The sequence below is a fragment of the Aegilops tauschii genome, chromosome 2 (assembly GCF_002575655.3).
Source record: "Aegilops tauschii subsp. strangulata cultivar AL8/78 chromosome 2, Aet v6.0, whole genome shotgun sequence".
In the NCBI taxonomy this organism is placed as follows: domain Eukaryota; kingdom Viridiplantae; phylum Streptophyta; class Magnoliopsida; order Poales; family Poaceae; genus Aegilops; species Aegilops tauschii.
In genome coordinates this window covers 103,673,314-103,817,492 of record NC_053036.3, presented here as the reverse complement: position 1 = coordinate 103,817,492, position 144,179 = coordinate 103,673,314, and positions in this window count along the sequence as shown.

The following is a 144,179-nucleotide window of genomic DNA, read 5'->3' as shown; positions in this document are numbered from 1 at the left end:
GCGGGGCACGGCGCGGGGAACGGCGATGGCGGCGGGGACGGCCGGCGTCCATGGCGGGAGGAGGCGGCGATGGGCGCGGGCCGGCGGGGAAGGCGGCGCGGGGCGGAGGAGGCGCGGGCCGGGAGGGCCCCGCACGGGCCCCGGCGGGCCGGCGGCGATGTGGGCGCGGGGCGCCACGTGGCGGCGTCCCGTTGGCTGCGGGCGGCGGCGGCTGAAACATCCGGCAGCGGTGGACACGTCCGGTGGCGGCGGGGCGATTTGATCTAGGGTTAGGGTGGTTTTTGCCCGAGATTTTGGAGGGGGGAGGTATTTTTATAGGTAGAGGGAGCTAGGAGACTCCAAATGGAGCACGGTTTTCGCCCACACGATCGTGATCGAACGACCTATAGAATGGAAGTGACTTAGATGGGTTTTGGGCTGTTTGGAGGGGGTTTTTGCTGCAACACACGAAGGGACTTTGCGGTTACCCGGTTAACCGTTGGAGTACCAAACAACCTCCAAATGGAACGAAACTTGACAGGTGGTCTACCGGTGGTATACCAAGGCCAGTTGACAAGACTCGGTCCATTCCGAGAACGTTTAACACCCGCTCACGAAAAGAAACAAGAGGGACGTGCCGGTGCGCGTGGGAGTGCCGGATTGCAAAACGGACAACGGGGAAAATGCTCGGATGCATGAGACGAACTCGTATGCAAATGCAATGCACATGATGACATGATATGAGATGCATGACATGAACAAAATGCAAAACGAAAAACAAAACCCGACCACGAAGGGAATATCATAACACATAGCCGAAAATGGCAAGAGTTGGAGTTACAAATATGGAAAGTTACATCCGGGGAGTTACAACACTCCACCACTACGAGAGGATCTTGTCCCGAGATCTAGGACTGAAAGAACTCTGGATATTCGGAACGGAGGTGGTCCTCGCGTTCCCAGGTGGCTTCTTGGTCGGAATGGTGCGACCACTTTGTTGAGGATGTAGACCTTAGAGTCACCCGCCAGGAGGGGCCGGGTTACTCTTTGGATGGTCATTGCCAGAAGCCCGGAGCCAAGTTTCAAGACGATGGGCCAGAGATGGGCTGAGACCCGGATATGGCTTAGGGCCTGTAGTTACAATCATTATTATGGTAGACTTGTAGTATAAGGCAAGTATGGTTTAGAGTCCGAGCCGGACGTTCTTATGAGCCGGCCGGGACTCTAAGAGCTGCTGGGCGTCAGCCTCCCTATATAAAGGGACGACCCGGCAGCGGTTCGAGGGCGACAACAACCTCATCGAGAGCCGGGCATAGCTGTTTAGCTCCCTGACGATCGTAACCCTAATCAATTTCACCTCAAACTGGACGTAGGCTTTTACCTTCACCGTAGGGCGCCGAAGCAGTATAAACCCTCGTGTTCCTTGTCCCGCATAACCCCTTCAAGCTTCCTAGTTGCGATGGCTCCACGACTAAGTCCTAGCTTGAGGACATCTGCCGTGACAATTCCACGACAGCTGGCGCTCACCGTGGGGCCACCGCACGGTGGATTTGAGTTCTTGAAGGGCAGCTTCGAAGGGCTCAAGGGATATGCTGTGGGCCGGATGACCAAGAGTCGTCGCGACAAGCTCTACATCGACGATGCGGGCTGGGGCCCCGACGCCGGCTCAATTGAGTACGGGTACCGGGTCCCCTTTGGCGCAATTCATGTTTTCATTGGCAAGATTGGTGAGCCGGGCCCCGAGCCGGATCTCTGCGCTGACCTCATTGAAACAGCTCAGCGCGCGCAACCCGCCCGGGCCCGGCCTGCCTTAAGGCGCGCTTTTGTGGGATGCATCCATGGAGGGCCCTTTGATCCATCCGGGTCCGGTGATGAGGCGACCGCCGACTCTGACGGCGAGTCGGCCACTGATGAGTCAAATTCGTTGTACCAACTTCAAGATGCCAGGCTCATGGGTTGTTCCGATGGTGACAGTATTCCGGACCTTTTTGAGCCACCAAGTCAGGTTGGAGTTTTTATGGCTGGTGCGCAGCCTGTTCAGAGCCCTGCTGCTGGAGCGGGAAACCCGGTGCCTTCTCCGGCTCAGGTGCTAATGGATCTCACGGACAAGATGACGGCCCTGTTAACCGCCACGGTTGACCCGGCGGATCAAGCTCAGCATGATGCGGAGGTGGCGCAGCTAAAATTGGATCTGATAAAAGCTAAAGAGGATATCGCAGCGGAAGGGATCAGGCTGGCTGCGGAGCGGGCGGCTCTCGACGCCCGGACTCAGCTGATTCAGGCGCAGTCCTTCCAGCTCACGATGGATCAGAACGCGGCCAACGAGGTCATGAGAAGGAGGCATCAGAAGGCCCAGTCTCGACTCCCGCCGGTTTACGATCCACGCAATCTCTTCAACACGCCGGGTGCAGGGTCTAGTAACCCGCCAGGGGTCATTGTGCCCGGGTCTGGACCCCTTATTCAGCCACGAGTGATGGGGCCTCCTCAGGCGCACCCTGCCCCGCCTCAGTATGTGCCAATACCCCCGGGTCATTATGATAACCCGCTAGAGAACATGGTAGCTGCGGCAGCACGGCTGGCGGCTCTCCCCGTTGACGGCGATTCTCGGGCGGCCATCGAAACCCGCCGGGTCAGGGAACTCCTGCAGACGGCACTAGCGCAGCAAGAGGCGTAATCCTATAGCCGCGATAGGATCCACTCGACCCCTCGTCCAGGCCAGAGCCCGAGTTACAGCCGGCACATGGTCTCAGCGACTGGTTCAAGTAATGTACGACGCCATGACCCGCCCCCTGGCCATGGCCCGGCTCATAATGGAGCCTTCTACGCAACAGACCAAGCGCGGCAAGAGGTGGAGCAGGCGCCTCAATTGACGGCTTATCAGACCCCCCGGCTTATCCGACGACGTCCGTTGATGTGGGAATTTCTACCAGGACCGGGGGTGTCCCTTGTTTGGTACCAGCCATCCGTAATGAACGTCTACCTAAGGACTTCAAGGGCCCTAGGAAGGTGCCTAACTATACAGCGGACTTACAGCCTGCAGCCTGGATTGAGAGTTATGAGATGGCTATGGAATTGCTGGAGGTCAGTGAGGCGGCCATGGCCAAATATTTCACCATGATGTTAGATGGAACTGCCCGCACGTGGTTGAAAGGGTTACCGCCGAACTCCATTGGGTCTTGGGCTGAGCTGAAAGCCCGGTTCATTCAAAACTTCAAGGATACCTGCAGGCAATCTATGTCAATTGTGGATTTGACTAACTGTAAGCAGCAGGAGGGTGAGTCCACGACCCATTGGGTTCGCCGGGTCAAGGAGATCATACATTCATCAGATAAGATGGATGCCGGCTCTGCAGTCTTAATGTTGGAACAGAACTGTCGCTTTGTGCCCCTTAAGATGAAGCTCGGGCGGCTCAAGCGCGACTGCACCGATATGGGTACCCTAATGGCGGCTCTTGTCAAGTACGCCGATTCCGATGGTACCAAGGATCCCCCTTCAGACGATGAAAGTGCAGGGAAGGGAAAGAAGAATGGCAATGGCAAGGGTCCTCAGTTTAACCCGGGGAACCAAGGAGGAGGCAAGCGTAAGGCCGATGGCAGCCTAGAGTTTGTAGCCAATGCCAACTCCCAAGGTAATAACCATCGACGCAAGGGGAGGCCCCCTCCCCGAGGCGGCGGGTCAGGTCCAACGCTGGAGCAGCTGTTGAATGAACCGTGTCCAAGGCACGGCTCTAGAGAGAAGCCAGCGACTCACCTGTGGAAGGATTGCGCGATCATGAAGGCCTTTAAGAGCTACAATGGCCCGGGCGGCGGCTCAGGCGCCGGCGACTTTCATGGCCCAGGCGGCGGATCAAATTCCGATCCTCAGAACGGTCAAGGGGGCTTTAATCAACAGTCTGGTCAGGGTCATCAACAGCAGCAGGGGGGTTATCAGACCAACCCAAAGCAGCTTAGCGGTGGACAGTATCATGTGTTCACCACCAGTTTGTGCAAACGGGATCAGAAGCTTCACAAGAGAGCTGTTCATGCTGTTGAGCCGGCAGTTCCACGCTACTTACGGTGGTCTGAGCAGCCTATAGTGTGGAGTAGGGAGGATCACCCTCCCCGGGTGGATAACCCGGGCCACTTGGCCTTAGTGGTGGCTCCTCAGGTGGGAGGCTATAAGTTCACAAAGGTACTCATGGATGGAGGCAGCAGCATCAATATCCTCTATTATGAGACTTTTCGCCGTATGGGATTGGTTGATAAGAACCTCAGCCAGTCAAACACTATCTTCCATGGTGTGGTTCCCGGTAAGTCGGCTTATCCAGTCGGCAAGATCGAATTGGAAGTGGCTTTTGGTGATGAGAACAACTACAGGGTGGAGAAGTTGACCTTTGAGGTGGTCAAGATAAGAAGTCCATACCATGCTATATTTGGACGGCCGTCTTACGCCAAGTTCATGGCACGGCCGTGTTATGTGTACTTACAACTCAAGATGCCGGGTCACAATGGGACCATTACAGTTCACGGCAGCCAGAAAGTGGCTCTGGAGTGTGAGGAAGGTGATGCAGCTTATGCAGAGTCTGTTTGCGCCACAGAGGAGTTGAAGTTTTATAAAGACAATGTTGACCCAACAGATATGACCTCTCTGAAAAAGCCAACCACGGAGAATGAACCAGCAATGAAATTTAAGTCAGCTGACGAGACTAAACTTGTTGATTTTGTTCCAGGTGACCCGTCTCAGCAGTTTAGCATCAGTGCAAATCTAGACCCGAAATAGGAAAGCGCGCTCATCGAGTTCATCCGTGAGAATAGGGACATCTTCGCATGGAAGCCTTCTGAGATGCCAGGTGTACCTAGAGAACTCGCTGAGCACACTCTCAATATTGATCCGAAATTTAAGCCGGTCAGACAGTTCCTTCGGCGGTTTAATGAAGAGAGGCGAAAAGCTATCGGTGAAGAAGTAGCCCGGCTCTTGGCGGACGGGTTCATCGTTGAAGTCTTTCACCCAGAGTGGTTGGCTAACCCGGTGCTCGTGCTCAAGAAGAACGGCACCTGGCGGATGTGTGTGGACTACACGGATTTGAACAAGGCGTGTCCGGCTGATCCTTTTGCCCTCCCCGTATTGATCAAATCATTGATGCTACGGCAGGTTGCGCACGTTTAAGTTTCTTAGATGCTTATTCCGGGTATCATCAGATTAAGATGGCAGTTAAGGACCAGGAGAAGACGGCGTTCATCACTCCCTTCGGAGCCTTCTGCTATGTGTCTATGCCCTTTGGACTCAAGTGTGCACAGGCGACTTACCAGCGTTGTGTACAGAATTGTCTTCATAAACAGATCGGGCGCAATGTTCACGCTTACGTGGACGATATTGTGGTTAAATCCGTCAAGGAGGAAACCCTAATAGATGACTTAAGGGAAACCTTCGATAATCTCCGGGTCTACAAGATGATGCTTAACCCGGCCAAGTGTGTTTTTGGTGTTCCTGCAGGCAAACTATTGGGCTTCTTGGTTTCTGACAAAGGCATTGAGGCTAACCCGGAGAAGATCAAGGCCATCACTTCCCTGGCTAAGCCGGCGTGTATAAATGACGTTCAGCGTTTGGCGGGTCGCATCGCTGCTTTAAGCCGATTTATAAGCCGTTTGGGTGAGAAGGCTATGCCTTTATATCAGTTGATGAAGAAAACCGATACCTTTGTCTGGAATGATGCAGCTAATACCGCTTTTGAGGATTTGAAAAAGCAACTGGCAGAGCCCCCCGTCCTTGCTGCTCCGGTTGATAAGGAGCCCTTGCTACTATATGCGGCGGCAAACGCACGGGCCGTCAGCGTGGCTATTGTGGTGGAGCACAAGGAGGCGGGTAAGGAGCATCCGGTTCAGCGGCCGGTTTATTATGTCAGCGAAGTGCTCATTGAGTCCAAGCAGCGGTACCCGCATTGGCAGAAGCTTGTGTATGGTGTGTTCATGGCGAGCCGGAAGCTTAAGCATTATTTTCAGGGTCATCCCATCACTGTGGTCAGTTCCGCCCCTCTTGGTGATATTATCCAGAATAGAGAGGCCACAGGGAGAATTGCTAAGTGGGCTATAGAACTTGGACCTCATGGTCTCAAATATGTGCCATGCACTGCTGTTAAATCTCAGGCTTTGGTGGATTTCATCAACGATTGGACAGAGTCACAAGTGCCTGAGCAAAAGCCGGATAACACTTATTGGACTATCCACTTTGATGGGTCCAGACAGTTGGAGGGCTTGGGGGCTGGTGTTGTATTGGCTTCCCCTAAAGGTGACAAATTCCATTACGTGCTACGGTTGATGTTTCCTTGCACTAACAATGCGGCTGAATACGAGGCTTTGCTCCACGGTCTTCGAGTGGCTAAGGAGATGAGCTTAAGCCGGGTAAGGTGCTTTGGTGACTCAGACTTGGTAGCTCAACAAGTATCAGGCACCTGGGATTCTAAGGATCCTCTCATGGCGGCTTATCGCCGCGAGGTTGATGCCATTGCTGGGCACTTTCAGGGATACCAAGTGGAGCACATTGATCGCAGGAAGAACGAGGCGGCTGATGCTTTAAGCCGGCTAGGCTCCCAGCGAAAACCGGTGCCGCCTAACACTTTCTTGGATGTCCTGTATAACCCGTCGGTTCGGTTGCCTACAGAGGAGGACTTGGCTATCCCTGACCCGGAGGCACGACTGGTGGCGGCTCTTCACGTCATACCAGACTGGACAATGCCATATCTGGCTTATATAACTCGGGGAGAGTTGCCTGAGGATGAAACTTTGGCCAGACAAATCACCCGGCGGGCTAAGTCAATGATCGTCATCGATGGCGAGTTGCATCATCGCAGTGTTTCAGGGGCATTTCAGCGTTGTATCTCCCCTGAGGAAGGTCAAGAGATCTTGCGCGAGATCCATGAAGGGGATTGTGGCCATCATGCCGGTTCAAAATCTCTTGTGGCCAAGGCTTTCCGTCATGGTTTTTATTGGCTGACGGCTCACGCTGATGCAGAGGACTTGGTCAATAAATGTGATGGTTGCCAAAGGTTCTCACGACGGGCTCATGTGCCGGCTCAGGAGTTGAGGATGATCCCAATCACTTGGCCCTTTGCGGTCTGGGGGCTTGATATGGTTGGGCCTTTTAAACGGTCCAAGGAGAAGAAGACCCACCTCTTGGTGGCCGTTGACAAATTCACGAAGAGGGTGGAGGCTGAGCCAGTTAGCAAGTGCGATGCAGCCACGACGGTTCAATTTATGAAAAAGGTGATTTTCCGCTTCGGCTTTCCGCACAGCATCATAACTGACAATGGCACCAATTTATCCAAGGGCGCTATGGAAGAATTTTGTCAATGAGAGCATATCCGACTTGATGTTTCCTCAGTGGCTCATCCCCAATCCAATGGTCAAGCTGAGAGAGCTAACCAGGAGATTCTGAAGGGTATCAAGCCCCGGCTTTTGGTCCCTTTGCAAAGGACGCCGGGTTGTTGGGTGGAGGAGTTGCCCTCCGTCTTATGGAGCATCAACACTACTCCTAACAGGTCTACAGGCTTCACGCCTTTCTTCATGGTTTATGGAGCAGAAGCAGTCCTCCCCAGCGACATCCGTCACGATTCACCTCGTGTGGCGGCTTATGTTGAGACGGATAATGAACAGGCGCGCCAAGATGCTCTGGACTTGTTTGACGAACAGCGTGAGGTGGCAGCAGCCCGTTCAGCGATTTACCAACAAGACCTGCGCCGTTATCATAGCCGCCGGGTCAAATCCCGGGTCTTCCAGGAAGGCGACCTTGTGCTCCGGCTCATCCAGGATCAAACAGATACACACAAGTTATCCCCACCTTGGGAAGGGCCCTTTGTGGTCAGTAAGAACTTGCACAACGGGTCATATTACCTCATTGATATTCGGGAACATAAAGATTCGCGTAAATCTGAGGAGGAGACCCGTCGGCCGTGGAATATAGCTCAGCTTCGGCCTTACTACACTTGAGCTGCCGGCTCTCATGGTGTACATATTTATCTCAGACATGTATATATTATGATAAGCAATAAAGCAGGGCCTCTGTCCTTTTTTCTCCCCCAATTATGCGTGTGTTATTTTTTACATGCTGATTTAAAGGAGGATCCGGCTTATGATCGTATTTGAGTCTAGCCGTAAGCATTAAGGTCACTTGGGGGCTTCCTGTTCAAACATGGGTCGTATTCGAACCAAAGAGAACATAGCTGTCGATACCCACTTGATTGGCAAAGTGCCGAGCTCGTTGGGAAGTTAACTTTGATCATATTTGAATCACAGTTTAACCCCTCTGAGAACCGACGTGGATCGTATTCGAATCAGCGTCGTTAAACAATTTTAAGAATCACTTGGGGGCTTCCTGTTCAAACATGGGTCGTATTCGAACCAAAGAGAACATAGCTGTCGGTACCCTCTTGATTGGCATCGCCACACCCACTGGGGGCTATATGATCGTATCCGAATCTTAGCTTAACCCCTTTTGGGCCGGGTCTCTAGTCGTATTCGAACTAGAAGCCCCTAAGTTCTGATTTATCACAAGTTTACTCTGATTATGACAAAGTGTGCATGGCCGGGTTTCACCTGCCGGCTTAATTTTGGGTTTATCTTGTTAATTGAACATCATGGATGTCATCAAGGCAAGTCAATTAGAGTTAAGATACCAACCGTGCTACCCGGGTTATTTAATCCAGAAGTATGCTTACAGGCCGTTAAGTGTGTTATCACGACTATGTTCAGAGTGTAACTAAGGACCAGTCCTTTTTGATTCATATTCCGGGTTATCCATCTCACACACCTGCTTCTCAGGGTGGTAAGCCGCCTTGAGACTTGTGATTTGCCTTTCTATGCAGATGCTTAAAGGCACCTTTTAAGGTTGAGAAGGACAAAGGGATAATTATGACCCGAAGGAGCACAAAAAGGATAACTTCAAGGGATTTCAGCATTCATTACATGCACGATGGCACGGCAGAGTTAAATTGTTGCACCTATTCTATTACAAAATTCATCAAGTCTCCAGGATGAAGCGTTGTTCGGTGAACCGCCAGCCGCTTTATGATGCCTGTTGAGTTGAAGTCCCCGGCTCGTTCCTGTCTTCTGCTCCGGCTGATCCCAAGACCTCGACGGTTGACGACTTCCAGTTGATGCCGCTGAGAGCTTCGAACTGGGCTTCTTCGTCAATTAACCCGTCCGGGTCAATCTTCGGGGCGAAGGTGTGCTGACGAGCCGGAGGAATCAGATTGAGAGCTTCATAGCGAAGGGTTGGAATCCTCTGATTCTCCGCGTTGTACCCCGGCTGATACTTGGTTAAATCGGTGTCATTCCCGATGATGGTGGCCACCGGGCGTACAACCTTCACACATGCTGCGAAGTCCTTCTGGTCGAAGGCTGAGCCGTCTTCCTTCAGGCTTGGGTAGCCCAGGGCGATGTCTGCCGGGTCTAGCTTCGGCAGGAATGCTTTGGCCCGGCTCAGCGTGGCAATTGCTCCGGCTCTTGCGGAGGCTCGGCGTAGCTCCTGGATCCGCTGTGGCAGAACAGCGAGCCGGCGTAGGACTTCGGCCAGATGGGTTGGCACCTCGTTGGATAGGGCCACCACAGCTAAGGCGCGCTGTGACCCGGTGTAGAGTTGTTCCACCAGGGTGTACACGGCCTTTAACTTGGTGACCACGCTCTGGTTGAGGTTGGCACTCCTGGGACCTGTTTAATAAAGATCAGATAAGCCGGTGACAAGGATGAATCATAACATATATAGACTTGATGAAAGCCGGCGAGGCGACTTACCGAAGATAGCAGCCACCATTTGGGAAACCTGGCGCTTTAGGCTGGAGAGCTCAGCGGTCTTCTCAGTGAGGGCTTTCTCCGCCTGTTCTGCCCGGGTCACCAGTGCGGCTTTCTCCTCAGCCCAGGCCTTCCGCTCAGCATCAAATTCAGTCTTTAGCTTCTCTTGAGCGGCGATGCTGGAGACAAACTTGGCGTTTGCCTTCCGGGTCTCCATCTCTTGTGTCTTTAGCCGGCTCTTGAGATCCGCAAGGTCCGACTCTAATTTCTTGCCAACAGCCTGCATATATTTCCGGGTTATTAACAGTCATTCTATAAGTCCCAAGCGCTTTCCAAGCAAAGACACTTGGCACTTGGGGGCTAATGCATATTGAACGTATCTATCTACGTACTGCCGGCTTAGTTGAGTAAGCCGGGGCCTAAGTCTACAACATATTCAAGTGTAAGTTGTCGACTTGGGGGCTAGCATGACAAGGGTCACTATGCAGAAAGTAAGAAGACAGCAGAAGGATACCTCAGATTTTTGTTGGATCTGGTTGACCATGGCGATCTCGGCGTCCCGGCTCTTGTGAACTTGGTTGATGTAGCCAGAGACGAGCTCTCCAATGCTCAAGTCGGTGTAGCTGGAGAGGTCCAGATTCACCCGGTGGGGCTGCAGCAACTCCCCCTTCGCGGAGCATTTGGCCAGCACGGTCGGCCGCCCCGGCTCAACATACTCCGTCAGGGTAATTACCACATCCGGGTCGTCAGCTGGTGGGGCAGAGCTGGAGGCCTCCGGGTTAGCCGACGCTTTGGTCGTTGTCTTGGTAGTCGGGGCAGGGGCTTCAGGCGCCGTGTCCATGGGAATAGTGGCTTCGGGGGCGGAGGCTGCTGGCGGCTCTTGAGCCGTCGCCTCCGGCTCAGGCAAGTCCGGCACTCCGGCTGACCTGGTCTTCTTTGCTCTTTTGGTGAGCTTTGCCTGGGCACTGAAAAGGCAGAAGTGTTAGGCACACAAGGAGTAAGTACAAGCAGATACTATAAGGAGATTGTTATTACCCGGGTGCAGTCTTGAAGGCCGGCAGACTTGACTGCGTGGAGTCACCCGAAGAGGGGGAGGTCTCCTGATAATTGGAGTCAGAAGAGTTGAGTGGCTGACGGATGACACCCGCCAACGGATGAAAAGGGTACAAGTGAGAAAAAACCTCAGTGCGACGCTTCCTTGTTGCGTCGGGTAACCCGGCGGAGAGGTCGGTGTCCTTGCGGGCCCGGGTGTGACGCCGGCTTTCGTGAACCTGCTGCTTCAAAAGAAATTGAGGGTCTTGATGAGCTAATGGATGTGAAAAGCTTACTTTCCGGCTTACTCTTCGGACTTTCAGCTGTGGCAAAGGCTCCGAGTCGGAGGAAAATGACATTACCTCTTCAACCACCGGGTTACTGGCGCCGGTGTCATCCTGTCAATAAGCAAAATTTTGATAAGGCGGACGGCAACAAACAACAAATATGGCAAGAGTTTAAAGGTTTAAGGGTTACCTCTGACTCGGAGCTGTCGCTTAATTGCAGTAGCTCCGAAGCAGTGGGTCTGCTTCCCTTTTTGCGAGGGGCGGCTTTCTTGGCGGCTTTCTTCGCCTTCCTGGCCTTCTTGGCCGCCTCATGGTCATACTTGACCCGCCAGAATTTATCATCAGCCTGAGAAATACAGTAATGAATTCTTAAAATGGTTCAGAGCAAGGTGACATGCAAAAGAAGTTGAAAGGTTAAAGTCAGCGGCTTACCGCTGGGGCTGGATTGGTCTTGCAGAACGGGGCTAGCCCGGTTCTTCCACAGTCTGCCAGGCTCTCGTTTAACAGAGCCTTGGTCTCTTCTTCAGCAACGTCTTCTGGAAGATCATTGCGACTGTGCCTCTGCGGGTCATCCTTTCGCCCGGTGTACTCACACATTAAGCCGGGGCGGCGGCTCAATGGGATCACCCGCCATGAGATCCAGACCCAGACCAGGTCTATTCCATTCAAACCATTGCCTAGCAGGGCCTTGATCTTATTGATCGTTGGAAGCAGAGGCTGGCGTTCCGCGGCAGTCAGTTTGTCGGATAGTGGATGAGTCGGCTCTAGGCGTGTTGGGCGAAAGCCGGGCAGCGGGTTCTCGTCAGCCGGGGACGTATCTTGGCAGTAGAACCAAGTCATATTCCAGTCCTTGGGGTGGCTTGGCGGCTCTGCGTAAGGGAATAGACAGTCCCTGCGCCGTTGGATGGAGATGCCGCCTAATTCCAGACTTGGCCCGTTCGCACACTCGTTTTGGCGGTTTAAGTAGAATAGTTCTCTGAAAAGCAGCAAACTGGGCTCCTCTCCAAGGTACACTTCGCAAAAGACTTGGAAGTTGCAGATGTTGGATATGGAGTTGGGTCCTATATCCTGAGGCCGAAGGTCAAAGAAGTTGAGCACGTCCCGGAAGAATTTTGAGCCGGGCGGTGCGAAGCCCCGGCTCATATGGTCCGCAAAGATCACTACCTCCCCGTCCCTCGGCTGTGGTCTTTCTTCGGACGGATCAGGGGCACGGTAGGACATCACTTCCTTCTTGGGCAGATATCCGGACTTAACGAAGTTGGCTAGGGTGTCGTCAGTAACATTGGATCTCATCCAGTTGCAAGTGATGGGAGCCTTGGGAGGCATGGTGAAGGTTGGTGGTCTATGGTAAAGAGAACAGTGTCCGGGTTAACTGTAAGCCGGAGATTATCATTCAAATTACAATGGCGGCTTATGAAGGGGACTAATGATATATATTCAGATACGGTGGGTTATCTAAACCGTAGGGGCATTCAGAATAAGTTGGTCATCTACGGCTTACCGCAGTTAAGCCGGAGGATTCTACAGAGCATGGTGCTCTTTAGACCGGAAAATTCTACGGCGCGTGTTTTCTTTAAGTCGGAAATATAAGCCGCCAAGATTCAAGGGCTGTAGTTTTTACTAAGTGTGGTAAAACAGATTTCACATATTGCAGCAACTTTTTCGGATCAAAATGGTCGGGTGAAATGAAAATTTTCTAGACCTAAAAAACAGAGGCAAGAGAAGTTCTTGAGGTGGAACATGGTTCTTATGCAATAAAAGGAGGGTTTTTTTGTAGGTGAAATGGATCTCAAACATCTACCGCACTGACTCTATGTGAGGTTAAAAGATCAACCGAGTGCAGTGACTACAAGAGCTACTGAGGTTTGCGGCAATGGTGATGAACGCGAAGAACACCAGATGAACCCTACAGTAGATCTATCTGACAGGGCAAAGGAGACTCATCGGAGTTGGAAAGAGCGGAGGTCGCTGCCGTGAATCTGGTCCGAATCAGGGTGATGCAGCAGCCGGGTTGATGAAGACCAGGGGCGCGACGGCGGCGGCAGTGGCGGAGCTCGGGCAGAGGAGCGACGGCGCGAGGAGGAAGAAGGAGAGCGTGAGAAGAAAGCGTTGGGCTGGCCTATTTATAAGGCAGAGTCATAAGTGGGCGCGAGATTCAAGGAGACCACGGCGTGGTTATCTCCCCCTCACGGCGCCTCGATTTTCGGAATGACAGTAAAAGCAAAGATCCGTTGCGGATCTGGCGGAGTAAAAAATGGACTTAATGGAGGATGACGTCACGACGGATTATCCGGAGTCCAGAGGATGACGTCACTCCGGGTTATAGCTTCCATATGAATGGTAAGCCGGAGATTTTTTCTTTCGGCAGAGTTGAAGATTGACGCGAGCCGGCTCAAGTCAATCTGGGGCCTAATGTTGAGGATGTAGACCTTAGAGTCACCCGCCAGGAGGGGCCGGGTTACTCTTTGGATGGTCATTGCCAGAAGCCCGGAGCCAAGTTTCAAGACGATGGGCCAGGGATGGGCTGAGACCCGGATATGGCTTAGGGCCTGTAGTTACAATCATTATTATGGTAGACTTGTAGTATAAGGCAAGTATGGTTTAGAGTCCGAGCCGGACGTTCTTATGAGCCGGCCGGGACTCTAAGAGCTACTGGGCGTCAGCCTCCCTATATAAAGGGACGACCCGGCAGCGGTTCGAGGGCGACAACAACCTCATCGAGAGCCGGGCATAGCTGTTTAGCTCCCTGGCGATCGTAACCCTAATCAATATCACCTCAAACTGGACGTAGGCTTTTACCTTCACCGTAAGGGGCCGAACTAGTATAAACCCTCGTGTTCCTTGTCCCGCATAACCCCTTCAAGCTTCCTAGTTGCGATGGCTCCACGACTAAGTCCTAGCTTGAGGACATCTGCCGTGACAATTCCACGACACACTTCACTTTCAGGAATTTGATTGACTTGTTGCCAGTCTTGCGCTCAGTTTCTTCAAGAATAGCAACGGGGTGCTCATGATAAGACAGATCTTCCTGGAGGTCAATCTCTTCGAAGTTGATGGTGCGCTCAGGCGTCTTGAAGCACTTGCGAAGCTGTGACACGTGGAACACATCGTGCACGTTCACGAAGTTGGAGGGAAGCTCAAGTTGATAGGCGAGGTCGCCTATTTTGCCAATGATCTTGAAAGTACCCACGTATCTAGGGGCAAGCTTCCCTTTGATACTGAAGCGAGGAGTGCCTTTCATTGGAGAGACGCGGAGGTAGACATGGTCTCTGATCTCGAAAGCCAAATCACGGTGCTTACTATCATACTAACTCTTCTGGCGCGATTGCGCGGCTTTGAGATATTCACGGATGACTTTACACATTTCTTCAGCCTCTGTGATTAAGTCATTGCCAAGAAGTTGGCGTTCACCAGTCTCTGACCAATTGAGAGGAGTACGGCACTTTCTGCCATAGAGAATTTCGAATGGGGCCTTGCCCGAACTCGCTCGGAAGCTGTTGTTGTAGGAGAACTCGGCATAAGGAAGACAATCTTCCCATTTCATGCCAAAGGAAATGACACAAGCCCTGAGCATATCTTCAAGAATTTGATTGACTCGCTCGACTTGGCCACTAGTTTGAGGATGGAAAGCTTTGCTGAAGCGAATGTTGGTGCCCATGGCCTTCTGGAAGGAGTCCCAGAACTTAGAAGTGAAGATGCTTCCATGATCTGAAGATATAAATTGTGGAATGCCGTGCAAAGAGACAATCCTGGAGGTGTATAGCTCTGCCAACTGAGCTGCTGTGATGGATTCTTTGATTGGAAGAAAATGAGCCACTTTAGTGAGCTTGTCGATGACAACGAAGATAGCATCATTTCCGCGCTTGGACTTAGGAAATCCAGTCACGAAGTCCATTTCGATATGATCAAACTTCCATTCTGGGATAGCAAGAGGTTGGAGGAGACCAGCTGGTCGTTGGTGTTCTGCTTTCACCCTTCGATAGACATCACATTCATTCACGAATTGAGCGATTTCTCGCTTCATTCGAGTCCACCAATACGACTGCTTGAGGTCATGGTACATCTTCGTACTTCCAGGATGAATGGAAAGAAGAGAATTGTGCGCCTCGTTCATAATGACTTTCCTTAGATCACCTTTAGGAACCACAATCCGGTCCTCGAAGAATAAAGTGTCTCTGTCATCAACGCGATAGCACTTGTATTTGGAAAGGCCCTTGTCGATACCAGGTTTCACCTTCTTCACCATGGCATCAAGAAGTTGTGCCTCACGAATTTGATCTTCCAAAGTAGGAGAGACTATGAGGTTGGCAAGAAAGCCTTGAGGAACAACTTGGAGATTCAGCTTGCGGAAAGCTTCACAAAGATCCGGTTGGAAAGGCTTGAGAATTAAGCTGTTGCAATAAGCCTTCCTGCTCAAAGCATCTGCAATGACATTGGCTTTTCCTGGAGTATACTCAATACTCGGATTGTACTCTTGAATCATTTCGACCCATCGAGTTTGCCTGAGATTAAGGTTTGGCTGAGTGAAGATGTACTTGAGACTCTTGTGATCGGTGAAAATGTCCACTTTTCTTCCCAACAAGAGATGTCTCCATGTTATTAATGCATGGACAACTGCCGCCAACTCAAGATCGTGAGTGGGGTAGTTTTCGTTTTGTTGGGCTTCAAATGACGAGAGGTATAGGCCACAACATTCTTCTCTTGCATTAACACAGCACCGAGACCATGAAGAGAAGCATCACAGAAAACTTCAAATGGCTTGGATTCGTCAGGAGGAGTTAAGACCGGAGCTGTGACGAGTTTCTCTTTGAGAGTGTTGAAAGCAACGTCACACTCAGGAGACCAGACATACTTCACATGCTTCTGGAGGAGGTTGGAAAGAGGCTTTGCAATCTTAGAGAAATTCTCAACGAATCTTCGGCAATAGCTTGCAAGACCAAGAAAACTGCGAAGCTGCTTGACATTCTGAGGAGGTTCCCAATTCACAATTGCAGACACCTTCTCGGGATTAACAGCGATGCCCTTGGCAGAGATGATATGACCAAGGTAAAGAACTTCATCAAGCCAAAACTCGCATTTGGAAAACTTCGCATAGAATTGATACTCTCTGAGCTTGTCAAGCACCAATCGCAAATGTTTGGCATGATCCTTCTTATTCTTGGAGAAGACCAAGATATCATCGAGATACACCAGGACGAATTCATTGGTATAGGGGTTGAAGATGAAATTCATCATCCGAGAGAATGTTGGAGGAGCATTGACAAGGCCGAAAGACATGACAATATATTCATAAGAACCAAAGCTTGTTCTGAATGTTGTCTTGGGAATATCTTCTTCACGAATGCGAATCTGATGATAACCCATACGAAGGTCAAGCTTGGAGAATACTTTAGCACCTTTGAGTTGTTCGAATAGCTCATTGATGTTGGGAAGTGGATACTTGTTCTTGATTGTCTTCTTGTTTAATGGATGGTACTCGACACAAAGTCGGTCCGTGCCATCCTTCTTCTGGACAAAAAGAACACCACAACCCCATGGAGATGAACTCGGTCTGATCAAACCCAGCCGCTCTTTTTCATCGAGCTGTTTCTTCAATTCCTTCAGCTCCTTGGGTCCAAGCTTGTATGGACGCTTGCAAACGGGTTCTGTGCCCGGCTCAAGATCGATAACGAACTCAACTGGCTGGTGAGGAGGCATACCCGGAAGCTCTTCTGGAAAGACATCTTGGTACTCGCAAACGACTGGAATCTGAGAGATGGCATTCAATTCGCCCTTCTCATTGAGAGAAAACAACTGAATGCGTTCATCACGAGCGGCATAAACAATCACATCCTCAGAAGAGTGTGTCAATTGAATTTCCCTGGCAGCACAATCAAGTTGAGCCTTGTGCTTAGAAAGCCAGTCCATCCCAAGAATTAGATCAATATCCGAGTCACCAAGAACAATTGGTTTGACCAGAAATTTATAATCGCCCATCTTGATAACGGAATCCCGAACGAATACTCGAGAAGTCATTTGTCGAGTCAGGGAAACAATAGACAAAGGACTCGGCAATACTTCAGTAACCAGATCATGCATAGCCACAAAAGGTCTTGAAATGAAAGAATGCGATGCACCAGTATCAAATAAGACTTTTGCAGGAATATCATTAACTGAGAGATTACCCATTATCACATCAGTAGATTCCTCCGCTTGAGCTGCATTCATCATGTTCACCTTAGCAGACTTTGGATTATGCTTGACCACTGCATTACTGGAAGATCTCACAGGAGGAGGAGGCGGAAGGCGCCTTTGGTTGAAGCACTTGTTAGCATAGTGACCTTTCTGCTGACACTTGTAGCAAGTCACCTCTGAGAGTGGACGATGATAAGGAGCATTCGACTTTGGAGCTTGATTCTGAGACTTGTTCTGATAGCCAGGGTTGGATGAGTGGGAAGATCCATGGCCACCTTTGTTCTTCTGCCGGTAAGGCTGACGATATAGAGGAGGAGGAGGCAACCAGAACTTCTGTTGCTTAGCAGCCACTAGTGAGGAAGAAGAAGACTGAACTGCGTCCCTGACTCTCTTCTTAGAAGCCTCACACTTGAGCTGAGCAGCCTCTTGCTTCAGTGCCATGTTATAGAATTGATCAAACTGAGTAGGCTCAACAAGAACGAGAGCTAACTGCAGATCCTCTCTAAGGCCACCTCTGAAGTGATAGATCATGCTCTTTTCATCAGGAACGTCTTGTTTAGTGAAGCGAGCAAGTTTCTGAAACTGGATGTTGAATTGATACACAGACATGTTGCCTTGCTTGAGATTGCGGAACTCCTCGGGCTTGCTCTCAACAACACTTTGTGGAATGTGGTGCGCTTTGAAGTCCCGACAGAAGTCAGTCCAAGTGATCACACGACCTCCTCTGCAATCTTTGTATTGTTGATACCAATCAGCAGCTTGGTCCTTGAGCTGAAAAGAAGCGAACTTGACATAGTCCTCAGGCCTGACATTGCTACATTCAAAATGCTTGTTGATGTCCACGAGCCAATCATCGGCATCTGTGGCCTCGGCACAGTAGCTGAAAGACTTGGGATGATTTGCGAGGAACTGGTTGAGGGTAGCGAAGTGAGGCTGATTGTTGCCTTGACCTTGATTTCCTTGATTGCCTTGCCCTTGGGTGCGTTCTTGCAAGAGTTGCAGAATCATCTGAGCATTGGCGTTGGTGGCTGCCATGATAGCCTGCCATGCTTTCGGAGGCGGAGGTGGTGGCGGAGGGTTCGCCTGACTCCCATCATTGCGTTCCGGATTCTGACGCGTTGGCGGAGCCATCCTGAAGAGGGTGACATCCGTTAGCATCTTGATAGACAAATAGACAAGTTGAATCAACGGATAGAAATTGCAACATATAGTCTTCACAATAAACATTCGAACGAGGATGAACGAATGAATTCCATAGTAAATCATCACAATTCCATTAAGTTGAGAAGCCACTTAGAAAAAGGTATGGAATCAACATTTGACTTCGAAGCAACTCGACTACCACAATTCAAAACAAAACAAAGTATTGGCTTGCAGAATAAGCCAGAACAAACATATGATAGAGATTTCGTCCGAAGTTTCGTGGTGGGGCCCACACGGGCTCGATCGTACAGCACCATCATGTACAAGGCAGTGCACATGACATACGAAGCGTTCCCGAGTTGGCATAGCCAAGGACTCTTTAAGACACTACGAGACCACTGTAAAACCAACCGTGGAAAGGCGGACCACTAGACGTCGAACCCCAATCTCATATCATGCGTCTGTCGGAAAGATATCCTAGGAGCTACTTGAATTCCCACTTATAAAATCCCGAAACTTTCTGGTTATGCAATCTGGTGTTGGGGATACAGGGGACACAAAATATATCACCCAAACTAGCAATCCCTAGATCCAGCTGTATTCATCCGTCAACACATAACCAAGAAACCTTCGGAAATCGTGTACCTCAACCTTTGAAAAGCATCCGTTATACGAGTTATGGCAATACTCCCGAACTCCCGCCCCAGTACTGGGTGGCGTCGAGGTGATCTCACCAACAACTGCATAAAAGAGATTTCGATGTCGGCGAAACTCAGGTACTGCAGAACTGCAACGATAAAATTGTGACGACAACACCTCGGAGCTCAACTCCCCAGGACACTGCCACAACCCCTAAATGTCAGGAGGCACCAAGAACAATGTTCTCGTCACAAAACCATCGGAACGATTCTAAGATACCCGCGTGATCCAAATTTTTTTTTAGTGAAATTTGAGGAGAGAAGAGTCAAAACTTCTACGTCAGGAGGCCTCACGAGAGCGACGAAGGGACTGAGGAGTAAAAAGAATCCTACTCTCCGATATATATAATCATAAGACTCAAAACATTTTTGTTCTAGACTCAACAACGCCAGCGATTCGGGGATGGCTCTGATACCAACTGTTAACGCCCACGATGCGGCTATATCTCCCACGTGTCGAGGCACGACTTAGAGGCATAACCGCATTGTGGTTTTGTCGCAAGAAGGGTCATCTTCACACAATCCCATGTAATGAACAAGAATGGGATAACGAGAGTTGGCTTACAATCGCCACTTCACACAATACATAAATATAATTCATACATCATCCAAAATCCACACATAGACCGACTACGGTCAAGATCCAAATGAAAATAAGATAACCCCAAATGCTAGATCCCCGATCGTCCCAACTGGGCTCCACTACTGATCATCAGGAAAAGAAACATAGTAACGACCATGTTCCTCGTCGAACTCCCACTTGAGCTCGGTTGCGTCATCTGCACTGGCATCGTCGGCACCTACAACTGTTTTGGTAGAATCTGTGAGTCAGGAGGACTCAGCAATCTCACACCCGCGAGATCAAAACTATTCAAGCTTATAGTAAAGGATGGTGTAATGAGGTGGAGCTGCAGCAGGCACAAAGCATATATGGTGGCTAACATACGTAAATGAGAGCGAGAAGAGAGGCAACGCGACGGTCGCGAAGCTAGAAATGATCAAGAAGTGATCCTGAAACTACTTATGTTCAAGCATAACTCAAACCGTGTTCACTTCCCGGACTCCGCCGAGAAGAGACCATCACGGCTACACACACAGTTGATGTATTTTAATTAAGTCAAGTGACAAGTTCTCTACAACCGGACATTAACAAATTCCCATCTGCCTCATAACCGCGGGCACGGTTTCGAAAGATAATACCCTGCAGGGGTGTCCCAACTTAGCCCATTATAAGCTCTCACGGTCAACGAAGGATAAACCTTCTCCCGGAAAGACACGATCAGTCTCGGAATCCCAGTTTACAAGACATTTCGACAATGGTAAAACAAGACCAGCAAAGCCGCCCGAATGTGCCGACAAATCCCGATAGGAGCTGCACATATCTCGTTCTCAGGGCACACCGGATGAGCAGTCCGTACAACTAAAACCAGGCCTCAAGTTTCCCCGAGGTGGCACTGCAAAGGGCTCTAGTTTGGACCAGCACTCAGAGGAACACTGGCCCGGGGGTTTAAATAAAGATGACCCTCGGGCTCGCGAAAACCCAAGGGAAAAGGTTTAGGTGGCAAATGATAAAACCAAGGTTGGGCCTTGCTGGAGGAGTTTTATTCAAGGCAAACTGTCAAGCGGGTCCCATAAATCACCCAACCGCTTAAGGAACGCAAACTCAAGGAACATAATACCGGTATGACGGAAACTAGGGCGGCAAGAGTGGAACAAAACACCAGGCATAAGGCCGAGCCTTCCACCCTTTACCAAATATATAGATGTATTAATTAAATAAGAGATATTGTGATATCCAAAATATCCATGTTCCAACATGGAACCAACTTCAACTTCACCTGCAACTAGCAACGCTATAAGAAGGGCTGAGCAAAAGCGGTAACTTAGCCAAACAACGGTTTGCTAGGAAAGGATGGTTAGAGGCTTGACATGGCAATATGGGAGGCATGATATAGCAAGTGGTAGGTAGCGCAGCATGGCAATAGAACGAACAACTAACAAAGCAAAGATAGAAGTGATTTCGAGGGTATGGTCATCTTGCCTGCAAGGTTCTCAGAGTTGTCGAAAGCTTGATCCTCGTAAGCGTACTCAACAGGTTTCTCGTTCACGAACTCGTCTCCCGGCTCTACCCACAACAAGAACACACGCAACAGAACCACAATCAATCACGGGAAAATGCACAAGCAACATGATGTAAAACATGTATGATATGCGAGATGTGGTATGCGATGCATATGCGTGCTCCGGAAGAAAAATGATGAACAAGGCAGTAACTTGGTAAACCAAGCATGCCACTGGAAAGATGAGATGGTTTTGGTCGAAATCGATATAAAGATCACCGGAAACGGATGCACGGTTTGCAAATGGCAAGCAAAACAAGAATGACACGAATCTGCGATTAACAGCATGATAGCACTTAGAATACTTCAAGAAACTATGCTACAACACTCCAACATAGCAACAAACCATATGACTGTAATCTACAGGAGATGCTTGACAAAAGAGGAACACTGAGCTACGGCTAGATCACAGCATAACAGGTTCAAACAAGCATGGCAAAAGTGCAAAAGATACCAGGTTCACAGACTCGAATTACTGGACATGGCTGAAACAGCATCAGGTAGCAATGTTCAGAGCAAGAAATCAACATGCTACAGGAACTTAACATAGCAAAACAAGGCATGGCATGAATCTACTAAATGCAATGAACAAAAGTCCCTTACTGACCATAAGCCAAACAGGACCAGAAGATATGATGGGAACCATGTAAACATAGCAAGTTTCGTTAATAGGTTCCGGACTTGGCAAAAAACAGAGCATGGCAGAAACAGGCATTATGAGGGCAGCTTGGTGAGCTTTATTCACTCACCACAAAGCAATGCATGACAAAACAAGCATACCTACAGCAAGATGGCATGTTTATGAAGCTATCCATGGCAAGAGAAAATACATAGCATGAATGGATCAACTACAACAACCTTGGCAAAATTGAATAACACGTAAACAATCTGCCAGAAATATTTTATAGAAAAGTAGAGCAAGATTAAGACATGCTATGTACTCCATAATTGCAAACAGGGGCATGGATGAATAGAGCACAACTGTAACTACAAAATATACTTACTGAACATCACCAAAATAAGCATGGATCTCTTTGTAGCCACATCGATACATAGCAACAAAATAACAGCAGTCATAGACTTAGCAAAATTACTAAGTCTCTGAAATCAGAAACATCACGAAGCCTAGTTTGCATGCTTGTGTTAGTCACCACATAGATCACAAAAATACATGGAATACACCTCTGTAAAGATGGCATGGCATACATCAAAACACATGTAGAGCTCATGCCCATAAGATGCACACATCAAATGCAACAAAAATGACAAATCCTCAAGTTCTGATAAGTAACAGCAGTTAACAGCAATTAGCACTCTTGCACCCGAGATTTGGGCATCAAGACGTAATCAAATGAACATGGCATAATGGAACAAAATGAAGAGCATCTCGAGGCGAACACTTTGATATATTACACGCACCAAACAGAGCTATATGCAGAGAGTTATGATGCAATGAAGTTAGCAACATATAGCAATTATCTCGGGACTTGGAAGAATTTGGGGGGGGGGGAAGAAGTCAACCTAGTTCCAGATCGGATTGGGCCGGTGGGAGTTCGCCGGAGTTCGGGGAGACGGCGGCCGGTCGGGTTGGGGAGGAGGTAGAGGAGCTCGAAGGAGGAGCTTGGGCGGCGGCGCGTTGCCCGGCGCCGGCGCGGGCGGCCGCGGGGCACGGCGGCGGGGAACGGCGATGGCGGCGGGGACGGGCGGCATCCATGGCGGGAGGAGGCGGCGGTGGGCGCGGGCCGGCGGGGAAGGCGGCGCGGCGAGGCGCGGGCTCGGGCGCGGGGGCGTTCGGGCGCGGGGCGGAGGAGGCGTGGGCCGGGAGGGCCCCGCACGGGCCCCGGCGGGCCGGCGGCGATGTGGGCGCGGGGCGCCACGTGGCGGCGTCCCATTGGCTGCGGGCGGCGGCGGCTGAAACGTCCGGCAGCGGTGGACACGTCCGGTGGCGGCGGGGCGATTTGATCTAGGGTTAGGGTGGTTTTTGCCCGAGATTTTGGAGGGGGGAGGTATTTTTATAGGTAGAGGGAGCTAGGAGACTCCAAATGGAGCACGGTTTTATCCCACACGATCGTGATCGAACGACGTAGAGCATGGAAGTGACTTAGATGGGTTTTGGGCTGTTTGGAGGGGGGTTTTGCTGCAACACACGAAGGGACTTTGCGGTTACCCGGTTAACCGTTGGAGTACCAAACGACCTCCAAATGGAACGAAACTTGACAGGTGGTCTACCGGTGGTATACCAAGGCCACTTGACAAGACTCGGTCCATTCCGAGAATGTTTAACACCTGCTCACGAAAAGAAACAAGAGGGACGCGCCGGTGCGCGTGGGAGTGCCGGATTGCAAAACGGACAACGGGGAAAATGCTCGGATGCATGAGACGAACTCGTATGCAAATGCAATGCACATGATGACATGATATGAGATGCATGACATGAACAAAATGCAAAACGAAAAACAAAACCCGACCACGAAGGGAATACCATAACACATAGCCAAAAATGGCAAGAGTTGGAGTTACTAATATGGAAAGTTACATCCGGGGTATTACATAATGGGCACATTCACTTTGAATGCGCGCGGTGCCACCAGACTATTCACTTTGAACGATTGTGTGCATCACAAACGATTCTTCTGCTTTACGCACATGGGATGAGTTTGATAATTCAAATTTTGGTGGAAATTTCCCCGGGTACGTCATTGCATAATTTAACATCGCTTGCTAATTTGGGCACACAAAAGAGCGTACAGTAGACAGACCACACTTACTGAATCGAGCAATTTTAGTAATTACACAGAGCCAGTTGACCTAAACATTGCTCTAACAAAAGACCAGCATTAAAAATAAAGCCTAAGTACGCATAATTAAAAATCTGCCGCAGTGCCGGCCTATGCATCGCCGGTGTGAGATGAGACGTCGATGACTTGTCCTGGCGACATGCCGCCGTTGGTGGACTCCGCGTCCCCCCTGCTGAAGTCGACCACGTCCTCGTCCTCGGCGCCGCCCTCAAGGTTGTAGTACTCGTAGTAGTGGCTGCACCACAGCTCGCGTTGGTACTCCACCGCCGATTCCTCGACGGACAGACTCTTCTCTACCTCGACCTCGGCCACGCGCAACTCCTCCTCCCGGTGCTCCTCGATCTCCGCCGCCTCCTGCATCTCCAGCTCCTGCTCGGCGACCTCATGAGGAAGCAGGTGCTCCATGGCCACCGCTGCCTTTTTAGACATGGGTTGCATGCTAGAGTCCGAGGTGGCCTGAAATATCTTGGTGTGTGCATCCTCGAACTTGGCGTGGATGGCCTCGACCCGGGCCAGGGCAACATCAGCGGCACAGACGGCAGCTCGAGCACGCTCGACGTTTGCAGCCGCCGTTGCAGCAGCTGTTGCAGCCGTCTCGGCTGCTGCAGCTGCCCTGTCGGCTGCCGCAGACGCCCTCTCAGCGGAAGCGGCCGCGCTCAATGCGGATGCGGCGACACTCTCGGCATAGGCGGCCGCGCTCTCGGTGCAGGCGGTGACGCTCGGGGGGGGGGGGATGCGGCCATCGTACGGGCCTTCACGAATCGTTACCACAGCCTCATCTTTGCAAGAAGGGGGTGCAGGAATGGGGATCGGGATTCATGGATTCGGGGGTTGCCGGCACTGGAGCAGACGAGATGGCGAAGCTTAAGGAGGGCGACTTAAATAGACCCAGATATTTTCATCGCAAACGGTTCCTAGAAAACAACTATGTGTGATGTCGTAGATATTTTGTATTAGCTGTGAAAGACGAATTTGGAATAAAGTGCCAACGGACGGTGTTTTAAATGAACGAGAAATTTTGTAGTACTAATACAACTGTCATGTCAAATTTTGGAAAATTTCAGGGGTCATTTGACCTTCTAAGACATTTACGTGATTTTCTAGCCATTTAATGACTGTAATTGAAATTTGAACTACATGTACATGCAACAGCTAACCATAACGGTTTGGAAACTCATATTTCGTGTACTTGTGTGTGATTTAATTCCATGTGCAGTAAATTGGAAGGAATTTTCAAACATATTGGTCTAACGGCTATGACACAATTAAGCATGGAGTGACATGGCATTTTAATTCCAAAAAATTTAAAAAAAATCAGAAACACATGAAACCTTGGTTGATGTAATGTCATGCCACTAAGAAGATTTGGTAAAAAAATTGGCATGTTTGACCAAAGTTTGGACACACACCCCTCACAAACCGAAGCAACTCACTAGAAGGCTCGTGGTTCCGAGAGGGAACAATGCATGTTTGATGACGAACGGGAGATAGCTTCCTCTTATGACCTTCAAAAAATTTTCTACGTCTAACATGCACTACTACAACTATAATGTGAAATTTTTGAAAATTCTAGGGGTCATTTGACCTTTTAAAGACATTTAAGTGATTTTCTAGCCATTTAATGACCGTAATTCAAATTTTAACTACATCTACATGTAACTCGTAACCGAAATGGTTTGAAAAATCACATTTGTGTACTTGTGTGCGAGTTAATTCCATGTGTAGTAAACTAGAAGGAACTTTCAAACATATTTGTATCACGACATGGACACATATGCATGAATACGTATGCATGGAGTGGCATGGCATTTTAATTCCAAAAAAATCAGAAACACATGAAACCTTGGTTGATGTAATGTCATGCCACCAAGATGATGTGGTAAAGAAATTGGCATGTTTGATGAAAGTTTGGACACACACCCCTCACAAACCGGAGCAACTCGCTAGAAGGTTCGTGGTTCCGAGAGGGAACAATGCATGTTTGATGACGAACGGGAGATAACTTCCTCTTACGGCCTTCAAATTTTTTCTACGTCTAACGTGCACTACTACAGCTGTAATGTGAAATTTTGGAAAATTCTAGGGGTCATTTAACCTTTTAAAGACATTTAAGTGATTTTCTAACCATTTAATGACCGTAATTCAAATTTGAACTACATCTACATGCAACGCCTAACCAAAACGTTTTGAAACATCATATATGTGTTGTCGTGGAATTGTCACAGCAGATGTCCTCGAGCTAGGACTTAGTCGTTGAGCCATCGCAGCTAGGAAGCTTAAAGGGGTTAAACGGGACAAGGAACATGGGGGTTATACTGGTTCGGCCCCTTATGGTGAAGGTAAAAGCCTACGTCCAGTTGAGGTGGTATTGATTATGGTTTCGATGACCAGGGAGCTTAATTGCTATGCCTGGCTCTCGACGAGATCTTACTTGTCCCTAAACCGCCGCCGGGTCGTCCCTTTATATAGAGAGGTTGACGCCCAGCGGCTCTCAGAGTCCCGGCCGGCTCATAAGAGTGTCCGGCTCGGACTCTCAACTATTCTTGCCTTACACTACAAGTCTTGCTATACGGTGGTTTATCACTACGGGCCTTAAGCCATCTCCGGGTCTTAGGCCCATCATTGACCCGCCGTCTTCAAGCTCGGTGCTGGGCTTCGCGTGATGACCACTATGAGTAACCAGGCCCCTCCTGGCGGGTGACTCTAAGGGTTATATCCTCAACATTAGGCCCTAGATTGATTTGAACTGGTTCATGTCAATCTTAAATTCTTTTGAGAGAAAGGATCTTCCGGCTTATGGTCGTGCGAAGATTATAACCCGCTGTGATGTCATCTTCTGGATTCTTGTTAACCCGCCATGACGTCATCTTCCATTAAATCCATTTTTTATCCCACCATATCCTCAACGGATCTTATCTTTAAAGGCCATCCCGAAAATCGAGGCGTTTTTGTGGTGAGATAATCACGCCGTGACCTCCTCGTTTATCGCGCCCACTTATGAGCCTCGCCTTATAAATAGCCCGGCCCATGAGGCTCCAGTTACTTGTCGCCTCCATCGTCTTCCTCCTCTCGCCACTGTACTGCTGCTCGAGCTCCACCGCCGCCGCCACCGCGGGTCTCCTCGTCTTCCCCGACTCAGGCCGCTGCATCAACCTGACGTGACCAGAGAAACGGCGGCGACCTCCTCAACTCTCCAGCACCCGTAAGCCCTTGCCACTCCATAGAATAGATCTGCATTAGGGTTCTTTGCTGTTCTTCCCGTGTTCGTCGCCGTTCATCGCGAGCTCTTGGTAGATTTCATTATTACCACCTTTTCTTGATCTTTAGACTGTACAGAACTGCTGCGGTAGCTGTTTCACGCCCATTCCCAATGTATATAGATCCCCTTTCATTGCATAAAGGCTCCGTTCAAACCCTTGAACTTTTTCTGTGTCTGTTCTAGGTCTAGAAATTTTCCTTTTAGCCAACCGTTTGATCCAAAATAATTACTGCGATCTGTGAAACTTGTTTTCACCACACTTAGTCAAAAATTGCATCTGCTGAGTTATGGCAGCTCACATTTCCGGCTTAAAAGAAGCCACGCTCCGTAAACTTTCCGGCTCATTTAATGATAAAGCTGTAGACAATTTGAATTATTCACGATACCTTCAGCGGCTTAGATAACCCGATGCACTTAACCATATGTCATTAGGCCCCTCTCATAAGCCGCCATTTGAGTATTAAACTGTAGACGTCTGTCGGCTTATAATTGAACCAGACATTTTCCTTTTGTCATAGGCTTCATCTTTCACAATGCCTCCCAAAGCTCCCAAGGCACCCATCACGTGCAACTGGATGAGATCCAATGTCACCGACGACACCTTAGCTGATTTCGTAAAGACGGGTTACCTGCCCAAGAAGGAAATCATGTCTTATCGTGCCCCTGACCCATCGAAGGAGAGACCTCAACCTAGAGACGGTGAGGTCGTGATATTTGCTGATCACATGAGCCGGGGCTTCGCACTGCCCGGCTCAAAATTCTTTAGGGATGTTCTGAACTTCTTCGATCTGCGGCCGCAAGACATAGGACCCAATTCCGTGTCAAATATATGCAACTTCCAAGTATTCTGCGAAGTCTATCTTGGAGAAGAGCCCAGCCTGCTGCTCTTTAGAGAGCTCTTTTATCTGAACCGCCAGAATGAGTGCGCCAACGGGCCGAGCCTGGAACTTGGTGGAATCTCCATTCAACGCCGGAGAGACTGCCTCTTTCCTTATGCTGAGCCGCCAAGCCATCCAAAGGACTGGAACCAGACGTGGTTTTATTGCCAGGACACTTCTCCGGCTGACGAGAGCCCTCTGCCCGGCTTTCGTGCCCTGCGTCTGGAGCCAAATCACCCTTTGCCAGACAAACTCTCTCAAGCTGAGCGTCAACCTCTGATCCCCACCATCAACAAGATCAAGGCTCTCCTGGGAAACGGCCTCAACGACATTGATCTGGTCCGGGTTTGGATCTCTTGGTGGGTGATCCCCTTGAGCCGCCGCCCCGGCTTAATGTGTGCTTACACGGGCCGGAAGGATGACCCCCTGCGGCACAGCCCCAACGATCTTCCTGAGGACGTTGTGGATGACATGACTAAGTCTCTCCTGAATGAGAGCTTAGCCGACTGTGGGAGAACCGGCCTGAACCCCTTCTGCCAAGCTAACCCGGCTCCGGCGGTAAGCCACTGACCTGAACACCTTCGTTTTCTTTTTAATAGTTTCCATCTGGACCTTAAGAAATCTTTGCTGTATGTTTCAGGCTAATGACAAGTTTTGGAAGGTCAAATATGACCATGAAGCGGCCAAAAAAGCCAGGAAGGCTAAGAAAGCCGCCAGGAGAGCCGCTCCCCGCAAGAAGGGAAGCAGGCCTACTGCCTCAGAGCTGCTTCAGCTAAGTGACAGCTCCGAGTCAGAGGTAACCCCTGAATCTGTAGGCTCTTGTTTTGTTTCTTGTTTATTCCTATCCACCTTATCGATACTGATCATCAGCAGGATGACACCGGAGCAAGTAACCCGGTGACTGAAGAGGTAACGATACTTTCCTCCGACTCGGAGCCCTTGCCAAGGCTGAAAGTCCGAAGAGTAACCCGGAAAGTAAGATTTTCACATCCTTTAGCTTATCAAGATCCTCAATTTCTTTTGAAGCAACAGATTCATGAGAGCCAGCGACACACATGGACCAACAAGGATGCAGACCTCTCCTCCGGCTTACCTGAAACATCAAGGAAGCGCCACACCGAGGTTATCTTCAACTTATATCCTTTTCATCCTTTGGCGGGCGTTACTCGTCAACCGCTCAATTCTTCTGATTCAAATTATCAGGAAACTTCACCTTCCTCTGGTGATTCTATGCAATCTAACCTGCCGGCTTTCAAGACCACACCTGGGTAACGATGATCATCTTGTGTTGTGCTTATCTTTACTCATGCTTTTGTACTAACCTTTTGTCCTTTCAGTGCCCAGGCAAAGCTCAGCAAGAGGGCGAAGAAGAATAAACCAGTCGACGAGCCGGTCTTGACTGAGCCGGAAGTTTGAGCTCAAGAGCCGGTAGCTGCCTCTGCTCCTGAAGCCACCGCTCCAACCGATGAGCCAATCATAGAGACTTCTGCTAACCCGGACGTGGTAATCACCCGGACGGAATTTGTCGAGCCTGGGAGACCCACTGCGCTGGCTAAGTGCTCTACCAAGGAAGAGTTGCTAGAATGCCGCAGAGCCAAGCTGGACATCACCAACTACGCTAACTTGAGCATTGGAGATATCATCTCCGGCTATGTCAATCAGGTGCACAACAGCCGGGACCTGGAGATCGACATGGTGAAGCAGATACAGCAGAAATCTGAGGTACCACTCTCTTGCTTACTGCATAGTCATCTTTACCATACTAGCCCCCAAGTCTACTACTTATGATAGAATATGTTGTAGACTTAACTTCCGGCTTACTTTCATGAACCGGCAATTTGTAGATAGAACCTTTCAGCATACATTAGCCCCCAAGTGCCAAGTGTCTTTGCTTGGAAAGTGCTTGGGACTTTAAAATTGTATAATAATTATTCATACTATAACCCGGAAATTGTACAGGCTGCTTGGAAGAAATTTGAGGCTGATATCTCTGAGCTGAAGAACCGCCTGAAGACTCAGGAAACTGAGACCCGGAAGGCCAACGCTAAATTTGAGTCCAGTGTTGCTGCTCAAGAGAAGCTGAAGAAGAAGTTTGAAACCGAAAGGAAGACTTGGGCCGAAGAGAAGACTGCTCTGGTCAGCCGGGCCGAACAGGCGGAGGCGGCTCTGATGGAGAGAACCGCCGAACTCTCCGGCTTAAAGCGCCATGTATCACAGATGGTCGCCGCAATCTTCGGTAAGTCATTGTGCAGACTTTCAACAAGTTTACATTCTCTATGTCTCATAAGTCCCATCATTGCTAGCGGCTTACCTGACGTTGTAAAACAGGTCCCAGAAGCGCCAACCTCAATCAAAATGTGCTGATCAAGCTGAAGGCCGTGTACACTTTGGTGGAGAAACTCTACACCGGGTCACAGCGCGCCTTGGCCGTTGTGGCCCTGTCCAATGAGGTTCCAACTCACCTGGCGGACGTACTTAGCCAGCTTGCCGTTCTTCCTCAGCGTTTCCAAGAGCTACGACGGGCCTCTGGAAGAGCTGGAGCCATAGCTGCTCTGAGCCGGGCCAAGGCTTTCCTTCCAGAGCTAGACCCGGCTGACATCGCACTTGGATACCCCAGCCTGAAGGAAGAAGGCACCCCCTTCGACCAAAAAGACTTTGCTGCCTGTGTGAAGATCGTGCGCCCGGTGGCCACCCTGATTGGGAATGACACCGACCTTACCAAGTACCAACCGGGCTCCGACGCAGAGAATCAGAGGATCCCTACTCGACGCTACGAAGCAATCAGCTTGATCCCTCCGACTCATAAGCATACCTTCGCCCCAGAAGTTGACCCGGCCGGGTTAATGGACGAGGAGGCTCAATTTGAAGCTTTGAGCGGAATTGACTGGAAATCGTCAACCTTTCAGGTCATGGGAACAGCCGGAGGAGCGGAGAGGGATGAACCGGAAGCATCAACTCAACAAGCATCTTTACTTGTAGGCGGCTCATGACTACATCTTAAAATAATGCCTCATCTTTTGGACTCGGGGAGTCTTGTAATAGAGTAGGACAAATACTTAATTTTGTCGTGCCATCGTGCACGTGTTGAATGCTTAGCTCCATTGAAACTGCTTTTTCTTATTCCTCCGGGTGATAATTGATCAGTTATTTTCCTTAAGCTCGAATAGCTGTATTGACCCATCTTGCATAGAAAACAAGTCACAAGTCTCTAGGCGGCTTACCGCACTGAGAATCATAAACCTTATATATATAACCCGGAATATGAACAAAGTCACCAAAGACTGGCCCTCAATTATATCTTTGATGTAACCATAACAACATACTTACAAACCTTCAAGCATACTTTCGGTTCATGTGACCCGAATAGTATGGTTAAAATCTCGATGCCGGTTCACCAGTATCGATAAGGCTTATTGCGTGTTACCAAAGTTAAGCCGGCGGAGCCAAAAACCGCCCTTGCACACTGCTGATGTGACCAAAAGAACTTGTTGTAAGTCAGAAGATCAAAACTTAGGGGCTTCCGGTTCGCATACGACCAGAGAACCATCCAAAGGGGTTAAGCTAAGATTCGAATGCGATCATATAGCCCCTAGTGGCTTTGGCGATGCCGATCAAGAGGGTACCGACAGCTATGTTCTCTTTGGTTCGAATACGACCCATGTTTGAACAGGAAGCCCCCAAATGACCTTAAGAGTTGTTTAACGACGCTGATTCGAATACGATCCACATCGGTTCCCAAAGGGGGTTGAGCTATGATTCAAATATGATCAAAGAAAACTCCCCAATGAGCTCGGCACTTTGCCAATAAAATGGGTATCGACAGCTATGTTCTCTTTAGTTCGAATACGACCTATGTTTGAACAGGAAGCCCCCAGGTGATTATATTGCTTACGGCTAGATTCGGATACGATCATAAGCCGGATCCACCTCCATGTGACCATGTGATGGTGTAAAGGAAATAATTCGTTTACCTTTGGAGGAGAAAAGGACAGAGGTCCTGCTTTATTATTTAACATAATATATACATGGCTATAGAAGTATTTACATTATGAAAGCCGGTGGCTCAAGTGTAATAAGGCCGAAGTTGAGCTATGTTCCACGGCCGACGGGTCTCCTCCTCCGATTTGCGTGAATCTTTATGCTCCCGAACGTCAATAAGGTAGTATGACCCATTGTGCAAGTTCTTGCTGACCACAAAGGGCCCTTCCCAAGGCGGGGATAGCTTGTGTGCATCCGTTTGATCTTGGATGAGCCGGAGCACCAGGTCACCTTCCTGGAAGACCCGGGTCTTAACCCGGCGACTGTGATAACGGCGCAGGTCTTGTTGGTAAATCGCTAAGCGAGCTGCTGCCACGTCACGCTGTTCGTCCAACAAGTCAAGAGCATCTTGGCGCGCCTGTTCATTATCCGCCTCAACATAAGCCGCCACTCGAGGCGAGTCATGACGGATGTCACCGGGGAGGACTGCTTCCGCTCCATAAACCATGAAGAAAGGCGTGTAACCCGTAGACCTGTTAGGAGTAGTATTGATGCTCCATAACACGGAGGGTAACTCCTCCACCCAACAACCCGGCGTCCGTTGCAAAGGGACCAAAAGCCGGGGCTTAATGCCCTTCAAAATCTCCTGATTAGCTCTCTCAGCTTCACCATTGGATTGAGGATGAGCCACTGATGAAACATCAAGTCGAATATGCTCTCGTTGACCAAACTCCTTCATGGCGCCCTTAGACAGATTGGTACCATTGTCAGTTATAATGCTGTGTGGAAAACCAAAGCGAAATATCACCCTTTTCATGAACTGAACCGCCGTGGCTGCATCACACTTGCTAACTGGCTCTGCTTCAACCCACTTTGTGAATTTGTCAGCTGCCACCAAGAGGTGGGTCTTCTTATCCTTGGACCTTTTAAAAGGCCCAACCATGTCAAGCCCCCAGACCGCAAATGGCCAAGTGATTGGCATCATCCTCAACTCTTGAGCCGGCACATGAGCCCGTCGCGAGAACCTCTGACAACCGTCACATTTACTGACCAAGTCCTCCGCATCAGCATGGGCCGTCAGCCAATAAAAACCATGACGGAAAGCCTTGGCCACGAGAGATTTTGAGCCGGCATGATGGCCACAATCCCCTTCGTGAATCTCACGCAAGATTTCTTGACCCTCAACAGGGGAAACACAACGCTGGAACGCTCCCGTAACACTGCGGCGATGCAGCTCACCGTTGATAACAACCATTGACTTAGACCGTCGGGTTATTTGTCTGCCCAAAGTTTCATCCTCAGGCAAATCTCCCCGGGTCATGTAAGCCAAGTATGGTACTGTCCAGTCTGGGGTGATGTGGGGAGCCGCCACCAACTGTGCTTCCGGGTCAGGGACAGCCAAGTCTTCCTCTGTAGGTAACTTAATAGAAGGGTTATGCAAGATGTCCAAGAAAGTATTAGGCGGCACCGGCTTTCGCTGGGAGCCCAGCCGGCTTAATGCATCAGCCGCCTCGTTCTTCCTGCGATCGATGTGCTCTACTTGGTAACCCTGGAAGTGTCCAGCAACGGCATCGACTTCACGGCGATAAGCCGCCATGAGAGGGTCCTTGGAATCCCACTTGCCTGATACTTGTTGAGCCACTAGATCTGAGTCGCCCAAACATCTTACTCTGCTCAAGCTCATCTCCTTAGCCACCCAAAGACCATGGAGCAAAGCCTCGTACTCGGCCGCATTGTTAGTGCATGGAAACATCAACCGTAGCACATAACGGAACTTGTCACCTTTAGGGGAAGTCAAGACGACTCCAGCCCCCAAGCCCTCCAATTGCCTAGACCCATCGAAGTGAATAGTCCAATATGTATTATCTGGCTTTTCTTCAGGCACTTGTAGCTCTGTACAATCGTTGATGAAATCCACCAAGGCCTGAGATTTAACAGCAGTGCGTGGTACGTATTTCAGACCATGAGGCCCGAGCTCTATAGCCCACTTAGCCACTCTTCCTGTGGCTTCTCTGTTTTGGATGATATCTCCAAGGGGAGCAGAACTAACCACAGTGATAGGGTGACCCTGGAAATAATGCTTAAGCTTCCGGCTCGCCATGAACACACCATAAACAAGCTTCTGCCAATGTGGATACCGCTGTTTGGACTCGATGAACACTTCACTGACGTAATAAACCGGCCGCTGAACCGGATACTCCTTACCCTCTTCCTTGCGTTCCACCACCACAGCCACACTGACGGCTCATGTGTTAGCAACTACATACAGTAATAAAGGCTCCTTGTCAACCGGAGCAGCAAGGACTGGGGGCTCCGCCAGCTGTCTCTTTAAATCCTCAAAAGCAGCATTAGCAGTATCATTCCAGACAAAGTCATCAGTCTTCCTCATCAACTGGTACAGTGGCATGGCTTTTTCACCCAAGCGGCTTATTAACCGGCTCAAAGCAGCAATGCGGCCTGCTAAATGCTGGACGTCGTTTAGACACGCCGGCTTAGCCAGAGAGGTGATTGCCTTGATTTTTTCCGGGTTAGCTTCAATGCCTCTGTTAGAAACCAGGAAACCCAAGAGCTTACCCGCAGGAACACCAAAAACACACTTGGCCGGGTTAAGCATCATCTTGTAGACCCGGAGATTATCAAAGGTTTCTCTAAGGTCATCGACCAGAGACTCTTTTTCCCTGGATTTAACCACGATATCATCCACATAGGCATGAACATTGCGCCCAATGTGGTTATGAAGACAATTCTGCACACAACACTGGTAAGTCGCCTGTGCACTCTTGAGTCCAAAAGGCATAGACACATAACAGAAGGCTCCAAAGGGAGTGATGAACGCCGTCTTCTCCTGGTCCTTAACTGCCATTTTAATCTGATGGTATCCAGAATAAACATCCAAGAAGCTTAAGCGTTCATAACCCGCCGTAGCATCAATGATTTGGTCAATACGGGGGAGAGCAAAAGGATCAGCCGGACACGGCTTGTTTAAGTCCGTGTAGTCCACACACATCCGCCAGGTGCCATTCTTCTTGAGCACGAGCACCGGGTTAGCTAACCATTCTGGATGAAAGACTTCGACAATAAACCCGGCCGCCAAGAGCCGGGCCACCTCCTCACCAATGGCTTTTCGCCTCTCTTCATTAAACCGCCGAAGGAATTGCCTGACCGGCTTAAATTTTGGATCAATATTGAGAGTGTGCTCAGCGAGTTATCTAGGTACACCTGGCATGTCAGAAGGTTTCCATGCAAAAATGTCCCTGTTCTCACGGATGAACTCGATGAGCGCGCTTTCCTATTTTGGATCCAGATTGGCACTGATGCTAAACTGCTGAGATGAGTCACCTGGAACGAAATCAACGAGTTTAGTCTCATCAGCCGACCTAAATTTCATCGCCGGCTCATGCTCCGTGGTCAGTTTTTTCAGAGATGTCATATCTGTTGGGTCAACATTGTCTTTATAAAACTTCAACTCCTCTGTTGCACAAACAGACTATGCATAAGCCGCGTCGCCTTCCTCACATTCCAAGGCTATCTTTCGGCTGCCGTGAACCGTAATGGTCCCATTGTGACCCGGCATCTTGAGCTGCAAGTATATGTAACATGGCCGTGCCATGAACTTGGCGTAAGCCGGCCGCCCAAATATGGCATGGTACGGACTTCTTATCTTGACCACCTCAAAGGTTAATTTTTCCACCCTGTAGTTGTATTCATCTCCAAAGGCCACTTCCAGTTCGATCTTACCAACTGGATAAGCCGACTTACCAGGCACCACACCATGGAAAACAGTATTGGACTGGTTGAGGTTCTTATCAATCAACCCCATACGACGGAAGGTTTCATAATAGAGGATGTTGATGCTGCTGCCTCCATCCATGAGCACCTTAGTGAACTTATATCCTCCCACCTGAGGAGCCACCACTAAGGCCAAGTGACCCGGATTATCAACCCGGGGAGGGTGATCCTCCCTACTCCACACAATAGGCTGCTCCGACCATCTTAAATAGCGTGGAACCGCCGGCTCAACAGCATTCACAGCCCTCTTGTGAAGCTACTGATCTCGCTTACACAGACTGGTGGTAAACACATGGTACTATCCAGCATTGAGCTGCTTTGGATTGGTCTGGTATCCCCCCTGTTGCTGTTGATGACCCTGGCCGGACTGCTGATTAAAGCCCCCTTGAACATTCTGAGGATTGGAATTTGAGCCGCCGCCCGGGCCATGAAAGCCGCCGGCGCCTGAGCCGCCGCCCGAGCCATTATTGCCATTAAAGGCATTGGAATTTTTAAAGGCCTTCATGATTGCACAATCTTTCCATAGATGAGTAGCTGGCTTCTCCCTGGAGCCATGCCTTGGACAAGGCTCGTTCAACAACTGCTCAAGCATTGGGCTTGAACCGCCGGCTCGGGGAGGTGGCCTCCCTTTACGTCGCTGGTTGTTACCCTATGAGCTGGCATTGGCCACAAACTCCATGCTGCCATCAGCCTTACGCTTGTTACCTCCTTGGTTTGTCGGGTTATGCTGAGGACCCTTGCCGTTGCCGTTCTTTTTTCCCTTCCCTGTCCTTTCATCATCTGAAGCGGGGTCCTTGGTACTATCAGAGTCGGCGTACTTGACGAGAGCCGCCATCAGCGTACCCATATCATTGCAGTCGTGCTTGAGCCGCCCGAGTTTCATCTTCAGGGGCAGGAAACGACAATTCTACTCCAACATTAAGACTGCAGAGCCGGCATCCATCTTATCAGATGAATGTATTATCTCTTTGACCCGGCGAACCCAATGTGTCGTAGACTCACCCTCCCGCTGTTTACAGTTAGTCAAATCCACAATTGACATAGACTGCCTACAGGTATCTTTGAAGTTTTGAATGAAACGGGCTTTCGGCTCAGCCCAAGACCCGATAGAATTCGGCGGCAGCCCTTTCAACCAAGTGCGGGCAGTCCCATCTAACATCATGGTGAAGTACTTGGCCATCGCCGCTTCGCTGACCTCCAGCAATTCCATGGCCATCTCGTAACTCTCGATCCAGGCTCCGGGTTGTAAATCAGCCGTGTAATTAGGCACCTTCCTAGGCCCTTTGAAGTCCTTGGGTAGACGTACATTGCGGAGAGCCGGCACTAAACAAGGGACACCTCCAGTCCTCATAGGGATACCTACGTCGACGGAAGCCGTCGGATAAGCCGGGGGTGTCTGGTAAGCCATCACCTGAGGCACCTGCTCCGCCTCTTGCCGTGCTCCGTCTTGGTCTGCCGCGTGAAAGGCCCCGTTATGAGCCAGGCCGTGGCCAGGTGGCAAGTCACGGCGTCGGACATTACTTGAGCCGGTCGCTGAGACCATGTGTCTGCTATAACTCGGGCTCCGGCCTGGACGCGGGGTTGAATGGATCCTGTCCCGGCTATACGAGTACGCCTCTTGCTGCGCCAGAGCTGTCTGAAGGAGTTCTCTGACCCGGCGGGTTTCAACCGCCGTTGGAGAGTCGCCATCAATTGGGAGAGCCACCAGCCGTGCCGCCGCGGCGACCATGTTTTCCAGCGAGTTGGCATAATGACCCGGTGGTATTGGCACGTACTGAGGCGGGGCAGGGTTCACCCGGGGAGGTCCCATCACTTGGGGCTGAATTGGTGTCCCAGCACCGGGCACTATGATCTCCGGCAGGTTACTAGACCCTGCACCCGGCGTGTTGAAGAGATTTCGAGGATCGTAAACCGGAGGGAGTCGAGATTGGGCCTTTTGATGCCTCCTTCTCATGACCTCATTGGATGCGTTTTGATCCATCGTGAGCTGGAAAGACTGTGCCTGAATCAGCTGAGTCTGGGTGTCGAGAGCCGCCCTTTCTGCAGCCATCCTGATCCCCTCCGCCGCCAGATCCTCCTTGGCCTTCGCTAGATCCAACTTTAACTATGCCACCTCCGCGTCATGTTGAACTTGATCCACCGGAGCTACCGTAGCGGTCAACAGGACCGTCATCTTATCTGTAAGATCCATCAGCACCTGAGCCGATGAAGGCACCGGGCTTCCTGACCCGGAGGCGGGGTTCTGAACAGGTTGCGCGCGGCCATGAAGATTCCAACCCGACTCGGTGGTTCAAAGGGGCCCGGAATACTGTCGCCGTCGGAACAACCCCTGAGCCTGCCATCTTGAAGTTGATACAACGAGTTTGACTCATCCGTGGACGACTCGCTGTCAGAGCCGGCAGCCGTCTCATCACCACATCCAGACCCTTCAAAGAGTCCTCCATGAACACATCCGACAAAAGCGTGCTTCAAGGCAGGTAGAGCCCGGGCGGGTCGTGCGCGCTGAGCCGTCTCGATGAGATCGGCGCAGAGATCCGGCGCAGGGCCCGGCTCACCAATCTTGCCAATGAAGACATGAATTCCGCCAAAGGGGACCCGGTACCTGTACTCAACTGAGCCGGCGTCGGGGCCCCAGTTTGCATCGTCGATGTAGAGCTTGCCGCGACGACTCTTGGTCATCCGGCCCACCGCGTATCCCTTGAGCCCTTTGAAGCTGCCCTTCAAGAACTCAAATCCACCGTGCGCTGGCCCCACGGTGGGCGCCAACTGTCGTGGAATTGTCACGGCAGATGTCCTCGAGCTAGGACTTAGTCGTGGGGCCATCGCAGCTAGGAAGCTTAAAGGGGTTAAACAGGACAAGGAACACGGGGGTTATACTGGTTCGGCCCCTTACGGTGAAGGTAAAAGCCTACGTCCAGTTGAGGTGGTATTGATTATGGTTTCGATGACCAGGGAGCTTAATCGCTATGCCTGGCTCTCGACGAGATCTTACTTGTCCCTAAACCGCCGCCGGGTCGTCCCTTTATATAGAGAGGTTGACGCCCAGCGGCTCTCAGAGTCCCGGCCGGCTCATAAGAGTGTCCGGCTCGGACTCTCAACTATTCTTGCCTTACACTACAAGTCTTGCCATACGGCGGTTTATCACTACGGGCCTTAAGCCATCTCCGGGTCTTAGGCCCATCATTGACCCGCCGTCTTAAAGCTCGGTGCTGGGCTTCGCGTGATGACCACTATGAGTAACCCGGCCCCTCCTGGCGGGTGACTCTAAGGGTTATATCCTCAACATGTGTACTTGTGTGCGAGTCAATTCCATGTGCAGTAAATTAGAAGGAATTTTCAAACATATTGGTCTCACCACATGGACACATGCATACGTATGCATGGACTGACATGGCATTTTAATTCAAAAAAGAGAAAAATGATGAGAAACACATGAAACCTTGGTTGATGTAATGTCATGCCACCAAGATGATGTGGTAAAGAAATTGGCATGTTTGACGAACGTTTGGACACGCACCCCTCACAAACCGGAGCAACTCGCTAGAAGGTTCGTGGTTCCGAGAGGGAACAATGCATGTTTGATGACGAACGGGAGATAGCTTCCTCTTACGGCCTTCAAATTTTTTCCTATACGTTTAACGTGCACTAATACAACTGGCATGTGAAAATTTGGTAAATTTCGGGGGTCATTTGACCTTTTAAAGACATTTAAGTGATTTTCTAACCATTTAATGACCGTAATTCAAACTTGAACTACATCTACATGCAACGCCTAACCATAACGGTTTGAAAAATCATATTTGTGTGTACTTGTGTGCGAGTTAATTCCATGTGAAGATGATGTGGTAAAGAAATTGGCATGTTTGACAAAAGTTTGGACACACACCCCTCACAAACCAGAGCAACTCGCTAGAAGGTTCATGGTTTTGAGAGTGAACAATGCATGTTTGATGACGAACGGGAGATAACTTCCTCTTACGGCCTTGAAATTTTTTCAACGTCTAACATGCACTACTACAACTGTAATGTGAAATTTTGGAAAATTCTAGGGGTCATTTGACCTTTTAAAGACATTTAAGTGATTTTCTAACCATTTAATGACCGTAATTCAAATTTGAACTACATCTACATGCAACGCCTAACCAAAATGGTTTGAAAAATCATATCTGTGTACTTGTGCGCGAGTTAATTCCATGTGCAGTAAATGAGAAGGAATTTTCAAACATATTGGTCTCACGGCATGGACACGGCATACGCATGCATGGAGTGACATGGCATTTTAATTCAAAAAATAGAAAAATGACAAGAAACACATGAAACCTTGGTTGATGTAATGTCATGCCACCAAGATGATGTGGTATAGAAATTGGCATGTTTGACGAACGTTTGGACACACGCCCCTCACAAACCGGAGCAACTCGCTAGAATGTTCGTGGTTCCGAGAGGGAACAATGCATGTTTGATGACGAACGGGAGATAGCTTCCTCTTACGGCCTTCAATTTTTTTCCTACGTTTAACGTGCACTAATACAACTGTAATGTGAAAATTTGGTAAATTTCAGGGGTCATTTGACCTTCTAAAGACATTTAAGTGATTTTCTAACCATTTAATGACCATAATTCAAATTTGAACTACATCTACATGCAACGCCTAAACAAAACGGTTTGAAAAATCATATTTTTGTGTACTTGTGTGCGAGTTTATTCCATGTGCAGTAAATTCGAATGAATTTTCAAACATATTGGTGTCAAGGCATGGGCACATGCATGGAGTGCATGCCATGGCATTTTAATTTCAAAAAATTAAAAAATGATCAGAAAAACATGAAACCTTGCTTGTTTTAATGTCATGCCACCAAGATGATGTGGTAAAAAAATTGGCCTGTTTGACGAAAGTTTCGACACACACCCCTCACAAACCGGAGCAACTCACTAGAAGGTTCGTGGTTCCGAGAGGGAACAATGCATGTTTGCTGACGGGCAGGAGATAGCTTCCTCTTAGGGCCGTCAAATTTTTTCCTATGTTTAACGTGCACTAATACAACTGTCATGTGAAAATTTGGAAATTGTCAGGGGTCATTTGACCTTTTAAAGACATTTAAGTGATTTTCTAACCATTTAATGAGAGTTATTCAAATTTGAACTACATCTACAAGCAACGCCTAACCAAAACGGTTTGAAAAATCATATTTTTGTGTACTTGTGTGCGAGTTAAAAAATCATCAGATGATGTAAATATCTGATGTTCAAAAAAGAAAATGTAAAGATCTGGCAAGACAACCGGCCCCCACACGATTGGCACTCTATCTCGCGGCTCGAGATTTGGTAGGTGATTGGCGGGGGTCATTAATCAGACACGGTTCTGTATTGGGAACCGTCAGCTATTCTGTTCACACACAGATTTGCTGCGGGAATTGTGTGTAATTCAAACTACAGTACTCGTAAATTCCGGCGACCGACGTGTGTATTGTCCCCGTCGATCTAGATTCTGACCGCCAATAAATACTACCTTGCTCACGTCGTCCCGCCTGCATTCTCATCTACATCCTCCCCTTGCTCGCCCCTCTCTCTCTCTCAAATCTCTGCCATGGCGCCGGCGGTCTGCCCACGCGCCGACGAGGAGTTGCCACCCACCGAGGACGCTCACTCGATTAGCAGCGACGAGGACCCGTATGCGCCACCTGACGAGGTTGCGCCGGACCCCCCAACTTTGGATTGGTTTTGGGGCCAGTACAATCTTTGTCTGTGGAAGTCACTGCCGCCGGCTGAGAAAGCCAAGCAAGTGGCGTTCAAGAAGGAGATGGCGGAGGAGGAAGCCAGGTACCAGGCGGCTTGTGAAGCCCGTGATGCCGCTTGGAAAAAGGAGGCGGCGGAGCTTTAGGGGCGGGCGTGTCGTCATGCCGAGGAGGTGTATGAAGACGGGTACTTCGCGAGGAAGGTCATAGGCGTTGGGCGCCTCATCGCTGCGTGGAGGTGGGCCGATAAGCTCCAGCGTGCCACCGACGAGGAGCTCCGGTGGGCGCCCAACAAAATGGCAAGATCGGCCGCGCGCGTCGCCAGCAAGAGGCAGATCGGTACGTCAAGCGCTGCGAGGCGGAGGAGTCAGAGTACTGCCTCGGCACTGGGAACACGCCGCGCACCAGGGAGCTGCTGGCGAGGGGCTGCCGGAATACTGGCCCCAGGAGGGATTATTAGTTTTAGTATTGTTCATTTTCAATTTTATGCATTGTACCTAGTAGTTAAGTATCATCACGTATATGTGATGATATTATATATATATATATATATATATATATATATATATATATTCTGTGATGATCTAATGAAAAATTAATATATACATATATTATGAATTCCATTTTCTATCTGTTTTTGTATACTAATTTGAATCTAGCAGTTATCATCCACATATATACAAAATGGAAAGCGTATATACACACATTGAACAGAACATATAAGAATGGAAAACAGAGTACACACATTGAAACAGAGCAATAAACAAAGCAATACTATGATTGCTGTGAATACAAAGCTATCCACGTCGAAACAATTTTTCAAAATAAAACGCATCTATGAGACCATGACCAGCAGCCCTTGCCTAGGGTAGCTCTTGGCTCTGCCTGAACTCGTGCAGGCGTTCGTCCAAGCGGTCGACACGCTCGCGGTACATCTGGAGCGCGACCTCGAGCTCCAAGTTGGCTATTTCATTGGAGATCACCAGCTCGAGGATGCGACGGCCATGTTCCTCTACTACGCCTAGGTGGACACCTGGGCCAAGGAGGCGGTCGAGCCTACGGACCAAAGCGTTGGCATCCAGCGGGCCGCGGACAAGGTGAACGGTGGCACCCATGCGAACGGCACGACAGGCGTCCGGTGCAAGTACGGCGTGGCCGACATTTGGTGCAAGTACGGCGCTGAGGGTCTCTGCCCACTCCTGGCGAGGAATGGGGGTACTAACGGGACGTGTACCCACATGCGACGCTGTGTCGACAGCAGGCAAGCGCCGATGGATCCGCTCTTGCTGTGCGGCGCGCCGCGCCTCTCGCTCTGCGGCGCTCCAACGGTCTCGCCGTGCGGCGAGCCGCAGCCTATCGGCGCGAACGCGCCTAGCTTGCTCTGCGGCGCGCCATCAATCATGTTGTGCGGCGAGCTGTAGCCTGTCGGCGCTGACATGCCTATCTTGATCCGCGGCGCTCAAGCGCCATGCGCCAAAGGTCTGCTCAACCCTGGCGATGACGCGCATCACAGCGCCGTCCATCGCGTTGCCGGGGAGTGCCTCGGCCTCGACGGGCCGTGGCGCCTGCTTGTTTTCCTCGTCGACGAGGTTGATGGCAGAGGCAGCGCTTTGGTAGGTTGGCATGCTTGGAAAAGGTGGATCTGCTACAGGCTGCGCTTGTTGCCTCCATGTGTCGCGCGCCCCCTATGCGCAATATAGCAGGGTTGCGGGAAACAGGTGAGGAAATGGCAGGAAACGGTGGCGTGTTCATAAAACGCCATCAATTAATGAAAACTTAGCATCGAGCTAGCACAAGAAGTAGATGATGATCAGATGAACACGGACCACACCAGGGATCCCGTCGGTGATGAATTCATCAATCCCAAACAGTTGAATACTAGCAAGCGTTCGCCCACAACACACACGGCCTATTCCATCACAAATAGGTCGGATGGATCAACAGTATGCCACGTATCGCACATTGTCAAAAAGTAATGCGGTAGACCTTCTTTAACATGTGTTAAAAATAAAAATAAATAAATAACAAGGACCTCGAGGTTAAATTAGCTGAGGGAATGGGGCATTTCGGTCATTTGACCGAAATGACCCATCCCATCACCTAATTTAACATCGACACAACTTCCCATCCAGTCACCCATCCGATGGCTGCTCCAGCCTGAGCACACTTAACTTGATAGTTTTCTTACATAAGCTACTGGTGGAACAGCTAGTCCTTGCTGATAGGAATGCCTCTTCGCATCCTTATGGCGTATCTGGATGACCGCCCGTCCCACAATGGCCAATAGATGTTGTGTAGACAGAGCATATCACATACGTCTTATTAGAAGCAATCGTCTGCGTTACTATCGGTCTTCACACACATTTCTGATTACAGACTTGTTTGCCGCGTATCACACACATCTTGTTATATTGAACCATTTTTGTTCTCTTGCCTAATCACAAATAGTTCATCCGAGTGAACCGTATGATGTACATCGCACACACCTTTGATCACGTTGACGTTTCTTTTGTGTTGCCTAATCACAAACAGTTCATCCGAGTGAACATTATATTGTGTATCGCACACGCCTCCATCTGGCTGCCCATTTGTTTTGTTCCTCCTCATCGCAAACAGTTCATTGAACTAAACCGTATGACCTTCATCGCACACGCAACTAAAACCTGAACCGTGTTTGATGCATCCGTCATCGCAAACATTTTACACATTTCTGACGGTTTTCATATAACATCGTTTGCGATTATGGCATCGCACACAGTTTCTCGAAGGGTCTCTGAACGTAGTGTCGCGTTAGCAGCATCCTGCAGTAGTGCGGTGCTCTTAATTAAACAAAACAAAGAGTACTACTACGGCTGATGCTCGTCGATCTCCGCCGCCGCCTCCATGTCCAGCTCGCGCCCGACGGTCTCCTAGGGAAGGGGCTCCATGGCATCCATCGCACCATACTCGGCAAGCATCACGCCATCCGTGTCCGCCATCTCTTTGGAAAAGGCCGCCATGAGCTGGGTGTGGGTGGCCGCGATCTGGGCTTGGACGGGCTCCGTCGTCGCAAGGTATGCGGCGAAGGAACGGACGGCTGCTCGAACGCTCTCGGTGATTGCCAACTCTTTGGCCGTGGGTTGCCGACCGTTGTCGGAGAAGCTTCGTTCGATTTGTGCGGTGACCGCCAGGAGCTGGGCGCGGGCGGCCTCGACATGGTCGTGGGCGGCCTCCATCGGGGCTAAGGTCGCCACTGCGGAACGGACAGCTGTTGCGCCTCTCTCGCCAGTTGCTATCCCCGAGGCGGATGTTGCTGCCGCCACCTGAGAAGCAACAGCGGCCGTTTGGGCTGCCTTGGCTGCCCGGTCGCAGATTGCGGCTGCACTCATGCACCTTGTTAGCACGCGCATGGCGGCTGCGACCGCGCTCTTGCCGGAGTGGGTTACCGAAGTTGCCCTCACGACGCGAGTCTACGTGCCCATCTTTCACCGGCGATGATTGAATAGTGAAATGATATTTGGGGAGCAAGCTAGTGTGCTTGAGACGCCGGCTATGGACTGTAGCCGACGCACCTTCTCGTGTAAGCCATAGGCGTACTGTATATACATCGACGGTGCTCCAGGATATTTTGTGCTGCATCTCACACTGTTGGTGATAATAAACTGTGTGCGATCTACTTGATTTTTCATCTTGATTTGAATTACATAATGGGGTCACAGCGGCAATGGACGGTGTTTGAATTACTAGACCTTTTATCTGCAGTGAACATGCCACTATATGTGTGTCGTAAAAGAATTGGAATTATTCAGGGTTCCTTTGAACATTTCATACATTGAATTAGTTTTCTAGCCATTTCAGGTGCACAATTCAAAATTAAACTACATGCACATGCTCCGGTGCACCAACATGGGTTGTAAAATCATATATGTGCCCATGGGTTTATGCTTATGTCCCATGCAAGAAATGGGGATGAAATTCGAACACCACGGCACCATGGCTCTCCAGCAAACGTCGACATACTTGCTTTTGTAATTCTAGTAAATCCAAAATTCGTCCAAAATTCATGAAACTTGGCATGCTATCATGGAGCAGCATCAACATGCCGTGGAATGTTGTCCCATTTGGGGCAGGTTTGGGTATAAGCTTCTCATAAACCAGAGCTTCTCACAACAAGTGTGATGGTTTCGGTACGGAACATTTCACCTTTCTAGACGAAACGATATTCGTTGCCTCTTATTGCTTTAAAAATATTTCTCGTGTCAACCTAGAACAACAGGAGTGCTGTGTCAATTTTTGGGATTTTTTGGGGTTCGTTTGGACATTTTTATGCATTAATCGAGTTTTCAATGCATTTATGTGCCTAATTCAAATTTGAACTACATGCACATGCTCCAGTGCATATAAATTGGTTGAAAATTCAAATATGTGTCCTTGGTTGCATGCTTAGGTCCCATGCAAGAAATGGGAATGAATTTCAAACACCAGGGCACCGTTGATTGCCGGCAAAACGTTGAGATACCTGGTTTTTAAATTCTAGTAAATCCAAAACTCGTCTGAAATTCATGAAACCTGGCATGCTATCATGGAGCGGCATCGACATGTCGTGGTAAATTTTTTGTCTCATTTCGGGCAGGTTTGGGTATATGCTTCTCATAAACAAGAGCTTCTCACAACAAGCATGATGGTTTCGGTAGGGAACGTCCCACCTTTGGGGACGAAACGATATCCATTGCCTCTTATTGCTTTCAAAAAATTTCTCGTGTCAACATAGAACGACAGGAGTGTTGTGTCAATTTTTGTAATTTTTTGGGGTTCGTTTGGACATTTTTATGCATTAACTGAGCTTTCAATGCATTTATGTGGATAATTCAAATTTGAACTACATGCACATGCTCAAGTGCATATAAATTGGTTGAAAAATCAAATCTGTGTCCTTGGGTGCATGCTTAGGTCCCATGCAAGACATGGTAATGAATTTCAAACACCAGGGCACCGTTGATTGCCGGCAAAAGGTTAAGATACCTGGTTTTTAAATTCTAGTAAATCGAAAACTCATCTAAAATTCATGAAACTTGGCATGCTATCATGGAGCGGCATCAACATACCGTGGTAAATTTTTTGTCCCATTTGGGGTAGGTTTGGGTATATGCTTCTCACAAACAAGAGCTTCTCACAACAAGCATGATGGTTTCGGTAGGGAATGTCCCACCTTTGGGGACGAAACGATATCCATTGCATCTTATTGCTTTCAAAAAATTTCTCGTGTCAACATAGAACAACAGGAGTGTTGTGTCAATTTTTGTGATTTTTCGGGGTTCGTTTGGACATTTTTATGCACTAACTGAGTTTTCAATGCATTTATGTGCATAATTCAAATTTGAACTACAGGCACATGCTCCAGTGCATATAAATTGGTTGAAAAATTCAAATATGTGTCCTTGGGTGCATGCTTAGGTCCCATGCAAGAAATGGGAATGAATTTCAAACACTAGAGCATCGTTGATTGCCGGCAAAACATTGCGATACCTGGTTTTTAAATTCTAGTAAATCCAAAACTCGTGTGAAATTCATTAAACTTGGCATGCTATCATGGAGAGGCATCAACATGCCGTGGTAAATTTTTTGTCCCATTTGGGGCAGGTTTGGGTATATGCTTCTCACAAAGCAGAGCTTCTCACAACAAGCATGATGGTTTCGGTTGGGAACGTCCCACCTTTGGGGACGAAACGATATCCATTGCCTCTTATTGCTTTCAAAACTTTTCTCGTGTCAACATAACAGGAGTGTTGTGTCAATTTTTGTGATTTTTCGGGGTTCGTTTGGACATTTTTATGCATTAACTGATTTTTCAGTGCATTTATGTGCATAATTCAAATTTGAACTACATGCACATGCACCAGTGCATATAAATTGGTTGAAAAATCAAATATGTGTCCTTGGGTGCATGCTTAGGTCCCATGCAAGAAATGGGAATGAATTTCAAACACCAGGGCACCGTTGATTGCCGGCAAAACGTTGAGATACCTGGTTTTTAAATTCTAGTAAATCCAAAACTCGTCTGAAATTCATGAAACTTGGCGTGCTATCATGGAGCGGCATCAACATGCCGTGGTAAATTTTTTGTCCCATTTGGGGCAGGTTTGGGTATATGCTTCTCACAAACCAGAGCTTCTCACAACAAGCATGATGGTTTCGGTAGGGAACGTCCCACCTTTGGGGACGAAATGATATCCATTGCCTCTTACTGCTTTCAAAAAATTTCTCGTGTCAACATAGAACAACAGGAGTGTTGTGTCAATTTTTGTGATTTTTGGGGTTCGTTTGGACATTTTTATGCACTAACTGAGTTTTCAATGCATTTATGTGCATAATTCAAATTTAAACTACATGCACATGCTCCAGTGCATATAAATTGGTTGAAAAATCAAATATGTGTCCTTGGGTGCATGCTTAGGTCCCATGCAAGACATGGTAATGAATTTCAAACACCAGGGCACCGTTGATTGCCGGGAAAACGTGAGATACTTTATTTTTAAATTATAGTAAATCCAAAAACTCGTATGAAATTCATGAAACTTGGCATGCTATCATGGAATGGCACCCGACATGCTGTGGTATTTTTCGTTTCCATTTTGAGAGAATGCGCACTCGAATAATGACAGCCAACAAAGGCATTTTGAAAAATAGCTGCCACTTTAATATCTCAAACGTTTGTATAATTCAAACCGTGTGCGTTCTGTTAACCATTCACGTGACGCCACATGTCTTGGTTTTAATGGTTGTAGGAGGTGCCGTGAGGACAGCTGCTTGACCTTGACTAAACGGGATGCGTGCAAGCAAAGTCCGTTGCGCAGGCTGATCGAGAGGCGTGCAAGCTGTCCTCCAATGCACAGGCTCACCGGGAAGCATGCGAGTTGTACGCTGTGCAGGCTCATTGGGAAGCGAGCCTTTGACTTCCATGGCCGCCCGCCTTGCTCGCATCCTCTCCATTAATGGCGCCCAAGCTGCACTTTAATTCGTTTTTTAAATATAAAACCGTCATCGCAAACGTTTTAGTTAGAACACCCGTATGCAAACCGACTGCTTCCCCAGGAAGCCAAGAGAAAATGTACCGAGCAGGATTTCTGCAGCTCTTGATCGCAAACGTTTTAGATAGAACACCCGTATGCAATGTGAGAGCAGCAAAAACTCGACAGCTGAACCGACCAAACTTTTCCCCAATTGTTGCCAACCACGTACCGAAATAGCTAGTTCAACTATATATACTAGCTAATTTTAAGTACGTTGTACAGTTCCACCACATCTATAGTCTGATGAACTGAACAAAATAGCCCCAAAACATGGACCTCAAGGTTAATTCAACTAATAGGACGGAGCATTATATACATTCAACGCAATTAAATGTTTTCCAAAAAAAGTGATATAATTTCTGTGAAACTTATAAGTCATTTATGTCAAATTAACCTCTGTGTACTTGTTCTCGAATTAACCCCCGGGCCTTTTTGCTGCGTATCACACACATCTTGTTAAGCTGAACCGTTTATGTTCTCTTCCCTAATCGAAAACAGTTCATTCGACTGAACCATATGCCCTATATCACACACACCTTGATCTGGCTGACCGTTTCTATTGCTTTCCCTAATAGCAAACAGTTCATCGGAGCGAACCGTATGCCGTATATCACAAACGCATTTATATGGCTTCCCGTTTCTATTGTTCTGTCTAATCGCAAACAGTTCGTTTGGATCAACCGTATGCCTTGCATCGCACACGCAACTAAAATTTGAACCGTGTTTGATGCATCCGTCATCGCAAACGTTTTGCACCTTTTTTGACAGTTTTTTACACCACCGTTTGCGGTTATGGCATTGTACACAGTTTCATCGAAGGGTCTCTGATCGTAGTGTCACGTTAGCAGCATCCTGCAGTAGTGATGTGGTGTTTGCCTAGGATCTTTTGCTAGCCAAAAATTCGTACTAAGTAGAGATACTACTTGTGCATCCAAAAACCCTTAAACCCAGTTTCTTGCCATGAGTTTCCACCATACCTACCTATGGATTGAATAAGATCCTTCAAGTAAGTTGTCATCGGTGCATAAAGCAATAAAAATTGCTCCTAAATATGTTTGATTTTTTATTGTAAGGGAAAATTGAGCGTTGTACGAACTTGTGATGGCAAAGTAATAAAAGTGGCGGACTGCATAACAAAGGTTGCTATCATAAGAGGCAATATAATGTGATGTTCCTTTGCATTAAGAGTTTGGGCATCCAAATAAAAAGCGCATGACAACCTCTGCTTCCCTCTGCGAAGGGCCTATCTTTTACTTTTTAGTATTTACTTTTATGCAAAGAGTCAATAGTATGCATCTCTATGATAAATGAGTTGGGAGGCAAAATATTAAGCCCCTGTCTTTCTTTGTGTTCGATGGATGCCATTTTTTCTAAGAATATGCTTTGAGTAGTAACAATCATGGAAGACTATATGATGATTGAGTATGTGGAGCTCTTACTTAGACTCTGTTGAATAAGTTGAATTGCAATTGTTTGGTGACTAAGAATATAGGTTGTGGAGTTTCAAGAGAATTCATTGTTTGAACCTTAACATGTGAACTGGTTGCTACTTTAACATGAAAAGTTTTATGAGAAAGAATTGTTGTTATGATGCTAGGAAAAGTGATTGAAATTATCATTGATCAAACTTGTGCACTTTGCTAGCATTCACACTTCATAAATTATTTCTTTTATCATTTACTTACTCGAGGACGAGTAGGAATTAAGCTTGGGGATGTTGACGTCTCCAATGTATCTATAATTTATGAAGTATTCATGCCATGTTTACAACAATTTTATATGGTTTTGGTATGATTTGCACGGAACTAACCCGGACTGACGTTGTTTTGAGCAGAACTACCGTGGTGTTGTTTTTTGTGCAGAAATGAAAGTTCTCCAAATGAGCTGAAACTTTTTGATGATTTTTTTGGAACAAAAGAGACCCCCAAAGCTTCGTGGAAGGACCAGAAGATGAAGGAGTAGGGCACAAGACACCGAGGCATGCCAGGGGGCCCAGGCGCATCCCGGTGGGTTGTGCTCACCTCGAGGCCCATCTTCACGTGAAACCAACGCCAAAAAATCCTATAAATAGAGAAACCCCCAGGGGTAACCCTAGATCATAAGTTCCACCACCGCAAGCCTCTGTAGCCATGAAAAACCAATCTACACCCTGTTCCGGCACTCTGACGGAGGGGGAAATCATCACCGGTGGCCATCTTCATCATCCCAGCGGCCACCATGATGAGGAGGGAGTAGTCCACCCTCGGGGCTGAGGGTTTGTACCGGTAGCTATGTGTTTAATCTCTCTCTCTCTCTCACTCGTGTTCTTGAGATGGCATGATCTTGATGTATCACGGGCTTTGTTAATACGCTAATAGGAAAATGCTTATACACAGGAGCTTAGTAGTAGCGCTAGAAAATAGTCACCGCTGCTGCTAGTTAGCAGTAGCTGAAGGAAATATGCCCTCGAGGCAATAATAAAGTTATTATTTATTTCCTTATTTCATGATAAATGTTTATTATTCATGCTAGAATTGTATTAACCGGAAACTTAGTACATGTGTGAATACATAGACAAACAGAGTGTGACTAGTATGCCTCTACTTGACTAGCTCGTTGAATCAAAGATGGTTAAGTTTCCTAGCCATAGACATGAGTTGTCATTTGATTAACGGGATCAAATCATTAGAGAATGATGCGATTGACTTGACCCATTCCGTTAGCTTAGCATTTGATCGTTTAGTATATTTCTATTGCTTTCTTCATGACTTATACATGTTCCTATGACTATGAGATTATGAAACTCCTGAATACTGGAGGAACACTTTGTGTGCTACCGAACATCAAAACAGAACTGGGTGATTATAAAGGTGCTCTATAGGTGTCTCCGATGGTACTTCTTGAGTTGGCATAGATCAAGATTAGGATTTGTCACTCCGATTATCGGAGAGGTATCTCTGGGCCCTCTCGGTAATGCACATCAATATAAGCCTTGCAAGCAATGTGACTAATGAGTTAGTTGCGGGATGATGCATTACGGAATGAGTAAAGAGACTTGCCGGTAACGAGATTGAGCTAGGTATTGAGATACCGACGATCGAATCTCGGGCAAGTAACATACCGATGACAAAGGGAACAACGTATGTTGTTATGCGGTTTGACCGATAAAGATCTTCGTAGAATATGTGGGAACCAATATGAGCATCCAGGTTCCGCTATTGGTTATTGACCAGAGACGTGTCTCGGTCATGCCTACATAGTTCCCTAACCTGTAGGGTCCGCACGCTTAAAGTTCTGTGACGATCGGTATTATGGGTTTTTGTGTTTTGATGTACCGAAGGTAGTTTGGAGTCCCGGATATGATCACAGACATGACGAGGAGTCTCGAAATGGTCGAGACATAAAGATCGATATATTGGACGACTATGTTTGGACTTTGGAAAGGTTCCGGGCAACTTCAGACAAATACCGGAGTACCGGGGGGTTATCGGAACCCCCCGGGGAGTACAATGGGCCTTACGGGCCATACTGGAGAAGAGGAGGGGCGGCCAGGGCAGTCCGCGCGCCCCCTCCCCCCTAGTCTGAATTGGACAAGGAAGGGGTGCGGCGCCCCCCTTTTTCCTTCCCGTCTCTCCTCCTTCCTTCCCTCCTACTCTTCCTCTTGGAAGGGGGGGGGGAATCCTACTCCCGGTGGGAGTAGGACTCCCCTATGGCGCGCCCTAGAGAGGGCCGGCCCTCCCCCTCCTCCACTCCTTTATATACGGGGGAGGGGGCACCCCATAGACACACAAGTTGATCACTTGATCTTTTAGCCGTGTGCGGTGCCCCCCTCCACCATAATCCACCTCGGTCATATCGTAGCGGTGCTTAGGCGAAGCCCTGCGTCGGTAGCAACATCATCACCATCATCACACCGTCGTGCTGACAGAACTCTCCCGTGAAGCTCTGCTGGATCGGAGTTCGTGGGACGTCACCGAGCTGAACGTGTCCTGAACTCGGAGGTGCCGTGCGTTCGGGACTTGGATCGGTCGCATCGTGAAGATGTACGACTACATCAACCACGTTCTCATAACGCTTCCGCTTATGGTCTACGAGGGTACATGGACAACACTCTCCCCTCTTGTTGCTATGCATCACCATGATCTTGCGTGTGCGTAGATTTTTTTTTTTGAAATTACTATGTTCCCCAACAGTGGCATCCGAGCCAGGTTTATGCGTAGATGTTATATGCACGAGTAGAACACAAGTGAGTTGTGGGCGATACAAGTCATACTGCTTACCAGCATGTCACACTTTGATTCGACGGTATTGTTGGATGAAGCGGCCCGGACCGACATTACGCGTACGCTTACGCAAGACTGGTACTACCGACGTGCTTTGCACACAGGTGGCTGGCGGGTGTCAGTTTCTCCAACTTTAGTTGAATCGAGTGTGGCTACGCCCGGTCCTTGTGAAGGTTAAAACAACACTAACTTGACGAAATATCATTGTGGTTTTGATGCATAGGTACGAACGGTTCTTGCTCAGCCCGTAGCAGCCACGTAAAACATGCAACAACAAAGTAGAGGACGTCTAACTTGTTTTTGCAGGGCATGTTGTGATGTGATATGGTCAAGGCATGATGCTATATTTTATTGTATGAAATGATCATGTTTTGTAACGGAGTTATCGGCAACTGGCAGGAGCCATATGGTTGTCGCTTTATTGTATGCAATGCAATCGCCCTGTAATTGCTTTACTTTATCACTAAGCGGTAGCGATAGTCGTAGAAGCAATAGTTGGTGAGACGACAACGATGCTACGATGGAGATCAAGGTGTCGCGCCGGTGACGATGGTGATCATGACGGTGCTTTGGAGATGGAGATCAAAGGCACAAGATGATGATGGCCATATCATATCACTTATATTGATTGCATGTGATGTTTATCCTTTATGCATCTTATTCTGCTTTGGTTGATGGTAGCATTATAAGATGATCTCTCACTAAATTTCAAGGTACAAGTGTTCTCCCTGAGTATGCACCGTTGCCAAAGTTCGTCGTGCCAAGACACCACGTGATGATCGGGTGTGATAAGCTCTACGTTCATATACAACGGGTGCAAGCCAGTTTTGCACACGCAGAAATACTCGGGTTAAACTTGACGAGCCTAGCATATGCAGATGTGGCCTCGGAACACTGGAGACCGAAAGGTCGAGCGTGAATCATATAGTAGATACGATCAACATAGTGATGTTCACCATTGAAAACTACTCCATCTCACGCGATGATCGGACATGGTTTAGTTGATATGGATCACGTGATCACTTAGATGATTAGAGGGATGTCTATCTAAGTGGGAGTTCTTAAGTAATATGATTAATTGAACTTTAATTTATCATGAACTTAGTCCTGGTAGTATTAGTATATCTATGTTGTAGATCAATAGCTCGCGTTTAGCTCCCCTGTTTTATTTTTGATATGTTCCTAGAGAAAACTAAGTTGAAAGATGTTAGTAGCAATGATGCGGATTGGATCCGTGATCTGAGGATTATTCTCATTGCTGCATAGAAGAATTATGTCCTTGATGCACCGCTAGGTGATAGACCGATTGCAGGAGCAGATGCAGACGTTATGGACGTTTGGCAAGCTCGATATGATGACTACTTGATAGTTTAGTGCACCATGCTTTATGGCTTAGAATCGGGGCTTCAAAGACGTTTTGAATGCCACGGAGCATATGAGATGTTCCAAGAGTTGAAATTAGTATTTCAGACTCATGCCCATGTAGAAAGGTATGAGACCTTTGACAAGCACTTTGCCTACAAGATGGTGGAGAATTGCTCAGCTAGTGAGCATGTGCTCAGAATGTCTGAGTACTACAATCACTTGAATCAAGTGGGAGTTAATCTTCTAGATAAGATAGTGATTGACAGAGTTCTCTAGTCACTATCACCAAGTTACTAGAACTTCATGATGAACTATAATATGCAAGGGATAACGGAAACGATTCCCAAGCTCTTCGTGATGCTGAAACCGACGAAGGTAGAAATAAAGAAAAGCATCAAGTGTTGATGGTTGACAAGACCACTAGTTTCAAGAAAAAGGGCAAAGGGAAGAAGGGGAACTTCAAGAAGAATGGCAAGGAAGTTGCTGCTCAAGTGAAGAAACCGAAGTCTGGACCTAAGCATAAGACTGAGTGCTTCTACTGCAAAGGGACTGGTCACTGGAAGCGGAACTGCCCCAAGTATTTGGCGGATAAGAAGGATGGCAAAGTGAACAAAGGTATATTTGATGTACATGTTATTGATGTGTACTTTACTAGTGTTTATAGCAACCCCTCAGTATTTGATACTAGTTCAGTTGCTAAGATTAGTAACTCGAAACGGGAGTTGCAGAATGAACAGAGACTAGTTAAGGGTGAAGTGACGATGTGTGTTGGAAGTGGTTCCAAGATTGATAGGATCATCATCGCACACTCCCTATACTTTGGGATTAGTGTTGAACCTAAATAAGTGTTATTTGGTGTTTGCGTTGAGCATGAATATGATTTGATCATGTTTATTCCAATACGATTATCCATTTAAGTTAGAGAATAACTATTGTTCTATTTACATGAATAAAAACTTCTATGGTCATACACCCAATGAAAATGGTTTGTTGGATCTCGATCGTAGTGATACACATATTCATAATATTGAAGCCAAAAAATGCAAAGTTAATAATGATAGTGCAACTTATTTGTGGCACTGCCATTTGGGTCATATTGGTGTAAAGCGCATGAAGAAACTCCATTCTGATGGACTTTTGGAATCACTTGATTATGAATCACTTGGTACTTGCGAACCATGCCTCATGAGCAAGATGACTAAAACACCGTTCTTCAGAATAATGGAGCGAGCAACAGATTTGTTGGAAATTATACATACTGATGTATGTGGTCCGATGAATATTGAGGCTCGCGGCGGGTATCGTTATTTTCTTACCTTCACAGATGATATGAGCAGATATGGGTATATCTACTTAATGAAACATAAGCCTGAAACATTTGAAAAGTTCAAAGAATTTCAGAGTGAAGTGGAAAATCATCGTAACAAGAAAATAAAGTTTCTATGATCTGATCATGGAGGAGAATATTTGAGGTACGAGTTTGGTCTTCATTTGAAACAATGCGGAATAGTTTCGCAACTCACGCCACTTGGAACACCACAGCGTAATGGTGTGTCCGAACATCGTAACCGTACTTTATTAGATATGGTGCAATCTATGATGTCTCTTAACGATTTACCACTATCGTTTTGGGGTTATACATTAGAGACAGCTGCATTCACGTTAAATAGGGCACCATCTAAATCCATTGAGACGACACCATATGAACTGTGGTTTGGCAAGAAACCAAAGTTGTCGTTTCTTAAAGTTTGGGGTTGCGATGCTTATGTGAAAATGATTCATCCTGATAAGCTCAAACCCAAATTGGAGAAATGTGTCTTCATAGGATACCCAAAGGAGACAGTTGGGTACACCTTCTATCACAGATCCGAAGGCAAAACATTCGTTGCTAAGAATGGATCCTTTCTAAGGAAGGAGCTTCTCTCGAAATAAGTGAGTGGGAGGAAAGTAGAACTTGATGAGGTAACTGTACCTGCTCCCTCATTGGAAAGTAGTTCATCACAGAAATCTGTTCCTATGACTCCTACACCAATTAGTGAGGAAGCTAATGATGATGATCATGTAACTTTAGATCAAGTTACTACAGAACCTCGTAGGTCAACCAGAGTGAGATCCGCACCAGAGTGGTACGGTAATCCTGTTCTGGAGGTCATGTTACTTGACCATGACGAACCTATGAACTATGAGGAAGCGATGATGAGCCCAGATTCCGCAAAAATGGCTTGAGGCCATGAAATCTGAGATGGATCCATGTATGAGAACAAAGTGTGGACTTTGGTTGACTTGCCCGATGATCGGCAAGCAATAGAGAATAAATCGATCTTCAAGAGGAAGACGAACGCTGATAGTAGTGTTACTACCTACAAAGCTCGAATTGTCGAAAAAATGTTTTTGACAAATTCAAGGTGTTGAATACGATGAGATTTTCTCACTTGTATCGATGCTTAAAAGTCTGTCTGAATCATGTTAGCAATTGCCGCATTTTATGAAATTTGTTAAATGGATGTCAAACCTGCATTCCTTAATGGATTTCTTAAAGAAGAGTTGTATGTGATGCAACCAGAAGGTTTTGTCGATCCTAAATATGCTAACAAAGTGTGCAAAGCTCCAGCGATCCATCTATGGACTGGTGCAAGCATCTCGGAGTTGGAATATACGCTTTGATAAGTTGATCAAAGCATATAGTTTTATACAGACTTGCGGTGAAGCCTGTATTTACAAGAAAGTGAGTGGGAGCACTACAACCTTTCTGATAAGTATATGTGAATGACATATTGTCGATCGGAAATGATGTAGAATTTTTTGGAAAGCATAAAGGAGTGTTTGAAAGGAGTTTTTCAAAGAAAGACCTAGGAGAAGCTACTTACATATTGAGCATCAAGATCTATAGAGATAGATCAAGACGCTTGATAAGTTTTTTCAATGAGTACATACCTTGACAAGTTTTTGAAGTAGTTCAAAATGGAACAGTCAAAGAAAGAGTTCTTGCCTGTGTTGCAAGGTGTGAAGTTGAGTAAGACTCAAAGCCCGACCACGACAGCAGATAGAGAGAGAATTAAAGTCATTCCCTATGCCTCAGCCATAGTTTCTATAAAGTATGCCATGCTGTGTACCAGATCTATTGTATACCCTGTACTGAGTTTGGAAAGGGAGTACAATAGTGATCTAGAAGTAGATCACTGAACATCGGTCAAAATTATCCTTAGTAGAATAAGGATATGTTTCTCGATTATGGAGGTGACAAAAGGTTTGTCGTAAAGGGTTACGTCGATGCAAGTTTTGACACTGATCCAGATGACTCTAAGTCTCAATCTGGATACATATTGAAAGTGGGAGCAATTAGCTAAAGTAGCCCCGAGCAGAGCATTGTAGACATATGAATTTGCAAAATACATACGGATCTAAATTTGGCAGACCCGTTGACTGAACTTCTCTCACAAGCAAAACATGATCACACCTTAGTAATCTTTGGGTGTTAATCACATAGCGATGTGAACTAGATTACTAACTCTAGTAAACCTTTTGAGTGTTGGCCACATGGCGATGTGAACTATGGATATTAATCACATGGTGATGTGAACTATTGATGCTAAATCACATGGCGATGTGAACTATATTATTGACTCTAGTGCAAGTGGGAGACTGAAGGAAATATGCCCTAGAGGCAATAATAAAGTTATTATTTATTTCCTTATTTCATGATAAATGGTTATTATTCATGCTAGAATTGTATTAACCGGAAACTTAGTACATGTGTGAATACATAGACAAACAGAGTTTCACTAGTATGCCTCTACTTGACTAGCTCGTTGAATCACAGATGGTTAAGTTTCCTAGCCATAGACATGAGTTGTCATTTGATTAACGGGATCACGTCATTAGAGAATGATGTGGTTCACTTGACCCATTCTGTTAGCTTAGCATTTGATCGTTTAGTATATTGCTATTGCTTTCTTCATGACTTATACATGTTCCTATGACTATGAGATTACGCAACTCCCGAATACCGGAGGAACACTTTGTGTGCTACCAAACATCACAACGTAACTGGGTGATTATAAAGGTGCTCTATAGGTGTCTCCGATGGTACTTGTTGAGTTGGCATAGATCAAGATTAGGATTTGTCACTCTGATTGTCGGAGAGGTATCTTTGGGCCCTCTCGGTAATGCACATCAATATAAGCCTTGCAAGCAATGTGACTAATGAGTTAGTTGCGGGATGATGCATTACGGAACGAGTAAAGAGACTTGCCGGTAACGAGATTGAGCTAGGTATTGAGATACCGACGATCGAATCTCGGGCAAGTAACATACCGATGACAAAGGGAACAACGTATGTTGTTATGCAGTTTGACCGATAAAGATCTTCGTAGAATATGTAGGAACCAATATGAGCATCCAGGTTCCGCTATTGGTTATTGACCAGAGACGTGTCTCGGTCATGTCTACATAGTTCTCGAACCCGTAGGGTCCGCACGCTTAAAGTTCTGTGACGATTGATATTATGAGTTTTTGTGTTTTGATGTACCGAAGGTAGTTAGGAGTCCCAGATTTGATCACGGACATGACGAGGAGTCTTGAAATGGTCGAGACATAAAGATCAATATATTGGATGACTATGTTTGGACTTTGGAAAGGTTCCGGGCAAGTTCGGACAAATACCGGAGTACCTGGGGGTTACCGGAACCCCCCCGGGAGTATAATGGGCCTTATGGGGCTTAGTGCAGAAGAGGAGGGGCGGCCAGGGCAGGCCGCACGCCCCTCCCCCCTTGTTCGAATTGGACAAGGAAGGGGGGCGGCGCCCCCCTTTTTCCTTCCCCCTCTCTCCTCCTTCCTTCCCTCCTACTCCTCCTCTTGGAAGGGGGGAATGCTACTCCCGGTGGGAGTAGGACTCCCCTATGGCGCGCCCTAGAGAGGGCCGGCCCTCCCCCTCCTCCACTCCTTTATATACGGCGAAGGGGGCACCCCATAGACACACAAGTTGATCAGTTGATCTTTCAGCCGTGTGCGGTGCCCCCCTCCACCATAATCCACCTCGGTCATATCGTAGTGGTGCTTAGGCGTAGCCCGGCGTCGGTAGCAACATCATCACCGTCATCATGCCGTTGTGCTTACGGAACTCTCCCGTGAAGCTCTACTAGATCAGAGTTCGTGGGACGTCACCGAGCTAAACATGTGTTGAACTCGGAGGTGCCGTGCGTTCGGTACTTGGATCTGTCGGATCGTAAAGACGTACGACTACATCAACCGCGTTCTCATAACGCTTTCGCTTACGGTCTATGAGGGTACATGGACAACACTCTCCCCTCTTGTTGCTATGCATCACCATGATCTTGCGTGTGCGTAGGATTTTTTTTGAAATTACTATGTTCCCCAACAGTAGCGGTGTTCCAGGGCGGCGCTACTAGTAACTCTATAGCAGTACCGCTGGAAAACAAAAACACGTTACTACTATGTGGGACCAGACGAGGCCATCGACGGTAGCTGGAGTAGTAGTGCTGTATAGAATCCTGCGCTGCTGCTAATAGTTTAGTAGTAGCGCTTTATTTTATTGAGCCGCTACTGCTAATGGACCCCACTTAGTAGTAGCGCTTTTCGTGGAAAGCGCTACTAATAAGTCCCGTAGCAGCATGTTTTGGTAAGTAGCGCTACTGCTAGTTGCGGTTGGTGCCACCTTTTCACCCTCTCCCCCACTTTTCCCTCTCTCCCCCTACTTTCCCCTCTCCACTCTCCACCATTATTGCTCTTCTCTCTTCCTCCTACCTCTCTTCTCTCCTCATTAATGTCCCCCTCCACCATAACTCTCCTCCATAAATGGCCTCTCATCTCTCTCTTCCTCTCCTACCTCTCTTCTCTCCCCATTAATGCCCCACCTCCACCACAACTCCCTTTCCATTAGTTAGGTAGAGTCATCTCAACTCCCCAACAACTAGATCTAGCTAGCTATTGAGCCATCCACACTTTCGATCCGTATAGGCCTCATCATCGAACCGTGCTCTCTCGATCGGTCTCTCTCGGGAGATATATATATATATATATATATATATATATATATATATATATATATATAAAGTTGTTCATTTCAAGAATGGGAATATGTGTGTGAATGAGAATATGTGTGTTTGGGATATGGAGAGATTTGTGCGAGTGACATGCCCCCGAGTTGCTTATGTTTTGCCGAAATGTCGATTTATTTCCATGTCGGTGAATTTCGAGCAAACTCGATATGTCCTATTTTTAGGCAAGGTCATGCCAAAATTTTATATGACTTTGAAGCATGCATGCATTTTGTTTATAACCCTTTTGCTTGTTATACCATGCAGTCGTTCATGGAGGTGAGTGGATGGATCGTGGAGCGATACATGCAATCCGCGGTGATGGACATGTATGCAAATTCAGACTAGGATTATATGTCCGTGTGCAAGATGCAAAGAAGGAGTCCTTTTGGACCCTTTTGATCGTCGCACTTTGAAGGCGCACCTGCTGATGAATGGTTTCATGGATGGCTATACTCGGTGGATAAGTAAAGAAGAAGATGATGATGAGGACGTCCACATGGCAGGGAATAACACATGGCGGCAGGGCTAGACGAAGAGATGACCGATCGACACGAAGACGATGGCGGCAGACATGGCGGTGGGGAAAAGTCCGGAACTGACGGCGGCGGAGAAGATTCCGGACACGAGAAGAAGAGTACGGACATGGAGGAGAAGAGGCGGCGGTCACGCCGCAGTCTTCGACGCTACTAAGTGCAGTCGTTCCTCCTTCGTAGAGTACGACTAGTGAGAGAGCTGCTTCTAGAGAGGAGGCCAAGCTGGCACAACTTGAAGTAGACTCGAAGACTCCATTGTATGACGCTTGCGATCCTGAGGTGACCCGCTTTAGTTTCACGCTCGAACTTCTAAAGACGAAGGCCGAAAACAAATGGACAGACAAAAGCCTCGATGAGCATTTGAAGTATCTACATAAGAAAGTTCTTCCCGTGGGGAACTTGTGTCCTACTAGTGTTGAGGAGGCCAAGAAAATCGTTCGCCCTTTTGATTTGCCGCACATTAGGTACCACGCATGCATCAACGATTGCATCATTTATCGGGGGGGAGCACGTGGAAAAACCCAGCTGTCCAGTGTGCAATGCTTCTCGATACAAGAAGGCAGGAAAGAAAGGTCCTCAGAAAGTTGTATGGTACTTTCTGATCACTCCCCGTCTGCAGCGGTATTTCGTAGATCCTAAGGAAGCAAAGCTCATGCGCTGGCACACGGAGGGGAAGAAGTCCCGCGATGAAGATGAACCGAAGCTTAGAAACCTCTTAAATGGTAGCCAGTGGAGAGCATTCAACATCGTATATGGATTTTCTACAGAAGATCCAAGAAACATCGTGCTTGGTGCAAGTACCAATGGCATGAATCCGTTTGGATACCATAACACCAACCACAGCACATGGCCCGTGTTTGTATGGATTTACAACCTCCCCCCATGGAAGTGAAGGAAGACAAAGTACATACACATGAGCATGCTGATTCAAGGGTTGAAACAACCGGGAAATAATATTAACCTATATATGGGGCTTCTGCAAGAGGAGCTAGACACGTTATGGAAAACACCGGCATGGACATGGGACGCCAGCAAAGGAGAGTATTTCCATATGAGAGCCGCGCTGATGACGACGGTGCAAGACTATCTCGGTTACGGGTACACCTCAGGCCAGGTGTGCCACGGATACTGCAGATGCACAAGCTGCATGGATGATACAACGTCTCAGCAGCTTACATCAACGAAAGATGGCGGGTCCGGGAAAATCGTGTACATGGGGCACCGTAGATGGCTCGAGAAGGATGACCCATGGAGAAAGCATGGAGATCTATTCAATGGGTTGGCTGAGCATCGAGGACCCCCACGTAAGAGGAGCGGCGCCAAAATCGGCGAGCTGTTGAGAAATTGGGAACAGTGCCCCGTGCCGGGAAAGATGAAAAAGGTGCCAGAGCCGCTGCTGAAGGTTGATACGTCTCCAACGTATCTATAATTTTTTATTGTTCCATGTTGTTATATTATCAATCTTGGATGTTTTATAAACATTTTATAGTCCTTTTATATTATTTTTTTGTACTAACCTATTGACATAGTGCCAAGTGCCACTTGTTGTTTTCTGCATGTTTTTTACATCGCATGAAATCAATATCAGACGGAGTTCAAATGCAACGAAACTTCATGGAGATTTTTTTGGAGCAGAAGGAACGTAATGGGCCCTAGCTGCGCCTGGGGGGTGCCCCGACGGAGGCACAACCCACCAGGGCGCGCCAGGAGGCCCAGGCGTGCCCTGGTGGGTTGTGCCTACCTCAGGTGCCCCTCGGACCGCCTCTTTGCTCTATAAATACCCCAATATTCCCAAAACCCTAGGGGAGTCGACGAAATATTCATCTAGCCGCCGTAGAGTTCAGAACCACCAGATCCAATCTAGACACCATCTCGGATCGGGTTCACCACCTCCATTGGTGCCTCTCCGATGATGCGTGAGTAGTTCTTTGTAGACCTTTAGGTCCGTAGTTAGTAGCTAGATGGCTTTCTCTCTCTCGCTGAATTCTCAATACAATGGTCTCTTGTATATCCATATGATGTAACTCTTTTTGTGGTGTGTTTGTTGGGATCTGATGAACTTTGAGTTTATAATCAGTTATATCTTTTTATATCCATGAAAGTTATTTGAGTTTCTTTGATCTCTTAGATGCATGATTGCGTATAGCCTCGTATTTCTTCTCCGATATTTGGGTTTTGTTTGGCCAACTTGATCTATTTATCTTGCAATGTGAAGAGGTGCTTTGTAGTGGGTTCGATCTTACGGTGCTTGATCCCAGTGACAGAAGGGGAACCGACACGTATGTATCGTTGCTACTAAGGATAAAAAGATGGGGTCTATCTCTACATAGATAGATCTTGTCTACATCATGTCATCGTTCTTATTGCATTACTCCATTTTTCCATGAACTTAATACACTAGATGCATGCTGGATAGCGGTCGATGTGTGGAGTAATAGTAGTAGATGCAGGCAGGAGTCGGTTTACTAATCTTGGACGTGATGCCTATATAATGATCATTGCCTAGATATCGTCATGATTATTCGAAGTTCTATCAATTGCCCAACAGTAATTTGTTTACCCACCGTTTGCTATTTTTTCTCGAGAGAAGCCACTAGTGAAACCAACGGCCCCCGGGTCTTCTTTCTCATATTATTTGCCTTTGCGTTCTACTTTTCCTTTGCATTTATTTTCAGATCTATTAAACCAAAAATACAAAAATACCTTGGTGCATTTTATTTCTATTTATTTTATTTGGCGTTCAATCTATCAATCTACTACAATTTGTCTCACGTCCTTTTGCCTATCTTGAGGCGCCTTACCCCGGAAGGGATTGACAACCCATTTACCATGTCGGGTTGCGTGGATTTGTTATCTGTGTGAAGGGGCTATTTACGTTGTGTCGCTTGGTTCTCCTACTGGTTCGATAACCTTGGTTTCATATCCGAGGGAAATACCTACCGCCGCTGTGCTGCATCATCCCTTCCTCTTTGGGGAAATACTGACGTAGCTTCAAGCGACATCAAAGGTATGGAAAACGAGGTCTGTTTTCTGGGACTTGGAGTACTGGCCCAATCACGACACGCCTCATTGCCTCGATCAAATGCATATCACGAAGAATGTCCTCGAGAGCTTGCTTGGCACACTGATGAACATGCCGGAGAAGACCAAGGATGGGCCAAAGGAAGGAAAGACTTGGAAGATTTGAAGATCAGGAAAGATCTCCACCGTAAAAAGTCGATGGAGTAGACGGAGATGGAGGAGGGGGAAAGGGACAGAAAAATCATCAAGAAGGAGGAGAAGTATTGCCCCCCTTCTTGCTTCACCTTAAGTGCAAAGGAGATCGATCAATTCATCAAGTGCCTTATGGGAATCAAAGTCAGTTCCGGTTACTGTGGGAGGATAAGCAGATTTCTAGACCCCCAGAAGAAAAGGATCAGCGGGATAAAGTCTCATGACTATCACGTGATGATGATGTAGATACTCCCGGTTGCCACTAGAGGGATAAAGGTGAAGCACGTCCGTGACATGCTTACTGGTCTCTGCAACTTCTTCGACGTTATCCCTCGAAAGTCCATAAGTGTGAAGCAGCTCCGAAGGCTACAGGAAGAGATCGTTGTCATACTATGTGAGCTTGAGATGTACTTCCCGCCCGCGTTCTTTGACGTCATGGTGCATCTGTGTGTCCACATCGTGGACGACATCATCAACCTCAGGCCGACATTCCTTCACAACATGATGCCGTTCGAGAAGATGAATGGGGTCGTCAAAGGATTTGTTCGTAACATGTCTCGTCCCGATGGGAGCATCGTCTAGGGGTATCTCACGCATGAGTGCATCTCCTTCTGCGTGAATTATATAGGCGTCGGAGACCCTGTTGTTGGTTTGCCTGTCAAGAAGCACGATGGGAAGCTCGAAGGAGATGGTCACAACAACGGCCAAAGGGAATTGCACGTGGACTACTTGGATCGACGGAACGACTTTAACAGGGCTAACTTAGTACTGCTACAACACCTAGATGTGGTATATGATTATGTGGCACGGCACAAAGAAAGCATCACAAAGAAGTACCGTGATAAGGGGATGCTCAAGACGGACGATGAAGTTACTATAGAACACAACACCACTTTCTTGCGTTGGTTCAAAGAGCAAGTTCTTGAAAATCCCTCGGAAGAGGACAGTTCGGACGGATTGCTCATACACGCCTTAGCACATGGCCCCGCGCCCAAGCTCGGGACCTATCAGTCATACGATATCAACGGGTACACGTTCCACACGGAGGCCAAAGACATGGACAGTGATTACCAGAACTCCGGGGTGACAACTGAATGCGTCACCGACGCCAACGGCACAACTGAAAGATTCTACGGAAGGGTCGAAGAGATCTGGGAGCTTGACTATGCTGGAATGCACTATGCGACGATGTTCCATGTCAGATGGGCCAAGGGCGTCATAAAATAAAACAAGTATTTCACTACCATGTCTATACCCGACGCGAAGAGCACTCCCGTGAATGTTAACATCATCGCCAAAAATGAGCCATGGGTACACGCTAAGCACGTGACACCAGTCTTCTTCATAACCGACCCGGCCAATCCCAGTCGTGTTGTCGTGAGGAGATCCAAAAGGAGCATCATCAGAATGGATGGAGTCGCCAACGAGGAAGACTACGACCAATACGGCAACCCGATGAGGGAAGATGACGATGATGATGATGATGAAGCATACGTGAAAAGAAGAATCAATACTACATTACCTAAGAAAGATCATACTCCATGGTTCTGGAAAAGTCACACAGAGGGGCTAAATTATTCGGCAATGAACGAGAAAGCGAAGAAGCTAAATGTGAAACATCGTCGACGCAGGTGAGAAACCATCATTTATATATATGTATCTATTTTGTGTATGCACTTAAGTAACCGTTATCGGTCAACTGATATGTTACCACCACATGCATGGTTCCAGTGATATTCGCGCAGTGTGGGAGAGGGAGACACCGTCGTTGGGAGAAACACAAAACCCCAAAAACAAAAGGGAGAAAGCAATACAAAAGAAAAAGGAAAGTAAATAAAAGAAAAGGAAAATAATAAAAGAAAAGAAAACTAAAAACTAGGAAAGGAAAATAACAAAAAAGAAAAGAAAAATAGCGGTAGCGCTGACTTAGGAACAAGTAGCGCTGGTTCCTAACCCAGCGCTACTGCTATTTGTATTTTAGAATAAAAATAAAAATAAAAACTGGAACAGTTTGCAGTAGCGCTTGTTTAGGATCCAGCACTATAGCTAAGTTAGCTATAGCTAAGTTAGCTATAGTGCTTGTTTCCAAACCAGTGCTACCACTAAGTTGAGTTAACCCCCCGCCACGCAGGCTCAAAATTTCACCAAGTCTCATTCCCCCCCCCCCCAATCTCCCCACCCTCTCCCCCTCTGTTGCCGGCCGCCGCCCTTGCGCCCGACGTCGACGCCCTCGACCTCGCCGGCTGTCACCCCTGTGACTGCCCTCGACCTAGCCGCCGTTGCCGCCCTCGACCTCACCCCCGCCGCCCTCACCATCGCCCTCGACCTCGCCGCCACCGCCCTCTCCCCCGCCCCGTAAGCCTCTCCCTCTCCTCTCCCCTGCCCTCCTCTCTCTCTCTGCTCTCTGATCTCTCTCTCTCTCTCTCTAATTTGAACCCTAGCCTAGCAATTTAGTTTAGGGAAATTTAGCAAATTTAGTTTAGTGCAATTTTGCAATTTAGTTTAGGGCAATTTTGTTTAGGGCAACTTTGTTTAGGGTATATAAAATACCTATAAATAAAAAATAGTAGCAAATTGCACTAAGTAAAAAACAGTAGCAAATATTTATAAAAAAACAGTAGCTAAAATTTATAAAAAACAGTAACTAATTAGTTTTTGTAGGTATATAAATTGAAGGAAATATGCCCTAGAGGCAATAATAAAGTTATTATTTATTTCCTTATTTCATGATAAATGTTTATTATTCATGCTAGAATTGTATTAATCGAAAACTTAGTACATGTGTGAATACATAGACAAACAGAGTGTCACTAGTATGCCTCTACTTGACTGGCTCGTTGATCAAAGATGGTTAAGTTTCCTAGCCATTGACATAAGTTGTCATCTGATGAACGGGGTCACATCATTAGAGAATGGTGTGATTGACATGACCCATCCGTTAGCATAGCACTATGATTGTTTAGTTTGTTGCTATTGCTTTCTTCATAACTTATACATGTTCCTATGACTATGAGATTATGCAACTCCCGAATACCGGAGGAACACTTTGTGTGCTACCAAATGTCACAACGTAACTGGGTGATCATAAAGGTGCTCTACAGGTGTCTCCGATGGTACTTGTTGAGTTGGCATAGATCGAGATAAGGATTTGTCACTCCGATTGTCGGAGAGGTATCTCAGGGCCCTCTCGGTAATGCACATCACTATAAGCCTTGCAAGCAATGTGACTAATGAGTTAGTTGCGGGATGATGTATTACAGAACGAGTAAAGAGACTTGCTGGTAACGAGACTGAACTAGGTATTGAGATACCGACGATCGAATCTCGGGCAAGTAACATACCGATGACAAAGGGAACAACGTATGTTGTTATGCGGTTTGACCGATAAAGATCTTCGTAGAATATGTGGGAGCCAATATGAGCATCCAGGTTCCGGTATTGGTTATTGACTCGAAATGTGTCTCGGTCATGTCTACACAGTTCTCGAACCCGTAGGGTCTGCACGCTTAACATTTGATGACGAATTGTATTTAAGAGTTATGTGATTTGATGACCAAAGATAGTTTGGAGTCCCGGATGAGATCATGGACATGACGAGGAGTCTCGAAATGGTCGAGATGTAAAGATCGATATATTGGAAGGCTATATTCGGACATCGGAAAGGTTCCGAGTGATTCGGGTATTTTTGGGAGTACCGGAGAGTTACGGGAATTCGTATTGGGCCTTAATGGGCCATACGGGAAAGGAGAGAAAGGCCTCAAGGGTGGCCGCACCCCTTCCCCATGGACTGGTCCGAATTGGAGCAGGGAAAGGGGGCGCCCCTTCCTTCCTTCTCCTTCTCCCTCCCCTTTTCCTATTGCATGTGGGAGGTGGAATCCTACTAGGACTAGGGAGTCCTAGTAGGACTCCACACTTTGGGCGCACCCTATGAGGGACGTCCTCCTCCTCCCTCCATCCTTTATATACGTGGTCAGGGGGCACCCCATAGACACACAAGTTGATTTCTTAGCCATGTGCGGCACCCCCCTCCACAGTTACACACCTCGGTCATAGCGTCGTAGTGCTTAGGCGAAGCCCTACGTCGGTAACTTCATTATCATCGTCACCACGCCGTCGTGCTGACGGAACTCTCCCTCGGCCTCAACTGGATCAAGAGTACGAGGGACGTCATCGAGCTGAACGTGTGCTGAACTCGAAGGTGCCGTGCGTTCGGTACTTGGATCGGTCGGATCGTGAAGACGTACGACTACATCAACCGCGTTGCCATAACTCTTCCACTTACGGTCTACGAGGGTACGTGGACAACACTCTCCCGCTCGTTGCTATGCATCACCATGATCTTGCGTGTGCGTAGGAAATTTTTGAAATTACTACGTTCCCCAACAGTGGCATCCGAGCCAGGTTTATGCGTAGATGTTATATCCACGAGTAGAACACAAGTGAGTTGTGGGTGATAATAGTCATACTGCTTACCAGCATGTCATACTTTGATTCGGCAGTATTGTTGGATGAAGCGGCCCAGACCGACATTACGCGTACGCTTACGCGAGGCTGGTTCTACCGATGTGCTTCGCACACAGGTGGCTGGCGGGTGTCAGTTCTCCAACTTTAGTTGAATCGAGTGTGGCTACGCCCGGTCCTTGTTGAAGGTTAAAACAACACATACTTGATGAAAAATCATTGTGGTTTTGATGCGTAGGTAAGAACGGTTCTTCCTCAGCCCGTAGCAGCCACGTAAAACTTGCAATAACAAAGTAGAGGACGTCTAACTTGTTTTTGCAGGGCATGTTGTGATGTGATATGGTCAAGACGTGATGAGATATATATTGTTGTATGAGATGATCATGTTTTGTTAAAGTTATCGACAACTGGCAGGAGCCTTATGGTTGTCTCTTTATTGCATAAGATGCAAGTGCCATGTAATTGCTTTACTTTATCGCTATGCGATAGCAATAGTTGCAAAAGCAATAGCTAGTGAGACGACCATGTGACGACACGTCGATAAAAGATCAAGATGATGGAGATCATGGTGTCATCCCTGTAACAATGGAGATCATGACAGTACTTTGGAGATGGAGATCAAAAGTACAAGATGATGATGGCCATATCATGTCACATATTTTGATTACATGTGATGTTTATCTTTTATACATCTTATTTTGCTTAGCTCGACGGTAGCTTTATAAGATGATCTCTCACTAAATCTCAAGGTATAAGTGTTCCCCCTGAGTATGCACCGTTGCGATAGTTCGTCGTGCCGAGACACCACATGATGATCGGGTGTGATAAGCTCTATGTTCACATACAACGGGTGCAAGCCAATTTTGCACACGCAGAATACTCGGGTTAAACTTGACGAGCCTAGCATATGCAGATATGGTCTCGGAACACTGGAGACCGAAAGGTCGAGCGTGAATCATATAGTAGATATGATCAACATAGTGATGGTCACCATTGAAAACTACTCCATCTCACGTGATGATCGGACATGGTTTAGTTGGTTTGGATCACATGATCATTTAGATGACTAGAGGGATGTCTATCTAAGTGGGAGTTCTTAAGTAATATGATTAATTGAACTTTAATTTATCATGAACTTAGTCCTGGTAGTATTAGCATATCTATGTTGTGGATCAATAGCTCGCGATGTAGCTCCCCGTTTATTTTTATATGTTCCCAGAGAAATATAAGTTGAAAGATGATAGTAGCAATGATGCGGACTTGGTCCGTGATCTGAGGATTTTCCTCATTGTTGCACAGAAGAATTATGTCCTTGATGCACCGCTAGGTGATAGACCTATTGCAGGAGCAGATGCAGACGTTATGAACGTTTTGACAAAAGCTCGGTATGATGACTAATTGGTAGTTTACTGCACCATGCTTTACGGCTTAGAACCGGGACATCAAAAATGTTTTGAATGCCACGGGCCATATAAGATGTTCCAAGAGTTGAAATTAGTATTTCAGACTCATGCCCGTGTCGAGAGGTATAAGACCTCTGACAGTACTTTGCCTACAAGATGGAGGAGAATAGCTTAACCAATGAGCATGTGCTCAGATTGTCTGGGTACTACAATTGCTTGAATCAAGTGGGAGTTAATCTTCCAGATAAGATAGTAATTGACAAAGTTCTCTAGTCACTATCTCCAAGTTACTAGAACTTCGTGATGAACTATAATATGCAAGGGATGACTAAAGTAATTCCCGAGCTCTTCGCGATGCTGAAATCGACGAAGGTAGAAATCAAGAAAGAGCATCAAGTGTTGATGGTTAACAAGACCACTAGTTTCAAGTAAAGGGGCAAAGGGAAGAAGGGGAACTTCAAGAAGAACGGCAAGCAAGTTGCTGCTCAAGTGAAAAAGCCCAAGTGTGGACCTAAGCCTGAAACTGAGTGCTTCCACTGCAAAGAGACTGGTCACTGGAAGCGTAACTGCCCCAAGTATTTGGTGGATAAGAAGGATGGCAAAGTGAACAAAGCTATATTTGATATACATGTTATTGATGTGTACTTTACTAGTGCTTATAGCAACCCCTTGGTACTTGATACTAGTTCAGTTGCTTAGAGTAGTAACTCGAAACGGGAGTTGCAGAATGAACAGAGACTAGTTAAGGGTGATGTGATGATGTGTATTGGAGTGGTTCCAAGATTGATACGATCATCATCACACATTCCCTATACTTTCGGGATTAGTGTTGAACCTAAAATAAATGTTATTTGGTGTTTGCGTTGAGCATGAATATGATTGGATCATGTTTATTGCAATACGGTTATACATTTAAGTTAGAGAATAATTGTTGTTCTGTTTACATGAATAAAACCTTCTATGGTCATATACCCAATGAAAAAGGTTTGTTGGATATCTGTCACGACCGGTTTTTCAATAAAATATTTATTGAGAGACCAATCCCTTTTACGGACCAGTAAAGAAGAATTCCTTCTCACTGGTAGACAATATCTTGGTCACAGAAGAAAAATACCAGGAGTACTGAATATAATACAAGGTTGAGCGGAGACTGCTCAACAATTTATTACAAACACGCCGATGAAACATAACGGCGGATAGGGTGGCATAACTACTAACTCACGATAACAACGGTGGTGGAAATATCACAGCGGGGTGGGTGATATGACTCCTGGATACTACTGCTCTTCGAGCGTCGGAGTGAGGCTCGAGGAGACTTATTGCGGGTGGCGGAAGCGTATATAATACAAGTGGCCAATATCCGGGATCGCACAGGTCTGACTGGGACTCCTCTAGGCGTCGGACGCACTATCAAACTCTTCATCCAGGAGATCGCCTTCGTCCACATCTGGCCAAATCAACAAGCCAGGTGAGTACTATGAAAGTACTCGCAAGACAGTTTGGACATAAGATATAACAAATGTAAACATGAAGCATATGAGCAGAATAACAAGTGCGTTCAGACATAGGGATCAACAATGCATGGGGTAATGACAGAGAAGTCGGGCGGTAGTCCTCCCGAAATCCCAAAATAAATACTGGGTGCCAAACGAGGGTCTGAATGACTCCTCGAGAGGAAACTGCAAGAATAATAATACCGGTGCCAAACGAGGGTCTGAATGACTCCTCGAGAGGAAACTGCAAGAATAATAATACCGGTGCCAAACGAGGGTCTGAATGACTCCTCGAGAGGAAACTGCAAGAATAAAAATGCGGCAGTCGGGCGTCGGGGCGACACCACATAAAGGGCTTATAACAGAAAATAAAAGACAAACATGCCACAGTCGGACGTCTGAGCGACATCACATAAAGGGCTTATATTGTAGCTCAATAATTCAGTAGCTCGAGAACGTAAATTATTACAAGTACGAGACAAATATATGATTAGTCCATCCGCAGGAATAACAATTAAACTGGGTTTACCACTTGAGCTTGTTCACCGGGGATAAAATTCCACGAGGATAGATATGGATATACTGATCACGATACTTGACCATGGATACGACGACTCGAAAGGATTTGACTCTGCAGAGTTTGTACTTAACCACAGCCAACGGATTTCAGTAGTCACGGGGACTAGTTCCGTTTACGGTGTTTTGGAAGAAACACGTCTAACCAGTACACACCCATTCAACATTCCGAAGCCAGGGATCACCCTCGGCAACGTTCAAGAAAAACTTTGAGACGGGGAGGCTACAACCTCGCGTAGCATGGATCAAATTTCTATACGCGCGCTCTAAGGGTGTGCCCCCCCTCTCGGTCCCAACCGGAAACACCCATGCCCCCTGACCGGATGACTGGCTTTAATCCAGGGCCATGGTACCATCATCTCGGCCCCTCTGTTTGGAGTGTACACGGAAAGAGGTTACCAACTTACTAAACCGCATCCTGGCAATGAAACATGTGGTAGCACGGAAGGGAAAAGAACGATAACGTGACTCCGTCCACGTTAATGTCGGAATTTGCCGGATGACGCAAGGCTGGTATGCTAGAACAGTACCACCTTGCTGCCCTTCATGTCACCACATGATTAGGCCATCTCTCACCAGAGACCATCGCAACTTTGGAACATGCGAGTAGTTGCCTCACAAGCAACGAGGTACTCACCGACACTCATATGCCACGCACAAACTCTCACGCAAACATGCAAAGCATCTGTCATCTCAAAGGTTCAAACATGCTTGCCTGGTTCGGAGAAGTCGGAGTCGAGCTCGGCGAAGTTCGTGGCTCCGTCACCTCTTCCGGAACCTACGGCATAACGAAAACGGGCACTAACGTGAAAACCAACGCGTGCATAAAAATTGTTCCAAAAATTTTCCAAATAAATCCCATAAAAAACTAGGCAAAATTTTAAGACTGTCAGAAAAAGAATCACTCAAAAATCACTTTTTATTAAAAAGTTATGAAGGTTTCTGTCCAGGGACTCATTTGTAATGAAACAGAAAATTTCCAGGGGCTTAACTGATAAAACAGAAAACGCTTCGGAAAGAAACGCGCCAGCTCAAAGGGAAGACGTATTTGCCCGAAGGCGCTAACAGAAAACGTTTCGCGTGGGGAAAAGAATAGAGGCTGACAGGGGGGTCCACATGTCAGGTTTAAAAAGCTCGCCGGCGCCCGAAGACTGCGGTGGTCGCCGGCATCGAACCACGGCGAGACAGGGAGATCGGAGTGTACCAAGAGCTTCAGCGTGTCCTTCCGCGTCGGTGGGTGGTGGACTCGAGCGTCAGAGAGCACCACGTCGACGGCGACACTTTCTCCGGCGGACGTCGGCTCGGGTGATGGTGGAGAACTCCGGTGGGGTGCTGCAAACTTCGAATTGAAGCGCGGGTCAGAAGGAGGGGTGCACTAGAGGGCTACTGGCAAGAAATGGGAGGCAGAGGTGCACGCACGGGAGCGAATCGAGCTGGATCCCGTGGCGGGTCGCGGCGGCCGGAGTTGAGGAAGGAGACCTCCTCGGGGCTCTTCAAGTGGCTAGGCAGGGTCTTGGTGGAGTGCAGAGGTGGTGTGGGTTCGAGTTGAAGCTCGGGGCCTCTATTTATAGGCGGATCGAGGGGGTGGCCGTGAACGGAGAATCTCCGGTGAGAAATTACGGCGAGGCAATGGATTGGCAGGGGGTTTAGGTGGCCAGGCAGCATCAGTGGGAGTTACTGGTCCCGTTCCACTGCTAAACTCGGTCGGGCATGGCGTAATGGCGTCGGTCTTCGTCGGGGTCGCCGTACTGGCATGGCGGCGGCAGAGAGCGCGCTCCGCGCCCAGCGGTTCACGACGAGGGTGGCAGCGCGCATGGGGGAGTGGAAGACCACGCGGCGACCTCCGGTGGCTTGGGCGGCGCTGGACGGCGCCGTCTGCGCTGCGCCTCCCTTCTGACGGACGCAAAGCCGCCGCTGGCGTCGGTCACGGGGCAGCGCACCTCCTGCTGCTCGTCGCCGATGTCCGCAAGCTGCCAGGCGTTCGTGCGGTGCAGGAACAAGGGGGAGGGGATGGGGAGCAAGGCGCCAACGCGGCACTGTCGAGATCGACAACAGGTTCTGAAGAAAACGACAGTAGATCACTGAACTGAATTTCTGAATCTCTGAACTTGACATTGACAAAGCACTGCAGGTGTTCGACAGAATGATTTGGTGTGAAGAAAATTTTTCCTGGGGCTGGGACTTGGTGAGGTGACCACTCAATGCACCCAGAGGCTGCCTGATTTTACTCAGAATTTTTGGAGAAGGATTTGAATGAATTTCACCAAATTTGACAAATCTGGTCCAAACTTGCAGCAAGTGTAGTTTGAAAAATTTGAACTGAAGACCAGTGGACCTTCATGGATCTTGGTTGAGGGTTCAAAGGACTAGGAAGGGAAAAAGGTTTGAGGGCAAAAATCAAAACAGAAAGGGTAGCTCCTTTGTAAATCTCCAAGGGCTAGAATAGAAGATAGAAATTGTTTTGATAAGATTTAAATGAAAAAATAATCATATGGGGAGGTCCAACTTGCTGGATTTGATGCAAATCATGATCCAAAGATGAGGGGAGGTTTAGGAGAGTGGATTTGCACTAAGGTCATGGCAAGAGAGAATTGTTGAAAGTGGTAAAGGATTTTTCCAAAAGCCATAGTGCATTTTCAAAGAGATTTTCAAAAGGCATTTTTCCCCAAGTGAAAAGCATTTTGGTTTGAGTCCAAATAAAAGCAAGGACCTCCAAGACTAAAAACAAGTCTTGGGTGAATCCAAATAAAACTCTTGCCATAAAGATATTTTGAAAGGGAGGGTTCTTTTGAAGAAAAATTTAAATCACCTCCCTCAAGTCAAATAAAAATTTTGAAAAACCCAAAAAAAAATTTGGGTGTCACAATATCGATCGTAGTGATACACATATTCATAATATTGAAGCCAAAAGATGCAAACTTAATAATGATAGTGCAACTTATTTGTGGCACTGCCGTTTAGGTCATATTGGTGTAAAGCGCATGAAGAAACTCCATGCTGATGGACTTTTGGAATCACTTGATGCTTGCGAACCATGCCTCATGGGCAAGATGACTAAGACTCCGTTCTCCGGAACAATGGAGCGAGCAACTGACTTATTGGAAATAATACATACTGATGTATGCGGTCCGATGAGTGTTAAGACTCGTGACAAGTATCATTATTTGCTGACCTTCATAGATGATTTGAGCAGATATGGTTATATCTACTTGATGAAATAGAAGTCTGAAACATTTGAAAAGTTCAAAGAATTTCAGAGTGAAGTGGAGAATCATCGTAACAAGAAAATAAAAGTTTCTACGATATGATCGCAGAGGTAAAATATTTGAGTTACGAGTTTGGCCTTCAGTTAAAACAATGTGGAATAGTTTCGCTACTCATGCCACCTGGAACACCATAGTGTAATGGTGTGTCCGAACGTCGTAACCGTACTTTATTAGATATGGTGCGATCTATGATGTCTCTTACCGATCTACCACTATCATTTTGGGGTTATGCATTAGAGACAGCTACATTCACGTTAAATAGGGTACCATCTAAATCCATGGAGATGAAACCGTATGAACTGTGGTTTGGCGAGAAACCTAAGCTGTCGTTTCTTAAAGTTTGGGACTGCGATGCTTATGTGAAAAAGTTTCAACATGATAAGCTCAAACCCAAATCGGAGAAGTAAATCTTCATAGGATACCCAAAAAGAAACTATTGGGTACACCTTCTATCACAGATCCGAAGGCAAGATCTTTGTTGCTAAGAATGGATCCTTTCTAGAGAAGGAGTTTCTCTCGAAAGAAGTGAGTGGGAGGAAAGTAGAACTTGATGAGGTAATTGTACCTTCTCCCGAATTGGAAAATAGTTCATCACAGAAATCAGTTGCAGTGATGCCAACACCAATTAGTGAGGAAGATTAATGATGATGATCATGAAACTTTAGATCAAGTTACTACCGAACCTTGTAGGTCAACCAGAGTACGGTCCGCACCAGAGTGGTACGGTAATCCTGTTCTGGAGGTCATGTTACTTTACCATGATGAACCTACGAAATGGTTTAAGGCCATGAAATCTGAGGTGGGATCCATGTATGAGAACAAAGTATGGACTTTGGTTGACTTGCCCGATGATCGGCAAGCCATTGAGAATAAATGGATTTTCAAGAGGAAGACGGACGCTGATAGTAGTGTTACTATCTACAAAGCTTGAATTGTCGCAAAAAGGTTTTTGACAAGTTCAAGGTGTTGAATACGATGAGATTTTTTCACTCGTAGCGATCCTTAAGTCTGTCCGAATCATGTTAGCAATAGCCATATTTGATGAAATCTGGCAAATGGATGACAAAACTGCATTCCTTAATGGATTTATTAAAGAAGAGTTGTATATGATACAACAAGAAGGTTTTGTCAATCCTAAAGGTGCTAACAAAGTGTGCATGCTCCAGCGATCCATCTATGGACTGGTGCAAGCATCTCGGAGCTGGAATATACACTTCTTAAAGTGGTCAAGGAAGTATATATTATAGCAATCGCGCTTAGAGTATAAATGAAAGGAGTGAAACAAAGAGAAGAGCCTTTAGAGGATCAAGAGTGATTCCTCAATAAAACAAATGGGATTTTGAGGGAGGGCTGAACGCGATGAGTTGATCAAAGCATATAGTTTTATACAGACTTGCGGTGAAGCCTGTATTTACAAGAAAGCGAGTGGGAGCACTACAACCTTTCTGATAAGTATATGTGAGTGACATATTGTTGATCGGAAATGATGTAGAATTTTCTGGAAATCATAAAGGAGTGTTTGAAAGGAGTTTTTCAATGAAAGACCTCGATGAAGCTGCTTACATATTGAGCATCAAGATCTATAGAGATAGATCAAAACGCTTGATAAGTTTTTTCAATGAGTACATACCTTGACAAGATTTTGAAGTAGTTCAAAATGGAACAGTCAAATAAGGAGTTCTTGCCTATGTTGCAAGGTGCGAAATTGAGTAAAGACTCAAAACCCGACCACAACAGAAAATAGAAAGAGAATGAAAAGTCATTTCCTATGCCTCAGTCATAGGTTCTATAAAGTATGCCATGCTGTATACCAGACATATTGTATACCCTGCCCTGAGTTTGGCAAGGGCGTACAATTCTAATCTAGGAGTAGATCACTGGACAGCGGTCAAAATTATCCTTATAGGACTAAGGAAATATTTCTCGGTTATGGAGGTGATAAAGAGTTCGTCGTAAATAGTTACGTCGATGCAAGCTTTGACACCGATCTTGATGACTCTGAGTCTTGATCTGAATACATATTGAAAGTGGGAGCATTTAGCTAGAGTAGCTTCGTGCAGAGCATCGTAGACATAGAATATTTGCGATATACATACGGCTCTGAATGTGGCAGACCTGTTGACTAAACTTCTCTCACAAGCAAAACATTATCACACCTTCGTACTCTATGGGTGTTAATCACATAGCGATGTGAACTAGATTATTGACTCTAGTAAACCCTTTGGGTATTGGTCACATGACGATGTGAACTATGGGTGTTAATCACATCGTGACGTGAACTATTGGTGTTAAATCACATGGCGATGTGAACTAGATTATTGACTCTAGTGCAAGTGGGAGACTGAAGGAAATATGCCCTAGAGGAAATAATAAAGTTATTATTTATTTCCTTATTTCATGATAAATTTTTATTGTTCATGCTAGAATTGTATTAACCGAAAACTTAGTACATTGTGAATACATAGAGAAACAGAGTGTCACTAGTATGCCTCTACTTGACTAGCTCGTTAATCAAAGATGGTTAAGTTTCCTAGCCATTGACATAAGTTGTCATTTGATGAACGGGATCACATCATTAGAGAATGATGTGATTGACATGACCCATCCGTTAGCTTAGCACTATGATCGTTTAGTTTGTTGCTATTGCTTTCTTCATAACTTATACATGTTCCTATGGCTATGAGAATATGCAACTCCCGAATACCGGAGTAACACTTTGTGTGCTATCAAACGTCACAACGTAACTGGGTGATCATAAAGGTACTCCATAGGTGTCTCCGATGGTACTTGTTGAGTTGGCATAGATCGAGATTAGGATTTGTCACTCCGATTGTCGGAGAGGTATCTCAGGGCCCTCTCGATAATGCACATCACTATAAGCCTTGCAAGCAATGTGAATAATGAGTTAGTTGCGGGATGATGTATTACGGAACGAGTAAAGAGACTTGCCGGTAACGAGATTGAACTAGGTATTGAGATACCGACGATCGAATCTCGGGCAAGTAACATACCGATGACAAAGGGAACAATGTATGTTGTTATGCGGTTTGACCGATAAAGATCTTCGTAGAATATGTGGGAGCCAATATGAGCATCCAGGTTCCGGTATTGGTTATTGACTCGAGATGTGTCTCGGTCATGTCTACATAGTTCTCGAACCCATAGGGTCCGCACGCTTAACGTCTGATGACGATTTGTATTAAAGAGTTATGTGATTTGATGACCGAAGATAGTTTGGAGTTCCGGATGAGATCATGGACATGACGAGGAGTCTTGAAATGGTCGAGACATAAAGATCGATATATTGGAAGGCTATATTCAGACATCGGAAAGGTTCCGAGTGATTCGGGTATTTTTCGGAGTACCGGAGATTTACAGGAATTCTATTGGGCCTTAATGGGCCATACGGGAAAGGAGAGAAAGGCCTCAAGGGTGGCCGCACCCTTTCCCCATGGACTGGTCCGAATTGGACTAGGGAAAGGGGGCGCCCCCTTCCTTCCTTCTCCTTCTCCCTTCCCCTTTTCCTATTCCATGTGGGAGGTGGAATCCTACTAGGACTTGGGAGTCCTAGTAGGACTCCATACTTTGGGCACGCCCTATGAGGGCCGGCCTCCTCCTCCATCCATCCTTTATATCCGTGGCTAGGGGTACCCCATAGACACACAAGTTGATTTCTTAGCCGTGTGTGATGCCCCCCTCCACAATTACACACCTCGGTCATAGCCTCGTAGTGCTTAGGCGAAGCCCTGCGTCGGTAACTTCATCATCACCGTCACCACACCGTTGTGCTGACGGAACTCTCCCTCGGCCTCAACTGGATCAAGAGTACGAGGGACGTCATCGAGCTGAACGTGTGATGAACTCGGAGGTGCCGTGCGTTCGGTACTTGGATCAGTCAGATCGTGAAGACGTACGACTACATCAACCGCGTTGTCATAAAGCTTCCGCTTACGGTCTACGAGGGTACGTGGACAACACTCTCCCGCCCGTTGCTATGCATCACCATGATCTTGCGCATGCGTAGGAAATTTTTGAAATTACTACATTCCCCAACATAAATTAGCTATAAAAAACAGTAGCAAAAATTTATAAAAAACAGTAGCTAATTAGGGCAGTAGCTACACATTTTTTTAGCAAATGAGCAAATTTAGCTAATTAGGGCAGTAGCTAAAATACCTATAAATAAAAAACAGTAGCAAAATTTTGTAGAAAATTAGGGCAGTAGCTTAAATACCTATAAATTAGGGCAGTATTTAAACTAGGGCCAATTTATAAAAAAAAGTAGCTAATTAGGGCAGTAGTTAAAATACCTATAAATAAAAATCAGTAGCAAATTAGTAAATTAGTTTAGGGCAAACTAGTAGCAAATTTGGTTATTAGTTTAGGGCAAACTAGTAGCAAATTCTTGGGGTGCAATGTTTAGTGAGGTCATTTAACTCTATGTACTTGCTTAAATGATATATTTTGCAAATGATATATGTCATTGATGTTATATGATTTTGCAATGTTGGTTGAATGTCGAAAAATATCTGAGTGGCCTATGTTTTGCCGGAATGTTGTTTCATTTCCGTTCCGGCAAATTTCAGGTGCCCCATATGTCCACTTTTTAGCAAAGGTCATGCCGAAAATTTCCGTGATTTTTGGCATGACTTGTGCTAGAAACTAGGACATATGGAGTACCTGGGATTTGCTGGAAGGGGAATGAATCAACATTCCGACCAAATATAGTCCCCTTTTTATCTTCATTATATCTTTTATTTACAATTGTTGAATAGGAAACATGTCTACCGATGCCGAAGCCGGGGGTTTCGCTCGCCTCGCAGTAGACCCCATCGAGGCAGCAATCACTATTTCGATTACCTGGACGAACACCAAATAGGGTTGCATGGTGGTGGCAGTGGCACCAACCCTAACACTGACACTGGCATCGACACCACCCCCGAGACCGGCAACGATGCTGTTGTAGCCGGTAAAGCGCCGAAGAAGAAGAGGTCACGAAGACCAAAGGAGCTTGGCATCGGACAAATTGTGGTCACGGAGATGCACCCCAAGAAGTTAGAGCCAACAGCGCCGGAGGAAGCACGCTCGTGCTGGGGCAATCAACTTGGATGCATCCTCGGGGAAACTCCCAACATCAATGACAAGAGGTTGAAGAAGATACCACATATGGAGCACATGCTCCTAAAGAAGTTGCACAGTAAGTTCCTGTTCCCCGGCTGGGATGAAGGCAAATATAAAGGGCCGTGGGACGACGTCGCCATGACAAAGATAAACGACAAGGCGATGGCGACGTTCACCAATGACTTGTCCTCCTGGAAAGTTCGGGTGAAACAACCGATTGCAAAGAATGAATCGTGGTCCAAGATTCATGCTGACAATCCATCACTAAAGGAAGAGGACTTTGAAAAATTCAAGGAGACTTGCGCTAAAGAAGAAGTTAAGGCAAAGTCGGAGAAAATGAAGGCGCTCCAGGCCAGGAACACGCCTCCCCACCACCTCGAAAGCAATGGTTACGAGGGGAAGAGGCACGTATGGGCTAAGGAGGACGCCGAACGTGAAAGTCACGGAATCCGAGACCCTTGGCGAAGTTCACCGACCCGCTGGAGCATGACTAGATCCGGGCCCGGTACAAGTGGGACAAAGTCAAAAAGATCTTTTACGTGGACCCGAACAGGAGGGAGTTCATGAGACTTCTGGTAATTGTTATATTACCACATTATCATATTAGCTTCCAATCAATTCGACTACAAGTTTTGTCGCATTAGTAAACTATCCACGTTCCTTTTGCAGAAAGAGCAACACCAAAAGGCAGCCGAAAGTGACGAGTCGTCACAGTCATCGGCGAGGCCCAAGTGGGACACCCCATTCAACCGGGCCCTGAACATACTGAAAAAGGTTCCGGTGGACAAGCCGCCGTCCTATGGACGTGTGCACGGCGTCGGAGATGGCGCCTCGTGGAAGACGTGCTACCGCGAGGAGCCAGAGGAAAGAAGTAAGAGATGGTTGGTCGTCACTTAGCAGACCATCGATGAGAATGTCGCGATTGCGGTCAATAACACGAAAGCCAAGACCAAAGAAGAGTTGGTCGGGCTAGTCAATGTAGCGGTTACTGACGCGGTGGTCAGCTTGATTCCGGCAATTTTTGATTGCTCGAAGAACAATCCAAATGCACGGCCGGAGGACTTTCCCCTTCCCAGCTTTGCCGGGAGCAATTCGGCGAACACCACAGCACCAGGACCTGCTCAAGCAACCGCAAAAGGTCCCGCTCATGTTCATAGCAGCCCGACCTCCGTCTCTGGCATGCTCGGCGGGCCTTCATCGCTGGCTGAGCTCAACGTCCTCACGGTAATTACGCGTCATACCCTTTTCATCAGCATGTCTATAGTCTTCCTTTTCAGTTGCCTTTCGGATGTTTGATGCAGACATGTCTTCTTCGTAGGCTGGTGATACCCCATGCACCCTAATATGACATCAAGGGCCAGAAGGTGGCCCTGGGAAAGGCAACGATCGTGAAGCCGAGGGACCAGATGTTCCACAACCGAGAGATGTCGATGGCGTCTTCAAGGTTAACGTGGCCAGCGTCTTAGCAGGCTTCGAGGATTTTCCTCCTCCAGTACCAGTCGATGACGACGAGACCCCCCCCCCCCCCCCGAGGATTGGCGCATGCAAGAGCTGGTTCTTGCCTTGGTCGAAGTGTCTTCTTCGTCTCGAGGCACCCAGTATCACACCAACGCCACCTTCTCAAGAAGGTATGAACACCACCCCACCTACCAAATTACCTACACCTGTCGTGGCGGGTGATAGCGGACGACGCGGGGGAGAGCCTCCATTAGTGCCAGATCATGTCACCCCCGCTGTCGAAGAAGCAAATGTTGATGATGACATGGAGGAGGATGATGATGACCCAAACAAGTATTTCAATACCGCCTATGATGATGGAAGATTGATGGCTCGGTACGACGAAGACTCGGGCTATGAGCGTGGATATGATGACTTGATGCTGCCTGATTTGCCAGAGCCGTAACGTCCTAAGGCGGAATGCAAAAAGTCTCTCTTCAAGCGATCCTCGTAGGAGACGCCTCCAGATGCCACCTCTACCCAGCAACCCCCCGAGGCCCGTCCACTGATTAGCCCGACGACACTGGGGGTGGTGGTCAGGGAAGGTATGGTGGGCTCACTACCGCCACCCGCCAAGAAGCAAAGGAGGAGACCAGACAGGAAAGGCCCTAAAGGCGCCAGAGCTGCTTCAAGCAGCCAGCCACCTCTGAAGCCCCGGGTGGTAGACAGAATACCTGTCGAAGGTGCGAAGCGTTTCCATGTCGCCGGCGAGCCGATCCTACCTGCCAAAGCGCTAGAGCACATACTAGACAATGATCTAAAGAGACTCCATGAAGATGTGCTGGCCAAAGAGAACAACCTTCTGATCGTGGAAAAACCAGGATACCCACTTTATGTGGCTCACGTGCCGAGTGGGAAGTTGCACGTTGAGACCTGGCCCGTGAATCAGTTCATCCTGCGATTTGACTACATATACGACATGTCCCACATGACCAAGCTGGATTTCCAGTTCATCCGCATGTGATACGTCTCCAACGTATCTACAATTTTTGATTGTTCCATGTTGTTTTATTATCAATCTTGGATGTTTTATAATCATTTTATATCATTTTTTGATACTAACCTATTGACATAGTGCCAAGTGCCAGTTGCTGTTTTTTCCATGTTTTTTACATCGCAGGAAATCAATATCAGACGGAGTCCAAATACCACGAAACTTCATGATTATTTTTTATGGGCCAGAAGGAAGAAGTTGGGCCCTGGTTGCACCTGGGGGAGTCACGAGGAGGGGATAACCCACCAGGGCGCGCCAGGAGGCCCTGGCGCGCCCTGGTGGGTTGTGCCCACCTCGGGTGTCCCCCGGACCGCCTCTTTGCTCTATAAATACCCCAAAAATTCCAGAACCCTAGAAGCGTCGACGAAATATTCATCCAGCCACCGCAGAGTCCAGAACCACCAGATCCAATCTAGACACCATCACGGAGGGGTTCACCACTTCTATTGGTGCCTATCCGATGATGCGTGAGTAGTTCTTTGTAGACCTTCGGGTCCGTAGTTAGTTGCTAGATGGCTTTCTCTCTCTCACTAAATTCTCAATACAATGGTGTCTTGGATATCCATATGATGTAACTCTTTTGCGGTGTGTTTATGGGATCTGATGAACTTCGAGTTTATGATCAGTTATATCTTTTTATATCCATAAAAGTTATTTGAGTTTCTTTGATCTCTTATATGCCTGATCTCATATAGCCTCGTATTTCTTCTCCGATATTTGAGTTTTGTTTGGCCAACTTGATCTATTTATCTTGCAATGGGAAGAGGTGCCCGGTCGTGGGTTCGATCTTATGGTACTTGATCCCAGTGACAGAAAGGGAACCGACACGTATGTCGTGACGCCTGGATAGTTAAGCTACAGTAAACCTCTGCTAATGAGGCCACATCACCACGATTACTGTTGTTAGTTTCACGATGTTTCAACCTCGTTCGAATTCAAATTCAAAATCAAGTCGAACGATAAAAGTTTTCAAATATTAAAACTAAATGTTCGGAGTGAGCCAAATAATACATAGGTAATTATGGTGGAGAAACCACACCTTTATAAGATGTTTAAACACTCTAAAATGAATAAAATAGTAGCACTAATAATTATTTAAATGCTTTTGAAATGATAAACAATTTCAAAACTATTTTATTTCAGTGCTAAGTTGTTTGTGGCTGTGGCATAATTTGTAACATCTATTTGGGTGCCACTTTAGTATTTTACCAAAACTGAAAATAAACGAAAACTAAAAAGAAACAAAAGAGAAATAAAAACAGAAACCCCCCTGGCCAACTGGGCCACAACCCAGCCGCCCGGCCCACCGGCCCAACTGCGCCCCTGGCCTATATGGCCTGCTGACGCTCAAACCCTAGCCTCTCCCCTCGCCGATCCCCTCTCACCCCCCGCCCACGCCCCCTGGATATGGACGGCGCCCCTCCCGTCGCCTCGCACGATCCCCCCACTCCTCCCGCACGAACCCCCCACTCCTCCCGATCGATACACCCACTCCCTCTCGTTCTCCAGCGTCACCGACGACCCCGCCGCCCGAATCGACCGCACCGCGCCGCCTCGACCACTCCTCCTCGGTGGACGCCTCGCCGTCCTCTCCGCCGTGCGCCGCACCCCCTTGCCGCCTCCCCGCCGGACAGCCTCCCCGCCGCCCGGTCGTCCCCGTCCTCCTCCCCAAGGGCCTCCTTCGAGCCTCGCATGGTCTCTACTCGCCCGTGAGGACCCCAACCTCCTCTTTTCCCTCTCGCTCGTCGCCGCACGCTGACCGCCTCACCACGCCCCGCGACCTCCCGTGCGCGTCCGCACCTGCTGCGCCCGTGGCCATGCCCGTCTGTGCCGGCAGCCGCGCCCTGCCTGCCGAGCCCGCGGCAACTGCGTTGCCGCTGCTCCCGACCGTGGCGCTCCACGCCCCGGGCCACTCCCTTTCGCTCTGGCCATCGGCCACGCTCGCGCGACCGCGCCCTCGCACCGTCCAGCCGCCGCCCTTGCTCCCCGTGCCGAACCTTGTCGCCGCGCGCCGCATCCACGGCCGCATCCGCGTCGCGTCCGCCGCTTGCTATGCGCGCCCGCACGCACCCCCCTGCGTCGTGCTTGGCCGCCGCGCCCCTCACCCTGCAGACCCGCTCCAGCCAGCTGCAGCTGCCCTGCCGTGGCCGCCGGCCAGCCCGCGCGCGCCCGGGTCCAGGCGACCCGGTGCCCGCGCCCGTAACTGCAGTCGCCCTATGACAAGTGGGCCCTTGCCCAGAAAGTTTTGATAAAAAAATTAGTAAAAAGAAAAATCAATTAAATTAAAAATAATAATTAAATAATTAATAATTAATTAAATAATTAATTAACTTAATTAATCCACATTAGATTAGCCTAATTAATTAATTAACCTGACTAATCTGTTATTTAAACTAATTAAATTGGTTAATTAGTTAACAGTGTATGACAGTGGGACCCGCATGTCAGTTTGACCCTGTCAACACCTCTGTTGACTGCTGACATCATGCTGATGTCATGCTGATGTCAGCATGCACTATTCTGGATAATGTTGAATTAAATTAATTAAATAAATTCTAAAAATTATTTAAAACTTTAGAAAATCATATAAAATAAATCATAGCTCAGATGAAAATACTTTCTACATGAAAGTTGCTCAGAACGACGAGACGAATCCGGATACGCAGCCCGTTCGTCCGCCACACATCACTAGCATAGCGAACACATAACTTTCCTCTCCGGTTCATCTATCCGAAAACGTGAAACACCGGGGATACTTTCCCGGATGTTTCCCCCGTTCGCCGGTATCACCTCCTACCGCGTTAGGGCACACCTAGCATCGCGTATTAACTCGTTATGTTTTGTGATGTTTTGCTTGCTCCGTATTTACTGTTTCTTCCCCCTCTTCTTCTCCGGTAGACCCCGAGACCGTTGCTAATGCCACTGAGTACGACTACGGTGATGACGACCCCTTCTTGCCAGAGCAACCAGGCAAGCCCCCCCCCTTGATCACCAGATATCGCCTATTCTTCTCTCTACTGCTTGCATTAGAGTAGTGTAGCATGTTACTGCTTTCCGTTAATCCTATCCTGATGCACAGCCTGTCATTGTTGCTACAGTTTTTACCCTTACCTGCTATCCTACTGCTTAGTATAGGATGCTAGTGTTCCATCAGTGGCCCTACACTCTTGTCCATCTATCATGCTATACTACTGGGACGTGATCACTTCGGGAGGTGATCATGGGTATATACTATATACTTTATATACATGACACATGTGGTGACTAAAGTCGGGTCGGCTCGTTGAGTACCCGCAAGTGATTCTCATGAGGGGGCTGAAAGGACAGGTGGCTCCATCCCGGTAGAGGTGGGCCTGGGTTCCTGACGGCCCCCGACTGTTACTTTATGGCGGAGCGACAAGGCAGGTTGAGACCACCTAGGAGAGAGGTGGGCCTGGCCCTGGTCGGCGTTCGCGGATACTTAACACGCTTAACGAAATCTTGGTATTTGATCTGAGTCTGGCCATTTGGTCTATACGCACTAACCAACTACGTGGGAACAGTTATGGGCACTCGACGTCATGGTATCAGCCGAAGCTCTTCTTGACGTCAGCGACGGAGCGGCGCGCGCCGGATTGGACTGGAACGCCTGCTAGGCTAGGTCTGCTTCCGGCCGCGTACGCAACGTGCAGGTGTGCAATGGGCGATGGGCCCAGACCCCTGCGCGCATAGGATTTAGACCGGCGTGTTGACCTCTCTGTTGAGCCTAGGTGGGGCTGCGACGTGTTGATCTTCCGAGGCCGGGCATGACCCAGAAAAGTGTGTCCGGCCAAATGGGATCGAGCGTGTTGGGTTATGTGGTGCACCCCTGCAGGGAAGTTTATCTATTCGAATAGCCGTGTCCCTCGGTAAAAGGACGACCCGGAGTTGTACCTTGACCTTATGACAACTAGAACTGGATACTTAATAAAACACACCCTTCCAAGTGCCAAATATAACCCGGTGATCGCTCTCTAACAGGGCGACGAGGAGGGGATCGCCGGGTAGGATTATGCTATGCGATGCTACTTGGTGAACTTACCATCTACTCTCTTCTACATGCTGCAAGATGGAGGTGGCCAGAAGCATAGTCTTCGACAGGATTAGCTATCCCCCTCTTATTCTGGCATTCTGCAGTTCAGTCCACCGATATGGCCCTTTACACATATACCCATGCATATGTAGTGTAGCTCCTTGCTTGCGCGTACTTTGGATGAGTACTCACGGTTGCTTTTCTCCCTCTTTTCCCCCTTTCCATTCTACCTGGTTGTTGCAACCAGATGCTGGAGCCCAGGAGCTTGACGCCACCGTCGACAACGACTCCTACTACACTGGAGGTGCCTACTACTACGTGCAAGCCGCTGACGACGACCAGGAGTAGTTTAGGAGGATCCCAGGCAGGAGGCCTGCTCCTCTTTCGATCTGTATCCCAGTTTGTGCTAGCCTTCTTTAAGGCAAACTTGTTTAACTTATGTCTGTACTCAGATATTGTTGCTTCCGCTGACTCGTCTATGATCGAGCCATTGTATTCGAGCCCTCGAGGCCCCTGGCTTGTATTATGATGCTTGTATGACTTATTTTATTTTTAGAGTTGTGTTGTGCTATCTTCCCGTGAGTCCCTGATCTTGATCATACACGTTTGCGTGTATGATTAGTGTACGGTCAAATCGGGGGCGTCACATATGTATCGTTGCTACTAAGGATAAAAAGATAGGACCTATATCTACCGCCATAGATAAACGGATATTCTCTACATCATGTCATCGTTCTTATTGCATTACTCTGTTTTTCCATGAACTTAATACACTAGATGCATGCTGGATAGCGGTCGATATGTGGAGTAATAGTAGTAGATGCAGGCAGGAGCCGGTCTACTAATCTTGGGCGTGATGCCTATGTAATGATCATTGCCTGGATATTGTCATAATTATTTGAAGTTCTATCAATTGCCCAACAGTAATTTGTTTACCACCGTTTGCTATTTTCTCGAGAGAAGCCACTAGTGAAACCCACGGCCCCCGGGTCTTCTTTCTCATATATTTGCTTTGCGATCTATTTTATTTGCTCTTTTTATTCAGATCTATTAAACCAAAAATACAAAAATACTTTGCTACACTTTATTTTATTTGCGATCTATTATTTCAATCTATTACAACTTTCTCCCGTCCATGCACCGTTTCTGGCGCCGTACCCCGAAAGGGATTAACAACCCCTTTAACACGTCGGGTTGCGAGTGGTTGTTATTTGTGTGCATGGGTTGTTTACGTTGTGTTGCTTGGTTCTCCTACTGGTTCGATAACCTTGGTTTCATATCTGAGGGAAATACATACCGCCGCTGTGCCGCATCATCCCTTCCTCTTTGGGGAAAATACCGACGTAGCTTCATGCGACATCAGCATGTATGCGCTGTATCTCAACTACTTCATTAGGATCGAGAACATAAAATATATCTGCAGCGCGGACCCGTACTATATGCACGGAGCTTCTTGGCAGTTTGCAAAGAGCACCATGACTATGCGAGCAAGTACCTCGGTGAATTCATGATCGCTAATAAGGACAAGGAAGTGATTCTCCTGCCTTATCATCCCATGTAAGTCATCCGCGCATATCCTTTGGTAAGTGTTAATTATTCCTTTGCAAGCATGGAGGCTAATTTGAGGTGTACTTAATTTGCGCAGTGGGGGCGGCGCCGTGCTCATCGTTCTATACCCGGAATACTCCCATGCTATGTACTTGGACTCATCGAAGAACCTCAAGAAAAAGGATTACACACACGTAAAGAGTGTTCTCGATAGTGCCCTGTTAACCTTCAGCCTGTCTAGTGGATATATCAAGGTGAAAAGGCAGAGGAAGAACGGGCTGGTTTTCCGCCATAAGACCGACTTCTGTTGCATCCAGCAACCGCACACTAGTAAGGCTGATGGATTCTACCTCATGCATCACCTGCTCGAGTACAGAAGGGGTAATCAACGCCTTCGCGTGTCAGCTTCTACCGAAGATGCCGAGATTGTCAGTTGGGCCACAAGCATAGGAAAGACACCAGATCATCGAATCCGAGCTGAGTTTTATCACGTACAGTGTGAACTTGCCCAAGTGATGATGAAGCAGGTCCTCGAACCAACGGGGATGTTCTACCATCCACCAATCACGCGGGCTAATGTCCGAGCACTGCTGCTCGCTCAGTGTCTGGACCTGAAGCCTCTCAAGAAGCTCGGGTGCTTCCTCCCTGACTATGAAGATTGGACCGCCGACATGAAGGACTGATTGTTGATGACAATGTGTCACTACTGTCTTTCTATCGCAGAACTTTGAATTTATGCACGGCGAAACTATGTGATGTAATTACACCGCGTGGTCCTGAACTAGCGTAGATCGCTCTAGTTAATTAGTTTGAGTATGAGGAACTTTGTCATTTATGTTTACTATTGGTTGCTTGTATTTTGCTAATTATGCCTCTTTGTTTTCTTAAGTACATTATGTTGCATATTATCGTTGAATTCATCAACTGACGATGCAGGTACATAGATCAGAGATGGCGAAGGACTGCTACACCGTGTTCGTTGGGAGGGTTCCAGGAGTCTACGACCACTGGCCAGATGCTCAGGCCCAGGTGTACAGGTACCCGGGTGCTAGCCACAGAGGGTTCAACAGCAGAGCTGAAGCGGAAAGTAGTTACTTGAGGTGGACACTCTGGCATGAGCAAGGGCGGGACCGCCGGTGCCTCAAGTACTACATAGTCGCGCTCTTGCTTATGCTGATTGCTCTTCTCTTCTACATCATGGTTTAGATAGAGATGATGAAACTTGTGTGTGTGCCATGACCATGCAGTTGCACTTATTCGAGACATGACAGGATCACTTGTGTATCACTATTTTCGAGATGTGATGATATTTTTATTGAATGATGATGATGGTATGATTAGACTACTGTATATGTCTATGATATGATGAGAATAGTGTATGTTTAGTATGATCTAATGAAACTACTGTATAGAGCCTATATAAATACGTCCCAAATGCGTAGAGGGGGTGCAAATCTGTTATGCAGGAATATTAGCAGTAGCGCTGGAAAGCATCTACTAGAATCACTGGATTAGCAGCAGTGCTTCATTAGTACAAGCGCTATAGATAGTTATCAGTAGCGCTGGTCCGGGCAGCGCTACTGCTAACAATACTTACCAGTAGCGCTGCCCATACCAGCGCTACTGCTACAACTTAGCTGTAGTGCGATAGCAGTAGCGCTAGACCCAGTGCTACTGCTATGTATATTTCAAGCGCTATGATGTCTACTACGCAACCTTCTTCTTGTAGACATTGTTGGGCCTCCAAGTGCAGAGGTTTGTAGGACAGTAGCAAATTTCCCTCAAGTGGATGACCTAAGGTTTATCAATCCGTGGGAGAAGTAGGATGAATATGGTCTCTCTCAAGCAACCCTGCAACCAAATAACAAAGAGTCTCTTGTGTCCCCAACACACCCAATACAATGGTAAATTGTATAGGTGCACTAGTTCGGCGAAGAAATGGTGATACAAGTGCAATATGGATGGTAGATAAAGGTTTTTGTAATCTGAAAATATAAAAACAGCAAGGCAACTAAAGATAAAAGTGAGCGTAAACGGTACTGCAATGCTAGGAAACAAGGCCTAGGGTTCATACTTTCACTAGTGCAAGTTCTCTCAACAATAATAACATAATTGGATCATATAACCATCCCTCAACATGCAACAAAGAGTCACTCGAAAGTCACTAATAGCGGAGCACAAACGAAGAGATTATGGTAGGGTACGAAACCACCTCAAAGTTATCCTTTCTAGTCGATCTATTCAAGAGTCCGTAGTAAAATAACATGAAGCTATTCTTTCCGTTCGATCTATCATAGAGTTTGTACTAGAATAACACCTTAAGACACAAATCAACCAAAACCCTAATGTCACCTAGATACTCCAATGTCACCTCAAGTATCTGCGGGTGTGATTATACGATATGCATCACACAATCTCAGATTCATCTATTCAAACCAACACAAAGTACTTCAAATAGTGACCCAAAGTTTCTATCGGAGAGTCAAGACGAAAACGTGTGCCAACCCCTATGCATAGGTTCATGGGCGGAACCCGCAAGTTGATCACCAAAACATACATCAAGTGGATCACGTGATATCATTGTCACCACAGATAAGCACGGCAAGACATACATCAAGTGTTCTCAAATCCTTAAAGACTCAATCCGATAAGATAACTTCAAAGGGAAAACTCAATCCATTACAAGAGAGTAGAGGAGGAGAAACATCATAAGATCCAACTATAATTGCAAAGCTCGCGATACATCAAGATCTTGCCAAATCAAGAACACGAGAGAGAGAGAGAGAGAGAGAGAGAGAGAGAGAGAGAGAGATCAAACACATAGCTACTGGTACATACCCTCAGCCCCGAGGGTGAACTACTCCCTCCTCGTCATGGAGAGCGCCGGGATGATGAAGATGGCCACCGGTGAGGGATTCCCCCTCCGGCAGGGTGCCGGAACAGGGTCCCGATTGGTTTTTGGTGGCTACAGAGGCTTGCGGCGGTGGAACTCCCGATCTATTCTGCTCCCCGATGGTTTTAGGGTATATGGATATATATAGGCGAAAGAAGTCGGTCAGGGGAGCCACGAGGGGGCCACGAGGGTGGAGGGCGCGCCCCCTGCCTCGTGCCTTCCTCGTTGCTTCCCTTACGTACACTCCATGTCTTCTGGATTGCTTCCGTTCCAAAAATAACTCTCCCGAAGGTTTCATTCCGTTTGGACTCCGTTTGATATTCCTTTTCTGCGAAACACTGAAACAAGGGAAAAACAGAAACTGGCACTGGGCTCTGGGTCAATAGGTTAGTCCCAAAAATAATATAAAAGTGTTTAGTAAAGCCCATAAACATCCAAAATAGATAATATAATAGCATGAATACTTCATAAATTATAGATACATTGGAGACGTATTAGCATCCCCAAGCTTAATTCATGCTCGTCCTCTTGTAGGTAAATGATAAAAGAAATAATTTATGAAGTGTGAATGCTAGCAGGTGCACAAGTTTGATCAATGATAATTTCAATCACCTTTTCTAGCATCATCATATGTCATAACAGTAGCTCAACTCATAGAACTTTTCATGATCAAGTAACAAGCTATTCACATGTTAAAGTATAGATCATAAACTTTCTTGAAAACTAAAAACAGTTCTCAGTCATCAAACAATTGTAATTCATCTTATTTTCAGGAAGAGTCTATGTCAGAGCTTTGATTTAGCAAACTCCACATACTCAACTATCATATAGTCTTCCATGATTGCTACCACTCAAAGCATATTTTTAGAACAAATAGCATCCATCGAACACAGACAAAGATAGGGGCTTAATGTTTCGCCTCCCAACTTATTTATCATATAGATAATTGTCAACAATAATAATTCATGATCAAATATATTTGAATGGCCATATATGCTTAGATCTTTCCATCACATGATGCTTGCCAACTAAAGAGTAGGTTGGAATGAGAAGGAATACTACTGACTCTTGCACAAAAGTAAAAGATAGGCCCTTCGTAGAGGTAAGCAGGGATTTGCAGAGGTGCCAGAGCTCGGAGCAAAAACAAAGATGAAAATAATTTTGAGAAGTATGCTTTCATTGTCAACATAACGACCAAGAGGTCCCAATATCTTCCATACTAGATACATTATAGGCAGTTCCCAAACAGAAAGGTAAAAATTTTACTCCCCCTCCACCAACAATCACACTCCACGGCTTGTCCGAAACAACGGGTACCATCCAACTTTCAACAATCCTGGGGGAGTTTGTTTAAATTATTTGAGAATTTGTTTTTGATCTTTTGATCATAGGACTGGGGATCCCAGTTACCAGCCATTTTCTCATGAATGATGAGCGGAGTCCACTCATCGTGAGAATAACCCACCTAGCATGGAAGATACTGACAGCCCCTAGTCACTACATGAGTGATTCGGGCATACAAAACAGATTATTATTTGAAGGTTTAGAGTTTGGCACATGCAAATTTACTTGGAACGGCAGGTAAATACCGCATATAGGTAGATATGGTGGACACTCATGGAAGAAACTTGGTTCAAGGAATTTGGATTCACAAGCAGTATTCCCGCTTAGTACAGAAATTTTGGCTAGCAAAGGATTCTAAATAGCAAGCACCACATGTTAGAGGATCCATAACAATATAACTTCTATACAAATATACCCAAGCATAACTCATTATGTTGTCTTCCTTGTCCAACTTCCACTAATTTGCTCAGGTTTGAAAATAATTAATGGGGCTCACAATCATAGAAGATGTCCAAGATAGTATATTTATATGTGAAATCTCTCTTCCTTCAATATTCTTTCATGAATTGTTCAAGTGACCAATACAATGTTTGCTAACCTTCAAAAAATTTACCACCTCTACTTCTTATAGGTGAAGTCATCACTCCCCATGGTATAAGCCTATGAAACATATATAATTTCAGATTTATGACATTCAAATCATTCAACCATTTACTCATAGGATATAAGTGAAGCACACGAGTAAATGACATACTACTCCAAAAAGATATAAGTGAAGATCAATGAGTAGTTAAATAATTATGTAGCTATGTGAAGAATCTCTCTCATTTAAGAATTTCAGATCTTGGTATTTTATTAAAACAGCAAGCAAAGCTAAATAAAATAAAATGACGCTCCAAGCAAAACACATATCATGTGGTGAATAAAAATATAGCTCCAAGTAAAGTTACCGATGAACGAAGACGAAAGAGGGGATGCCATCCGGGGCATCCCCAAGCTTGGGCTCTTGGTTGTCCTTGGATATTACCTTGGGGTGCCTTGGGCATCCCAAGCTTAGGCTCTTGCCACTCCTTATTCCATAGTCCATCGAATCTTTACCCAAAACTTGAAAACTTCACAACACAAAACTCAACAGAAAACTCGTGAGCTCCGTTAGCGAAAGAAAACAGAACACCACTTCAAAGTACTGTATTGAACTCATTCTTTATTTATATGGGTGTTAACCCTACTGTATTCCAACTTCTCTATGGTTTATAAACTATTTTACTAGCCATAGATTCATCCAAATAAGCAAACAACACAAGAAAAACAGAATCTGTCAAAAACAGAACAGTTTGTAGTAATCTGTAACTAACGCAAACTTCTGGACCTCAAAAAATTCTAACAAAATAGGAAGACCTAGATAATTTGATTATTGATCTGCTGCAATTGGAATCAGTATTTTATCACGTTCTGGTGATTTTAAAAATTGTTTTCGTTAACAGAAAGTTTCTGGAATTTTCAGCAAGATCAAATAACTATCATCCAAGAAGATCCTATAGGTTTTACTTGGCACAAACACTAATTAAAACATAAAACTACATCTAACCAGAGTCTAGATCAAATATTTATTGCTAAACAGAACCAAAAAGCAATAAACAAAAATAAAATTGGGTTGCCTCCCAACAAGCGCTAATGTTTAACGCCCCTAGCTAAGCATGATGATTTCAATGATGCTCACATAAGAGATAAGAATTGAAACATAAAGAGAGCATCAGGAAACACATGGCAAGCACATTTAAGTCTAACCCACTTCCTATGCATAGGGATTTTGTGAGCAAACAACTTATGGGAACAATAATCAACTTGCGTAGGAAGGTAAAACAAGCATAACTTTAAAACTTTAAGCACATAGAGAGGAAACTTGATATTATTGCAACTCCTACAAGCATATGTTCCTCCCTCATAATAATTTTCAGTAGCATCATGAATGAATTCAACAATATAACCAGCACCTAAAGCATTCTTTTCATGATCTACAAGCATAGAAAATTTATTACTCTCCACATAAGCAAAATTCTTCTCATTCAGAATAGTGGGAGTATCATAAGAAACTCAAATACTATAAATTGTTTCCACATTAAAATAGTAATGTTCAGGAAAAGGGTAATCATAATCATGTGACACCCAAAAATTTTATTTGGCTTTTTCTAACTTTTATTTGATTTGAGGGAGGTTATTTAAAAAAAATTCTTCTAAAGAACTCTCACTCTCAAAAACTTTCTTTTATGACAAGTGTTTTGTTTGGATTCACCCAAGACTTGATTTTGGTCTTGGAAGTTTTTCCCATCTTATGTGGACTCAAAACCAAATGCTTTTCATTTGGGAAATTTTCTTTTGAAAAATCTTTTAAATAGCCCTATGGCATGTGGAGTGATCTTTTCCCCTTTTCAAAAACTCCTCTTGCCATGACATGAGTGGAAATCCCCTCCCAAAAGCCATCTCCCATCTTTGTGTCAAGATATACTTCAAATCCAGCAAGTTGAACCTCCCCATGAATTTTCTTGCAATTAATTCTTATCAAAAATATTTTCTACCTTCTACTTTAGCTCTTGGAGATTTACAAAGGAGCTACCATTTCTACTTTGAGTTTGGCCTCCAAACAAATTTCCCTGGCTAGTCCTTAGAGCCCTCAACCAAGATCCATGAAGATCCACTGGTCTCCAATTCAAATATTTCAAATTGTGCTTGCAGCAAGTTTGGACCATATTTGCCAAATTTGATGAAATTCAATTGTTTTCTCCTCCTAAAAATCTGAGAAAATTCAGGCAGCCTCTGGATGCATTGAGAGGTCACCTCACCAAGCCCCAGCTCCAGAAATTTTTTTCTTCATGCCAAATCATTTCGTCAAACACCTGCAGGGCAATGTCACTGTCAAGTTCAGATTTTCAGAGTTACAGTTTCAGTGAGCACTGTCGTTTTCTTCAGAACCTGTTCTCGATCTCGCCAATGACCGCGGTGGCGCCGTGCGCCCTGTGCTTCCTTCTTATCCCTGCGCCACACGATCGCCTGGAGGTTTGCGGGCGTCGGCGACAAGCAGGAGGAGGTGCGCCACCCCGTGAGCGACGGCAGCAGCGGCCTTTGCGGCTGCCAGAGAGAGGCGCAGCGTGGACGGCGCCGTCCAGCGCCGCCCAAGCCACGAGAGGCCACCGCGTGGCCATCCACTCACCCGTGCTCGCTGCAGTCAGTCGTCGTGAACTGGTAGGCGCGGAGCGCGCTCTCTGCCGCCGCCGTGCCCGTACCCCCGTCGAGGATCGGCGCATTACGCCTAGCCCAACCGAGGTTTAGCGGGGGAACGGCAACAGTGATCCTCCCTGATGGTGCCTAGCCTCCTAAATCCCCTGCCCAACCTCTACCTCACCGTAATCGCTCGCCGGAGCTACCCCGTTCACGGCCACCCCCTCGGATCGCCTATAAAAGGGGGCCCCGAGCTCGAACTCGAACCCACACCACCTCTGCACACCACCAATACCACGCCAAGCCACTGGAAGAGCCCCGAGGGAGCCTTCTTCCCAAACTCCGGCCGCCTCGACCCGCCACGGGATCCAGCTCGATTCACCCCCGTGTGTGCACCCCCACCCCTCAACTCTTGCCAGTAGCCTCCTAATGCTCCCACTCTTCTGACCCGCGCAACAATTTGGAGTTTGCGGCACCCACCGGAGTACTCCACCATCGCCCGAACCACCGTCCGCCGGAGAAAGTGTCGCCGTCGACGTGGTGCTCTCCGACGTCCAAGTCCACCACCCACCGACGCGGAAGAACACCCTGAACCTCTTGGTACCCTCCGATCTCTCTGTCTCGCCGTGGTTCAACGCCGGCGACCGCCGCAGCCTTCGGCGCCGGCGAGCGTCATTGGAGTTTTAAACCTGACGGGTGGGACCCCCCCGTCAGCCTCTCTTCTTTCCCCCCCTCGAACCGTTTTCTGTTAGCGCCTTCGGGCAAAATGCGTTTTCCCTTTGGGCTGGCGCATTTCCTACCGAACCGTTTTCTGGTTTTTCAAACAAGTCCCTGGTTCTTTTCTGTTTCATCACAGATCAGTCCTTGGACCAAAACCCTTATATCTTTTTAATGAAAGATGATTTTTGATTGATTCTTTTTCTGTCAGTCTTGTATTTTTGTCTAGTTTTTTATAGTATTTATTTGGAAAAAATTTGGAACAATTTTTATGCACGCGACGATTTTCACGTTAGTGTACGGTTTCGTTATACCGTAGGTTCCGGAGGAGGTGACGGAGCCGCGAACTTCGCCGAGCTAGACTCCGACTTCTCCGAACCAGGCAAGCATGTTTGAACCTTTGATATGATAGGTGTTTTGCATGTTTTCTTGAATGGTTTATGCATGGCATGTGAGCATCGGTGAGTATTACGTTGCATGCAAGGCAACTAACCCTGTGTCTCGAAGTTACTGTGATCTTCGATGAGAGATGACCTGATCATGTGGTGACATGAAAGGTAGTAAGATGGTATTGTTGTAGCATGCCAAGTCTTACGTCATCTGATAAACTCCGACGTTAACGTGGACTGGGCCATGTTATCGTTCTTCCCCTTTCGTGCTGCCACATGTTTTCTGCAAAGAATACGGTTTAGTAAGTTGTTAACCTCTTTCCTTGTACGCACCAAATAGAGGGACCGGGATGAGGGTTCCATGGCCCTGGATTAAAGCCAGTCATCCGGTCAGGGGGCATGGGTGTTTCCGGTTGGGACCGAGAGGGGGGCACCCCTTAGAGCGCGTATATAAATTTGATCCCATGCTACGCGAGGTTGTAGCCTCCCCGTCTCAAAGTTTTTCTTGAACGTTGCCGAGGGTGATTCCTGGCATCGGAATGTTGAATGGGTGTGTACTGGTTAGATGTGTTTCTCCTAAAACACCGTAAACGGAACTAGTCCCTCGTGACTACTGAAATCCGTTGGCTGTGGTTAAATAGTACAAACTCTGCAGAGTCAAACCCTTCCGAGTCATCGTGTCCATGGTCAAGGACCATGGCTAGTATATCCATATCTATGTCAGTCCTCGTGGTAAATCCCCGGTAAACAAGCTTGAGTGGTATGCCCGTTTGAATTGTTATTCCTGTGGATGGACTAACCTTTTACTTATCTCGTATCTGAATATTCCCTTGCAATGATTTAAATTCATGAGCTACTGAAATATTAAGTTATGAGATATAAGCCCTTTATGTGATGTCGCTTAGACGTCCGACTGTGGCACCCTTGTCTTTTACTTTCAATATAAGCCCTTTATGTGATGTCGCTTAGACGTCCGACTGGGGCACTCTTGTCATTTACTTTCAATATGAGCCCTTTATGTGATGTCGCTCAGACGTCCGACTGTGGCACACACTGTTATTTATTTTTCCATTATAAGCCCTTTATGTGGTGTCGCCTTGACGCCCGACTGCGGCATTGTTATTTCATTGGTATCCTTTCGAGGAGTCATTCAGACACTCGATTGGCCTTCAGTATTATTTTGGGATTTCGGGAGGACTACTGCCCGACTTCCCTTTTATCTACCATGCATTTCTATCTCATCCTCTGAGTGCGCTTTGTTAAGCTGTTCATATGCATCATGTTTACATTTGTTATATCTTATGTCCGAACTGTCTTGCGAGTACTTTCATAGTACTCACCTGGCTTGTTGATTTGGCCAGATGTTGACGAAGGCGATCTCATGGATGAAGAGTTTGATAGTGAGTCCGACGCCTAGAGGAATCCCAGTCAGTCCCGTGCGATCCTGGATATTGGTCACTTGTATTATATACGCTTCCGCCACCCACAATAAGAATCCTCGAGCCTCACTCCGACGCTCGATGAGCTGTAAGGTTTAGGAGTCATGTCACCCACTTCACTATGATATATCCACCACCGCTTTTTTGTGAGCCAATAGTTATGCCACCCTATCCGCCTTTATGTGTAATATTGGCGTGTTTGTAATAAATTGTTGAGTAGTCTCCGCTCAACCTTGTATTATATTTAGTACTCCTGGTTCTTCTTCTGTGATCAAGATATTGTCTACCAGTGAGAAGGATTCTTCTCTACTGGTCCGTAAAAGGGATCGGTTTCTCCATAAATATTTTTATTGGAAAACCGGTCGTGACAAATCATGACAAGTTTTATAAATATAATCATCACTACTTTTTATGTCATAAGTTTCATCACAATAATCATCATAAGTAGCGACTTTGTTCTCATCATAATCGATTGAAACCTCTTCCAAGATAGTGGATTTGTCACTAAATAAAGTCATGACCTCTCCAAATCCACTTTCATAAATATTATAAGATTCAACACCCTCCAAAATAGTGGGATCATTACTTCCTAAAGTTGACACTCTTCCAAACCCACTTTCATCAACATAATCATCATAAGTAGGAGGCATGCTATCATAACAAATTTGCTCATCAAAACTTGGGAGGCTAAAAATATCATCTTCATTGAACGTAGCATCCCCAAGCTTGGGACAAACATAAATTGCAGAAAATATATTCTCAAACATGTCATTCTCATCAAACATAGCATCCCCAAGCTTGGGCCTTTTCATATCATAAGCATAATCACTCTCATCATTAATAGTATGGATAGCACCAATAGTATAGCAATTATCATCATCACAATGAGTAGTAGGAGCAACATCATTTGGGAGAGATACCTTTCTACCTTTGCTTCTCTGTCTTTTCTTTTTTCTTCTTCACATCATGTGTGGGTTCAATCCTCTTTTTGGAGCTCCTTATTAATTAGATTTGTTGGATAGAAGGCTCCTCCTCGTTACCTGATTCATCATAAGAAATAATATGAGGATATTGGGAAGCCTCTTCCCTTTCATTAGTATTCTCTTCATCCTCTATTTCTTTTCTTTTCTTTTCTTTATGTAATTGGCAATATAAGGATTTTCAATGCAATTCACCGCACAATACATATAAATTTCCTCTAGATCAAAATCAAGAAGTTTATCACGGGCAAATATTGGAAGATAGTTAGTTATACGTTTCATTTCTTCATAACCCATAAGCAAACTAAGTTCATTATGATGTGCAAGGGAAATCAAGTCATCACAATTTTTGGAAACGATTAGATCATGAAACAATTTGCATCGGATAGTTAAATGGCCATGTTCATTGCAAAGTTCACAAGTATGGCTAAGATATTTTAAATTTTCAGCACTAACATTTAGCCTCTCTTGCAACCATTTAGTTTCTAAGTACTTGTGCCTCTTACAGAATCTATCTTCCCTATTTGGAATGTATTTGCAAACTCTATGCACTCCACAAAAATCGACATGCTTATAAGAGATATTTTCATCATGACTAGTGCAATCATCATTAGTACCATGGATATTCAAGGAGTTCATACTAACAATATTGCAATCATGCTCATCATTCAAAGATTTAGTGCCAAACATTTTAATGCATTCTTCTTCTAATACTTTGGCACAATTTTCCTTTCCATCATACTCACGAAAGATATTAAAAAGATGAAGCGTATGAGGCAAACTCAATTCCATTTTTTGTAATTTTCTTTTATAAACTAAACTAGTGATAAAACAAGAAACTAAAAGATTCGATTGCAAGATCTAAAGATATACCTTCAAGCACTCACCTCCCCGGCAACGGCGCCAGAAAAGAGCTTGATGTCTACTACACAACCTTCTTCTTGTAGACGTTGTTCGGCCTCCAAGTGCAGGGGTTTGTAGGACAGTAGCACATTTCCCTCAAGTGGATGACCTAAGGTTTATCAATCCGTGGGAGGCGTAGGATGAAGATGGTCTCTCTCAAGCAACCGTGCAACCAAATAACAAAGAGTCTCTTGTGTCCCCAACACACCGGTGAGGGATTCCCCCTCCGACAGGGTGCCGGAACAGGGTCCCGATTGGTTTTTGGTGGCTACAGAGGCTTGCGGCGGCAGAACTCCCGATCTATTCTGCTCCCCGATGGTTTTAGGGTATATGGATATATATAGGCAAAAGAAGTCGGTCAGGGGAGCCACGAGGGGCCCACGAGGGTGGAGGGTGCGCCCAGGGGGGTGGGCGCACCCCCTGCCCCATGCCTTCCTCGTTGCTTCCCTTACGTACACTCCAAGTCTTCTGGATTGCTTCCGTTCCAAAAATAACTCTCCCGAAGGTTTCATTCTGTTTGGACTCCATTTGATATTCCTTTTCTGCGAAACACTAAAACAAGGGAAAAAACAGAAACTGGCACTGGGCTCTGGGTCAATAGGTTAGTCCCAAAAATAATATAAAAGTGTTTAGTAAAGCCCATAAACATCCAAAATAGATAATATAATAGCATGAATACTTCATAAATTATAGATACGTTGGAGACGTATCACGCTACTACTAGGGTTTTCCCTAGTAGTGATATAGTCGGATCATATGCTGTTTTCCCCTCTCTATCTTGTTGTGATGAACTGAGCTTTCGCTTTGAGATTTCATTTTATCGGATTGAATACTTTTATAGATTTGAGAGCACTTGATGTATGTCTTGCTATGAATACCTGTGGTGACAATGGGGTATCATATTGATTCACTTGATATGTGTTTTGGCACTCAACTCGCGGATTCCCGAGGTGACATTGGAGTAATCTATGCATAGGGTTGGATGCACATTCTCGTCTTTTGTTTCTCCGGTAGAAACTTGGGGCACTCTTTGAGGTTCTTTATGTTGGATTGAGTATTATGAATCTGATTTGCTTTGGTGTTATTTTAGTACAAACTCTTGATAGATCGATCGGAAAGAATAACTTGGTGTTATTTTAGTACGAACTCTTGGATAGATCGATCGGAAAGAATAGCTACAAACAATTTCTTCTTATGTTCTCCGCTAGATAAGAACTTTGGAGTGATTCTTCATCGCACTTTGAGGGATGGTTATATGATCCAATTATTTTAGCATTGTTGAGAGATCGCACTAGCGAAAGTACGAACCCTAGGCCTCATTTTCAAGCATTGCAATACCATTTGTGCTCCGTTTTATCAATTGCTACCTTGCTGTTTTTTATTGTTCCTATTACAAAAATCAATATCTACTATCATTACTACGCTTTTATTACCATCTCTTCGCCGAACTAGTGCACCTATACAAATTACCATTGTAAATTACCATTGTATTTGGTCTGTTGGGGACACAAGAGACTTTTTGTTATTTGGTTGCAAGGTTATTTGAGAGAGACCATCTTCATCCTACGCCTCCCACGGATTGATAAACCTTAGGTCATCCACTTGAGGGAAAATTGCTACTATCCTACAAAACTCTGCGCTTGGAGGCCCAACACAAGTCTACAAGAAGAAGTTGTGTAGTAGACATCACACCTTCACTGTATATCGGCATCAGACGCAGGCTCAACACTTGGGCCTCGCACGGATCCTAAAGCCCAAATTTTGTTCGGCCTGGATCCAAGTCCGGGTAGGATCACATCTAACTCGTGGAGTCGGATCCGGCCACACATGTTTCTTCCCTTAAGTGTGTGACCCCTTAGGTTCAAGTCGGCTTGGTCGCAAGTCAGACACCTCCGACCTGCTCGGCTAGTAGCGGCCTCTAGCAAGGCATGGTGACCACCAAGTAGACAATGAACCCTGTTGACGAACCTATACAACATGTCACACTTATGTTTCCTGTGCCACACGATATATGTTGTCAGGCTCAAGGCAAGTCTGTCATCCTTGTGCTAGCCCGGCCTCTTTCTCGTTCCAGTGATGCCGACCATTAACCGGATTATCTCATAATCCTTGTCGCACGACCATTCTTCTCTTGGTCGGATTAGGCGAGGGGCCTAGAGTATACCTCTCCTAATCGGGGAGCAAATCTCATCTTGCTCGATCATGTCTCGCAGCATGGATCTAGACAAGCCCAAAACCTACCTTTGTAACTACCTAGTCACGGAGTAGCGTTTGGTCGGCCCAAAGAAGGTCTGTCACCATCCAGAGTACATGCGCCAGCTCAAGTCTTAGTACATAGAATGTATGTTGTACTAGAGACTCACAGAGGACCTATCGTTGCGTCTCATAGTCGAGTCTGTCTGACTCGGACCTTATCTCGACTCGAATCCGACCAGATCCTTCCGAGTCCATATTATCCGGTTAGCATCCAATGCTCCATGGCTAGTGATCCCAAGCCATCCACCGTGTCATATGCTAGTCTAGTCAGTTGCGCGTCCACACCCCTTTCGACTAGCGGCCTTTTATAGGACAGTCATTATACAATGCATGGTCCCACAAACAAGTCATGTACTTGTTGATACACATCATTGATAATGTTCAAGGAATATCTTTATTCATAAACACATAGGAAATATCATCATACATGATTTCCTATAGGACATATCTCCAACATTGACCTCTTGCTTGAGCAAAGACAACAAAGACATTTGAATAGTTTTATCACCCTCAAATATATCCTCGACACAATCCAAAATTTTCTTGGCGATCTTGAAGGGAGCAATGAAGTCATTGTAGTTATCGATCACTACAAAACGCAACATGTTGAGAGTGGTACATTGAGTTGATCATCAATGGTTTCCCTTGGAGTGAGACTTGAAGGATCCTTGGGCTCAAAATCATTGGCAACAATCCACCATAGTTGCATTGAGGCACGATGAATGTGAGAGTCCATAGCTAGTTTTCACATAGAAAACGAGTTAGCATTCAAAGGGGGTAGCGTCCCAACATGATTAATGTGCGGGTGTGTTATGGTTGTGGTGAGTCAAAGGGTTCTATGAAATTATACTTTGGAACAGCTATGCGAGGGGAGATGCAAGTGGCTCTCTTGTGCCATCTACAACTTAAAGCACATTTAGGTCAAATGAGAAATATGTGGATGTCGAGGGCTTTAAGCACACGTCCACTTCCTCCTTAACCAAGGAACAAACCTCTTTCAATAATCTGCAAACATTGAAATGATTTTTGTCGCGGTCAAGGGGGCAGCATGACCAATGGGAGTTGTGGCGGCTGCCGAAACAAGGTTATTGTCCCTCCTCCACAAGTGGTAGTCCACCACCCACATCCACATGATCGGTCATCTCCTCTTTAGACGGTTAAGCCCAATAAAAGATATCTAGCACCAATTAAAAGGACATTACAATTTTAAGCTTAATTATCAATTTTAGGGATTTGCAAATAAAGTAGGTTCTCCAGATATGCAACTAGATGAACACAACCTATGTGGCAAGCAACCTCAAAGCAATGTGTTGACACCTGATTTTGTCAAGATACAGAGTGAAAGGGTTTTCAGCATGAGAAAGTTTCACATCGTCGAGTGGAACAACTTTGATGTTTAGGCTATCGCCATTCGACCTCATCTCAGTGGCCGAAGCTGTACTCCGAGTAACAAAATTTAGTGTTCTGAGTGCTTTTCGGCCGATTACGCCCTCATTATGACCTCAGATGAAGGAGCACTCTAAAGGAATTTTCTTTGTCTCGTCGAGGCAATTGATTTTCATATATAAATCATCTTAATCCGAGTTCATATGCAAAAGTTACAGCCAATACGGTTTGGACAGGCCAGAGACCAAAATATTACGCTTGACACCAGACACGTGTTGATGCAATGCTTGAGCAATTCGGTCCTCAAGACGGCCTTGAATCGAAAAACCTTCAACATAGAAAAGTTTCGTCTTGTCGAGCCGATCAATTTTCATATATAATTCCTTATCCAGTTTGTACTGCGTTTTCCCATTATTTCCCTTTTCACCAAGAGACCGGTTGGGTATCCGGTCTCTACTACTTTCACCATATTATTTCCTCTTTGAATCAAGTCCTAGATTCATGCTACAACTTTCCCCCCTTTCTTTGTTGTTTGAACAAAGCCCTAGATTCGAATGCATGAAGTAGCTTTACCTCTAATAATACTAAAAATTTAGGTGGCTTTGGAAGAGCTGATGGGAGTAGAAAAAGATGCACATGCAGACACGTGGGGAGCTGGGGCAGTAGAGCAAGGCTGCTTTCGAAGAACTTATACCTGAGGGTCGCCGGGATGTCGGCGGCGGCAGGTCGGATCTACGGACAATACGGCGGGGAGGAAGAAGGGTTGGAGGACCTCCCGAGCCGGCGCTGTGTCGGAGAGAACGGCATGGGCAGAGGATCGGGCCCCTCCGGCAGCTGTGGGTTTCCTCCCTCGGCGGCGATGACCGCGTGAACGATGCACCTTTTAGTCCTCTACACACACTGGCCGAAGGGATCCGGCCGGATCTGTAACCAGCGGTGAGCAGAGAGAAAATGTCGCTACCGCTGTCTTGTTTATATCTGGAGAGGATGAGAGAATGAAGAGAGCAACCCTAGTAAAGCAAGCGCTCAGGCCCCAACGTCCATATATAGTGGAGTGATTATCTTTTTTCTCTCCACAACAATTGTTTCAATTTGTGTACGTGGCATTAAAGAAAAGAAACTCTCTATTTAAGGTGACTGCTGTACGACTCCTACTTACTATTAGTAGTACTACAGTATTGTTCACTTGTGCTCCCCGCCCCTCCATTCATTGAACAACCCCACGGGTGAATAAACATACAGTAAGTACTGTATTTATATAGAACGAACAAGCTCGAACTATTTTCGCGTAGTTAAAAGTTGAGGGCGGGGCTTTTCCCGGGCAGTACGCGCGGCCGTTTTCGGGTAGGCGGTTAGACAAAGAGGCGAGGAGGGTGAGCGAGTGGGGCTGTGCGATTTGACGGCGCGTTACTGCTGGAAAGACTTGTGATATGACCACTCACTATAGTCATGAATTACTGGCGCTCCGACCGGGGTGATGCCCCCCTTCCGTTCTGCGCTCTAATCTGGTGCATGGCACGTCGACCCGGATGATGGCTGTCCTACATGTCGGAGTAGGAAGAAGGAGCAAAGAATGATGCGGTATATACTAGTACTATACTACTCCTCTTTGTTTGGTGATATGGCCATAAAAAACAATGTGCTACTCAGGTCGGAGGAGTGCGAACCACGGCAGCCCAGTGAACCAGCAGTGCGAACCACGGTAGCCCAGTGAACCAGCAGTAGAAAACAATGTGGTGATATGGCCATAAAAAACAATGTGCTACGGTCCACACTGTAGCATGTACAGTAACACTCCTCTTTGTTTGGATCCCTGAGTTAGAGCTAGTTTGGGTTGAAATAGCCTCAAATTATCGAAACAAGAGGGGTTAGTTTGAGCTAGTTTGCTCTAACCCAGCTAAAAAAACTAGCCCGGTGGAGAGGTTCTAATTGGGTTAGTTATCCTCGGGCCCCCTAAAAGAGAACTAAAAAAATCTCCCCTGCCCGCACCAGATCACTCCCCCCCCTCTCGCACGACTCCTCTCTGTTCCCCATAGGGCCGCTCGCCCTCTCCCTCCTCCGGCCGCCCTCTCCTTTCGGCATCCCCCGCCCTACTCCAGCCGCCCTCTCCCTCCGGCCTTCGAAGGTCGCCCCGCTCCCCCTTCACCAGTCATTTTTCTCCCTCTGTCGTGCGTGGCGGCGGCGCATCTACCAGGGAGGTCGCGAGAGGGGTGGGTTTGTTCGTTCCTTCTCTGTCTCACGGCCATATCATTGATCTTGCTTACTCTCGCGCTAATTCTGATTTGGAAAAGTAGATCCTGATCAAACTTGGTATAGATTTGTGGTGCACGCATGGAATTGTTTGATGCTACTTGAGGAGGTAATAAATCTTTCTAGAGGCCCAAAGATTCAATTCACCTTTCTAGGTATTTCAATTTCAGGCTTGCATTATTTCTAGAGGCCCAAAGATTCAGTTCACCTTTCTAGGTATTTCAATTTCAGGCTTGCATTATTTCTAGAGGCCCAAAGATTCAGTTCACCTTTCTAGGTATTTCAGTTTCAGGCTTGCATTATTTCTAGAGGCCCAAGATTCAGTTCACCTTTCTAGGTATTTCACTTTCAGGCTTGCATTATTTCTAGAGGCCCAAAGATTCAGTTCACCTTTCTAGGTATTTCAGTTTCAGGCTTGCATTATTTCTAGAGGCCCAAAGATTCAGTTCACCTTTCTAGGTATTTTAGTTACATGCTTGCATTATTTCTAGAGGCCCAAAGATTAAGTTCCCAGTCGGCAGCAAGCGGCCCTGCTACCCGTGCCGGTGTCGACCTCAACTCGCAAGGGCCGGCATCAGAGGGGTTCTCGGGGCTTGGGATCTACAGAGCCTTCCTTCAGAGCGACGATGGCGAGCTCCTCCCTCGGTGCGTGAGGGGCTCCGGGCTCCCTCCCTATCGTGAATGACTTCCGTGATGAGTTAGCTCATTCTTTGTTTCATGAAGTGTTTTTTTATTTTGTGAAGCTTGATTGACGACTTGTATGTTTAAGTGGGATATCTCATTTGTATGGACAAAGTAAAAATTATCATGTTTTGCATGCTTGATTTGTATAGATGGTTCGTTTATGTCAATTGTGAGCGGGAGGAGGCCACAGAAGAGCCGGCCACACGAAGAGGGTGCTTGGATCCAAGGGACTTATTTTAGTCTGACTAAAAATAGTCTCTTTAAGAGGCTAAAGTTCCAAGCACCCCTGACTAAAGAGGGGCTAAAACTAGTCTTGAGACTAAAAAAATTTAGTCAGGGGTACCCCTACTAAAATTTGGATTAGTCCTCTCTCTCCTCATTTAACTCCTCTCCTTTAACACAGGCGAGTTTTGGATTGGAGGGTTTGGAGGATAATAAATGCTCATTAACTTGATTTTAGTCTCTTTAGTATTTGGATCCAAGCATGGCTGAAGCTAGCAAGTTTTAGTCCCACTACTTTTAGTCATGGAACTAAAACGTATCCAAGCACCCTCCAAATCCAGCAGGAAATAGGGTCCAAAGTAGTCAAATGATTGAGATAGAGCATTTATTGTCAATCTAACCCTGCCATCCATACACCTCTTTGGTTTAGAGTTAGTTCACGGTTAGAATCTAACTCTAACCTCTAACTGAGTTAGAGTTCTCCTCGTCTCGGTTCATCGCCATCATACTTTCCCCATTCCTGTGTTTTCAGTATCCTGCGAATCAAAGAGGCCCTTTTTTGCGGGAAAAATCAAAGAGGCCCTTAGACTGGTTTCGGTCCAGTCATTTCTTATAAATGTGTTATGTCCAAAATTTAATGAACGTGCTCCGGTTTCCACGAAAATAATCTGGTTTCATGTAGTAATTCATTCATTTATTTATTCTTCTGCGAGGGGTTTGCATGTAATTCGTGAGGTCTGAAATGTAAAGTACCCCGGCATATGCTCCGAGTCGTGCATGCACTACGACCCAGATGCTCTATGTCCCACATGTCGGCGAATGGGAGCACGTGGAAATAGCCTAGGAGTACATATAGGAGGATAAATGCGTGAAATAATATGTACTGTGAAGCGTAGCCACGGTTCAAAAAGGAGACCTAAAGTGATGACAGCTATAGGTCGCACGCACCCAACTAGTGGGACTAGACATACGACTAATTTTTCCCTAAAAAAAAAGAGGCACGAGTGCTCAGTACTCCTATTCTATAAACACGAGTCCCATCTGACAACAGCGTCCGTGCTACAGCTAGCTCTCCTCCCTCGTTTCTCTCTTCTAATTCTAAACTCGGCCGACGGTGGGCGGGGTGGGTTTGCTCAACTGCGGCCCCACCTCACAGTGAAAACGTTACGACTGGAATAAAAATGCCATATACTCCCTCCGTTCATAAATATAAGCCTTTTTAGATACTATTTAAAATGGAATACAACATACAGATGTATGTAGACATAGTTTAGAGTGTAGATTCACTCATTTTGCTCCGTATGTAGTAGTCACTTGTTGGAATCTTTAGAAAGACTTATATTTGGGAACGGAGGGAGTACTATACTAATAAAACATTAAGGCCACGAGGCGATGCAGTGCTGGTTACAGGAGGCAAGAAGAGATGCATCCATCGACGACGTCCACCTCCTCGACTCAGGGCACCGGCCCACCGAACGGCGCCTAAGTAGCAGCGGCTTTCGTGGCCAGGTCGACATGCTTCTGAACAATGGCGTCCAAAGATTCTAACCGCTGGTAGAAGGCCAACGTCTTTCTGTCCTCGCTTGCCTTGTAGTGGCCTATGTAGACCATTTCCTCGTAGACGTGGATGTGCAGGTCGACGGTTTCTTGCATGGTGAGGCACTGCGCGGCGAGCGCGGCCTCGAGGTGCACATTCTTCGTCGCGACCTCCGGCACCTGCAGGGCCACGAGGGCTGAAAGAGTTCGTCACCATGGAGGCCGATGAGGGTGGCAGGCAATGAGGAGCCTGGGCGCGCGGGATGGAGCAGTACGGCAAGGTCGTCCGCGCGCTTCTTGATGGCGGTGAACTTGCGGATGGAGTTGACCATCATGTCGTCCATGCGAGAGGCGAAGCTGGCGTCAGCGAGGGCTATGATGCCTGCGGTGGCCAGCACCGTCTGGAAACTCTGCGCGGTGCGGGGCCGCAGGCCGGCGCCTTGGATGATTTGGCACAGCCGACTGCTGCTCGCGTCCATCGGCTCCATAGGTGCTTGTGGCTTCTGGTCACTTGGTCTTGAATTGGAGTAAGCAGTGTTGCGCAGAGACTTGGGAGTAGATGGATTGGAGTGGTGGGGCGCCTTTATTATATGAGACTCCAAACTCTGTTGCATTCACATCGTGCTGACTCTATTCTGCTTCTCCAATTAATTCCCTCTACATGTAACTGAGGATGCATCATTGACCGTTCAACGTCTCGGGAACCGCTACCTTCTCCCTCCTTGGCATTCAAGGACCTATGGAACCGTCGACGACGAGGTGCCTATGGTGACTTCGTAAATTTCAAGATGATAGTGCCGTGCGTGTGTGCGTTCATAGGGGTGAGTGTATGCGCGTGTATATGATCGCTTGCGTTTGTACTGTGTAGAAAAACGTAAATGCGTGTCAAAAAGAGACTAGTCAGTATACTCAATATTGTGCACCTCGGAGAGGAAAACGATAGAACTAGTACGTATTTATTTACGGTGCAGATTCACTCATTTTGCTCCATATGTACTCCGTCTCGGTGTAGTCTAGTCACTTGTTGAAATCTCTAGAAGGGCAAATACTCCTTTCTCGTTTACAGGGCTATACTAGCAAATAGTTGTACGTACTAGTACAATAGTGGGCTCACATAGCAATTTTGTCTCATGCAAGAGCCTGGCTATATGCGTGCTCCAATGTTCGCAACTGCAATGTTCGGTTTGCGCTTGGCTCTTTGCCTCTTCGAGAAGACGAACAATGATGTTACTACTACTGCTTCTACAGTGTCGAATCCACTGCTGCATGTCCGTCCACCGCGAGCGGGACGGATAGCTTGTTGTAGAAGTACTACTCCCTCCATTCCCTTATACAAGACCACAAACTCAGATTACAGGTACCAAGGTAAAATTTAATAACCGCTTTGTAATCCAACTTTTCTTCTTGTTAACCGGGATCATTAATGCGCCCACATGCATGCAAGGAAGGAATGAGAAGAAAGTAGCATAGTGTCATTATGACTACATGCATGCAAGTGTTAGACAAGTTGCTACTACGAGAAAACATCATTAACTTTTACCTCGATTGCTGTTAGTGGCCTTGTATAGATGTAAAATGTATTTTTCATAGTGGCCTTGTATAAGGGAATGGAGGGAGTACTAAGCAAAAGCATGTCCTCGTTTGCTAGCAACCGCGCGCATGGGTGAGGGAGAAGGCGTGTAGTAAAATCAAGCTTCTCCTCGTTGTACGAGTTGACGCGACACATCATAGCACTGGCTCCACATGCTTGCCTCTAAACTTGGCTGAGAGACCCGCAGTGTACAATATATTTTCTACAACCTCTAACATTTACCCACCACAAATTAAAATATATGTGGCCGTATGCATCGTTCTGATGCAGAGGCCGGAGAGTCCCCCCTTTTCGAAAAAAAAACAAAAATATATATTCCTGTCTTGACCAGATGAGCGTGCAAACTACAATCACCAGGGTGTCAGGTAGGGCCAGAAGACTATTTTAATTTATTTTTTAACTTCGAGACGGCCACATAGCATGGAGCCGACCCCAACGATTTTAAGCTTACAGGCACGGTACACGCTATCCTAGACTACTCTACACATGAAACTGCCACACGAGCGTCCAGGCTACGCTTGGCTAATCGCCTCTTTGGGAAGTCGAACAATGATGGAGTACTACTGCACTGGAGGAGTACTACAGTACGCTTCTGGCCATCAGACACCGATTGAACTGCTGCATGTCCACCGCGTGCGGGAGGGAGAGCGTGTAGTGAAAGCTTCTCCTAGTCTTGCCAGCCACCACGCTCATGGGCGAGGGAGGGACGCTCCTGCCTTTGTGTGTATGACAGGTGGGCTCGACAGGTGTGTGGCCAACCTGTCATACAGCCAAAGGCAGGTGCAGTTAAGTCCGCGAGGGAGAGGATAATCAAACTTCTCGTTGATGTACGAGTTGACGCGACACATCAAAGCACTGCACTCGATATATTTCAATAATTTGCGTTTACCGATTCATTAATTACAACGCATGCATGCATGTCGTGACTCTCCTTTTGATACTTGCATGTGTTGATTTAATGCACCTTGAAGTAGTATAAAATATGTGACGGTAAAGCTTTGTAATACCCCGGCCCAAGTCGAGAGATGGTTGTGCACGAGGAGGGCGAGATCATGCAGACCGAACAGGAGCACGAGGAGGGCGAGATCATGCAGACCGAACAGGAGCACGAGGAGGGCGAGATCATGCAGACCGAACAGGACCCGACGATGGAGCTCTCTAAGGTCTCGATGGACCTCACCGTGCTCCACTGCCCCTTGTGCCTCCGCCCCTTGACGCCTCCAGTGTATGAGGTTCGAATACACCTCGTCCGTTCGGCTGATTGAGCAAGGTGCAGGTTTCTTGATTGATGTGTTGTTCGATTGATTTCTACAGTGCAAGGGAGGGCACCTGGCCTGCGCGGACTGCCGCATCGAGCGCCCCGGGAACCAGCGGCAGTGCCAGAAGTGCGAGCGCGGCGGTGGCTTCGACGTGCGGAACACGGCGGTGGACTCCGTTCGTCGGTGAGGGTGGAGCCCGCATGAAGGCTGTGGGCTCTACGTCACTTACCACAAGCTTGCCGATCACCAGAGCGTGTGTCTGCTCGCGCCCTGCAAATGCCCCGTGCCCGTCTGCGGCTACGAAGGCCCGCCGCCGGCGCTCTAGCACCACATCAGCACCGCGCATCCCATGCCCGTGCACAGGATCTAGTACGGCAAGATGCTCCAACTGCAAGTGCCACTGTCGGAGCCATGGCTCTTGCTGTTCACGGAGGAGGACCACCGCGCGTTTTTCTTGGTCGGCGGCGTGCTCGACATCGGCGCGCCTATCGTTGTGTCGGTCGTCTGCATCAGAGCGGGGGCGTCCCCACTGCCGCACTACGTGGCCAAGCTGTGGGCGAACGGCCCGCCGGGGGAGCCCAAAGGCACGACCGACGCCGTCAAGGTGGAAATGGAGGTGACAAGCAGCAAGGATCCCAGCGACGTCGACGTGCAGGAGCTGACCTTCTTGACAGTTCCGCCCAAGCTGCTGGCCGGGGCTAAGCTTGTGTCCCTCCACATTCAGATTGACAAGCTCACGTCCTAAATGTTTCTACAGTGCCTTCTGTTTATCTTAGTAATATACTAATATAGGTATTACCTTGGTCTACTTTAGCTTAAGAAATGGTGGGTTTTGGTGGCCATGCAGCAATTACTTCGACATCAGATCAGTAATTTCCAACAGTCGAACGGATATTTTGTGTCTGTTGGATATAAAGTTTCTTTGGGTAAGAAGTACTACTTGTCATCAAAATGGATAAAAGGAGATGTATGTAGACGTATTTTAGTTCTAGATACATCCCTTTTTATCCATTTTGATGACAAGCACTCCCTCCGTTCCACAATACATGCCTTCCATTTGTCAAAATATAGATGTATCTAGACATGTTTTAGTATATAGGTACATCCATGATAGAGCCAATCGGATGGTTGAGAACACTACAATTTGTAGCTACAGATGCGTGTGTGACTCCCAGATGCAGAGGCCGGGGGTCATCATCCTCCTTTTCGAGAAAAAACAGACGCGTGTGTGAGAGGACGAGTGCGTGCGTGCACCTCTTCTCTTCCTGTATAACGTACTACTAAACTCAGAGTACAGGTTTTTGTGGGTGGCACGATGGTGCGTGCGAGAAGTCCCGAGAGATAGGTTTAATGCGTCTAAAAAAAAGACTAGCCTAGAGCTCGCCACGCGGCTATTCCTGTCGAACGCCCCATTAACCGTAAGATATGTATACAACGGTGCCAGTTATTGCACGTACACGGCAGATGGAGGTCAAAGGGCTGTCCTCTCGATAAGCACGCGCGGGGGTCTGATCGCACGCCTCTCGTACTCAAATAGCTACCCTGCACGGCGCCTCCTAGCTAATAAAAAATGGGGACGCGTGGCGGCACATAATGGTACTACTAAGTAGAATGCCCACGGTTTCAATAATACTTGTGTTTCCGATTGTAACGTGACAGCACTTGTTCCAAAATGACTTTGTTGATTGTTAATGTGTGCGCCTTTGCAAATCAGACTACAAATTTACCACAGCATGTTGGTGCCATGTCATGGCACCAAGCCAAGTTTCATTATTTTCATGCGTGTTTTGGATTTACAGGAATTAAAAAACTAAGTTTCTCAATGTTTCCAACCCAGCCACGACGCCCAGAATTTTGAATTTCATGTCCATTTCTTGCATGGAACCTAGAAATTTACCCGAGGACACACATGTGATTTTTCAACCAACTTTGGTGCACTGGAACATGTGCTTGTATTTCAAATTTGAATTATGCACACAAAGGTGACACGTTCCCTCCGAGAACCACGAGCCTTCCTCTGATTTGCAAGAAGCTTATACCAAAATTTGTTCCTATTCGGCCAATTTTTTTACCACGGCATGGTACTACCATGACATGACACCATGCCAAGTTTCATGATTTTAAAACCAATTTTCTCAATGTTCTCGACCGAGCCACGATGCCCAGATGTTTGAATTTTATTCTCATTTTTTGCATGGGACCTACTCCCTCCTTCCATCTATATAGGGCCTAATGTGTTTTTCAAGGCAGCCTTTGACTATTGACAAGATTAATAGCACATGAGATGTATACTATGAAAATTAAATTATTGGAAGCTCCTTTGACATACAAATTTGAAGGTATGCTTTGTGTAAGTTGCATGTCATATATTATTGCTCTAACGTTTGGTCAATGTTAGCCTCGAAAAATGCATTAGGATCTATATAGATGGAAGGAGGGAGTATAAATTCACCCGAGGACACAAATGTGATTTTTCAACCAACTTTGGTGCACGGGAGCATGTGCTTGTAGTTCAAATTTGAATTATGCACATTAAATGACCAAAAACTCAATTAATGTGTAAATAAGGCCAAACGAAGCCGGAATAATTCCAAAATTTAACAGGGCACTCATGTAGTTCTATGTTGCCTTTGTAAATAAACTCAAGGGGGACAACGTATATCGTTTCGCACTCAAAGGTGGCACGTTCCCTCTCAGAACCACGAGCCTTCTTGAGAGAAGCTTCGGTTTGCAAGAAGCTTATACCAAAATATGTTCCTATTCGGCCAATTTTTTTACCACAACATGGTAGTACCATGACATGACATCCATGCCAAGTTTCATGATTTTCAGACGTGTTTTGGATTTACAAGAATTTTAAAACCAAGTTTCTCAATGTTCTCGGCTGAGCCACGATGCCCAGATGTTTTAATTTTATTCTCATTTCTTGCATGGGACCTAGAAATTCACCCGAGGACACAAATGTGATTTTTCAACCAACTTTGGTGCACGAGAGCATGTGCTTGTAGTTCAAATTTGACTTATGCACATTAAATGACCAGAAACTCAATTAATGTATAAAAACAACAAACGAACCCGGAATAATTCCAAAATTTAACAGGCCACTAATGTAGTTCTATGTTGCCTTTGTTAAGAAACTCAAGGGGGGCAGCGTATATCGTTTCACACTCAAAGGTGGCACGTTCCCTCTTAGAACCACGAGCTTCCAAATCGGCCCAATTTTTTACCATAACATGTTAGTGCCATGACATGACACCATGCCAAGTTTCTTGATTTCCAGGCGAGTTTTGGATTTACATGAATTTAAAATCAAAGTTTCTCGATGTTCTCGGTCGAGTCATGACGCCCAGATGTTTGAATTTCATTCTCATTTCTTCCATGGGACCTAGAAATTCAACCAAGGACACACATGTGATTTTTCAACCCACTTTGGTGCACCGGAGCATGTGCATGCAATTCATATTTAGATTATGCACATTAAAAGTCCAGAAACTCAATTAATGTATAAAAAGGCCAAATGAACCTGAAATAATTCCAAAATTTAACAGGGCACTCATATAGTTCTATGTTGCCTCTGTAAATAAAATCAGGGGGGAGGCAGCGTATATCGTTTCGCACACAAAGGTGACACGTTCCCTCTCAGAACCACGAGGCTTGTTGAGAGAATCTCTGGTTTTGCAAGAGGCTTATACCAAAACTTGTCCCAATTCAGCTAAAAATTATACGTATGAAAACAGGATTTAGATTATCCCAAACATCTCGCTACCTAGACCAATAATGTACTATGATTTGAATTCAACATAAAATGGATACAAATATTTGAATTGGAGAGCGTATGGTACATGTAGTTCATAGTGAAATATGATTACTGCTATATGTATGTTTTTTGTTATCAAGATAATATTTAAATTATTGTATAACTTGACAACAATCGTATTCAAATAAGGAAAATTGATTCAAATTTAGTCCATATGGTAGACGACAATATATATGTTCACATGGTGGAGTAAAATGTTCATATGTGATGGAAGATCAAAATGTATGACTACATCAATTATAAACCACATGGTCACCTAATGATATATTCGAATTCAACATAACGTGGATTCAAAAATTGAAATTCGAGATCATGGCATCTGTAATCATATAAAAAGGGACATTACTCTTTCTTTGGTGGGAATTGATTTGTTTTTTGTTGTTGTTGAGGGAAGTGCGAATCGATTTGGTACTGTGCAGGGTAATCTTGTTCTCCCGATTTTTTTACATTTTTCTTGTAGTTTTTTCAATGGCATCTATAGCAATATAGTAAAAGGGGACATGACTCTCTTGTGTCTTGTATGAATTGTTTTTTTACACGTTAAGTTTGTTCTGCCGAACAAGGAATCCGCACCTTGTTATCCCGAAATTTTCAAGCTCGAGTATCTTTTGTCTCACCTGCTTTGAAACTCCCGCTTCTTCAACCCGCGCCACGCCTTGTTATCCCGAAATTTGGACGCGCGCGAGAACTCCCTCCTCATCCGGAATCGCTCCTGCAGCCCAGACTACGAAATCTCCCTTCTACCCCTCAGCCGGAAATGAAGCTCCACGTCGCGGTGTCAAAACCAGTGGGGGTACGCTGGTAACTTACCCTACATTTCGGACAAGCGCGTCCCTAAGCTTGGCTCCCCCCTCCCCCTTCACCCCCCCCCATTCGTACACCGAGGCCGCCAAAACCCGCGAAACCCCATGCTCCTCCGTCGGCCTCCCGACCGCCGCCCAGCCGGAGACTCTTCCCGACTACGTCGTCCAGCGCAATAGCTCGCCGTCCCTCATCCACTGCACCGGATGAGGATCCGTTGTCGATCTCATCGTCCCGCCGGATCAGCCGCCCCGTCCGCCACCTACAAGGAGCTGCCCCGACGTTTGCCTCGTCTATCGCGCCACCTCAATCCCCACAGCGCCGTCTTGACCTGCCCCACCGGAACCGCAGCACCCTCACCAATTCCTCTGATGAAGCCGAGGCCAACTCGGCGCCACCAAGGAGGTTCTGCACTCACCGCTGCATTTTATCTTTTATTCGATCTCACGGGGCTGCCAGTGCTCGATACCGAGCATACATGGTGTGTCTCCATCGATGGCGCCGTCGCCGGCCACATCATCCACGGCGTCTCTCCCCCATGTGGTTACTTCCTCGGCGGCGACTTCCACAATGGCACTAGCTGCAGCTGCTCCGGCTCTCGCTCGCCCTGCGGCTCTGTTCTTGCTGTCGGTCGCGCTGCTGCACTGCTCTTGCTTTCGTTCGTGCTGCTGCTCTGCTCTTGCTCTCGCTTGCGCTGCTGCTGCTGCATGACCTCCGGTGGCCATAGGAGTTGCTGCTTTAGCACTCGCTCGCGGTGCTACTGCACGACTTGCTCTCTGCTAGTGCGTTCCTTGCTCGAGCGTCTGCTGATTTAGATCACTGCTTCTCTGCTACTAGTGCTCGAACGCCCTAAACATCTATTGCAATGCTCTGTTACTAGTTCAATCAGTTTCGACAGTAAAATTCAGTTTCGACTGTGAAGTTCATTTTCTTCAGTTAAGTTCAGGGTGAACAGTACTTACAGCATCTGTCGGAGCGGCCGTGGCGCGGCTGATGAGTTTTACATCTATCACTTTTTGGTGATGTATTTTACATCATCTATTGCAGATGATATTAGGGTCCCACTTCAGATTAACGTTGTCTGTCTTGTCATGCTTCAGCCTCGTCGCCGTACACCTTAGCGGAGCTGCTCCAACGACGGAACCGTCCATCACAGCGGAGCAGTACCCTCGGCGCCGTTTCCAGAGGCCTCGGATCTTCTTCCCCGCCTCCGACAGTCACACCAGCATCATCACCATCCTCCACGTCCAACCCAATGATGCTGAGGTCCACAAGGCTATGCCAAAGAGGTTGTACACTCGTCGCATCACTTTGTTTCTCCATTTCTCTGTTCATCCAATTCATGTGAGCCAAACACCCAGGTTGACTGAAATCCTATGTTTCCAAATGCTCTGTTTTGCACGTGCATTCCTATCATATTCCTGTGTTTTTCCTGTCCCTGTGTTTATAGAATCCTCCAATTCTAAGGAGCCCTTACAGATTTACTTCATTTTCAGATAGGCGTCAAAGAAAACTCTGTGTGTTATGTCCTGCTCCTGCCGTGCCGTCATCCACCCCACCTCAGGTGCACCATCGACAGAAGCGTTCATTGCGCAGAGATCCCCCCTGCAGACTTCCTTTCGCCGCCTCAGATCATCTTCCCCGTTGCCGGCAGCCACGCCAACTGCATTACCATCATCGACTGAGCAGATGAACCTGAGGACTACACAGTTCCGGAAGAGAGGTCGCAGTCTTTCGTGTTTGCTTATGTTATACATCGGTTATTATTACCTGCTACTTTATCGTTCAATATTGAGTTTTGAATTGCCCATGGGTCTCATATCGAGCCAGCAATGAATAGTATCTATCTATCTGGTTCATCTGGGGTCTTCTATGTGGTTCATGTTGGGTGGGCAACAAACAATAAATGATCCATTGTCTATCTTTTTAAACTGAAGTTATAATCTACCTGCTATCATTAGTTTTGGATCCATCCACTCGTTTGCTACCATCAGTCTTGATTTTTGCATTCACCCCTTAGGCCTTACAAAATCTAAATATTTTTTTATTATGCATGTCAGATATTGTACACAATCGTACTGAACATGTAGAGAAAAAGAGAAGACCGTTGCATGCGAATATAATGTCATGCAGATGCCGCTCCATGGTGGGCGAAGTGCCCCCCTCCTGCATTTCCAGATTGTATTCCAGAGGAAGATAACTGTTCAGATGGAGATTCAGAAGGAGCCGACCACACCTGTTTACCACCTGAGGTGTTTGCTCTAACCTGGCATGCTGATGTTTGTCATATCATGCATATGGCACCTTGCATTGCTTACATTATACATCTTATATGTCATCAGCTTAGTTTAGATTTGCTTTGTGTGAATGCCACCTGTTTGGTTTCTATATCATACTCCCACCATTCCTAAATATTTGTCTTTTTAGAGATTTCAACAAGTGACTACATACGAAACAAAATGAGTGAATCTACACTCTAAAATATGTCTATATACATCCGTATGTGGTAGTCCATTTGAAATCTCTAAAAAGACAAATATTTAGGAACGGAGGGAGTATATGGGAATTATGCAATGTCATCTTCTTTAGCCAGGCATCATATACGTGAATCATGCAATGCCATCCTGTTTAGCCAGTCATCGTATATGTGAATTGTATTGTGCCATATTTTTTCCCATAATGTATTCCATTTGTCAACAATGTTTATACATTCATCTACTCTTCCTGTCCATCAGCCATTTGAGTCGGTCATGGGAAAATCTGGAGTGAAAACAAGGTCTTCTGAGCAATCAGCGCTACCTGTCGATGCAGATTTCTTGCTGGTTACAAATAGCTCCTCAGAGGAGGATTCAGAGAGAGATGACTAGTCGTATCCCCCCCCCCGAGGTGCATGCTCTAACTTGGCTGGGTTATATTGCTCATATCATGCATATGGTGTCTTGCATTGCCATGCCATCTGCTTAGATTAGACATGCTTTGTGTGAATGCCTCATGTCTGCTTTCTATATCAGATATGTGAATTATGCAACGCCATGTTTTTCAGCCAGTTATCATATATGTGAATTATGCACCGCCATGGAGCCAGGCATCATATACGTGAATTATCTCATGCCATCTTTTTTTCATTACGTATTCCATTTGTCGACAATCTGTGTATATTGAACTACTCTTCATGTGTATCAGCCATTTGAGCTGGTTATGGAAAAATCTGGAGTGAAAACAAGGTCTTCGGAGCAGGCAATGGTACCTGTTGAAGCATATATCTTGATGGTTACAGGGAGCTCCTCAGAGGAGGATTCAGAGACAGATGACCAGTCCTATATCCCACCTGAGGTGTATGCTCTAAGTTGCAATGTTTACATTTCTCCTATGATGCATATGGTGTCTTGCATTGCTTAGTTTAGACATCATATGCACAATATTGAATTATATCTGCTTAGTTTAGAGATCATACATGCGAGTGCCAGCTGCTTAGTATATGAATGAATTATGTCAATTATATCATGCCATCATGTATACTTAGACAACATGTATGTGAATTATTTCATCCCAACCTATTTTAGAAAGACATCATATAGTTTTGTCATGTCATCCTGTTTAGGTACTCATCATATGTTGAATTATGCCATTATATCCTGTTAAGTTATCCATCATATATCTGAAACTGTGTCATGCTATCCTGTTTAGTTAGGCATCATATATGTGAAATTGTGTCATGCTGTCCTGTTTGGTTAGACAACATATATGTGAATTACCACATCTGTCTATCATACAATGTCTGTACGTTCAATTTCTTTTCTTGTTTATCAGCCATTTGAATTGGAGGGGGTGATGGCAGTATCTAAGGGAGCAAAAACCCGTTCTTCACAAAAGACAGTGCTACCCATAGATGCAGATAGACCATGGTTGTACTGGCCAACAAACTAGCCCCACCACACATAATCGAGACTCTTCCAGATTGCACACTTACACCGTTGGGCAGAGAACCAGCTACAACCATCTAACCGCAACCCCAGCGGATAGTAACCCACTTATAGTTGACAAAGCACCATGTCCACCACAGAGTACCCCCACACGAGCAGTTTGTAAAGCTACTGCAGTGCCCAAAGCACGAAGACCACCACAGCTAACCCAAACTCCACGTTTAAAGCAGAAGAGCAACTGTTCTCAGGTCAGATTCCGTAGCTATGGTCCATACTCCTTTGCTGTTGCATCACTGTATTTACTCATACCAACTACTTTCGAATTTGAAGGATCCAATTGAAACTCCAATGGCGCAACAGGTATGTTTTAAACCTATTTCTTTAACTGGATTGCTGTTCTAACTTCTTGCTCTATGTTGATTTCAGTTTAAGTTGTATAAACAGTTATGTTCTCATGTGATGCACATTACAAGTGCTGCCAATGTTGTGTAGTTTCTCACACTTATATTCTGTCTATGCTGCTGTGTCTTAAACGTATATGAGTTGAACTGTGTCTCTATCTTGATTAGGGAACATAAACTAGAATACAGTGACCATAGTACATAGATATATGTTTGTTTCATGATGTTATCCTGTCCACCATACTACTGAACAGGTTTACCAAAATGAGTTTCGTATACTACAAGCTAAACCTATGATGTGTCTGCTTGTTTCTCTTGTATTATGCAAACAGAATATTGGAGAAGAGCACCCCATTATGCAATGGTAGAGAAAGTAATGCAGATTAGGTTCAAGATAGTGAGACAACCCTGTTGGTCTCCAAGAAAGGTGATAAAAACGATCTTGTAGACAGTGAGAAAACCCCACAGTCCTGTGTTGATGTAGTGTTCGAGTTACTGGCCAGTACCGCTGGCACAAGCTCTTCGAACTCGCTGCCTGAATCACTTCGGCTTTTTCAGTCTCAGCTACAAGCTGAAAGGCATCAGTCAGCTGTGCTGCGGCAAGAAGCCGAAGGACTGAGGAAGTCCCTGCAGAATTCAGATGCGTACTTTCTTGTGCAACAGCAAGCGCTGGAGGATTTAAGCACCAAACAAGAGAAAGTTAATAAGCTTGCTAAGCATCTTGCCAGCATTATGGGTACCCAGGATATTGTTTCTTGAACTCTTCTGAAGTGGTTTCAGTTCTGGACTTGTTTTGCTGCGGCGTTTATATGCTGCTTTGTTCCCTATATTTGCACTGGTGGCGAACTTTGATGCCCAGTGGATGTAATATGTGTAATAGCCGTGATAGCCTAGCATAAGTTGCTTGCTTATTTATTTCCTTGTTGTCTTGTTTATTTGTTTGCTTGTAGTCAGTGCAGTTCTTTTTCCGCGGTTTGCTAGTGGCTGCAATAACCTATTTTTTAAAACTAGGCCACAATAACCATGGGCTAATATTTACTGTAGTGACACTGGGCCTCCTACGGGCCGTAGAAACAGTGGGCCTTCTACGGGCCGTAGAAACAGTAGGCCTTCTACGGGCCGTAGAAACAATAGGCCTTCTATGGGCCGTAGAAACAATGGGCCTTCTACGGGCCGTATCATCAATGGGCCTTATACGGGCCGTATGATCGATTGGCCAAACATGGGCCAATAACAGGCCGCATTATGGCCGTAAACGGGCTAGAGTTGGAATCGTCCGTTCATGGGCCGACCATAACAGGCCATCGTTAATAGGCCGTATTTGATGACGCTATGAAAACGGCCCAACGTATTAACGGACCACAAATGGGCCGACTGTAACCACGGGCTGAATTTGGCCCACAAGCAGAAAATGACAGTAACGGGCCGTAAGTAAACGAATGCTGGAAATGAGCCCAAGAATAAATGGGCTCTGAGAAGGCCGAAAGATAACATGGGCTGGAAACGGCCCAATGGAATAACGGGCCGTTAATGGGTATAAAGTGATACACTGTTCATTACGGGCCAGTTTCACCACGGGCCGTTAATGGGTGTAAAGTGGTACACTGTTCATTACGGGCCAGTTTCACCACGGGCCGTTAATGGGCCAAGAGTTACATAGGGCCTCATATGGGCCGAAAGACATCAAGGGCCATACATGGGCCAGAAGTGAAAACGGGCTGGAATCATATTGGATGGCCTAGATGACGCTACTGGGCCTAATTCGGATAGGGCGTAACGGGCCTTGGGTTAGCGGGTTGTAAATGGGCTATATGCGAACAGGCCGTTAACAGGCTTTCCATGGGCCGGCCCGCCACCTTTTGACCAAGTCAAATGGGCCGGCCTTTTCACAGGAATGGGCCTCTGCTGGGCAGTGCCACGTGTCGACATATCATAGGCGACTTCTGTCCAATGAGTGGATGATCTGTCCCAACGATGAGCCGACACGTGTTTCCTCCAGCCAATGATGATTTTACACGTGGAAAATCCCCATTGGTCGGGGCTGTTAACGGGTTATCGGATCCAAAACCCAACTCGATACCTTAACGGCGTTCTGTTACGGTGGATGCCACGTGTCGGTCACCCTTGACGAAAGCACTTCTGTGACGCGCGATTTATCGTCATGGAAGTGCACACTTCCGTGATGATAATTTTTGTAATGTCATACAACACTTCTGTTGGGGATCGTTGCAGAATTTTAAAATTTTCTACGCATCACCAAGATCCATCTATGGAGTTTACTAGCAACGAGAAGGAAGGAGTGCATCTACATACCCTTGTAGATCACGAGAGGAAGCGTTCAAGTGAACGGGGTTGATGGAGTCGTACTCGTCATGATCCAAATCACCGATGACCGAGCGCCGAACGGACGGCACCTCCGCGTTCAACACACGTACGGAGCAGCGATGTCTCCTCCTTCTTGATCCAACAAGGGGAAAGGAGAGGTTGATGGAGATCCAGCAGCATGACGGCGTGGTGGTGGAAGTAGCGGGGATCCCGGCAGGCCTTCGCCAAGCGCAAGCGGGAGAGAGAGGTGTCACGGGAGGGAGAGGGAGGCGCCAGGGGCTAGGGTACTGCTGCCCTCCCTCCCCCCCCCCCACTATTTATAGGGGTCCTGGGGGGCGCCGGCCCCCTGGAGATTCCATCTGAGGGGGGGCGGCGGCCAAGGGGGTGGCTTGCCCCCCAAGCCAGCGCCCCCCCACCCCAAGGTTTCCAACCCTAGGCGCGGGGGAGGCCCAAGGGGGCGCACCAGCCCACCAGTGGCCGGTTCCCCTCCCCACTTCAGCCCATGGGGCCCTCTGGGACAGGTGGCCCCACCCGGTGGACCCCCGGGACCCTTCCGGTGGTCCCGGTACAATACCGATAACCCCCCAAACTTTCCCGGTGGCCGAAACTGGACTTCCTATATATAACTCTTCACCTCCGGACCATTCCGGAACTCCTCGTGACGTCCGGGATCTCATCCCGGACTCCGAACAACTTTCGGTTTTCCGCATACTAATATCTCTACAACCCTAGCGTCACCGAACCTTAAGTGTGTAGACCCTACGGGTTCGGGAGACATGCAGACATGACCGAGACGACTCTCTGGTCAATAACCAACAGCGGGATCTGGATACCCATGTTGGCTCCCACATGTTCCACGATGTCGAGGATTCAATCAATCCCGTATACAATTCCCTTTGTCAATCGGTACGTTACTTGCCCGAGATTCGGACGTCGGTATCCCAATACCTTGTTCAATCTCGTTACCGGCAAGTCACTTTACTCGTACCGTAATGCATGATCCCGTGACCAGACACTTGGTCACATTGAGCTCATTATGATGATGCAATACCGAGTGGGCCAAGAGATACCTCTCCGTCATACGGAGTGACAAATCCCAGTCTCGATCCGTGCCAACCCAACAGACACTTTCGGAGATACCCGTAGTGCACCTTTATAGTCACCCAGTTACGTTGTGACGTTTGGTACACCCAAAGCACTCCTACGGCATCCGGGAGTTACACGATCTCATGGTCTAAGGAAATGATACTTGACATTGGAAAAGCTCTAGCAAACGAACTACACGATCTTTTGTGCTATGCTTAGGATTGGGTCTTGTCCATCACATCATTCTCCTAATGATGTGATCCCGTTATCAATGACATCGAATGTCCATAGTCAGGAAACCATGACTATCTGTTGATCAACGAGCTAGTCAACTAGAGGCTTACTAGGGACATATTGTGGTCTATGTATTCACACATGTATTACGATTTCCAGATAACACAATTATAGCATGAACAATAGACAATTATCATGAACAAGGAAATATAATAATAACCATTTTATTATTGCCTCTAGGGCATATTTCCAACAGTCTCCCTCTTGCACTAGAGTCAAAAATCTAGTTACATTGTGATGAATCGAACATCCATAGAGTTCTGGTGTTGATCATGTTTTGCTCTAGGGAGAGGTTTAGTCAACGGATCTGCTACATTCAGGTCCGTATGTACTTTACAAATATCTATGTCTCCATTTTGAACACTTTCACGAATGGAGTTGAAGCGACGCTTGATATGCCTGGTCTTCCTGTGAAACCTGGGCTCCTTGGCAAGGGCAATAGCTCTAGTGTTGTCACAGAAGAGAGTCATCGGGCCCGACGCATTGGGAATCACCCCTAGGTCGGTAATGAACTCCTTTATCCAGACTGCTTCTTGTGCTGCCTCTGAGGCCGCCATGTACTCCGCTTCATATGTAGATCCCGCCACGACGCTTTGCTTGCAACTGCACCAGCTTACTGCCCCTCCATTCAAAATATACACGTATCCGGTTTGTGACTTAGAGTCATCCAGATCTGTGTCGAAGCTAGCGTTGACGTAACCCTTTACGACGAGCTCTTCGTCACCTCCATATACGAGAAACATATCCTTAGTCCTCTTCAGGTACTTAGGATATTCTTGACCGCTGTCCAGTGTTCCATGCCGGGATTACTTTGGTACCTTCCTACCAAACTTACGGCAAGGTTTACATCAGGTCAGGTACACAGCATGGCATACATAATAGACCCTATGGCCGAGGCATAGGGGATGACACTCATCTTTTCTCTATCTTCTGCCGTGGTCGGGCATTGAGCCGTGCTCAATTGTACACCTTGCAATACAGGCAAGAACCCCTTCTTGGACTGATCCATATTGAACTTCTTCAATATCTTGTCAAGGTACGTACTCTGTGAAAGACCAATGAGGTGTCTTGATCTATCTCTATAGATCTTGATGCCTAATATATAAGCAGCTTCTCCAAGGTCCTTCATTGAAAAACACTTATTCAAATAGGCCTTTATACTCTCCAAGAATTCTATATCATTTCCCATCAATAGTATGTCATCCACATATAATAAGAGAAATGGTACAGAGCTCCCACTCACTTTCTTGTAAACACAGGCTTCTCCATAAGTCTGTGTAAACCCAAACGCTTTGATCATCTCATCAAATCGAATGTTCCAACTCCGAGATGCTTGCACCAGCCCATAGATGGAGCGCTGGAGCTTGCATACCTTGTTAGCATTATTAGGATCGACAAAACCTTCCGGTTGCATCATATACAATTCTTCCTTAAGAAAGCCGTTAAGGAATGCCGTTTTGACGTCCATCTGCCATATCTCATAATCATAGTATGCGGCAATTGCTAACATGATTCGGACGGACTTCAGCTTCGCTACGGGTGAGAAAGTCTCATCGTAGTCAACCCCTTGAACTTGTCGATAACCCTTAGCAACAAGTCGAGCCTTATAGATGGTCACGTTACCATCCGCGTCTGTCTTCTTCTTAAAAATCCATTTATTTTCTATGGCTCGCCGATCATCGGGCAAGTCAGTCAAAGTCCATACTTCGTTTTCATACATGGATCCTATCTTGGATTGCATGGCTTCAAGCCATTTGTTGGAATCCGGGCCCGCCATCGCTTCTTCATAGTTCGAAGGTTCACCGTTGTCTAATAACATGATTGCCATGACAGGGTTGCCGTACCACTCTGGTGCGGAACGTGTCCTTGTGGACCTACGAAGTTCAGCAGTAACTTGATCCGAAGCTTCATGATCATCATCATTAACTTCCTCCCCAGTCGGTGTAGGCACCACATGAACATCTTCCCGCGCTGCGCTACTTTCCTGTTCGGAAGGGGTGACTATCACCTCATCAAGTTCCACTTTCCTCCCACTCACTTCTTTCGAGAGAAACTCTTTCTCCAGAAAGGACCCGTTCTTGGCAACAAAGATCTTGCCTTCGGATCTGAGGTAGAAGGTATACCCAATGGTTTCCTTAGGGTATCCTATGAAGACGCATTTTTCCGACTTGGGTTCGAGCTTTTCAGGTTGAAGTTTCCTGACATAAGCATCGCATCCCCAAACTTTTAGAAACGACAGCTTAGGTTTCTTCCCAAACCATAATTCATACGGTGTCGTCTCAACGGATTTCGACGGAGCCCTATTTAAAGTGAATGCGGCAGTCTCTAAAGCATAGCCCCAAAATGAGAGCGGTAGATCGGTAAGAGACATCATAGATCGCACCATATCCAATAGAGTCCGATTACGACGTTCGGACACACCATTTAGCTGAGGTGTTCCAGGTGGCGTGAGTTGTGAAACTATTCCACATTTCCTTAAGTGTGTGCCAAATTCGTGACTTAAATATTCCCCTCCACAATCTGATCATAGGAACTTTATTTTTCTGTCACGTTGATTCTCAACCTCACTCTGAAATTCCTTGAACTTTTCAAAGGTTTCAGACTTGTGTTCCATTAGGTAGACATACCCATATCTACTTAAGTCATCAGTGAGAGTGAGAACATAACGATAGCCACCGCGAGCCTCAACACTCATTGGACCGCACACATCAGTATGTATGATTTCCAATAAGTTGGTTGCTCGCTCCATCGTTCCGGAGAACAGAGTCTTGGTCATCTTACCCATGAGGCATGGTTCGCACGTGTCAAATGATTCATAATCAAGAGACTCCAAAAGTCCATCTGCATGGAGCTTCTTCATGCGTTTGACACCTATGTGACCAAGGCGGCAGTGCCACAAGTATGTGGGACTATCGTTATCAACTTTACATCTTTTGGTATTCACACTATGAATATGTGTAACATCACGTTCGAGATTCATTAAGAATAAACCATTGACCAACGGGGCATGACCATAAAACATATCTCTCATATAAATAGAACAACCATTATTCTCGGATTTAAATGAGTAGCCATCTCCAATTAAACGAGATCCTGATACAATGTTCATGCTCAAAGCTGGCACTAAATAACAATTATTGAGGTTTAAAACTAATCCCGTAGGTAAACGTAGAGGCAGCGTGCCGACGGCGATCACATCGACCTTGGAACCATTCCCGACGCGCATCGTCACCTCGTCCTTCGCCAGTCTCCGCTTATTCCGCAGCTCCTGTTTTGAGTTACAAATATGAGCAACCGCACTGGTATCAAATACCCAGGAGCTACTACGAGTACTGGTAACGTACACGTCAATAACATGTATATCACATATACCTTTGTTGTTGCCGGCCTTCTTGTCCGCTAAGTACTTGGGGCAGTTCCACTTCCAGTGACCACTTCCCTTGCAATAAAAGCACCCAGTCTCAGGCTTGGGTCCATTCTTTGGCTTCTTCCCGGCAACTGGCTTACCGGGCGCGGCAACTCCCTTGCCGTCCTTCTTGAAGTTCTTCTTACCCTTGCCCTTCTTGAACTTAGTGGTTTTATTCACCATCAACACTTGATGTTCCTTTTTGATCTCCACCTCCGCTGATTTCAGCATTGAATATACCTCAGGAATGGTCTTTTCCATCCCCTGCATATTGAAGTTCATCACAAAGCTCTTGTAGCTTGGTGGAAGCGACTGAAGGATTCTGTCAATGACCATGTCATCCGGGAGATTGACTCCCAGCTGAGACAAGCGGTTATGTAACCCAGACATTTTGAGTATGTGCTCACTGACAGAACTATTTTCCTCCATTTTACAACTGAAGAACTTGTCGGAGACTTCATATCTCTCGACCCGGGCATGAGCTTGGAAAACCATTTTCAGCTCTTCGAACATCTCATATGCTCCATGTTTCTCAAAACGCTTTTGGAGCCCCGGTTCTAAGCTATAAAGCATGCCGCACTGAACGAGGGAGTAATCATCAGCACATGATTGCCAAGCGTTCATAACGTTTTGGTTCTCTGGGATGGGTGCTTCACCTAGCGGTGCTTCTAGGACATAATCTTTCTTGGCAGCTATGAGGATGATCCTCAGATTCCGGACCCAGTCCGTATAGTTGCTGCCATCGTCTTTCAGCTTGGTTTTCTCTAGGAACGCGTTGAAGTTGAGGGAAACATGGGCCATTTGATCTACAAGACATATTGTAAAGATTTTAGACTAAGTTCATGATAATTAAGTTCATCTAATCAAATTATTCAATGAACTCCCACTCAGATAGACATCCCTCCAGTCATCTAAGTGAAACATGATCCGAGTTAACTAGGCCGTGTCTGATCATCACGTGAGACGGACTAGTCAAGATCGGTGAACATCTTCATGTTGATCGCATCTTCTATACGACTCATGCTCGACCTTTCGGTCTTCCGTGTTCCGAGGCCATGTCTGTACATGCTAGGCTCGTCAAGTCAACCTAAGTGTATTGCGTGTGTTCCGAGGCCATGTCTGTACATGCTAGGCTCGTCAACACCCGTTGTATGCGAACGTTAGAATCTATCACACCCAATCATCATGTGGTGCTTCGAAACAACGAACCTTCGCAACGGTGCACAGTTAGGGGGGACACTTTCTTGAAATTATTATAAGGGATCATCTTACTTACTACCGTCGTTCTAAGCAAATAAGATGTAAAACATGATAAACATCACATGCAATCAAATAGTGACATGATATGGCCAATATCATTTTGCTCCTTTGATCTCCATCTTCGGGGCGCCATGATCATCTTCGTCACCGGCATGACACCATGATCTCCATCATCATGATCTCCATCATCGTGTCTTCATGAAGTTGTCACGCCAACGATTACTTCTACTTCTATGGCTAACGTGTTTAGCAATAAAGTAAAGTAATTTACATGGCGTTTATTCAATGACACGCTGGTCATACAAAAAATAAAGACAACCCCTATGGCTCCTGCCGGTTGTCATACTCATCGACATGCAAGTCGTGATTCCTATTACAAGAACATGATCAATCTCATACATCACATATATCTCATTCATCACATCCTTTTGGCCACATCACATCACAAGGCACATGCTGCAAAAACAAGTTAGACGTCCTCTAATTGTTGTTGCAAGTTTTTTACGTGGCTTCTATAGGTTTCTAGCAAGAACGTTTCTTACCTACGTAAAACCACAACGTGATATGCCAATTTCTATTTACCCTTCATAAGGACCCTTTTCATCGAATCCGTTCCGACTAAAGTGGGAGAGACAGACACCCGCTAGCCACCTTATGCAACTAGTGCATGTCAGTCGGTGGAACCTGTCTCACGTAAGCGTACGTGTAAGGTCGGTCCGGGCCGCTTCATCCCACAATATCGCCGAAACAAGATAAGACTAGTAGTGGCAAGAAAAATTGACAACATCTACGCCCACAACTGCTTTGTGCTCTACTCGTGCATAGTAACTACGCATAGGCCTGGCTCATGATGCCACTGTTGGGGATCGTTGCAGAATTTTAAAATTTTCTACGCATCACCAAGATCCATCTATGGAGTTACTAGCAACGAGAAGGAAGGAGTGCATCTACATACCCTTGTAGATCACGAGCGGAAGCGTTCAAGTGAACGGGGTTGATGGAGTCGTACTCGTCGTGATCCAAATCACCAATGACCGAGCGCCGAACGGACGGCACCTCCGCGTTCAACACACGTACGGAGCAGCGACGTCTCCTCCTTCTTGATCCAGCAAGGGGAAAGGAGAGGTTGATGGAGATCCAGCAGCACGACGGCGTGGTGGTGGAAGTAGCGGGGATCCCGGCAGGGCTTCGCCAAGCGCAAGCGGGAGGGAGAGGTGTCACGGGAGGGAGAGGGAGGCGCCAGGGGCTAGGGTACTGCTGCCCTCCCTCCCCCCTCACTATTTATAGGGGTCCTGGGGGGCGCCGGCCCCCTGGAGATCCCATCTGAGGGGGGCCGGCCAAGGGGGTGGCTTGCCCCCCAAGCCAAGTGGGGCGCCCCCCCACCCCAGGGTTTCCAACCTTAGGCGTAGGGGAGGCCCAAGGGGGGAGCACCATCCCACCAGTGGCTGGTTCCCCTCCCCACTTCAGCCCATGGGGCCCTCCGGGACATGTGGCCCCACCCGGTGGACCCCCAGGACCCTTCCGGTGGTCCCGGTACAATACCGATAACCCCCGAAACTTTCCCGGTGGCCGAAACTGGACTTCCTATATATAACTCTTCACCTCTGGACCATTCCGGAACTCCTCGTGACGTCCGGGATCTCATCCCGGACTCCGAACAACTTTCGGGTTTCCGCATACTAATATCTCTACAACCCTAGCGTCACCGAACCTTAAGTGTGTAGACCCTACGGGTTCGGGAGACATGCAGACATGACCGAGACGACTCTCCGATCAATAACCAACAGCGGGATCTGGATACCCATGTTGGCTCCCACATGTTCCACGATGATCTCATCGGATGAACCACGATGTCGAGGATTCAATCAATCCCGTATACAATTCCCTTTGTCAATCGGTACGTTACTTGCCCGAGATTCGATCGTCGGTATCCCAATACCTTGTTCAATCTCGTTACCGGCAAGTCACTTTACTCGTACCGTAATGCATGATCCCGTGACCAGACACTTGGTCACATTGAGCTCATTATGATGATGCATTACCGAGTGGGCCCAGAGATACCTCTCCGTCATACGGAGTGACAAATCCCAGTATCTATCCGTGCCAACCCAACAGACACTTTCGGAGATACCCGTAGTGCACCTTTATAGTCACCCAGTTACGTTTTGACGTTTGGTACACCCAAAGCACTCCTACGGCATCCGGGAGTTGCACGATCTCATGGTCTAAGGAAATGATACTTGACATTGGAAAAGCTCTAGCAAACGAACTACACGATCTTTTGTGCTATGCTTAGGATTGGGTCTTGTCCATCACATCATTCTCCTAATGATGTGATCCCGTTATCAATGACATCCAATGTCCATAGTCAGGAAACCATGACTATCTGTTGATCAACGAGCTAGTCAACTAGAGGCTTACTAGGGACATATTGTGGTCTATGTATTCACACATGTATTACGATTTACGGATAACACAATTATAGCATGAACAATAGACAATTATCATGAACAAGGAAATATAATAATAACAATTTTATTATTGCCTCTAGGGCCTATTTCCAACAACTTCTACGACAGCACAGGTATGACTATCTTGATTCTGTCATAAAATCTTCATGGATGTACATGCGTGACAAAAAACGCGACCTACTATGACAAACACGTATCATCATGGAAGTGTAATTTTTTTTTGTAGTGATGTATTGGGGGTGATGGCCGATTGAACAACACACAATCGAACAAATCAATATACTACTCTTTCATCTACGTTTTATCTCTCCACCATTTTTCTCTCTCGTTCTTCGTTGTTCCTCGAATTTGAGAGTTGCGAATCCCGAGGCTCTAGGGGCGAGCGAATCGACCTAGGGCAGCCCATAGCCGCCGCACTCCCTGACGGGGTGCCTCCCGGGGGTGTGGGGTTTCGGGTCTGCAAAAGCGCCCGCCGACTGTCTTGCGTATCGCACTGTCGATCGGGTCTCCTTCGACGTGAGCTGCGGTGCATCACCCCCGGCGTCGAGGGTACACGTGACGTGTTCGTGTGTCAACACACTTTTTGGCGACTCCGCTGGGGAACGAAGATCAATCATAATCATCCACCATGTCCGATCTTTCGAAACCATCTGAGGTAGACGCCGATAACATCATTAAGCCTAGTCTTGATGAGATATCGGCCGATCATCGCCAAGTCTATGAGGAGTACAAGAAGGCGCGCGAGGAGAAGGACTTGCAGGAGTTCCTTGCAAGTTCAAGAAGGATCGCCAAGGCAACATCACTCCGATTGAAGAAATCAAGTTCCCTCCTCTTCAAGCCGAGCAGGTTAAACCCTCTGTAAGTACTGCCTTTTCTCCTGAGCAGTGGGCTGAGATTGGAAGTCGTATTGCTGATGGTAACAATCTAGTCTATCAAACTTTCATAGAAAATACTAATGCTCAGAAGAATATATCTCAATCGTCTAGTGGTAATGATGGTGTAGCTGCTAGTGTGCAATACCCTAATCTGGCTTTACCTATTGCATCGGCACCTCCCGTGCCGATGGCTTATTATCCTACCCAAACAAATCAGATTGTGACTGCACCCATCAACCCTATTATGAGCATGCCAAGTTCGGTGGCAACGCCGAACCAAACCCTACCTACAGCTACAACCACTCGACCACTACCAAATTATGGGTCGACATACATGCCACAATTCCTACATACAGCTAGTAACCCTACTCCTCCTATGCCACTGCCACAAGCTTCATTGTCCACTATGGATGATGGTCTAGCTAATCTTAGAGAGGAGATGGCTAAGATGCTTCGAGAGAATTTTGGAGTTGAGTTACCTCGGAATCGGATTTACCATAAGCCGTACCCCGAGTACTTTGATGCCATCCAGTGCCCTCCAGGATAAAAAATTCCAGACTTTGTTAAATTTAATGGAGAAGGCACAAAAACCACATGGGAGCATGTTAGTCAGTATTTAGCACAATTGGGTGAGGCAGGCTCATTGAATGAATTGAAAGTGCGTTTATTCCCTTTATCATTAACTGGTACCGCTTTTTCATGGTTTTCTTCTTTACCACATGGTTCCATTCGGGTTTGGTCGCAGCTAGAGCAGAAATTTCATGATCACTTTTATAGCGGCGACAATGAACTCAAGTTGTCACATCTAACATCGGTTAAACAGAAGCATGATGAATCGGTCTCCGATTATGTCAAGAGGTTCAGAGAAACAAAAGCCCGGTGTTTTAGTTTGGTGATAACCGAGAGGGACTTGGCGGACCTAGTGCTGAGTGGTTTGAGAACTCCCATTAGAGAAAAGCTAGAAGGCTATGAGTTCTTAAATATCAACCAAGTCTTACAAAGGGCTTTGGCTCAGGAAAGCCCAAGCAAAGACCTCAAAGAAGTGCATAGATACAAAGCCGATCGTCCAAAGATGAATATGGTGGAATATGATAGTGACACTACTGGAATCTTTGCCGTCCGCCGCTGATGGCAAAGGCCCCTTTGCCGTCCGCTTCAAAAAGCAGACGGCAAAGAAGCTCTTTACCGTAGCCTACTTTGCCGGAGCCTTTTTCCGTCTGCGGCAGACGGCAAAGGCCTTTGCCGTCTGCCATCCTTGCCTGGCAGACGGCAAAGTAGCTGATTCCTGTAGTGTGATCACTTGGACGATGAGGGTGATGTTTTTTCTACTGAATTTGTTTGGCCATCTAAGGCCAAACCCTTTACTTGCAATGATCTGAAACCGATTCATAAGAATCGTGATGAAGAGATGAAGTTTACTTTTAACATTGCTAAGTGTGATAGAATATTTGATGCTTTGTTGCAGGCTAAGATTATTAGAATATCTCATACTTTACCACCGTTTGAAGAGCTAAACCGGCGTGCTTATTGCAAGTATCATAATTATTTTTCTCATGCTACTAACGATTGCAATGTTTTTCGACGACAGATACAATCGGCCATTAATGACGGACGATTGAACTTTTCTGAGATGCAAGTTGATAAACAGCCTTTTCCAATGAATACCATGGATTTGGAGGGGAAGAAGCTACTCATTCGGCCAGAGGTAGCCAGATCTGCTAATAAAGCTAATGTCATTGTTGGTGAGCCCAGGAAAGACAAGGAGGACAACAAGGTCTTGGGGAGATAGGTTGTGCTTGGTAAGCAACCCGATGGCAAGGAAGTGATCAAAATCACCATCAAGAATCCTACACTCGGGGGGCAACTACAAGTGCAAGAAAATGCTCGTGTGAGATTGTCAAGCCCAAGAGTCCAGAAGTTGGCAAGTGGAAAAGGAATGAAGTTAAAGTACAGCGCAAGCGGATAAAGCCAACTTTTGATATGTTGCTGTCCAAGTACACCAACCAGTCGGCCGGTTCTAGCTTTAATCAGCCGACTCATCTGAAGCGACCAAGGTCACCATCAGCTGATATGTTCAGTCAGTATATGAAACCGAGTGGACCAAGGGTGCTGTTTCCAGAAGAGCATACACAATCTGTTTGGGATCGACTTGACTATTCATATAGAGGCCGACTGAACATTGGTGGCTATCAGTCGGCTGGTCAAAATATACGACCGAGTGGAAACTATCCTAGTGTAAGAATGCACTCAGGGGGAAGCTATCCGAGTGAAAAAATGTGGATGGGTAGATCTCATCCGAGTGAATTCCATCCGAGTGACATTCATCCGAGTGGATTCCATCAAAGTAAAAAGGTGTGCCCGAGTGGAAATTTCATGCATCTGGAAAGTCTAAAAGAATGGCGTGTTAAATCACCAAGTGTTGCAGCGGTTGAGTTGGGAAAAGGAAAGGAGAAAATGGATGCCAACTCACTTATCTTGGGCACCAAAACATTCGCCATACAGCAGCCGATTGTGCATAGCAATCCGACTGAGCCGATACTTGCTATCGCGCCAAAGCACTCGGCTAATGACCATGAAGCAAGCACCAGCCAAGTAAAAACTAGAGATCCTAAATACACACAGCCAAAGTGGTGTCCTCCAGGGCTAACAAAGACACAAAAAAGGAAACTACAGAGGTTAAGGAGTCAAGAGATGGCAGAACAAGAGGCCGAGAAGCAAAGGGATAAGTTGTTCAATGACACTCGGCCTATGGTACCTACAAAACAAGTATGGAGGCCCAAACAAATACAAGATGCAGTGGCTTCTACACCTATCACAGCAGAACCTACATTACCAAAAGAGGACAACACAATCATTGCATCGTTTATGTTACCTATTGCTTCCTCTTCACTCGGACAAATTTCAGAATCGGTGGATGCACTCGAGGAGGAGGCTGATATGTTGGACTATGAGTCTACGCCGGTTCATGAAGTTATGGATATCAATATGGTGTATTACTTACCTGCTGAGTTTCGTGCTGTAGATGAGGAAGGGGAAGTGGCTCAGCTGGATTTTGGCCCTAAAAATGCAATATTCGAGAAGCCAAAAGAACCAGTAACGCATCTGAAACCGTTATATCTCAGAGGTCATATCAATGGGTCGCCGCTCACTCCGATGCTTCTTGATGGAGGTGTTGTGGTAAATATTATGCCGTATTTGGTCTTCAAGAAATTGGGTTTGCCTGATGAAGAATTGATCAAGACCAATATGGTGCTCAACGGGTTTGAAGGCAAAGAGAAAACTGAAGCCAAAGGTGTAATGTATGTGGAGCTTACAGTCGGAAGCAAAACTTTGGCTACTGCATTCTTTGTCACTGAGGTGCAAGGTAACTACAACGTTATACTAGGCCGTGATTGGGTTCATGCAAACCAGTGTGTACCATCCACTATGCACCAGTTTTTGATTCAGTGGGTTGATGATGAAGTGGAAGTCATTCATGCGGATAACTCGGCATGTGTTGCTTTGGCCGATGCATCGGTGGATTGGCAACATCCCAATGCTACTTGCTTGACGGGACGTGACTGTTGGAAATATGCCCTAGAGGCAATAATAAATGGTTATTATTATATTTCTTTGTTCATGATAATTGTCTATTGTTCATGCTATAATTGTGTTATTCGGAAATCGTAATACATGTGTGAATACATAGACCACAACGTGTCCCTAGTAAGCCTCTAGTTGACTAGCTCGTTGATCAACAGATAGTCATGGTTTCCTGACTATGGACATTGGATGTTGTTGATAACGGGATCACATCATTAGGAGAATGATGTGATGGACAAGACCCAATCCTAAGCATAGCATAAAAGATCGTGTAGTTTCGTTTGCTAGAGCTTTTCCAATGTCAAGTATCTTTTCCTTAGACCATGAGATCGTGCAACTCCCGGATACCGTAGGAGTGCTTTGGGTGTGCCAAACGTCACAACGTAACTGGGTGACTATAAAGGTGCACTACGGGTATCTCCGAAAGTGTCTGTTGGGTTGGCACGGATCGAGACTGGGATTTGTCACTCCGTGTGACGGAGAGGTATCTCTGGGCCCACTCGGTAATGCATCATCATAATGAGCTCAATGTGACTAAGGCGTTAGTCACGGGATCATGCATTGCTGTACGAGTAAAGAGACTTGCCGGTAACGAGATTCAACAAGGTATTGGGATACCGACGATCGAATCTCGGGCAAGTAACATACCGATTGACAAAGGGAATTGTATACGGGATTGATTGAATCCTCGACATCGTGGTTCATCCGATGAGATCATCGTGGAACATGTGGGAGCCAACATGGGTATCCAGATCCCGCTGTTGGTTATTGACCGGAGAGGCGTCTCGGTCATGTCTGCATGTCTCCCGAACCCGTAGGGTCTACACACTTAAGGTTCGGTGACGCTAGGGTTGTAGAGATATGAGTATGCGGAAACCCGAAAGTTGTTCGGAGTCCCGGATGAGATCCCGGACGTCACGAGGAGTTCCGGAATGGTGCGGAGGTGAAGAATTATATATAGGAAGTCCAGTTTCGGCCACCGGGAAAGTTTCGGGGGTTATCGGTATTGTACCGGGACCACCGGAAGGGTCCCGGGGGTCCACCGGGTGGGGCCACCTGTCCCAGAGGGCCCCATGGGCTGAAGTGGGCAGGGAACCAGCCCATAGTGGGCTGGGGCGCCCCCCATGGGCCTCCCCCCTGCGCCTAGGGTTGGAAACCCTAGGGTGGGGGGGCGCCCCACTTGACTTGGGGGGTAAGTTACCCCCCCTGGCCGCCGCCCCCATCCAGATGGGATCCTGGCCGGCGCCCCCCCCCCCTCCCAGGGGGCCTATATAAAGGGGGGAGGGAGGGCAGTAGTATTACAGCCTTGGGCGCCTCCCTCCTCCCCTGCTACACCTCTCCCTCTCGCAGAAGCTCGGTGAAGCCCTGCCGAGACCCGCTACATCCACCACCACGCCGTCGTGTTGCTGGATCTCCATCAACCTCTCCTTCCCCTTGCTGGATCAAGAAGGAGGAGACGTCGTTGTACCGTACGTGTGTTGAATGCGGAGGTGCCGTCCGTTCGGCACTCGGTCATCGGTGATTTGGATCACGGCGAGTACGACTCCGTCATCCACGTTCATTGGAACGCTTCCGCTCGTGATCTACAAGGGTATGTAGATGCACTCCTTTCCCTTCGTTGCTAGTATACTCCATAGATGGATCTTGGTGAGCGTAGGAAAATTTTAAAATTATGCTACGATTCCCAACAGTGGCATCATGAGCCAGGCCTATGCGTAGTTACTATGCACGAGTAGAACACAAAGCAGTTGTGGGCGTTGATGTTGCCAATTCTTCTTGCCGCTACTAGTCTTGTCTTGTTTCGGCGGTATTGTGGGATGAAGCGGCCCGGACCGACCTTACACGTACGCTTACGTGAGACAGGTTCCACCGACTGACATGCACTAGTTGCATAAGGTGGCTAGCGGGTGTCTGTCTCTCCTACTTTAGTCGGAACGGACTCGATGAAAAGGGTCCTTATGAAGGGTAAATAGAAATTGGCAAATCACGTTGTGGTTTTACGTAGGTAAGAAACGTTCTTGCTAGAAACCTATAGAAGCCACGTAAAAACTTGCAACAACAATTAGAGGACGTCTAACTTGTTTTTGCAGCAAGTGCTATGTGATGTGATATGGCCAGAAGATGTGATGAATGATATATGTGATGTATGAGATTGATCATATTCTTGTAATAGGAATCACGACTTGCATGTCGATGAGTATGACAACCGGCAGGAGCCATAGGAGTTGTCTTTATTATTTTGTATGACCTGCGTGTCATTGAATAACGCCATGTAAATTACTTTACTTTGTTGCTAAACGTGTTAGCCATAGAAGTAGAAGTAATCGTTGGCGCGACGACTTCATGAAGACACAATGATGGAGATCATGATGATGGAGATCATGGTGTCATGCCGGTGACGAAGATGATCATGGTGCCCCGAAGATGGAGATCAAAGGAGCATAATGATATTGGCCATATCATGTCACTATTTGATTGCATGTGATGTTTATCATGTTTTTGCATCTTATTTGCTTAGAACGACGGTAGTAAGTAAGATGATCCCTTATAATAATTTCAAGAAAGTGTTCACCCTAACTGTGCACCGTTGCGAAGGTTCGTTGTTTCGAAGCACCACGTGATGATCGGGTGTGATAGATTCTAACGTTCGCATACAACGGGTGTTGACGAGCCTAGCATGTACAGACATGGCCTCGGAACACACGAAATACACTTAGGTTGACTTGACGAGCCTAGCATGTACAGACATGGCCTCGGAACACGGAGGACCGAAAGGTCGAGCATGAGTCGTATAGAAGATACGATCAACATGGAGATGTTCACCGATCTTGACTAGCCCGTCTCACGTGATGATCGGACACGGCCTAGTTAACTCGGATCATGTTTCACTTAGATGACTAGAGGGATGTCTATCTGAGTGGGAGTTCATTGAGTAATTTGATTAGATGAACTTAATTATCATGAACTTAGTCTAAAATCTTTACACTATGTCTTGTAGATCAAATGTCCCATGTTGTCCTCAATTTCAACGCGTTCCTAGAGAAAACCAAGCTGAAAGATGATGGCAGCAACTATACGGACTGGGTCCGGAACCTGAGGATCATCCTCATAGCAGCCAAGAAAGATTATGTCTTAGAAGCACCGCTAGGTGAAGCACCAATCCCAGAGAACCAAGACGTTATGAACGCTTGGCAGCAGCGTGCTGATGATTACTCCCTCGTTCAGTGCGGCATGCTTTACAGCTTAGAACCGGGTCTCCAAAAGCGTTTTGAGAAACATGGAGCATATGAGATGTTCGAGGAGCTGAAAATGGTTTTCCAAGCTCATGCCCGGGTCGAGAGATATGAAGTCTCCGACAAGTTCTTCAGCTGTAAAATGGAGGAGAATAGTTCTGTTAGTGAGCACATACTCAGAATGTCTGGGTTGCACAACCGCTTGTCTCAGCTGGGAGTTAATCTCCCGGATGATGCGGTCATTGACAGAATCCTTCAGTCGCTTCCACCAAGCTACAAGAGCTTTGTGATGAACTTCAATATGCAGGGGATGGAAAAGACCATTCCCGAGGTATATTCAATGCTGAAATCAGCGGAGGTGGAGATCAGAAAAGAACATCAAGTGTTGATGGTGAATAAAACCACTAAGTTCAAGAAGGGCAAGGGTAAGAAGAACTTCAAGAAGGACGGCAAGGGAGTTGCCGCGCCCGGTAAGCCAGTTACCGGGAAGAAGTCAAAGAATGGACCCAAGCCTGAGACTGAGTGCTTTTATTGCAAGGGAAGTGGTCACTGGAAGCGGAACTGCCCCAAATACTTAGCGGACAAGAAGGCCGGCAACGCCAAAGGTATATGTGATATACATGTAATTGATGTGTACCTTACCAGTACTCGTAGTAGCTCCTGGGTATTTGATACCGGTGCGGTTGCTCATATTTGTAACTCAAAACAGGAACTACGGAATAAACGGAGACTGGCGAAGGACGAGGTGACGATGCGCGTCGAGAATGGTTCCAAGGTCGATGTGATCGCCGTCGGCACGCTACCTCTGCATCTACCTACGGGATTAGTTTTAAACCTCAATAATTGTTATTTAGTGCCAGCTTTGAGCATGAACATTGTATCTGGATCTCGTTTAATTTGAGATGGCTACTCATTTAAATCCGAGAATAATGGTTGTTCTATTTATATGAGAGATATGTTTTATGGTCATGCCCCGCTGGTTAATGGTTTATTCTTGATGAATCTCGAACGTGATGTTACACATATTCGTAGTGTGAATACCAAAAGATGTAAAGTTGATAACGATAGTCCCACATACTTGTGGCACTGCCGCCTTGGTCACATTGGTGTCAAGCGCATGAAGAAGCTCCATGCAGATGGACTTTTGGAGTCTCTTGATTACGAATCATTTGACACGTGCGAACCATGCCTCATGGGTAAGATGACCAAGACTCAGTTCTCCGGAACAATGGAGCGAGCAACCAACTTATTGGAAATCATACATACCGATGTGTGCGGTCCAATGAGTGTTGAGGCTCGCGGAGGATATTGTTATGTTCTCACTCTCACTGATGACTTAAGTAGATATGGGTATGTCTACCTAATGAAACACAAGTCTGAAACCTTTCAAAAGTTCAAGGAATTTCAGAGTGAGGTTGAGAATCAACGTGACAGGAAAATAAAATTCTTAACATCAGATCGTGGTGGAGAATATTTAAGTCACGAGTTTGGTACACACTTAAGGAAATGTGGAATCGTTTCACAACTCACGCCGCCTGGAACACCTCAGCGAAACGGTGTGTCCGAACGTCATAATCACACTCTATTGGATATGGTGCGATCTATGATGTCTCTTACCGATTTACCGCTCTCATTTTGGGGCTATGCTTTAGAGACTGCCGCATTCACTTTAAATAGGGCTCCGTCGAAATCCGTTGAGATGACACCATATGAATTATGGTTTGGGAAGAAACCTAAGCTGTCGTTTCTAAAAGTTTGGGGATGCGATGCTTATGTCAAGAAACTTCAACCTGAAAAGCTCGAACCCAAGTCGGAGAAATGCGTCTTCATAGGATACCCTAAGGAAACCATTGGGTATACCTTCTACCTCAGATCCGAAGGCAAGATCTTCGTTGCCAAGAACGGGTCCTTTCTGGAGAAGGAGTTTCTCTCGAAAGAATTGAGTGGGAGAAAAGTGGAACTTGATGAGGTGATAGTCACCCCTTCCGTGCCGGAAAGTAGCGCAGCGCGGGAAAATGTTCCTGTAGTGCGTGCTCCGACTGGGGAGGAAGTTAATGATGATGATCATGAAGCTTCGGATCAAGTTACTACTGAACTTCGTAGGTCCACAAGGACACGTTCCGCACCAGAGTGGTACGGCAACCCTGTCTTGGAAATCATGTTTTTAGACAACGGTGAACCTTCGAACTATGAAGAAGCGATGGCGGGCCCGGATTCCGACAAATGGCGAGAAGCCATGAAATCCGAGATAGGATCCATGTATGAAAACGAAGTATGGACTTTGACTGACTTGCCCGATGATCGGCGAGCCATAGAAAACAAATGGATCTTTAAGAAGAAGACGGACGCGGATGGTAATGTGACCATCTATAAGGCTCGACTTGTCGCTAAGGGTTATCGACAAGTTCAAGGGGTTGACTACGATGAGACTTTCTCACCCGTAGCGAAGCTGAAGTCCGTCCGAATTATGTTAGCAATTGCCGCATACTATGATTATGAGATATGGCAGATGGACGTCAAAACGGCATTCCTTAATGGCTTCCTTAAGGAAGAGTTGTATATGATGCAGCCGGAAGGTTTTGTCGATCCTAAGAATGCTAACAAAGTATGCAAGCTCCAGCGCTCAATCTATGGGCTGGTGCAAGCATCTCGGAGTTGGAACATTCGCTTTGATGAGATGATCAAAGCGTTTGGGTTTACACAGACTTATGGAGAAGCCTGTGTTTACAAGAAAGTGAGTGGGAGCTCTGTACCATTTCTCTTATTATATGTGGATGACATATTGTTGATGGGAAATGATATAGAATTCTTGGAAAGTATAAAGGCCTATTTGAATAAGTGTTTTTCAATGAAGGACCTTGGAGAAGCTGCTTATATATTAGGCATCAAGATCTATAGAGATAGATCAAGACGCCTCATTGGTCTTTCACAGAGTACATACCTTGACAAGATATTGAAGAAGTTCAATATGGATCAGTCCAAGAAGGGGTTCTTGCCTGTATTGCAAGGTGTGCAATTGAGCACAGCTCAATGCCCGACCACGGCAGAAGATAGAGAAAAGATGAGTGTCATCCCCTATGCCTCGGCCATAGGGTCTATTATGTATGCCATGCTGTGTACCAGACCTGATGTAAACCTTGCCGTAAGTTTGGTAGGAAGGTACCAAAGTAATCCTGGCATGGAACACTGGACAGCGGTCAAGAATATCCTGAAGTACCTGAAGAGGACTAAGGATATGTTTATCGTTTATGGAGGTGACGAAGAGCTCGTCGTAAAGGGTTACGTCGACGCTAGCTTCGACACAGATCTGGATGACTCGAAGTCACAAACCGGATACGTGTATATTTTGAATGGAGGAGCAGTAAGCTGGTGCAGTTGCAAGCAAAGCATCGTGGCGGGATCTACATGTGAAGAGGAGTACATGGCGGCCTCGGAGGCAGCACAGGAAGCAGTCTGGATGAAGGATTTCATTATCGACCTAGGGGTGATTCCCAATGCGTCGGGCCCGATGACTCTATTCTGTGACAACACTGGAGCTATTGCCCTTGCGAAGGAGCCCAGGTTTCACAGGAAGACCAGGCATATCAAGCGTCGCTTCAACTCCATTCGTGAAAGTGTTCAAAATGGAGACATAGATATTTGTAAAGTACATACGGACCTGAATGTAGCACATCCGTTGACTAAACCTCTCCCTAGAGCAAAACATGATCAACACCAGGACGCAATGGGTGTTCGATTCATCACAATGTAACTAGATTATTGACTCTAGTGCAAGTGGGAGACTGTTGGAAATATGCCCTAGAGGCAATAATAAATGGTTATTATTATATTTCTTTGTTCATGATAATTGTCTATTGTTCATGCTATAATTGTGTTATCCGTAAATCGTAATACATGTGTGAATACATAGACCACAACGTGTCCCTAGTAAGCCTCTAGTTGACTAGCTCGTTGATCAACAGATAGTCATGGTTTCCTGACTATGGACATTGGATGTTGTTGATAACGGGATCACATCATTAGGAGAATGATGTGATGGACAAGACCCAATCCTAAGCATAGCATAAAAGATCGTGTAGTTTCGTTTGCTAGAGCTTTTCCAATGTCAAGTATCTTTTCCTTAGACCATGAGATCGTGCAACTCCCGGATACCGTAGGAGTGCTTTGGGTGTGCCAAACGTCACAACGTAACTGGGTGACTATAAAGGTGCACTACGGGTATCTCCGAAAGTGTCTGTTGGGTTGGCACGGATCGAGACTGGGATTTGTCACTCCGTGTGACGGAGAGGTATCTCTGGGCCCACTCGGTAATGCATCATCATAATGAGCTCAATGTGACTAAGGCGTTAGTCACGGGATCATGCATTGCGGTACGAGTAAAGAGACTTGCCGGTAACGAGATTCAACAAGGTATTGGGATACCAACGATCGAATCTCGGGCAAGTAACATACCGATTGACAAAGGGAATTGTATACGGGATTGATTGAATCCTCGACATCGTGGTTCATCTGATGAGATCATCGTGGAACATGTGGGAGCCAACATGGGTATCCAGATCCCGCTGTTGGTTATTGACCGGAGAGGCGTCTCGGTCATGTCTGCATGTCCCCCGAACCCGTAGGGTCTACACACTTAAGGTTCGGTGACGCTAGGGTTGTAGAGATATGAGTATGCGGAAACCCGAAAGTTGTTCGGAGTCCCGGATGAGATCCCGGACGTCACGAGGAGTTCCGGAATGGTCCGGAGGTGAAGCATTATATATAGGAAGTCCAGTTTCGGCCACCGGGAAAGTTTCCGGGGTTATCGGTATTGTACCGGGACCACCGGAAGGGTCCCGGGGGTCCACCGGGTGGGGCCACCTGTCCCGGAGGGCCCCATGGGCTGAAGTGGGAAGGGAACCAGCCCATAGTGGGCTGGGGCGCCCCCATGGGCCTCCCCCCTGCGCCTAGGGTTGGAAACCCTAGGGTGGGGGGGCGCCCCACTTGACTTGGGGGGTAAGTTACCCCCCCTGGCCGCCGCCCCCCATCCAGATGGGATCCTGGCCGGCGCCCCCCCCTCCCAGGGGGCCTATATAAAGGGGGGAGGGAGGGCAGTAGTATTACAGCCTTGGGCGCCTC